The sequence below is a fragment of the Tenrec ecaudatus genome, chromosome 14, assembly GCF_050624435.1.
Source record: "Tenrec ecaudatus isolate mTenEca1 chromosome 14, mTenEca1.hap1, whole genome shotgun sequence".
NCBI classification, from domain to species: Eukaryota; Metazoa; Chordata; class Mammalia; order Afrosoricida; family Tenrecidae; genus Tenrec; species Tenrec ecaudatus.
In genome coordinates this window covers 50,231,634-50,353,529 of record NC_134543.1, presented here as the reverse complement: position 1 = coordinate 50,353,529, position 121,896 = coordinate 50,231,634, and the positions used below count along the sequence as shown (strand labels likewise).

General features: G+C 42.2%; 3 protein-coding genes and 2 non-coding genes across 6 annotated transcripts; 2 read left to right on the top strand and 3 right to left on the bottom strand.

The window, feature by feature from the left end:
- Positions 1-15,122: 15,122 nt before the first annotated feature.
- Positions 15,123-81,619, bottom strand: WDHD1 (WD repeat and HMG-box DNA binding protein 1). Its single transcript, XM_075531338.1, has 25 exons — positions 81,214-81,619; positions 70,258-70,369; positions 68,364-68,515; positions 67,655-67,766; positions 67,435-67,485; positions 65,487-65,582; positions 61,744-61,836; positions 60,460-60,566; positions 59,439-59,580; positions 55,740-55,950; positions 53,252-53,439; positions 52,085-52,269; positions 49,308-49,549; positions 46,703-46,840; positions 45,680-45,836; positions 35,390-35,504; positions 32,798-32,929; positions 29,214-29,437; positions 29,017-29,132; positions 28,782-28,838; positions 27,159-27,202; positions 26,579-26,749; positions 25,420-25,550; positions 18,536-18,674; positions 15,123-15,858 (listed from the first exon to the last, which is right to left on the bottom strand). Exons 1-25 carry the CDS (start codon positions 81,288-81,290, stop codon positions 15,664-15,666), a joined length of 3,387 nt encoding a protein of 1,128 aa, XP_075387453.1. The 5' UTR covers positions 81,291-81,619; the 3' UTR covers positions 15,123-15,663.
- LOC142427139 (small nucleolar RNA SNORA61) lies at positions 49,671-49,791 on the bottom strand. Its single transcript, XR_012779956.1, has one exon. It is a non-coding gene; the product is annotated as a small nucleolar RNA SNORA61 (small nucleolar RNA).
- Positions 81,620-81,756: 137 nt separating the features above from the next.
- Positions 81,757-101,778, top strand: SOCS4 (suppressor of cytokine signaling 4). Its single transcript, XM_075532060.1, has 2 exons — positions 81,757-81,976; positions 94,729-101,778. The coding sequence occupies exon 2, from the start codon at positions 94,826-94,828 to the stop codon at positions 96,149-96,151; it is 1,326 nt and encodes a 441-aa protein (XP_075388175.1). The 5' UTR covers positions 81,757-81,976; positions 94,729-94,825; the 3' UTR covers positions 96,152-101,778.
- Positions 101,779-104,923: 3,145 nt separating this feature from the next.
- On the top strand, positions 104,924-120,326 carry MAPK1IP1L (mitogen-activated protein kinase 1 interacting protein 1 like). Of its 2 annotated transcripts, none has more exons than XM_075532158.1 (4): positions 104,924-105,079; positions 115,979-116,000; positions 116,369-117,076; positions 118,247-120,326. In XM_075532158.1, exons 2-4 carry the CDS (start codon positions 115,983-115,985, stop codon positions 118,256-118,258), a joined length of 738 nt encoding a protein of 245 aa, XP_075388273.1. In that variant the 5' UTR covers positions 104,924-105,079; positions 115,979-115,982; the 3' UTR covers positions 118,259-120,326. The 2 variants fall into 2 exon arrangements, with proteins under 2 accessions (XP_075388273.1, XP_075388274.1); XM_075532159.1 differs by lacking the exon at positions 104,924-105,079 and adding an exon at positions 115,636-115,742.
- On the bottom strand, positions 111,311-111,431 carry LOC142427150 (small nucleolar RNA SNORA32). The gene has a single exon (XR_012779966.1). It is a non-coding gene; the product is annotated as a small nucleolar RNA SNORA32 (small nucleolar RNA).
- Positions 120,327-121,896: the final 1,570 nt, after the last annotated feature.

The following is a 121,896-nucleotide window of genomic DNA, read 5'->3' as shown; positions in this document are numbered from 1 at the left end:
ACCATGACTAAATCACCTTTAAAATGAGCTGTGTAATCACATTCAGTTCTAGTGCTCCCCTCCCCCTCCTGCCTTCACTGCTTACTCCTGAAATCCCTCACCCTCCCCATGTCCCGCCCACCCACGCACCCACCTGACATCTCCTACAAATCCTTCAGTCAGTTATTATCTCTATGCATCCACTCCTTCTGTGCTTCATAAACTGTTAAATCCAACAGAAACAATAAAGAGCAAAAATAAAATGAAGTGGTAAGGATAAAGCAATAGTAATATAAATTAAAGGTAAAAATACCATAATGAACAGGAAAGAAAAGACCTCCATCAACATTTAAGAAAAGATCCTTGTACTTTGAAGAAATTCAGGCTGGGTCTAGAGAGAGGTCAACTGGCCAAGTATCAAGTTTTGTTGAACCTAATCAGGATTGCAACAATCTATGTTTGATAGTAAGGCTGTTCCCGACCTTTGCCTGTGGCTAGAGCAGGTCTACCAGTGACTGCATCTGACTAGATAGTCTGCAGATGGGTTTGGGACTCCCACTGAGCTCTACAGCCTTCCACAAACTGAGTGCTCACCATTTAAGCTCTGCTACTTTTCCCTTCATCACATTTGTATCTTGTACTTGTCATCTTAGGATCACACAAGCTGGTGTGTTTCTTCCATGTAGACTTAGTTGACTCCTCTCTCAGACGGCTGCTTGTTTGAATACAAGCCTTGAAGACCCCAGACACTGTTCCAATTGATAGCCAGGCACCTTGTGCTCTCTTCACCACACTTTGCTGTAGCACCCTTATCTTCAGTGATGATCCATGAACGTGAGTGTCCAGCCAGGCCATATTATCAGAACTAACTGTTCTTGGATTGGGGCTAGAGTTAAGTAGGTGCTGAGGATCCATTGGTTTGCCTGTGGTAAACTGAGGGACTAGATGAGAATGTAATGCAGCTAAGTCATCCATGCTCATAATGGCAGGTCTGGAAAGCCAACTCTGGTCGGGGAAGACCCTGCAGGTTGTGAAATATAAATAAGTCTTAATATACATTCTCATGACTGAACACAGTCTCTCCAATGACCCCACCATAAAAGAATGGTCATAAAGGAGCTACCATATAAAATAAATCATTTCTGTCTACTTCACAATGCCTAAAGGTTATCTGTAGATAAGCAATCAGGCTCTATAGCCAATCCATCATAAATGTATGGAATCCCTGGTGAGGGTTCAGGGAGGTTCAAGGTCAACTAGCAGTAGGTGAAGATGCTGACTTACCTTATTGCTGGTATTATGCTACCCGCCTGTGACATTACCTATTCACTGTGTAATGTGTGAACTGTATGATATGCATGTCTTATGAAATATCTGTAAGCCCCATTGTATATACTTATTGGAAAATACATCCACGCTCTCAGTCCTGGCATGGGATGAGGAGCCCCTATGCCCCGCTGTCTATGTTTTTAATATTTTCCACGATCGCATAATCACAGCTGAGGACCCATTTGAAAGTTGGGGACCTCTCCATACCCCAACATTTGCCCATGGAATACACACAATTGAGGTTTACTTTTCACAAAATCAACCCCCCATGTGACCCACTACATTTAAAAAAATATTATTTTATTGGGGGCTCGTACAACTCTTATCACAATCCATACATCCATCCAAGTGTCAAGCACATTTGTACATTGGTTGTCATCATCAAAACATTTTCTTTCTACTTGAGCCCTTGGTATCAGTTCCCCATTTTCCCCCTCCCACCCTCCCTCCTTCATGAACCCTTAATAATTTATAAATTATTATTTCTTCATGTCTTACACTGTCCAATGTCTCCCTTCACCCACTTTTCTGTTGTCCATCCCCCTGGGAGGGGATTATAGGTAGATCATTGTGAGCAATTTCCCCATCTACCCCCACCTTTCTCTCAATATTGGTCCTGAAGGGTTTATCTGTCCTGGATTCCCTGTTTCCAGATCTTATCTGTACCCATGCACATGATTTGGACTAGCCAGATTTGTGAGGCAGAATTGGGGTCATGATAGTGGTGGGCAGGAAGTATTTAAGAACTAGAGGAAAGTTGTATGTTTCACTGGTGCTATACTGCACCCTGACTGACTCGTCTCCTCACCACCACCCTTCTGTAAGGGGGTGTCCAGTTGTCCACAGATGGGCTTTGGGTCTCCACTCCGTACTCTCCCTCATTCACAATGATATGATATTTTGTTCTTTGATGCCTGATACCTGATCCTATCGACACCTTGTAATCATACAGGCTGGTGTGCTTCTCCATGTGGGCTTTGTTGCTTCTCAGCTAGATGCCCGCTAGTTTTTCTTCAAGTCTTTAAGACCCCAGATGCTATATCTTTTGATAGCTGGGACCCATCAGCTTTCTTCATCACATTTGCTTATGCACCCGCTTTGTCTTCAGTGATAGTGTTAAGCCCCTTTGGTGTAGCTCTGCCTTATGCCAGGCTGCCTGCACAGTCAGCGTCCAAGGTGGTATGCTGCTTGGTCTATGGCACGGTTCACCGAGGGTTGGGTAGAGATGTATGCAGAGTCTGGTCCATTGTCTCCCTAGATTCCCTTCAGTGATTGTTTAGCACCCTTCCCGATGTGAGGTTACTTCTTCCCCATCACCCACCAGACTCACCAAGAGAACTATCAGTGTCTCCTCCACAATGTAGATGCTCTCCTCCCCTGCTCTAAGCTTGGTTTTCCAGCAAGCATTTCCTTCCGATCCTAGGGGGGGGGAGGGGCGGCGGGAGAGACTTGATTTGTCCCAGTCTTGTCTCAAGGTTGTATAGCCTCAAGTGGATGGCCAGCTCCCATTTCCCCCGCTCTTGAAGGAGCGACCCCAGGCAATGTGAGGTCTCCTTGAAGCTGCTCTTCTGGGCGCACCACAGGGAGGAGGTGATGTATGGTCCTTAGGTGGTTAGCCTTCTCCCCTTTAGTCAGGCATTGGCTCTAAGATTGGTTTAATTGGTGTTTCTTCTCACATTAGTGGACTCATAAAATGCTTTTTTTTTTAAGCCTCTTTGTGTTCTTTAGAGCTATCAATTTACATTGTAGAAGACTTGATGAAACCATAGGAGGGGTACCACCCCCCAAAAAAAACCCCTGGAAATTCCCCCCTCCAAAGTTATGTATTTAATATTTTTATAAAACAACCTTATCACCCTGAAACTACTCTTCATTACACTTAATACACTTGTCAAATCTGTGATTCCATTCTGGGAAACATCCCTCATTCTTTTCTTCACCTCTTCTGCTGCAAATCGCGGTGCTTTCACGTCCCTCCTCGTTCGCAGAAACAAAAAGAAGTACCACAGAATGAGGTCAGATGAGTAAGGTGTGTGGGGCAAGAGAAACATGCTGTTTTTTGCCAAAAACTGGTGCACTGAGATGGCTGTGTGAGCAGATGCATTGTCGTGGTGGCAAAACCAGTCCCCCGTCTGCCACAAATCCAGCCTTTTTTGGTTGCACACCGTTATGCAATCTTTTCAGAACCTCTATATAGAAAGTGTGATTAACATCTGACCTGGTGGAATGAACTCCAAATGCACTATCCTCCTCACATTAAAAAAAAAACAAACCCAAACAAATAAGCATAGTTTTTTTTCCGGGGGTGGGGGTACCCTCTCATATAAACAAATACACATACATTTATATATCTTCTTCTTCTTTTTTTCCTACTCCAACCCCACTATTATGTTTACCCAGCATTCACCTCTCAGAAATTCCTCTCAGATACACTTTGGCTGATCAAACACGACCAGGAAAGCTATGCCCTCTTCGCCGTCAATTTTAGCACAAGTCGTCTTCCCTCATACCGTAGATTGAACAGGCTAATTTTTGAGTTGATAATTTTGTGTGGCCCACGATTGAGCCATGTTATAAATATCCAAATGGCTCTTGGCAGCAATATGGCTCCCTACCCCTGGGTTGAAATAAGACTAAACAAAAAAATATGCATCAGTTCCAACTCCCCTGCGAATTCCACTTAGATAACTAGGAACGGATCTTGTTCATCACCCTGGAGCTGCCGGGTCTCCTGACTGACACCTCTCACCTGCTCAGGCTGAAGCCCCTCCCACTTTCTGGGGGGTGTTCTGGTCCTCTCTTTGACCCAAACTCTCTAGTGTGTCTTCTCCCTTCGTGGGGGTGGGATTTTAAGTCCACTTGATGATATGTGTGTGGAGGTAGGGGTAGAATCCAATGATGCTTCCTGGCGGGTGTGGCCTTTCTGTAAGAGAGACTTTGAGAACTTCTCTCTCAGCCCCTTCACCCTCTCGGCTTTCAAGGGACTCTGTGTCTGCTTCTTGGGAGTGGGGGGGGGTGAGGGGGAGGGGTTGGCCCATGTCAGATGCTGCCCTGGGAGCTAACCTGGGGGTTGTCGCCACCCTGCCATATTGCCACAGACCCTGGATCCACGCGACTCTGCACCCACAGCCTGTGGTCTTCCCCTTCCCTCTTCTGGACCGTGTACTTGAGATGGACTGAGCTGGGCCGCCTTCTTGATAAAAAGCTCTTTCTTACATGATATGCCTGTCACTGACTGTGCTTCTAGACAACCCAACCTAACACACCTCATTTCAACAGGGGATTGGACATGCACCCTCTCAGGCCCCACGCCAGACCTACAGAATCATTATCTGCTTTACTTCATTATACGTTCCTCTTCTTTCCTCCCTAAGTTTATTTCTCTTATTCACGGGTGCTGGGCCCAACATCCCTCTACCTCACAACCTCTGCTTTCATCGCCCATTTTGTGTGTGTCCACTTCTGACCGATCATTTCTTCCCCATGGACGACTGAACAGGCTCTAAAGAAGAAAGGAGAACAGGTTTGGTCAGCAACTCATCAAGTGAGTCCCAGGTTTTCAGAGAGAAGGTCGAGAGATATGAAAGTGCTGGGAAATGTCGCCAGGCCCAGTTTTGCAGTGTGTTCATTTGCTTGTGTCTTGCAGCTAGCCTTTCAATACGAGCCCAGGTGTGTGAGGGGCTGACAGATGGCTATGGTCTTGAGGGAGCCATTCTTCGTACAAGAACCCAAGTGCTCTGTGGAACCCGACAATTCAGAGCTGCAGCTGCACCCAGGCCTTTTGACCTTCGCTCAGCCAGTCTTACCAGCATTAAGGACAAAAAAGCAAACCAATGGGGGATTATAATAGAAACAAAAGGAACGGAGCCTCTCAGCAGAGACATGAAAAGCCACGTCTTTATTGTTTGGGGTGTGCTTGTATTTTTAGCATCACCACTGCTACTGTGCATTTGTCCCACCTAGTCATCCAAGTATTTGTGAAAATTAACTGCAATGTTATGAATATTTCACAGGCTGATGAGCCAAAGCTGATGAGAAAACAAACTGGTTCTAATCTATCACCATGTGGGGGCTCTGAGTTTTATCTGGCTAAAGATAAATGCTTCAATCAGATATGGTGTCATGTATTATGGGATAGTTTTCATAGCTGATGATTGTAATTGCTATCAGTATGTTGTACACCTGTCAAAAACTGAACTGGTGAATGTTGTATAATAGATCTATTTATAATGACAAAAAATAGCTGAGGTTGCTTGTGTACAAATACTTCAGAGGGTTTGATTTCTTGGTTTCAGAGGGGCATCACAATTAATTGGCCTGAAAACATTTAGTGCTTCTGTCTGTCTTCTAACTTGTTGATGCACGCATCGTACTTGGGGTCTTACCATCTTGCAAGCAGCCGTTTAAGGACAAAACAGCAATTGGTTCCTTTTCACGTGGAGCAAAAGAAGAGTTGGGGAGAAGAGGGGGAAATGACTGGCTAATTGCCTCTGTGAGCAACTGTCTCCTTTCCAAGAACACCTGGAGAACTAGATGGTGTCCAGCTACCATTACTGGGCGCTTTGATGAAATGCTCCCTAAAATAGGGGAAAGGAAGAAGGGAATTTAAGTCCTCATCAACTCTAGACTTTCTACAGCCATGGAGTGTGGATGAACTCCTGGAACTATTGCCTTGGGATAATCCTTAATGAAACCGAAAATGTCCCCTGGAGTCTTCTTCTTTTTTTAAAGAGGTATTTCATGATTTTAATGGTTTTTAGAGATCTTCGAGCAAACAAATAATTACTTAAAAGAATTAGACCACGGTTCATTCTATATGGGTCCCCTATGGGTCCATTGTTGATGCTTTCCTAAAGCTAAGCTCTGTGATACAATCTTAGTGAAATGCCTTTGCCTACTTCATGTTTTGCTATGTCATCCTTTAAGGGGTCCTTTGATCACGCGCTTCAGTCTTTCCCAGCTATCGTTGTTTGTGTGTTTAAAGACTAACATGATAAGAAAACAGGGAAATGACAGGCTCACCCAGGATGATGACGCAATGGTTAAAAAAATTAAGGTTGTTGTTTGTTTTTAAAAATATTGCTCAATAAGTGGAGAGCAAATGCCTTGAGAATGATTGGGGCAGGGAATGTATGGATGTGCTATATACAACTGATGTATGTATATGTATGGATGGTGATAAGAGTTGTATGAGTCCCTAATAAAATGTAAAAAAAGAAAAGAGGAGAAAAAAATGATTAGGGCAAAGACTGTACAGATGTGCTTTATACAATTGATGTACGTATATGTATGAACTGTGATAAGAATTGTATGAGCCCCAATAAATTGTTAAAAAAAAACTCAAGAAAAAAAATATTGCTCAAAGGATTACATCATTTCCCAAGAATGTATAAAAGAATTGGAGAAACCATCTCTCTAGTCTGTTTTTAGCTTTCATAGTAAAAGTTCAGAATTTTTTTGTCTCCTAGCTACCGGGCAAAGAGCAAGGAATCAACAGGGCAAGCTGTTTCCAAATGATGAGATGAATCGAAAGAGAGGTACAAAGAGCTGGGCAGCAGCTCTCCAGACTGAATGACAGTGGAGTTGGTAATGGACGCTTTCAAATGATGAATCCCTAAACTCATTTTCTCAAACTGAGCAATCAACAAGTGAACTATCGATTTTGGAGGACAAAAAGGGGTAATAATGGTATTCTCATCCAATTAGTCATTCAGCAGGAAGCACTTTATCACTCGATATTTGGTGACAACCTCGGCTGCTCCCGTTTGCAAAAGGTTGTCTGATAGTGTCCTCTGACTATTAAATAAAAATATTTGTGTGCCAGCATTTACTGGAGAGTAGATTGCTATGTTAAGCTTAAAATTTCTAAGTTAAAAAAAATTAAAGTTCACCCCTGATTCTTCAAATCAATAAAATGACTTAAAAATAGTATGACAACTTTTCCTGATGTACTGACAAACATCCCCGAGACGGGGCTCACAATCTTCCACCATGTCAACAAGAGAAGCATATATTGATCACCCGGTGTAGATACAAAAACCATAATATCCGCTCTTGAAGAGTTGTGGCCCTCCGGGGAGTCGGGAACAAAAGTTATCAACAGATGCCACATCCCGGGTTTTCATTAACCGCGAGATGAAATCCTGGCTGCTTTCTTCCGCCGCCTCCTTTAGAGCATTTTATACAACTGTAGGATATCACAACCATGGAATTGACCGCGATCCGTAGCTCTTTCAGATTTTGTCATTACGCATCTTCTTTTGTGTGTTGCTCTATGGCAATTTTATGACATGTAGCCTTGCAGAGCCAACACAATCAAGACACACCTAGTACCATTATCACCAGACCCTGCATGCCACTCCTTTATAGCTACACCTATGCCTCCCTTTATCTTTATTTAACTGTGGCAATCACTACTCTGTTCTCCATCTGTGGGAGTTTTATAATCACTTGTCAATTTGAGAGGATTAAGAGTGAAAGGGTGGAGTCAAGTCTGTCAATCAAGTCATAGCCAATGAGGCCTCTGTGTGAGTATGACCTTGAGGATTCTGGGAACTCCGTTATTTCCTCCTTGGAGGCAGGAGACTCTCTCTCTCTCTCTGCTCATTCCCTGGGAGACATTGAAGCTGACTAGACACATGGAACTATGAACCACGTGGAGACCCCTGCGAATGCTGAGATGCTTACTGGACCCACCAGACTTTCCACAAACTGCCCTGTGATCTTCCTGCATTCAGTGTTATTGCATGCTTTGTGAGTCTGGAGGACTTTCATAGATTGGTATCGGACATATGGGCTAATATCGAACTTATGGACTTGATCTGGGCTGGGTTGGGATCTTTTCTTGATGTACAATTGCTCTTGTATATAAATCTCTTTCTTATACGTGTTTGTGAATTTGTTTCTCTAGCCTACCCAGACTGACACACCATGTCTACAGTGACATTATTGCAGGAATGTTTGTTAGAAGGTAAGTTTCGACTCACGGAGACCAAATGTACATCAGAATGAAACACTCCCTGGTCCTGCACCTCCCTACAATCCTTCCTGTTTCAGTCCTTTGTTCCAGGCACTATGTCAATGCCTGCCTCTTTCTCCCTGACCTATGTGACCAAGCATGATATTTTTTCCCAGCGATTGGCCTCTCCTGATAACATGTCCAAAGTACATGAGAATAAGTCTGGTGAGAGGATACAATCCTAACGTGCATCTTTCCCGATTTTAACCATGCAGTATTTCCCCCAACAACGGCAGCTTAGTCCATGTATAGGTTCAGGCAGGAGCACCAATGTAGTGTTCTAGAATTGCCATTCTTCTCAATGTTATCTCTAGTTTGTTATGATCTACATGGGGGAATGCCTGTTATGCAAATGTAAGTGACAGAGTGGGTTCTGCTTTGGGCTGCTAAGTGCAAGGTGGGTGGTTCAAACCCACCAGCCACTGGAGAAAGAGGCCTTCTCCCATAAAGATGTGCAGCCCTGGCAAGTCATGGGGGCAGTTCTACTGTGCTACTGAGGTCACTATGGATTGGCACGATGGCAGTGAGCTTATACACATGGAACCATCCAATATGTATCCTTCGAGGCTGGCTTTTTCCACTGAGCTTCGCCCAAGTTGCTGCATGACTCGAGCTGCCTCTGTGCTGCCGAGTAGTATGTGCCATTATGGACACGCCACTCTCAGTTGGACCATTCATGCATTGGAGGGCACATGCTGCTTTACAATGGGGCTGTTACAAAGAGCTGGAGCAAACAGTCGCATGCACATTACCACGTGAAACTGCAGGGTCACGAGTTCACTTTTAGTTCTGAAAGGAGCTGCCAAACGATCTTGTGTCCGCAGCACTTTGGGACCCGCAGCGTGTGAGTGAAATCATCTCTCTGCGTCCTCCCTCACCAGCATTTGCTGTTGTCACTATTTTTCATTGCAGCGATTCTGACAGGTCCGGAGTGCAATCTTGTGGTCTTAATTTGCTTCTCTCTAATGGCTAGTGATAATGAACATCATTCCATGTGTTTATTTGGCATCTGTATGAGTCCTGGACTTGTCTTTTGTCCAGTCTTAATTGGATTGTTTTTGACATTATTTACATCTTTAAAAATCTCCAAAAACCCAAACAAACTCACTGCCATGGAGTTGATACTGACTATAGGAAAGGCTAGAACTGCCCGTGTCTAGATTGTATAAAAACTGTTTTTATATTTTTAATCAGCCACTATTGTTTGAGGAAAATGATGCCATGGTATCTATCTCACTGAACTATATTGAAGGCACCTCCCTTTTCAGAACTCTATCAATTCCAATCCAGCTGTTTCTATAGGACCAGTTGCAACTCTGGGCAGAGTATTTTCTTTGACATTATTCTTCATTCATCTTTCTCTGGGGTTTTAAGTCCCAATAGCAATGTAAGGTGGATGTGACAGTTTTGTTTGGTTGCCCATTTTCACTCCCCCTCCACTGCGGCTGGCACTCACCTCTGCCATGACCTATCATTCAGGTTCTCAGACGAACTGACTCGGCTTGGGTGCACATTCCAAATTTCTGGGAGGGATATTGGGCTCACCTCATTTCTAGTTCAGCTGTGGCATAAAGCAGTGCTGGCAAGTGGTAATGAGGGCTTCCTTCTGTGCCAGTGGCCAGTGGCGGCTCTCTGAGACCTCAGCCTGAAATTACAGTTTAAGGAACGGGCAGTGAGAGGGCCACCTAGCTCCAGTGGCAAGCTAGCAGGCTCTACTGCTTGCACTAGAAACCATACCAGTCACTTCACCAGCAGGGTCCCTGCCGTAAGGCGCTTGGTGAGATATAAATACACCAGGAGGAAAAGAAGAGCTGTTTAACAATGAAGAGCATGATAGCATCTCCCCCTGTTGATCAATCTTGCAGAAGCTTAGATTTATGCTTGTATTACTCTCCTGCTCCCAGAGCCCTGAGGTGTGTTAGAGTCTGCGAGTGACTCCGTGCAGTGATGCATAGTCAGTGCAGTGACAGAGAAAAACCATGGTGGCCAAACCTCACTGAAGATGTTCATCAGACAAGAATACTTGGGTATTCAGCCCAGAATTGCTTTACGGTCATTGTAGCCACAGAGTTTTTAAATAAATGATTTGAATGTAAAAAAATATATTAAAAAATAAGAAATAAATTCCCTACGATTTGATTCTCTTCCGATTAAAACCAGAACTTTACTAATCCTGACAGCCTTTCAAAAACTTTATAGCCAGCTACATTTCAGCCTTGATATCTGTTCTTTAATCACTTGTCCTTTTATCAGTTTTACTAGCTTTCTAATAAACCAACTTTATGTTCTTTGATCCAGCCCACAGGATAAGTAATACGCCCCTGTGGGATATACTGTTGGAGCCGGCGTGCTAAAATCGTGGCTAGGATTTTGCATCCATGCTCCTACATGAGATTGGCTTGTAACTTAGACCTTTATTTATTTAGAACGGTTTGATTGGCACATAAAATACAATTCAACAGTTCAATCACATCGAGCTGTACAATTATCATCAGTTTTAAAGCATTTTCTCCTCTTGTGCTCATTGTTGTGAGCTCACCATTTCCCCCAACCTCCCCTGCCAAACCCCCATGAAGCCATTCGTTACTGTCTCTATAGATTTACCTATGCAGAATGTTATTAAAAACAAAAACACTAACAACAAAATAAAACATTTAAAAAAACCTCAATCATAAAGAAAATAGAAAAAAGCTAGAATTTTCAATGGGTCAAAAGGGAGACCGAATGAGGTGGTGTTAGAGTTTTCACCTAACTACATTTGCCAACGCACTCCGCTCATGGGCTGGTCTCCGGTCAGAGGGGATCCACTGGAGACGTAATCCATGTGCACTGCCCCCTTCAACTGTTTTTAACTGAGGTAACTTTGAAATGGGTCAGAAGGGAGATCAAACGATATGACACTTGGACCTAACTACATCTGCCATAATCAATTTTACAATGCTCTGTCCAATGCCAAGGCTAGTCACATCCCTTGACTATGGTCAGGGGGGACTCATCGGAGGCTGTACAGGTGTGTGGCCCCTGCAAGTGGATTTTGGGACTTGTACTTTCATTGACGCACAGGTTACAGGCTGACACAGTGAAAGCACCAGTGCCATCCACGCTGCTTGGGGTAAGATGTCAGCAGTAAGTCCATCTAGACAGCGGGCATGTAGATGTTCATTAGATTATTTCAAACTTTCCACAGGTTTAAAGTTTCCTAAATGAAACCTGAGGGGAAATGATATACTTTTACAACAGGGTCACTATGAGTCAGAACTGACTCCATGGCAGTGTTTGGGTTTCTAGTAACACATGGAAAACAAACAAAAAAAGGCTGGTAAGACAACCGGTCACCTACTAAGAAGCTTTCTACAAGGATGGGTCTTACCCTCTTGCCCTGTGGGGTCACCTGACATCTGGTCCATGGTAGCAACGACATGAAACTGGGGAAAATCATAGGCCCAATTGCTGGTGGAAATCCAACCTTCGTCCACTTGGCCTCTGGACTAACTGGACGACGGCCTGAGTGTAAAGCTGTAAAATAACCTTCTCTTTGAGAAATCAGTACTTTGGGACCAAAAATTCAGCATTAAGCAACTTTGAACATTAGGAGGTGGCTTCAAAAAGCTCATGGAAAACGTTCATTACTATGCTTTTTCCCAACAGTTTTATTGGCACATGACTTTCTAATAGTTCAACCATCTCAAGAATTGCACAATCATCACATCAATTTTAGAGACTGCCCCCTCCCCTGGTTATATCGCCTTTAAAATGAGCGGTACAATCACAATCGGCTCTGGTGCTCCCTGCCCGCTCCATTACTTATTGCCCAAGTCCCCTTTCCCTCCCTATCACCCACCCTCCCACCTCTATAGCCCCCGGATGAGTTATTATCATTATGCATCCACTCCTCTTGTGCTTCACAGCTGGGAGATCCAGCAGAAACAGTAACAAAACCGTGCCAAGGTTAAAAACATAATAGGGTACAGACAAAATACAAGTAACGCGTGAGCAGGAAACGACTCCCAACAACATTCAAAACGCCAGGGAAGAAATGTGTCATGGAACCAGTAAGAGATACTTGCACCCAGAACAGATTCAAGTCACATCTATAAGGTGGTCAGCTGGCCAAGTGTCGAGTTTGACCCAGCACAATGCTCTCTACCTGACGGTTCGGCTCGCTTGCTGTGGCTAGTGCGGATCTGCCAGTGGCTCAGTCTGCCCACGTGCTCTGAAGACAGCTTTCGGACTCCCACCATGCTCACTGGCCCTCCACAGAGTGGGTGTTCATGAATTGTTACCTTGATGCTTTTTCCTCATGTTAATTTTAAATCGTCATCTTGGAGCCCCAGGCTGGTAGGCTTCTTGTGTGGACCTAGTTGATGCCTCACTTAAATGACTGTCTGCTTAGTGCAAGTCTGTAAGACCCCAGACACTATTCTGACTGACAGCTGGGCACCATCTGCTTTCTTCACCACACTTTGCTGTAGCACCTTAACTTCAGGGACCATTTCACGAAGGTGAGTATCAAGCAGGGTCATGATGTGAGAACGGATTGTTCTTGTTCTTAAGTTGGGGCTAGGATTTAGTCTGAGCCCCAAACCCATTCCTTGATCTATGCTTTTTTTCCTTTTCTATTTGCTGTAACTTGGAAGCCAATACGCGTCATAACATTTCATGGTTCAATCAAGTCAAACACAATTGTACGTTTTCTTCCACAATCATGCTTCTCCTTCCTGGACTTCTTGACACCATTTTCCCCCCTATCTCCCCCACCCCTCTATATTCCCTCATATGCAAAACCCTTGTTACATTTTCTTTCCCCGTTGGCTTAATATCCCTGGGTTTCATTTACCGAAAAATAAAGAAATAGTACAGCTTCAAGAGGGCGGGCCCCAAGGATGACGCACCTGTGAGGGGTGTCCTCAGGTAAGCGAGCATAAGCAGAATATAACAGGATGACCATCACAGCACTGCTGGGATAATAAGATTCCGATATTTTAAAATTTCATTTCCCATGGTTGTTTGGGAAGCTGTCATGTATACAAGCTTAGACGAGGCAACATAATGGATACCACGGAAAAAAGGACAAACAAAACTCACCGTCACTGGGTTGACTGACTCTTAACAACCCTGTACAAGCGTGTAAAACTACCCTTGTGTGTTTCCAAGGCTAACTCTTGACATGAGTAGCAAGTGGGAGCGTTCTCCCCTGGAGTAGTTGGTGGTTTCGAACTGCTGACCTTGAGGTTAGCAGCCCAACGTAGCCACTAAACAACCCCAACCAGGGCTCCTCTGAAATGTATTTTCACTGAAAAGCTCTCTGAGAAAGCATCAAAAAGAGAACAATCTTGTATAGCCAGGAAAGAAAGACAACCCTTCTGTACAAAGTTCCGATTTGTAACTCGAGCCAAGTCAACACAAAACCTTCCTTCAGTCATAGAAACTAGGCAGTTAATAAAAGCCTCTCGCAAATCCATCAGATTCCTATCTGATTTGAAATACAACACTCAGACTGTATTATACACTACTGTATTATACCACAAACTGCCTGAGAAAATATTAACAATATACATGCCCACCAAGAGACTTTCCAAAGTGTAAGCCTTTACTCCAAGACCTTGAAATCAAAATTAATGCATCCAGAATTCAGAACCAAGCCCAATGACAAAGCAACTTGGGAGCAATAGCTAACCCTCATGTCCCTGGTATCTAAATGCGTTCATCTAATTCTCAAAATAACCCTGAAGTAGGTTCTATAAGCATACCTTCTGCAGATGAGTAGATGGAAGCTGGCACTTACCCAAGGCCAACCAGCTGGGTTAAGTACTGGAGCTCATATTCAAGCCTGGTAAGTCTGGCTTTGGAATCTGTATTCCTCAGCAGTGTGTTCTAATCCCCCTCAACATTAGTTACTAACAAATGATCGGAAACCTACTCCCGCCTACCCTTCGTCATCTCAGGGTGAGGGCGATCCTTCGCCTCTGTGCACTAAGTTCCCAGCGTACTGTGTTCCTCTCACCCTAAAGGAGTGGACAATACTGCCCCCTAGGGGAAGGGCATTAGAACGAGGAGGCAGGGGTTGCAAAAGCAGATGCCCACGCTGGGTTGAGCCATCACAGACGTTTTTAATGGCCGGGAAGGCACTGAGTAATTCCTTTCTTCTGTAAAGGGGCCAGTAGGCCAAGTTCAGAAACCTATGATACACAGGGGTCCTCAAACTATGGCCTGCCGGCCACATGTGACCCACCTAGAACATTTATCAGGCCTGCCGGGTGTTTTTGCCCGTTTTTTTCAAAATAAGATACGTGCAGTGTGCATAAGAATTTGTTCATAGTTGGTTTTTTTTAAAACTATAGTCTGGCCCTCCAATGGTCTGAGGGACAGAGAACTGGGCCCCTGTTTAAAATGTTTGAGGACCCCTGAATGGTATAAAACTATCATTAGTTTTAAGCCGTCTGGTTTTTTTTTATTTCCCCCTCCTAGTACTTTGTGCCTATGGGACGGCATTTTTATTAATCACTGCTTGGTCTACTAACCACCAGTGTATAGAATAATTCACTGAACCATATTCATTCAAAGACTGTAGAACTTCACTCATTAACTACTTTCTTATCAAGTCTTCAAAGACTGGTCAGGCAAATCCTGCTGACGCTGCTAGCAAGTCCCAGAGCAAAGTGTCGATCTTCCTCCTCTCTCCCGTGTGCAGACTGCAGGGGGCGATGACTGAGGGTGGTAGGAGTGAATGCACAATGTACTTTCCAGAAACATCTTAGGTACAGAAATACGAGCTGAAGACCACGAGACAAACATGCCATTGTTACAGTTTTCTTTATTTTTTAAACACCAGGCTGTACAGACAAATGGAAAACCTGGTATGAAGCAATTTCCAAAAGCTAGAAAAGAACAAGTCTCATCTACAAAATTATTTACAGGTGTCGGAGCCACGACAAAACGTGGTCCCGGAGGTCCAGTGCAGGCACGGGGACAGTCTGTGGTGACAGTGCGGTGACACACACACTTGGGGGCTGACCGAGGGACTTTCCAGTACATGAAATACTCTGAGGGCTGAAATCCACAGAAAGCACTTCAATGCAGAGGTTTAAACATCTGGGCTTTGACGGTTTGCCAGCTAAGAAACCAAACCAAACTGGCTTCCACTGGGGCAAGCCAGTGACCGGAAGTCAGTGAGCACACCGAAGTGATTCCAATGGCCCTCCACTTTGGGACAGATTTCACACATGCTCCACACAGTGGGATTACTACATTACCTTTTCAAGACAACTTCCTTTCAACACTTTCAAGAGATACACAATGAGGGTCCTAAAAAAAATAGGAATGCCAGTTTCTTCCCATCATTCTTGCTTAAATGCAAAAGTCGATAGTTTCTGATTTGTAGAAATATCTACAGGTTTTCGCTTTTTGGACAAGTTCACCTTCTCCTTTTCTCTCTGGCTTTCTGACCCGTTATTTTCATCCAATGGCCGCTTTTGAGGTTTCGCTTCCGCTCCATCACTTGCACGCCCTCCTTTGGCCCTGTCAGTCCATGCCTGGGGGAGCACAGTGGGGTGAAGAGAAAGGGTTCAGAGGCAGTCACAGAGCAGTAAAGAAACACCCCTGAACACACGGCAGCACGATTAGCGCCCGCACTGTCCATTAATCCTCGCCGGCCAATCTTTCCTCACCTAACTGCAGCGCCCTCATGGAAAAACTTCAGATTCTCTAGTATTTCAATCGAAACTCTGCTTGTGCTTAACCATGTTGCCAAGCACAAAACACTACAGCTGTGGGTGTTTTTTTAAATGGAATTTTAAATTTAGGGCTAATTGTAGATGAATATGTAGCTATAAAACAGGACGCAGAAACAACCCCATGCCCTTTCTCCAGCGGTGACATCTTGTAAAGCCAGACAATGCTACCATCAGAACACTGATATCACAACAATCCATCCATCTTACTCAAGAGTCCAAAATTTTATTTCTCTACTCACTTGTATGTATGTATTTTGATATATCTAGATTTGCTATCACAGGTCTGTCCATTTGCTAGTTGAGATACAAAACAGTCTCACCACAAGGAGACGGCACGTTGTTCTCTTACAACCACTCACTGCTGGCCCTGACCCCTGGCCACCACCAATCTGCTCCCCATCCCTGTCACTGCGGCACTTCAGGAATAGTATGTAACTGAGTCAGACAGGACACTCTCTTGCGGCTGACTTTTATTTACTCAGCAAGAGCCCAAACAGTCCACCCGTTTCATTTCATCTGATTTCTCCAATCTCTTTAAATCTGGAATAGTTTCTCCTCTGACTTTATTTCCCTTGATCTTTATGTACTCGAGAAAGAACAACACAAAGGACTCACAGCCATGGAGTGCATTTTGACTTACAGAGACCCACAGGACTAAGGACAACTGCCCTGTGGGTTTCTAAGAACGCAACTCTCAAGGGAGTTGAAAGCTTGGGCTTCCTTCTACAGAGCAGCTGGTGGTTTCGAACTGTTGACTTGTGGTTAGCAGCCCAACGAGCAACCCACGCTGCCACCAGGGCTCCTTTCTTGATGAAAAGACGCCCACACTAACAGCTTACATCTCTGTAAATGTTTAGGGCTTACCTGAAAATCAGATTACATTTTTAAGTTTAAAAACAAAAACTAAACTCCTCACAATCGTAACTTCTGCCCAGTTGCTTCCTCCTTTGTAAGATTAAAGTTATATTCTGATACCATCTCATCTAATTCTTTATCTAATTTTGATCCTTTTATAAGGACTTAAGAAGAATGGAAATCACAAAGTTGTAAATGAAGCACTAATTGGGGCCAGAGGTGCCTGGACCAGTGTTAGCTTCTTCGCCATGCAATTAAGCTCTTCATCAAACCCAGTGGGTTTATCACAGCAAGTATCTGCGGCACTAGGTGTCCACGAGGCATGCTGCCTCCCCACAGAAGTGAAGTCTGAGGGTCTGCTTACAAAGAAGCACAAGGCAGACAAAGCTACACGTGACTATCCTCATCCCCCCAGGTGAACAAACCTCGGTTCTACCAAAAGGAGTATCCTCACTTATTAGTCAGTGTGTAAGTAGACAAGAAACCCTGGTGGCGTAGTGGTTACAAGTTGGGCTGCTAACTGCAAGGTCAGTAGTTCAAAACCACCAACCACTCTGTGGGACAAAGATGAGGCTATCTACTCCCATAACAGTCGATGGCCCGGTCAGGGTGCAGTATAGTACTAATGAAACACACAATTTTCCTCTAGTTCTTTAATGCTTCCTGCCCCCCACCCCACTATCACATGACCTCAATTCTGCCTTACAAATCGGATTAGACCAGAACATGCACACTGCTACAGATAAGAGCCTGCAACACAGGGAACCCAGGACAATAAACCCCTCAGGGCCAACAAGGAGAGCAGAGATACCAGGAGGATTAGGGGAAGGTGGGGGGAGAAAGGGGGAATCGACCCCAAGGATCAATATATAACCCTTCCCAGGGGGACAAACAACAGAAAAGTGGGTGAAGGGTGACAGAGGACGATGTAAGAAATGAAAATAATAATCTATAACTTATCAAGGGTTCATGAGGGAGGAAGGGTGAAAATGAGGAGCTGATATCAAGTGCTCAAGTAAAGAAAATGCTTTGAAAATGATGATGGCAACCAATGTACATGTGCGTAACACAATAGATGAATGTATGGTTTGTGCTAAGAGGTGTAAGAGCCTCCAATAAAAGCATTAAAAAAAAGGAGTAACATTCACAGAAACGACTGGCTGGGGCAGTTCCACCCTGCCCTATGGGGTCGTATGAGCCAGCATCGACTTGATGGCAGTGAGCTTGGTTTTGGGTTGGTGCAAATAGACAGTTTTCAAATTTTTTGCTGCAAAGTTTTAGTCTTAGACTGTAAATTAGTAAAAAGACAAAAACAAAACCGACCCCAAATATGTAAATTAGTTTCATTTATACTTATTAACCTAACAAGCTTCTGGTTTCTAACTAATGCTACTTCTATTGGGAGGAGAAAGAGAAGCCCCCTAAGTCATAGGACAAAGGGACTTGCATAAATGCCAACACCATAACCGTGCAAAACTTAGCCACCATCACCGAATAATGATTCACACACATCTACATGCTCAAAGCTGGCATCTCTCTGAGAGCTGCTCTGCGGCCCTCCACTCCCAGGAGGATTTTAAACGCTGAGAACTCAGCGAGCTGTCAGTGTGCTCATCCTTACCTTCCGTTCCTCAGCCGGCAGCACTCTAAAGCGGAGCATCCCCTCTTTTATTATGTCTGCTTCATCGGAGATGTCTGGACTGTCGGACAAAATGCTGCTTCTGTTTGCTTCCAGCCACATCTGGAACCCAGTCGTGGGCCTACAAGAGTAATTATGAGGGACAAATTCATACTTAAGACATACTTCAAAGTATCTTTTAATTTTCCAAGTTAGTACTTGACCGTTAGTCTTTGTGCACCTCTATAAAGAAGACAGGAGCCACAATATGCTTACCGATACTCGTACTACACCTAATCCACTTACTCATGCGGTTGGGGTCGTTATGTAAACGTCAGCAACGTGAGAACATGGAGGGTGGCCACACTGGCTTACAAGAGGAGGGAGGCTGGCTAAGCCACCGAGACTCATGCCCCTGTCAGTTAAGGCATCACTGTAACCATCACTGCCAGTGCCGCTCTTACCTTGCACTGTGGCATTTGTTACTGCCACACCAATGATGTCAATGAGCGGGTTTGTCACTATTGATGTCCATGCAAAATGTCAGATAACAAGAGAATTCCTAAGTGAGGAACAGCTGTGTTTAAAATTGCCTGGAGACTGCAGGATGAAGAACTGAAAACCCTTTTAGAAGATCCAATGCAAAAGATCACCTACATTAGTAGTTTCTGAGCGTAGTAACCATGCACGTCACACTTTTAAAAAAGACTCTTTTATGAATGTCAATAGTCCCAAAGTCCGCAATATCACCTGGTCCCTCTGCTTCAGTAACTCTTCCACATGACCCTGGTAAGTTTTTATTATTTTTGAAGCCGGCTCCTTGAAACTTCACAGCTTCTTGAAATCCCTGTCCCATTACCTCCTCCCACAGACAACCTAGAAGTGGGAGTCTGGCCCTGCATTGTCGTTAGACAAAGCACGGACACAGCACAGTTGTAAATTTTATTCAAGTTCACTCCCCACCCCCTTGTCAGCATTTTCTTCCCCAGAGGTTGATTGGTATATAATTCACATATCATACAATCCAATTTCACTCTGACGCAGTAGATGGTCAGCATTTACTGGGAACTTCTCTGCCAAGCACGGTTCTTATGTATATGCTCACCGAGAAGCTATAGCCCTCTGAGGTGGGCACGACTAGTGTCTCGTTGCACAGGGGAGAAACTGGAAGCTCAAAGAGAAGATCACTTACTCAGGAGCACCTACAGGGGTTCTCAACCTGAGGGTCACGGCCCCTTTGGGGGGGGGGTCAAACGACCCTTTCACTGGGGTCCCCCAATTCATATCAGTAGCAACATTACAGTGATGAAGTAGCAACGAAAATAATGTTATGGTTGGGGGGTCAGCACAACAGGAGTAACTGTAGTAAAGGGTCACGGCATTAGGAAGGTCGAGAACCATTGAGGTCCCAGCGAGTCAGGCTTGGGATTCAACGGCCAAGCAGCTTGATCCCAGAGCCCCACACTTAGCTTCACCGACACTGTAGCGGAACCGATTACAAATAACTAGTCTACACCCACCCAAAAAACAAGTGACATAAATAGCAAAGAAAAAGGTTGACAATAAAATTTTGAATGGAAACAAAAACATAGGGTATAAAATTATATCTCTAATATAAACCCCACTAAGTATTAAAGTATAAGTACTTTAATGAGGATTAAGAAGAAAATATTACTATCATGAATAAGTGATTGTGCATCTTTAAAATTTAAGTACTTTTCAAATATTCTACTTTTAAAACCTTTTAATATATATATTTTTAATCTTTAGAAAAACAATCTATTCCATTCCAGGGTGAAACGCTAAGGGTGTCCAAGAGAGCAGCAGGGGGAGCAGAGCAAGGAAGTCCCTGTGGGGTGAGGGCGTGGCACCCCTCAGACTCGACCAGAAAACACTCCTAAAGGTCAACAAACACACCTGGAACTATTTACAGGATTCTCTCTCTCGGTTTTTTTGGTTATCGTTTTTTGTCTAGTTGTTTTTATTGTTTGGTTTTCTTTTGTTTTGCTCTTTTTTGGTGCCTATTATTGTCTCAGCATGTCTATCTAGTTAAAATAGACGGGATAAAAATCTGAAGAAGTAAACGACAGGACTGACGGTTCGGAGGGACACGGGAGAAGGGGAGGTGGGGGAAAGAAAGTGGGTGTTAACAAACCCAGGGACAACAAGTGATCTAAAATCAATGGCGAAGAGGGTGTAGGAGGTCTGGGAACACTTGATCAAGGGAAATATAACTGAGAGGAATTACTGAAACCAGAATGAAGGCCAAATATGATAGTGGGAAAAAGTAAACAGAGGAAAGGACTAGGAGGCAAAGGGTATTTAAAGAGGCATAAATACAGGCATGTACATATGTAAGTATATTTTTATATAATGATAGGAAAATAAATCTACATACATATATTTATAGGTTTAGTATTAAGGTTGCAGACGGACATTGCGCCTCTACTCAAGTACTCCTTCAATGCAAGAACACTTTGTTCTAATAACCTAGCATTTTGTGATGCTCACCTGCCTGACACAATAGCCGAAGACAAAATGAGTGCATAAGCAAATGTGGTGAAGCAAGCTGATGGTGCCCGGCTATCAAAAGATAGCATCTGGGCTTGAGAACAAACAAGCGGTCATCTATCTGAGAAGCAACAAAGCCCACATGGAAGAAGCTCACCAGCCTGTGTGATCATGAGGTGTCCATGGGATCAGGTATGAGGCATCAAAGACCCAGAACGAAAAAATCATTATCAATGTGAATGAGGGGCAGTGTAGAGTGGAGATCCAAAGCCCATCTGTAGACAACTGAACATCTCCTTACAGAAGGGTTGTGGGGAGGAGCCAGCCAGTCAGGGTGCAGTATAGCACTGGTAAAACATACAACTTTCCCCTAATTTGTTAATGCTTCCTCCCCGCCACCATCATGACCCCAATTCTACCTTACAAATCCAGCTGGACCAGAGTATGTACATGGGTACAGCTAAGAGCTGGAAACACAGGGAATCCAGGACAGAAAAACCCCTCAGGACCAATGAGTAGCCACACCAGCAGGGTAAGGGGAAGGTGGGGGGGAGAAAGGGGGAATCGATCACAATGATCTACATATAACTCCCTCCCAGGGGGGCAGACAACAGAAAAGTGGGTGAAGGGAAACATAGGACAGTGTAAGGACATGACAAAATAATAATAATTTAAAAATTATTAAGGGTTCATGAGGGAGCGAGGGTTAGGGAGGGAGGGAGGAAATGAGAAGCTGATACCAAGGGTTCAAGTAGAAAGCAAATGTCTTGAGAATAAAACTGGCAACAAATGTACAACAAATGTACAAATGTGCTTGACACAATGGATGTATGTATGGATTGTGGTAAGAGTTGTATGAGCCCCCAATAAAATGATTTTAAAAAAGAGAAAAGATTATTAGTATGACCATAATCACTTGCCCAGTTTTTTTAAAATACATAAACTTCAAGTAATCTTTCTACAAGAATAAGACTAAAACAAACAAAAAGCAATCCTCAACAGAAGTTTCCAAAACTTAATGAACACACATGAGTCCACCTTGCAGCAGTGTCAATCACACGTCTAGTTCCCAGCAATTTCCCTATCTCCTGACAGCTGTATTTTTTTTGTCAGTTGTTTTTAAAAAGAAAACAAAAATTAGACATTTCCATTCTGAGTCAGTAAATCAAATGTTTGTGTCAAACATTTCAGCTAAATAATAATTCTGTCATGACTTTCCTAAAGTACGCTTTCTCTCCAGTCCAAGGAGAGCCACTGCTTAAGATCTATGTGAAATGCAGAATAAAGTAGGTAACAAACACCATAGGACCACCCTCAAATTAAACTGGTTAACGTAAAGTTACTAGTAAACTGGAAACGAATTGGTGACTGTCCCAATATAGTAGATATCTTTAAACTAAGCCTAACAGAGAAAAGGTAAGAACAAATAGGAGGCCCCGCCACGAGGCAGGACACCCTCACTGACTCACAGCACTGCAGGGACAGCACTAGAGACAGTTCAAGAATGGTGGCCATCGGACCCCTAACCCGGGGCGAAACACGAAAGGAGCACAACAGAGCAGCACGGGGGACAAAGTGACAAAGTCCCTGAGGAATCTTGAAAATAAGATTTCGGAATTGGTGGGCAGGGCTTCACACCTCATCAGACCTGAGTGGAAAACATTCCTAAGGGCCAGCAGACAAACCTGGAACTACTTTATAGGCTCCCCCTCCACCATGTCTATCCATATAAGAGAGGCAGGATAAACAATCCCCAATCCCGAGGGGAAAACAACGCCAACAAACCCTGGGACAAGGGAACAACTAGAGATCTAAAAACTGATGGGGAGGAGGGCCTGGTAGGGTTTGATCAAGAGCAATGTAGCCGAAAGGAATTACTGAGAGTCGAAAGAAGGTTGAACATGATAGTGGGAGGGGAGGAAAGTAAAAAGAAATAGAGGAAAGAACTAGGAGGCAATAGACATTTACAGAGCTATAAATATAGGCATGTACATATGTAAATATATTAATATGTAACAATAGGGATATAGGTCTATGTACATATATTTAAATGTTAAGTATTAAGGTAGCAGATGGACATTGGGTCTCTACTCAAGTCCTCACTCAATGCAAGAACACTTTATTCTAATAACCTGGCATTCTGTGATGCTCACCTTCCTGACATGATCACTGAAGTCAAATGGGTGCACAAGCAAATGTGGTGAAGAAAGCTTACGGTGCCCAACTATCAAAAGATATAATGCCTGGGGTCTTAAAGTTAAACAAGCAGCCATCTAGCAGGGAAGCAACAAATCCCACATGGAAGCAGCACGCCAGCCTGTGTGATCACGAGATGTCGACGTGATCAGGTATCAGGCATCAGAAGACCCCAAACAATCATGGAAACAATGGGGATTGGAGTGGACACCCAAAGCCCATCCGAAGGCAATTGGACATCCCCTCACAGGTCACAAGGAAAGAATAAGGTAGCCAGGTGCAGCATAGTGCCAACAAAACATAAAAGATTCCTCTAGTTCTTTAATACTCCTCCCACCCCTATCATGACCTCAGTTCTGCCTTACAAATCTGGCTAGCCTGTAGCATGTACACTGGTACAGATAAAGAGCTCTCCACACAAAGAACCCAAGACAGATAAAACCCTCAGGAGCAGTAATGGGAGTAGTGATACCATGAGGGCAGGGAGAAAGTCGGGGAAGACGGGAGAAGGGGTAGCCGACTGCAATGATTGACTTATAACTGCCCTCCCTCAATGACCAACAGAAGCGTGGGAGAAGGGAGGAAGGGAGATAGCGAACAGTGTGATATATGAAAATAAGAATAAACCCATACAACATCAATGCAGGGCAATATGCCCATACTTCTTGTAAGTACAAGTGTACATTAAATCAAAGCATAGAGAAATCTGTCCTTTACCTGTATCTGCATATTTGAGAACTGGCATCCAGACAGGTATTCATTGAAGCACTGTTTGTATAGCCAAAGACTAGCAACTAACTTCTGATCACCAGCCGAGAAATCACGCTATAGCCAGCGCTTCTTTCTGCTGTACGTGGGTTTCCCACGAGCTGGAACCAACCTGACGGCACCTTGTAACACTATATGCAACGTCAAAAAGATGACTACAGTCCTCCTTTGTGGAAGGACATGTTCTCTCAAAAAGCAACGTTAGGGGTTTCGTTCTATTCAAGGGCGAGAGATTAGGTCAGAAATTAGGGCAAATTTTTTTTTAAACTCTAAGGGCAATCTTGACAAATCTCCTCAAAGGACACATGATGCCCACAGGGTCTTATTAGAAAGAAGTCTTGTAAAAACGACACTGCATTTGTGACAGCAAGGGCAGAAGAACTGCGCTGAGGAGGGGGCCCACACAGCAGTGCCCTGCTCACTCGAAGGGCAGCCAGCGCTGTTGGGGGCCCTCGCTGTGGAACTGCACCCCACTCGCCCGAGCGCCTGGTCTCGTCGCTCACTGGTTCCCAGACCACTGACGAGGAACACAGTTGCAGTCCCCGGAGGGGACGTTGTGGCACGGCGTCAACCAAAGAGCACAGAGTTCCAAGGAAAGTTGGAACACTGCTTCCGGGAGTTGTATGGAAGATACGTGGAGCAACAACAGCTTCATGTTTCGTTGTTTTGGGGCAATACTTTTTGGCTCACCCTTGGGTGAGACATTGGTCTTAAAAATTGTTACTGGAGAGGAGGAGTACGAGAGAGGCTTTCTTGACATCGCAAGTGTTTCTGAAATATAGGATCTACCCCAAGACAAAAAAATGAACTAAAATGACCGGTCAGTGATAAAATATGAGGTCTCCCCGAAAGTGTATTAATTCAAAACATACATATGACGCACTAAAGCATATTTTAATGTGTAAATTGGAGGTGTGCCTGCTTGTTACTGTACCCATTCTATAAATGGGCGAATAGGAGGCGGTAACTTGTCCAAGGCCACGCAGGGGAGCTAATGTTCAAGCCCAAGCAGTCAGCCTCTGAAATCCGCATTTCTCACAATGACGTTATAATGCCTCTCAATACACACAAAACTCACCGCCATCGAGTTAATGCCAAGTCCAGGGACCCCGTAGCATAGGACAGAAAGGTCCCTGTGAGTTCCCAAGACCGCCACGCCTTACAGGAAGCCCTCTTTCTCCTCCTCTCAATACAAGTCATTGGTTTACAATCAGAACTGTCCGTCCCACCTCCCCTTAACCATCCTGAGACACGACCACCCTTCTCCAGATGAACACTTAAACCTCACTCACAGGTGTTGACCACGCGGCACCGGGGCTGACGCAGTAGTATTTATAGTAATGGAGTTGTACAATCGTATGCATCGTTAGGGCACAGCCTCTGGGGAACTCTACACTCCTACACAGACGAACCTTTTGTTCTCAGTGTTTTGAGGAGACACTGCGGGGGCCTCAGAGGACGGCTTTTTAGGGGTTTCTTCTTTCGCTTCATCAGTCTTACCAGCTTGGGAAGTTGCTTTTTGGAAAAAGGAGGCCGCAGATACCTGTAAAAACAAACACGAATCCTGTAGCGAGACCCAGTGCGGTTTCACAAGTCACAGGCAGGTTCCGAACAATGTGCAGAAACGTTGATAAGTTTTTAAAGTTCTTATACTAACGTGTGAGGTGTGTGGAGGTTTTCAGTTAAAATAAACATGCACCCACGGAGAAAAACCAGAGAGCTATTTTGCAATTTCCATGTTTTCTAAACAGGTAAAATCATATGAAGTGGAAAAGTTAAACTGGACATTCATTTTACTGATGACAAAGGTGGGGCGTAATTATAAAGGAGGCAAAAGCAGAATACAGGACAAGGGGTGACGATTTATTAAGCCAGCACAGACATCAGAACCATTGGGAAACTTGTTTAAAAAAATAAAAAACAAACAATAAATAACGGAGTCCTTGGGGCCTGCATATGTATGTATATTGCTTTCTTCAAAAAATACTTTTAGGTAAAAGTTCACACAGCAAACTAGGTTCCCCGCTAACAATTTTTACACAGCGTGTTGCATCGCACTGGTTACAATTTTCCCAATTGGTCCAGCGTTCTCACTTCCAGGGTCCACTCGGTCTCCGCTCCTGCCGTCTGCCTTTGGGTAGATGTTGAACTTTTGGTCTCATGTACGTCATTGTGTAAGGAACACACTACTCACGGGTGATATTATAAGCCAACTTACAATTTTCAGAAACGAGGCTATATATGTTTTTAATCCCTTCTTTTAAAGAAGACATTATGCTTGGAGAAGCAGGGGCTCAGCCAACACTGAGGAAGGCACAATGTCTATATAACAATGGGCTCAAGCAAAACGGAGCTGGTGAGCATGGTGTAGGACTAGGCAGTCTTTCGTTCACTGTCCAAAGAGCTGATATGAATCCAAACAGACTTGATGAAGCCAAGTCAGAATGGAGAACCACTGCTCCACTGGGCAGTCAACTACGAACAACGAGCTCCCCCTGCCTTCCGCCCGGCAAAGAGAGCAAGCTGACAGGAGACGGACAGACCACTCACTGGGAGGAGCTGAGACAGTACCTGCTTAGACTTTGGCTTTGGAATTAGAGGCTTGATCACTGGCGACTTTTCGTTACTTGCAGCTCGACTCAGTGCAGGGGACTTCTTGGAGGATTTGTGCATATTATCTAGAATATTAGTTGAGTGTGCTGTATTTGTGGAAAGGGCTGGCTCTTTGGACTTGGCCATCACCTAAGGAGCAAACATACTTTAGCATTTTATGTTTAAAGAGAGGAAAACAACAACAACAAACAACCCAAAGATACTCACGCTCTGTCAACGTTTACAGTGCTGTCGTAGAAGCTATGGCTGACCTTTTGGTACTACATTAGCACAATCTAAATTAGGACGGATACACATATTCTCAAAGCACCGTACCCTTCTCACTCCTGAAGAAACACTCTCTTTCAAAACCACTGGCCCTTAGAAGGTACCGTAAGTAGACATTATCATTTGTATCCCAAGTGTGAGGTAGAGCTGCATACTCCCATTCCCCACAATGACCCACTTCACTCTGGGGAGGGTCATCTTGTCATTTAAAAATCCTCATCTGCACGAAGACACCTTTAAATAACAGACAATGTCACTGGAAAGAGTTTACCTTGAAGGGGTTTGCCCGTCCTTGGTGGCCAGAGGTAACAGCACCTTTCACAAGCAGAAAGAGATTCTTCTTAATATGGATGAAAAAAAATTAGATGACTCTGATTCTATTAACAGTACAAGGGAACTTAAATATACTTTGTATGAAAATAAATGTACTTTCTAACTTTAAAACTATTAACAATTAGAGATGACCTCCTTCTGTTCTCTAAGACAAAACAAAGATGATCAGACAGGTACCATCTAATTTTGCCAATAAGAAACTCACCACACACGCACCGTGAGCACGGCACTTTCTTCTCCTGTTACCCTGAAAGAACGGTCCCGGTTTTAGCCAAGGTTAATCCTGTGATTACACTCTGGATCCTACCTCCCCTGCTTTTTCAAGGAGCTTCAGCTTTCAGTGGTTCTTCCCACCCATGACTTTACCCTCTTGATTGGATGTTCAAGGCTCAAAAAATCCCCCAAACCAACAGACAGATAACCCCTCCAGCCACCTTCTTCTCTCACCTCTCCTATAAAGCCAGTTCCTGAAGAGCTATTGACGTGTTTGCTCCCATTCCCTCACTGTCCTTTTGTTCCTGCATTCGGCAAAGATGGCTTCTATCTCTACTACCCTATAGAGCCTGCTTTTGCTCGAGCCCCAGTGACCTCCGCAGCCAATCTGGTTCAATCACCATTTTATCTGACCTTTCGAAAGCAGGCCACATAGCTGGCTGGTCCTTCTTCTGAGATGCCATTCTCCTGGCCCACCTCCTTCTTCTCTGGACCCTTGGTCTCCTGCTCTATGGGTGGTTCCCTTACTACTTCCTGTTTCAATGCCAGGGCTTCCCTAGGGCTGAGCCATTTCTCTTCTCACGCTGCATCCTCTGCCAGTTCTCCCTCTTTCACGCCCAGGGTTCTAATGCTATATTCTATTCACGCCAACAATTTTCTACTTTCTATCTGTAGCAGACTCCCTTTCTGACTTCTTGATCCGAACACTCAACTGCCCATGCGAGATTCCACTGGACCTACGATTCCTTACCTCCCCTTCTCCCAGTGCATCATCATTCACACAAGGACCCAAGCCAACAATCGAGGCATTTTCCCCCATGCCCGAACACCCACTCTCTCTATGTGTCCCTGAGAAAAGCTTCTTTAATTCTTCCCATTCTACCACTGAAGCCCAAGTCACTATTCAACCTCCCCTGGACTGCCTTGACTGTCTCCTCCTCAGCACAGCCTGCCATGTCCCTGCTCGAAAATGACAACAGGTCCCCGGTGACCTTATGCTGAAGGCCATGGCCTCCCTCTGTCCCTAAGATCTGGCTCCTGCCACCATGTCCAAAGCACCAGCACCACTTCTCTTTGCCCGGTGCCTTCACACATGCTTTCCCCATCCCGGCTCCCATCTGCCCCATACCCCCGCCCTGCCCGGTTGAAGTGGCAGGGAAAAAGCCAGGAATGTCTGCTTGCCTTGTGGACCTCACGTAGCTAGAGAGGGCACACAAGAAGCACTTCAAACATCTGTTAAGTGACCAGTTTCACACAGCTGGGATTTAATAAATCAGCGTAGCTGAGCATATGTATCATTTTAAAGACTGCTTGTGAAGCTGGTAATAATCTTACAGTTATTTCTCACCTGACTTGACAGTTGGCACATCAGAGGAGTTTGTACTTTTGGAAAGCGAGTTCTGGCCTACAGAACAATGAAGATAAAACAGCGTCAACAAGGAGGACAAGACCATCTTTTATACTACACAACTAGAAATATTTTTTAAATGTGGGTGTTTGATTTTCCCCCACCAGGTACAATGGGGGAAAGTCAGACATCTTTCATCATTTCCTGCCTCGGAACCGGATCTGACTCTGCTTACGTAGTTTGGGCTTTTCTTCAACTTCATCAGCTTCTCCGCTGTCCTCTGCCTCTGCCTCCTCTTCAACTTGGCTCCCAAGCCTGGACTGGCTCCACTCTGAGGCACTATGAGAGTAACTAAAACCCAACAGAATTACTCAATTGAATATTCAGAGCTGTTTAAGAAAATGCAACCAAGTAAATACTTTTGTTCCTCACCTGTTATTTAGCTTTCCCCTGAAATCCTCTTCTTCTCTTTCTTCCTCTTCCTCGTGGGCCACTGCCAATTCTGCTGCCTTCTCCATAGCCAGTTCACTAAGTCTTTGGGCTAATATTAATTTCCGAGAGCCAGAAGCATACTTAATGGCTAAATTCAGAGCGTTTGGAGTCATCAGATCAGCAAGCTCCATACATCGAAATTCCCTCTCCAGTTTACATGAAAGCTAATTGGAAAAAACAAACAGGGGTGGGGTGGGGGTGCGGTGGAATTTACTAAGCAATAAACAAACAAACAAATAAATAAAAAGATGGACGCTATGGGTAAAAGCGAGGAAAAACATATTCAATACACCACATATTGCTCTAACACATACGCAACATCTCTGAAATTGGGACGTGTCATATGATTGATGGTGGGTCAGAAGGCACAAACGTTCAGCTGCCTTTAAGTCAATTCTACTTCATGGCACCGTCGTGTGCTAGAGTAGAGCTGGGCTCCAGAGGGCTTTCAGTGGTTACTCTTTCAGAAGCAGACTGCCAGGCCTTTCTGCCAATGTACCGGGGTCGGGGGACAGGCTCAAACCTCCAACCTCTGACTGCCAGCGGAGGGCATTAAATCGTTTGCCTCCGAGGGATTCCAACAGTGGGTTCGATGGACTAAAATATGGGATATGGTTTCAAGATATTAATTGGAAGGAAAGCATGTGACTTTCTTAAATTCAAAGGCGGTCTTCTCCAATTTCTTCCTATCCCTGCTCCACCCCACAAGAGGCATAGTGTAGGCAATTTGAAAAACAAATACTTGTAAACAAAGCAGTTATTACTTTGCCCAGAACTGGCATATAACTGCTACTAAGTGAGTATGAATGGGGGGGCGGTTTTCAATATAAACCAAGAAACTCTAAACGCACTGCCACGGGGGCGATGCTGATTCACAGCAACCCTCTAAGGCAAGGTAGACTGCTCCTGGGGGTTCCCAACCGTAACTCTTTTCTTTTTAGACTGTAATCTTTTTTGTAAAGCAACATTGTGCTCTTTTTTAAAAAAAAAAATCATTTTATTGGGGCTCATACAACTCTTATCACAATCCGTACATACATCAATTGAGCAAGCACCCTTATACATTCGTTGCCCTTGACATTCTCAAAATTCACCTTCCACTTGGGTTCCTGGAATCAGCTGTTTCCTTTTTCCCCCTTCCCCCTCCCTCCCCGCTCCCCACTTCTCCCTTAATAGTTTATAAATAATTATTTTATCTTATCTTACACTGCCCGGCGTCTCCCCTCACCCACCTTCCCATCGCCCATCTCCCCGAGAGGAGACATCTACACATAAATCTCCAAGATCGGTTCTCCCTTTCTACACCCCCTTCCCTCCTGGGGTCGCCACTCCCACCGCTGGTGTTGAGGGGTAGACTGTAATTTTTAAGGGAGTAAAAAGCCCCATCTTTCTCTCCCATTTCCCAACATAAAGCACTATTTTCCTTTCGGTCTAAATTTTAGCAATCGAATGAAATCCAAAGTGAGGAAATTACATTCTTCAAACATTATTAAGGGTCTCATAATTCTCAGGGTAAAAAAGATCACCGTTGTTATTTAAATAACACATCTGGTCCTTCAGCATGGGTGCCTGACATATTCACTTGTAGTTCTTCAAGTTTTCTAGGCGCCCTTGTCCATAAACAGGCTTCTCCATCTGGAGGTGCCAACATGCGAGGCTGGTGTGTTTGGGGCCTAAGCAGAGACGCAGCTAGGGGAATACACAGGAGCACAGTCCCCCTGGTCATGTGGACTTGGAATGCCCTCACTGGCACCTGGGCTAAGGGTCGAGGTCCCTTCGGCGCTCACAATGCACTAAGCTACTGGTTGGGAGTGTGAAGCCAACCAGTGTCAGAGGGTTTTCAGGTTGTTTGCTATGTAGCAGGAACTTTGTCAGTGCCTGGCATACAGCCGTTAACAAGATATGATCAATGATCAATGCCCACAAGGGGCTTACCCTCCGGTGCAAGATGAACAACAAAGATAACATACTATACTCTTCCCCATAGACAAACCTGGAGCGATGATACAAATATATGAGCTTGAAGATGCCTTATTCCAAAGATAAATGTACTAAAACATAAAAGGTATTAAACCTGGTCACAAGCGATAGACCAACCTGTACTGCCCATCACTGCCCAATTCACAGGGAGAATGACCTAAGAAAGGCACAGCTAAAAATCTCACCCAAGTGCTTAAGACTGGCCCAGTCTCAGACGTCTAAATGCAACCTGCCCTCAAACTTGGTTTGCCATGCTTCCTGACAGCAGGGGTTAGAGCAGTGAGCATCAGCATCTCCTCGGCCTCCCAGACGCCTGTTAGGCCACCCGGGCTCGAGTCTGAGAACTTTCATTTTAAGGCATTTCCAGGTGATGCTTAGCTGCTGGTGGCTGAGAAGGGAAGGGGAAGGGGGGCTGTCGGCTAGTGGAAGGGTCATCCTTTTAAGGACTACTGTGCAGAGCTACTGAAACTGTGGCTGACCTTACCTTTGCGGTAAGGTAACTGAACGCGGGGCTGGTGAAAACTGGCAATAGTGAAAGGTTTCTGAACGCCTAATTACCCCAAAGCAAATCAGAGCAGAACACAATGAATCCCAGGTGCTCCTAGCAGCCCCGCCTGTGCTGCACTGCAGCAGTGGGCTGACACACAACAGTCGCGTGTTGCCAAAAAGGTGCCTCCAGAGTTAAACGCTGTGCTTCGCAATCCTGCCCAAATTTATGAACAACTGGCCTTTTGCCATGAGACCAGAAGAAATGGAGAGTAGCTGCTACTATTGCTGAACATTTTGATACAAGATTCCATTAAAAAAATCCTTATCAAAAGGGAGGGTATGGAATGAGAACAGAACTACACATTTTTGTGAACGCTGAACTTTCTAAAACTATGGAGGGGAGGTGAACGTACTCTTGAAAATTATTTATTGCCTGGAGATAATCTTTAAGCCTTAAACCAAAATTAGCCCCTGGAGTCTTCTTAAACAGAGTCACAGATTAGCTTTACTACTTTAAAAAGGCAGGGGGGAGGTTGCCTTGAGCATCACATTCTCTATGGGATCAAGTTGATCTCGGCAACTTGAGAAGATGGGACAGTGAGTGATGTCAGTGAGGCTGAGCGGACTCAGGAAAAGGAGTGTGCACAGGCAGGAGTGGTCACATTGGAGTGTGCTTTGCCGTATTTACTCTCAACAACAACAAAACAAACACATTTAAGTGAAAGTGCTTAACTGTGTAAGCACTTTGTTAAAAGCAAACCTTTTTTTTTAAATTGAAAGAAAAACAAACAGTACAGATGTGCTTTATACAATTGATGTATGTATGGATTGTGATAAGAGTTGTATGAGTCCCTAATAAAATAAAAAAAAGCTTAAGAAATTAAATAAAAATAATATCTCATAAAAAAAAGAAACACAAACAAACCCACCCACCACTGGCTATGACTTCAGAGAGTCAGCCTGGGGAAAGAGTGCTAATTTACTGACCGTTCAGACATTGAACCCACAGGAAACTGCTTACCATTAATTTTTGTCAGTACAGTGATTTTACTCACCGCAAGCATTTTCAATAAAAGCTCCTGTTGTTCTCTAGTTGCTTGGTCCTTAATGCTCTCTTCATATTCATAGTCATTTTTAGCTAAATAATCAAGGTAGTTGTGAAACATAACCGAACGCCAAAATTCTTCCTATGAAAACAAAGAAAAAGACAGCGAGGCAACACTTGCCTTAGCACCACTGAGATGTTAAATAGTTATCTTAGCACATGTGCTCCCATCTATTTCCTGAAAGCTGCTTTTCTAGAGCCTCTTTTACAATTCACACCCCCATGGGCCACAGGCCTTGACTTAGCTTCTTGCCGCGGGGGTGGGGTGGGGGTGTGGGGGGACGTGCAGCGTTCAGTTTCTAGCCATCGGAGGGAAGGCTCAGAGAGTTTGTAGGATTCTCAGAAACTGAAATGGGGTTCACTTGTGTCTCTCAGAAATTCAAAACTCCCTGCCACCGAGTCAATGCTGATTCATAGTGACCCTGCAGCACAGGGTACAACTGCCCAGGACCGTAACTCTTCACACGAGAAGAAAGCCCTGTCTTACTCCCAGGTTTCAAACTGCTGACTTTACGACTAGCAGCCCAACACACAAGGCCACCAGAGCTCCTTCTCTGTAGGGGATCAGACTGACAACAACTTGAAAGCTTAACCAGGGTCTGAGGAGGCAAACTAAGGCTCGACTTAGGGTGAAGTAAGCAGGGTGCCGAGGGTGGGCCATGCGTGGAGACAGTCCCTCAGGCGCTGCCATGAGCCTGCAGGGCTTATCTGTCTGAGCAACAAGGTTCTTGGAAAGCAATTACATCAATCAGCAAGCTTCTTTCATCCCTGCCACCACCCACCTGTCCGTGTGTCACACCGTGGTGGCTGAGACAAACGGGCTTCATCAAAGCTTTCAGAGTGAGAACAGACTAGGAAGAAGGACCTGCTGATCTACTGTGAGAAAAAAAAAAGCCAGTGGAAAGCAAAAACCTTCCCAATGCTGGCCAAACACTGACACAGTGCCGGAAGATAGGTCCCAGGCTGGCACTGAAAACACAGATGCAGAAGGGATGCCTCTTCCAAGTAGAGGCAATCTTCGTGTTGTCAATCCAGTAAAGCTTTCAGGACCTTCATCCGCTGATGCGGCACAACTGAAGTACGAGAGGACACAGCTGAAAATGCCCATTAGTGAGGGGAGCGCAAGAGGAATGTAGGGAAATGTCCGGCTGTCAAAATGAACCAGAGGATCAGTAAGCTGCGATGGGCAGGCAGTGGCCAGTTTGAGAAAGTGAATCCCATAGCCTACTACACCAGAAAGAACGAATTCAAGAGGAACAACATCCCATCTATCATCAAAAAGAACATTTCAAACCCGCTCCACTCTAAAGTCCAATGCTGTCAGTGACTGGATGGTGTCCATACTCCTACAAGGCAGACCTAAGCAGCGTCATGGTCCATGGAAAACAGCCAAGAGTTGTGAAGGACCTCATTTTACTTAGATCCACCGCCAATGCCCATGGAAGCATCAGTCAGGAAATCAGAGCACAGATTGCAATGGGCAAATCTGCTGTAAAAGCCCTCTGGTGTTCTACAGCACAGATGCCACCAGGGGACCGCGGCCTGAGGCAAGCCATGGTATGTCCAATGAGCCCTCTTCATGCAAGAGTAGACAACGAACAGGGAAGGCAGGAGGATCAATGCATCTGAATCACGGTGTGGGTGAAGAACATCGGATGTCCCAGTGCTTCTCAACCTTCCTAATGCTGTGACCCTTTAGGTCACTTCCTCAGGTTGTGGTGACCCCCACCATAAAATTATTTTTGTTACTACTTCATAATTTTGCTACTGTTATGAATTGTAATATAAATATTTGATATGCAGGATGTATTTTCATTGTTACAAATGGAACATAATTATAACACAGTAATTAATCACAAAAACATATATATTGTGAAATGTTTATTTCTAATGTTTGATTTGGTTTGAATCCACACAAATAAATGAAATTTTGCCTTGAAGCATGGTATAATAGGGGTAAGTCTTCACCCCAGGCACGCATATGTGGGTGTATCTACATGTGGGAGGACCCTCCTGAAGACAGACAGAGGAGTGGTGTCTCGGGTCCTAAGACCACCAGAAATGTTTTCCGATGGTCTTAGGTGAGCGACCCCTGTGAAAGGGTGGGTTATTTGACCCCCTAAGGGGTCGCGATGCACAGGCTGGACCATGGGCTATACCGAGACTGCCAGAAAAAGGAATAAATCTCTCTTAGAAAGCGTACAGCCAGAATGCTCCTTAGAAATGAGGACAGTTCAGACTTTGCCTCATGGGCTTCCCATCTGTTAACAGGAGGGACCAGTCCCTGGAGAAGGACCTCATGCTTGATAAACTAAGAGGTGGAAGAGAGGAAGCTCCTCAGTGAGATGGGTGGACACAGTGGCCGTAACCATGGATTCACACACATGAACAATCGTGAGAATGACACAAAGCCAAGCAGTGTTTTGTGGTATTGTACATAGGGTCATTTTAAGTCAGAAACTGCAGCAGCTAACACCACCAGCGCCCACTGATCCCAGCGGTCTTATCAAATTTAGTGTGTCAAAGCCGGATGCCCACATACCTCCATTTGTCCTTTCTCTGTTGCAGTCTGACAGTAGGGAAGTTTAAAGGGTAAAACGGCCACAGCGGGTCGTGGCAGGGTGGGAGGAAACCTCGAGCCTTTACAAGGAATGCACCTGTCAATAAAGAAAAATTCCATCATGAAATGCCCCAGAGCTCATACAAACTGCCCAAACATCCTGTAAGTTAGTAGCTTAGAATAATGTTATTCTAAGGACTGGCTTAGGAATATGCACCACATTTCTTTTTAAATCCTGATTGGGTATAAAAACTATACCTCTGCCTTCCTAGAATTTAAAAAGTAAAAAAAAAAAAAAAAAGGTTATTAGATCCTCCCAATGCTTCACAAAAAGCAGTCAGTCAGTGAAATCAGGTCTTCATATTTTCCCCAGCAGCCCACCCTCTTTTAAAATAAATTATGCAACAAGCATATGCCATGGGATCAGACTGTGAAGAAACTACTGATGAAGCATATTCCTTTCCACTCATCATGCTGGGAATATTCAGTACTGTCGGCAGAAAGTATCAAAGAGGGGGGAAATAAAGGTGAAACGTGCTTATAGGTGAAAAGCAAGCATCATTTCTCAAAAGATGTAAGCTGGGGTTGTGCAATGAGTTAAGTCTTGGGCTGCTAATCTTAAGGTTGATGGCTTGAACCCAGCAGCTGCTTTATGAAAGAAACACGAGGCTGCCTTTTCAGGTAAAAGATTTAGTCTCAGTAGCACCTGGTCTATGGGTCGCTACCAGTCAGCAATGACTTGGTGTGGTGGGTTTGAATCCACACTTGCTCCACTAAATGAAAGGTTATTTTACGTGATAACTCAGTGCACAAGGGATTTGTTGAAACCTTTTGCATGTATTCAAAGATGCCCTTTGGTCAATGGTTCTCAACCTGTAGGTCGCAACCCCCTTTGGGGAGAGGTGTGTGTGTCAAAGGACCCTTTTACAGAGGTTGCTTAAGACCACTGGAAAACACTATTCCTGGTGGTCTTAGGAACTGAGACAATACTGCTCTGTCCATCTCCAGGCAGGTCCACCCATATGCAGACACGCCCATCTACAAGAGTACCTGGGGTGAAGACTGTGACCCATGCTACACAGTGCTTCAAGACACACTTTCACTTGTCATTAGAAGTAAACATTTCACAATATATAATTACACATTGTTTTTGTGATTAATCACTATGCTTTCAATATGTTCCATGTGTAACAATGAAAATACATCCTGCATGTCAGATATTTATATTACGAATCATAACAGTAGCAAAATTATAGTTATGAAGTAGCAAGGAAAATAATTTTATGGTCGGGGGGTCACCACAACCTGAGGAACTGTACTAAAGGGTCAAGGCATTAGGAAGGTGGAGAACCACTGTCCTAGAGGAAGCGTACTAATGCAGCTTACTAATTAATTACGAAATGATATATACACTGGTACTTTCAACCTCTGTATTTCAAATGACTTATAGGAAAACCATGACAGCATACGGGCAATTTTCATTAAGTAATTTTACAAAGTTAAGGACATCTTCTTCAATAGTTACTAACAGTCATTAATATGTCGTCTTTGAGTTAAGGATCTAAGTTATGACAATTTTAAGGGGAAAATGATCACTAGAAAGTAGATCCTTATGTTTAAAGCACCGCCTCCTTTCATATCTTCCAGCATTCCCAAATGCCTACTAAAGTAATTACACAATAAATACAGGCATTTACCACTTCCTGTATGTTACAGCAACCTCTAACTACAAGGTATGGCCCAGAAGCCACCTAGGCTGTGATGATGGCGGCCCAGGACCAAACACCCAGTCCCGGTCCCTGATGGCTCCCACAACTTGGGAGGGGGCTAGCCCTGCATTGTGCACACTGTGGTCCCACTGGGCATTGATAGAAAGTGAGTATTTACACACCCCAGTCCTAGTGTGGGGAACCCCGGCTTGGACCATCCCTCCCGGGCACCTTCTTAAGGGCTAGCTGACCTCCCTGCACCTGACTTAGCAGTGTCCAATGTCCCTCGGCTGAAGGCTGCGTTCTTGCTCAAAAGCCACTCACTCCTCTGCTATCGTGCTACCAAGAGCAGGACCGACGTGCACATTCACAAAAGCAGGGGCATGCAGGGGGGCTGACGGCCTGAGCAACCTTTTCCTCCGAAAGCACTCACACTCTCTTCTTTAGAACACACCTCACGGCCCAGACTTTAGTGATTCACTACAGCAAGAGCCCAGGCGGCGCAGTTCAGCACACGCTGCTCGTCAGACAGTGGCAGGTACGACCTCCCTGTGGGAGAAATAGGAGGCAGTCTGCTTCCGTGAAGAGTACAGCTGTGGAAAGACTCTGGGCAGGTCTCTGTCCTCTGGGGGCTGGGAGCTGTAAGTGGCTTGACAGCCCTCGGTGAGCCATTATCACAACGCAAACAGACAGATGGACTGGAGTTTCTTGGTGGTTACTTTCAGAACCACATTCATAATCAAAGCAACCTTTTCTTAGCTTTAAAGACTTGGACTAAAAAGATCTTTTCTGCTAAATACCCTTTATGGGAGGAGTAACAGGGTGGGGGCATTCTGGCTGCTAATTTGATGGGTTTTGCCTACTATAAATGGGCTTCCTGGAACCTCCTTAGTTAGACCAATCAGAGGAGGCAATGTGAAAAGAATAAGCACTCTTTACCGAGGACACAAAATTACTCTGATTGCGTCTCAAACAGATTGCTCAACTCTGCTCTCATTACATAAAAGGAAGAGCTGAAAAACAGCAAACTGGAGAAAACTGGGGCCACCGTGCAGCCCAGCTGCCTCCTTCCATCAGTAGGCCGTGCTTTCTTTTCAGCTTCAGCCAGGCCCCTCTCTCCTGCACTAGACGGGACCTTGTTCACACCTCACTGAAGGCGCTGACTCAGGACCAGAGGAGGGTCATCTCGAAAGCCATGTATGCGTCCTGGGCCTGGGCTGCATTCATCTTGGTTTAAGACATCCCAGGTAGTCTGTGCTCCAAAACAACTACCGAAAATATTCTAGTTTTCACGCACATGATCCCTGACAGTTTAAAACCTAAAGAGAAAGGTTGGGAAGGAGGAGGTAGAGCATTGAAGCCACTGCTGTTTGTGAAAAAACACAGGGCAGTTGTGGCTAAAATGATGTGCATTCAGAAAAGAGGAGGGTGAAACCCAGATATCAGTAGTTCTCATATTCCTAATTAGGAGCAAGGGCGAGTAGGTACTGACAGGAGTTTAAGTTTTAAAAATTAAACCGGGACCCATAACCCTACAGGGGACAACACTGGAGACACTGTGAAATGTGACACAGCACCCGATCTGATCCCACACCGAGGGAAAACACTAAGGGCGTGCAACAGAAAAGCGAGGGGAACAGAGCAACGAAGTCCTCAGGGAATATCAAAAATAGACTTTGGGGCCAGGACTTGGAACCCCATCAGATTCAACCAGAAAATACTCCTAAAGGCTAACAAATAGTCTTTGAACTAACTATATGCCTTTTCTTTCTTGTTGTTCTTTTTTGTCATTGGCTTTTTGTTATTGTTTTGTTTTCATTTGTTGCTTTGCTTTGTCTTGTTTTTGTGCATGCTATTATCTCCGCAGCTCTGTCTAAATAAAATAGGCTGGATGAACAATCTGGAGAAGAAAACAACGTTCCGATGGTTCGGAGGTGGGGGGAAGGCATGGGAGAGGGGGAGGTACGGGGAAAGGAAGTGGTGTTAACAAACCCAGGGACAAGGGAACAACAAGTGATCCAAATCAGTGGTGAGGAAGGTGTAGGAGACCTGGTAGGGCATGATCAAGGGAAATGTAACCAGGAAGAATTACTGAAACCCAAATGAAGGCTGAGCACAATAGCGGGATAAAAGGAGAGTAAAAGGAAATAGAGGAGAGAACTAGGAGGCAAAGGGCATTTACAGAGGTCTAAATAAAGGCATGTACATTTGTAAATATATTTATATACGAGAATGGGGAAATAGATCTATGTGCATATATTTATAGGTTTAGTATTAAGGTAGCAGAAGGACATTGAGTCTCCACCCAAGTACTCCCTCAATGCAAGAATACTTTGTTCTATCAAACTGGCATTCCAATGATGTTCACCTTTCTGACAGGATCGCTGAAGACAAATGGGTGCATAAGTAAATGTGGTGAAGAAAGCTGATGGTGCCTGGCTATCAAGAGATATAGCGTCTGGGATCTTAAAGGCTTGAAAGTAAACAAGTGGCCATCTAGCTCAGAAGCAACAAAGCCCACATGGAAGAAACAGACCAGCCTGTCTGACCACGAGCTGTTGAAGGGATCAGGTATCAAGCATCAAGGAACAAAAATTCCTATCACTGAAAATGTGGGGGGGTGCAGGTTGGGGACCCAAGACCCATCTGTAGGCAACTGGACAGAAGGGTTGTGGGGAGAAGACAAGCCAGTCAGGGTGCAGTATAGCAATGATGAAACATAGAACTTTCCTCTAGTTCCTAAATGCTTCCTTGCCCCCACTATCATGATCCCAATTCTACCTTACAAATCGGGCTAGACCAGAGGATGTACACTGGTACAGATAGGAACTGGAAACACAGGGAATCTAGGACAGATGATCCCTTCAGGACCAGTGGTGAGAGTGGCCACATCGGGAGGGTGGATGGACAGTGGGGTAGAAAAGGGGAACTGATTAAAAGGATCTATATATAACCTCCTCCCTGGGGTACAGACAACAAAAAAGTGGGTGAAGGGAGATGCCGGATAGTGTATGATATGACAAAACAATAATTTATAAATTATTAAGGGATCATGAAGGAGGGGGAAGCGGGGAGGGAGGGGGAAAAATGAGGAGCTGATGCCAGGGGCTTAGGTGGAGAGAAAATGTTTTGAGAATGATGATGGCAACAAATGTACAAATGTGCTTGACACAATGGAAGTATGTATGTATGGATTGTGATAAGGAGTTGTATGAGCCCCCCATAAAGTGATTTAAGAATAAAAAAAAGAATAAACTTCTTGACAGCCAGGATAGGTTAAGTCTCACTAAACACAGAGCAGGCTATTCAAAGTGCTCACCTAATCTTCCTTTCTAGACCTTCATGTCTGGGAAGAAAATTAATCAACTGTCGATATGTCTATATACGAGGGCGAGGGGGCGTCAAAAACTGGGTGGTGATTTTCCACCCGCCTTTTGAAGAACGCCCATGTAAGCAAAGCTGGAATGAAAAGCAGTTAAGCACACTGACAAATACAGTTTCTAATCTTTGAAAGATAATCTTTTTAAAGTGTACTCTTTCTGAATAAAGCCAAGAAAGGAGGAAAGTGTCCTGAAATCAACATATCACATCATATGCAAAAAAGGAAAAAAAAGATAGATGAACAGATTTCTCAGCTGACCGTCTTACTGTTTCAAAGCAGATCCCTGGTTTGGAAACCAATTGCATAGGGAGCAAATTTCTGCTGAGACTCCACTCGTCATTCATTCAATTATTCTCCCACCATAAGCTGGTCCCTCAGGGAGACGTGCTTAGTCTTCCATTCTATTTATCAGACTCCCACTGTTGCTATAATTCAATGCAAAAACCATAATCGCCTGTTTGCCACTAACTACCCATGATCCAGACAAGGCACTTAATCTTGTCAAGCCTCCACACGAGAGCGAGAGCGAGCCGGGGACCAGGTGGGGAGATGAGCAAAGGACTCCAGCTGTTCCCACCCTTTGTGCCTTCCCCCTGTGGGGCTGCCGAGCTCTTCAAAGCTTTAGGAATTAGCACAGGTACTGCTTGTTAGAGTCTGTAGCGTGTCCTCTCAAAATCCACGGTGGAATCCTAAGTCCTGTGCCCATGGATGTCATCTCACTTAAAAGCATGGTTTTCTTTGTCTATTACTGAGGTCGTGGCACTGGAGGCGTGTCTCAAACCTGGTGCCTTGAAGTCCAACCTCTCATCTCCTAACATGTGGGAAAGTAAATTTCTATCCATGAAAGCCCAGTTAGGGCACTTCTATAACAGCAGCCTATGACAAGACACCACAAACTGTCTGTGGATGGAATAAATAACAGCTTCCAATTTATGTACTAGAATTTTCACTTGCATGTAGATATGATTTGGAAACACAAATTTACTTCAAAATAGAATTCTTAAATTTAGGGAAGCTTTTAATCATTATGGACATGCTTCGCCATCCACGGATACTACACTCATACAGCTACTGGGGGTCAGGACATGCCCTGACATCCATTCATAAAGGCTCTTACATTGTAAAATGTCAGGTGCCACTGCCCTAGGCAATTGTTAAAACCCTTCTACGTCTAAACGCTATAATTTTAAGTCTATTATTTCTTTATTCCAAGTTCAATTTAATACTTAAATATTACATGGAACAATTAGCACGGCTTTTAAAGAGAATTAAAATCCTTCACAGATCTTAACTGAAAAGCAGGTTAAGAAAGGCAGTTATATAGTTTATTAGGGGTTCAAAAATTGAGCTAGATAAAATACCTGTAACACTAAATTAACTGAAAAAGAAAAAAAATTTTTCCACACTTTTAAGATCCCTAAAAATGAATCATTTTACTTGGCTAAGTTCTTGATGGAGCAGTAAAATCCTTTTTAGGTCTGCACTTAATCACTTCTTAAAAACAGAATGTCAATTCTTTCATTCAAATCACTTAATAGCCAAACTCCTGGAAACAGACATGAATTCCCTGGGGAAAATCTACACCCTAAGAATTGTGAAAACAGTTAACAACATAGTCTTTCTGATAGATACTAAATAAAGTGACATGCAGAAACCACGCAAGCAATTCCCCTACTGCTATTTACTAAAAAGTTCCATTTTGCAGTCTATGAAACCACTTCTCAAACATCCCATACTGCCAACAACTGCGTTCATAAATTCCCCTAACTTTGCTTCACAACCCTCTGACAAAACATGCTACTGAATAGGAATCCCACTTATCTTTCCACTACCAAATCTACCAGTACTGGGGTCACCTTATTCTTGTCTCTCATGACAGCCAATAAAAATATCTTCAAATTTTAGAAATATGGTCCCAGATCTACCCTCCCTTCTGTAAGAATTTATTACTCTGGTTGTCTCCTTTATTTTATACTGTCAACCTTAGCAAATCAACTGAATTCATTGCCAACAGTTTTCAAAAACGCTCGACTCATCCAAGCTAAATAATCCTTAACCTTTCTTGTTCCTCTAGATACCGTTCCATATCTCCGTTCCTCTTTGTGAACAAACTTCTCCAAGAGCTATCTTTGTATTCTGGTTACTTCTTGACCTCCCACACATTCAACTTACCCAATCTGGCACCTGACATTTTATCACGACACTACCATCATTTTCATAAAAGTCAATAATATCATCTAGGAAGCCAAATTAAGAAGTCTTTTAAACTTGACCACTAGCTTATTTTATTCAGATGACTGAATTCTTTCATTTTTTTTGAAAAAAGGGTCAATTTATTTTTGAACAAATACTACATTTACATGTTCGAAAACTACAAAGAGGAATAAAGTCTCCTTCCCCACCAGTCACTGGTTTCTCCCCACAAGGGTAACTCTAGTTGTTAGTTTCATTCTCCTGGAAATTATTTCACACATATAAGCAAATACAATGATATATTCTTATTCCCTCTCCCCTTGTACACAGTGGTGCTTTTCACAGAACATACCTTACAGATCTTCCCACACCACTAGGGCCTGCACCTTCTGTTCACAAAAGATTAACCACCGCATTGAGATATGAGTTGGCACAGTGTATCACAGCTGCATTGTATACCACAGTGTTCAATTTAATGGTTTCTAGTATATTCAGAACTGTGTACCCATCACCACCATTTAATTTCAAAATACTTCATCAGCCCCAAAGAAACCCAATAGCCAACAGCAGCTGCTCCCCTAACCTCTTCCCCCGAATCCATGACAACCACGAATCTGCTTTCTCTTTCTCGATTGGGTTTTCTGGACAGTTCACATACATAAAATCTTGAAATAGCTGTTTTTACACATGTTTTATGTTTGGCTTCTTTCACTTAGGATAACGTTTTCAGGACTGATTTTGAATATGCTAGATGGGCATGCTATAGCAGGTAGCAGTCCTTCAGTCCTTTTTATAGCAGAGTAATCTACAGCAGTGGTCTCAACCTTCTTAATGCCGTGACCCTCTAATACAGTTCCTCATGTGGTGGTGACCACCCAACCATAACATTATTTTCATTGCTACTTCATCACTGTCATTTTGCTACTGTTATCAATCGGCGATCCCTGTGAAAGGGTCGTTCGACCCCCAGGTTGAGAACCGCTGTGCCTCAGTATTAGGGAACACACTCATCAGTTGATGGTGTTTGTATTTTCACTTTTGGATTACTATGAATAATGCTGCCATGGCAGGCATGTGCAAGTTTTGGATTTTTTCGATTCCATATGTATGTCTTCGATTCTAGAAGTGGAATTAGTTGTTGGCTTACATGGCAATCATTTAGACTTTTGAGAAAGCCCCAAACTACTCTATTTGAAATTCCTACCAGCAACGTATGAAGGTTCGAGTGTAAGAAGGTTCAATCGCCTCCTTGCCGATAGTTACTATTACTCATTTTATGACATCTTTAGCAGTGGGCATGAAGTGGTATCTCACTGTGACTTTGCAGTTCCTTACCCCCGCTAACCAGTGCTATTGACCCTATTTTCCTGCTCTTATTGGCCATTTCTTCTTTGGAGAATTATCTACTCATCTTTAAAATGGGTTGTCTGTCCTTTCACCACTGAATTATAAAAGTTCTTTATATATTTTTGGCACAACTTCCAATCAGAAATAGAATTTGCCTTTTTAAAAAGCTACACAGTCCCATTTACATGTACATGCATAGGACCTATTTCTCCATTCCTCTACAAATGGGAATTTAGGTTTACAGACTTTTGCTAATACTAGGAATCTCAGTCAATAACCTTTCACATCCATCACTTTCGACGTCTGCTAGCACAGCTGGCAAGTTCTAATACACACACCAATCACCCGGAGAACATGCTAAGCACTTGGCTACTGGTCCAATGGTTAGTGATTGGAATAAGAAGCCATCTCTTCTAAAGGCTCCAGTAAAGATGGCAGCCTTGCATGCCCTATGGGCCATCTGACTTGTTCTATAAGGTTGCTATGAAGTGGAATCTACTAGGAGGCACACAATGATGGCAAGAGCTGATCTGTAGGACATGTCCTCAAAGCAGTCTACTCTTCCCCTTTAGGTGCCGTGTGAGTGCGACCTCCTTCACGAGCCTCTCAGAATCACCCCAAGTAGAATACCCCTTCATGGGTCTGCTGAGATGACCCACTGGCATTTACCCAAAGTAAATTATGTGGACAATTATTATGTTTGTGTATCACTTTTCTACACTATCAGACTATAAGTTACATGAAATCAGAGGGCTCTTTGCTCACCAAATAATATATGTTGCTGACAACTTGTAGACCAGTAGTTCTCCACCTTCCTAACGCTGCGATCCTTTCATACAGTTCCTCGTGTTGTGGTGACCCCCAACCATAACATTATTTTCGTTGCTACTTCGTAACTGTACTTTTGCTGCTGTTATGAATTGGCTGACCCCAGGGAAAGAGTTGTTTGACCCCCAAAGGGGTGGCAACCCACAGGTTGAGAACTGCTGCTTTCAACCAGAAAGATAGCAGGTATGAAAAAAGGGGAAATTTTCTACACAATAGAGGTGAGATCATATGGGCATAGATTCTACATCTGTAGTCCATTATGGATTGCAGTAATTTCCACCGGCCTTCTCCATTATAATAATCAGGACAGAAATCTCAAAGGGCAGCTGAGTGATAGACACTCCATTCGAAATCACAGTTTAAAAGACAAAATGCCATGCTCACCCAGAAACAGCATGGCCTCCATGTCTGCCTTAAGTGATGCGAAGGTCACACTAATACACTTAACTTCTATTGCCCTGAGTCAATTTCAAGTCACGGAAGAGGTTAAAAACTTCAAAGTGAATCTAAGAAAACTTCTAATTTGATGACAGACCAATGAACATCTATAAGGGGGGAGGAGACACGGAGCACTGGAGCGGATTGTGATTGCACAATTCATTTTAAAGGCAATTTACCCACGGGGGGCGGGGCACACAGCGAATCCTCTAAAATTGATATGACTGAACAACTGAACTTTAAACTATTGAATTGTAGGATATGTAAATTATGTGCCAATAAAACTGCTGGGAAGGAAAAAACAAAACAATTACAAGAGAATTTGAAAGTAGTTTTTACAAAGTGGACACTGGGCACCACTTTCTGATAGTCTACCTCAGCTGCTGGGGATTTTCATGGACACCGACCACCCAGTAGTGGTCAGACTTGCCCTTGCAGTGCTCCTGGGTGTTACACACGGGAGTCCAGGTGTTCCCAAGCCCCCTGTTCAGCATTCGGACGATGCCCTCTGAGTCCACGTAGCAGGGGGTACCTGAACACCAAGAGAACAAGAACTTCCATGGAGACAAACTCTACTCAAAAATACAGACCAGCAAATCAGCTTTCATTTCACCAGCAACACCTAACAGAACACCGAGCAAAATCTGAGCTAATTTCTTATGAAACGTCATCAAGTGCATAGAGTAAGTCCTCGCTGGAGATGAAATAACATTGCATGTGACAGACCTAAAATCTACCCAAATAAGGGAAAACCAGACAGTGCCAGTGAAAACTATGCCACCTGCTGGAATTTAGCAGTAGTATTCTTAAAGTCAATTCCAGTTTTTAAAAAATTACACTAGAATGTGGAAGCTTCCCAGTAAGAGACACAGGGAAATGACCAGGAATGTGATGAAAATTTGTCTCCAGGACTCTCCCTCCTCCTCTACCTTAGGCCAGTCCATGGTTCCACAAACTGCGACTCTCCAGCCACAGGTGGCTCTGAAGTAAAATTGAAAAAATTTTAAGGGTATTATTCAGATAATGGTGATTTCATTTGCAAAAATAATATTGATGGCTCTCAAATGTTAAATTGTTGCGAGGGACAGGATCGGCTCTTCCAATCTCAACTTTGCTGACCCCTGGCCTAGACTATTCCTGTCCTGTCCCAGCAATTCCTATCAAGGGAAACAGGTAAGCTTATTTCCCATCTACTCTCTCTAGAATCTGCTGGGAAAGCCACACATTACCATTGACGATCGTTTCCTCCTTGCTATCTCACAAGCACGTCAACAAAAATCTATTTCCCTCTTTGTAAACTGTCGACAGCCTTCTCAAGAAGCGAGCTCCTGTAGAAAACAATAGCTACTTTACCTAACCACATCTGCAGTATGTTTAAAATTAAGAACTGTCTCTTGCCTTCAGCTGAAAATCCAACCCACGTAAGGTGGGATTTCCTTGAAAGGGGGAGAGGGTCAGCATGCAGGATCTGGTTCTTTTTTTTCCCCACCTCCAGAAGTTGAACTCCAAGGCACTGATCCCCGTCAAAGCCTGTGCCTGGTGAGAAAAGGTAAACACACGTCAGGAGTCAAAAATTAAAATAAAAAATCCGTGTAACTGGACCAAAAGGTAACATCATGATAAACCGAGAAAAGACCCACAATCAATGCTCATGGATTCAAAAGTCAAGAAATCAAACAGTGCATTACATTGGGCAAATCCACTACACAAGGACATCTTCAAAGTGTGTACGAGCAAAGATGCCACTTTGGGGCCCGAAATGTGCCTGACCCAAACCATGGTATTTCCAATCATCTCCTATGCATGTGATAGTTGGGACATTGAATAAGGAAAACCAAAGAAGAATCAATGCATTTGAATTATGGTCCTGGCAAAGAATATTAAAAATACCATGGACTGCCAAACAAACAAACAAATCTGTCTTGGAAGTAGAGCCAGAACGCTCTTTAGAAACAAGGATGGCGAGACCTCATTCACATACTTTGGGCATGTTATCAGGAGAGCCCAGCCCCTGGAGAAGGACATCCTGCTTGGTACAGGAGGGTAGCAGCAAAAAGGAGGAAGACCCTCGAGGAGACAGATGAACAAACTGGCCAACTGGCCGCAACAATGGGCTGGAACAGGAAAACAATCGTGAGGATCACACTGGACAGGGCAGTGTTTCCTTCTGTTGTGCATATAAGGTCACTAAGGGTCGGAAGTGACTCAGCAGCACTTAACAACAATAAAAAATTACCCAGCGATTATGCCATCTAAGTTTATTTCCTATCAGTTGGATTCATTTTGTGATCAATCCTGGATGAAGCAGCACTGTTTTTGATGAACAATTTACCTAAAGTGAGGGACCATTTGGGTATTGGAAGCACAGCACTGTTACTTGGGTTGTTCATATAAAGTGGTTATTCACTCACACAAAAGTATTTACTTACCTTTAGAGAAAGTAACTGGATGAATGGTTTGGGGGATGTATGACAGGGAGGGTGGGGAAATGGGGGCTGACAGCAATGAGCACAAGAAGAAAACGCTCTAAAATGGGTTGTGGTGGCGACGGCATAGCTCTTCAATATGAACAACTACAGAGCTGTACACAGAGACCTCCCTGTGTGCTGGGCACCTTTCTCAGATGGAAGAATAGGGATGAAATACAACAAGCTCAAACATATGAGCAAGAACAAATGACAGGTGTGAAACAATGTGACACAGAAGGTCAAGCTGGCTGGCTACTGAAGATGGAGAGAGAGAGGCCGCCGCATGGAGCGTGTGAAGACTGACCTGCAATGTGAGCTGCAAGTTGGAGCCAGCTAAGCAAATGCTAGGTGGAACAGCACTGCACGAGGCAGAAGGAGCTGCGGTCCAAAAGGTCCATGGTGGGAACGAGCTTGGAGAACGGCAGGAAGCGAAAGAAGCCAACATGGCAAGAACAGGGTGGCAAAAAAGTGCTAAGGATGCGGCTGAAGTTAAATTATGCTGATCCTTGCCAACCAGGACCTGAGTGGAGTTAGAGTGCTTGTTGGCGGAGGAGATATACTGCACGGACCGGATGCTATTTACTGAGGCTCGGAGGCTCAAGCGTAAGAAGCAAGTTTGGAAGGGGGGAAAAGCCAACAAAATTTTTTATTGTGTTCAAGAGATTTCAAGTGGACAGTTAAACTCTACAGCTACAAGGCGGTCAGAGCGGGCCGTCTCACTGTGAAAAGTCACGGTCACCAGGATGCACTTAGAGCCACTGCCTCGATGCGATTCCCAAGGTGGGTCTAACTTTTTTGACTTGTGAATCACAAAATCAGCTTAAAGATGCAACCAGCATCTTATGAAAGATGAGATGGGAAGAGTAAATGGCGTCTCGGAGACTGTTAGCTCAAGGACCTGGCAGGTGTGTGCTGACGAGCAGGGTAAAATGTACTTATCACCGTGGCCGGCAGCCAGAGATGGAACGCCCCTGCTGCCCGAGAGAGAGAGAGAGAGAGAGAGAGAGAGAGATATGAAGAGGGGCCCTCTAGCTCAGAGGAGGCACAGGAAGAAGAAATTCTAAGAAAACTGCACTTGCAAGAAAAAAGGCAAGAAAGTCCCACTTAGGAATTCGTCCCCAGCACAGGAATGCCCCTGCGCCCGAGAGTGGGGACAGCCTCACCCTTGGGTGCTTTTGTTTAATAAAGGCGCCTGTACTTTCCAAGCTATACTTGTTTCTGACCCCTCTTAGTTTTAGTACTCCATACCAAGAGTCAGTTTATGTTGCTCACCAGAAACTAAAATTTAGATACAGGAGTCTCTATCGAGCCCCTATCTTTAAATTCTTGAAGATTCTTCTCACTGCCGTGAGTGAACATAAACACTAAAATCCCATACAATCAAAGATGGCATCGATGCAAATGCTAATATAAAGGAGAAAGAAGGTATACAATGCAAAGCAAACAAAAAATATATTCCTACTTAAAGCACCAGCAATTTCCGTTTGTCAGGGCAAGGTAAATTTTCAAAAGCTCGAGGACCAAGAATACAGTACCTCTGTGGTAAGTGATGACAAGCTGCTCTCCATGTCCTGCCATGGCCACCACAGGCCCCGGAAGGCTGAACACCTCCTTCTGCACACCCCCAATGGTAAACAGCCGGAGGAGCAGGGCACTCGTGGCGGCGGCGGCCCATCCCTGCCCGAGACAGAGAGCTTCGATGTCCTCATTCGCAGGCATATCTACCATCCACTCTTTGTTTGAATCCCACGAACTAAAGTGTAGACAGTGCAGCTTGCTATAAATGAAGACAAGGCAGAAACAAACTTTCATATTTTACACTTGTGTACATGCATAACTGATTGTGATATCCAGTAACAAAACCACATCCTTCTTTTTTTTAATTATTTTTTTTTTTACCCTGTCTGAAACTAGCCCGGGCTCCAAGAGCACTGAGGGGCAGGCTTCAGTGTTTCTTTTCCTCCTTTTACGACCACCCAGACCAGTGTTTTAATCCAATGGGAAAGGGAAATTGAGGGTCACATCTTTCTATTAGCAACAAATTGTGTAAGAAATGGTTGTAAGAAAATAACTAAGAGGGAGAGGGGAGCGGGGAGGGAGAGGAAAACTAAGGAGCTGATACTAAGGGCTCAAATAGAAAGCAAATATTGTGAGGATGATGATGGTAACAAATGTACAAATGTGCCTGACACAATGGATGGATGTATGGATTGTGATGAGTTGTATGAACCCCTAATAAAATGATTAAAAAATAAAAAAGAAAGCAATTCAAGATGACACTGCATTGAGCAAGTCTACTAAACAATATTTTTTTAAGTTTTAAAGAATAAAGGGTGTCACGATGGGGACTAAAGTATGCCTGACTTAAGCCATGTTATTTTAATTATCTCATGTGCATGTGAAAGTTGGACATTGAATAAAGAACCCTGAATTGGTGCTTTCAAAATAAAAAAGAAAAGAACTATGAAATGGCCTTAAAAGGAACTATATGTGGCCCCCCCAATGGTATTTTTTTTCAAAGCTCTGTATTTAAATTAAAAAAAAAACACAACAACAACCTTATCATCTTCAAAGTACTCTCCATTACACTTAATACATTTGTGAAATCTGCGACTCCATTCTTGGAAACATTCTTCAAACTCATTGTGTGGATGCCTGACAGCACCTCCATCGTTATTTTCTTCACCTCTTCTATTTAGTCAAATTGCTGTCCTTTCAAGTCCCTCTTCACTCGAGGAAACAAAAAGAAGCTGCATGGAGCTAGGTCAGGTGAGTAAGGTGTGGGGGGCAAGAGAGGCATGCTGTTTGTTGCTTAAAACAAGCACACTGAGATGGCTGCATAAACAGGTGCATTGTCACTGTGTAAAACCAGGCCCCTGGGTGCCACAAATCAGGTCTTTTGAGTCACACACTGTTACGCAATCTTTTCTGAACCTCTAAATTGAAAGCTTGATTAACAGTATGACCTGGTGGAACGAACTCCAAACGCACTATCCCCCTCACATCAAAATAACAAGTGGGCATTGTTTTCTGGGGTACCCCCTTGTACACTGAAACTATCAGCAGCCATGGTTTTGATGCCTACTTCATGATACAAGGCAGACTCGCTGCTAAATGAAATACGGAAGGCTGAAACACTCTGGAGTACCACCCTATTTTCAAAGCATGCGAAATTACAACTTTGGGTAAAAAAAGGAAACATCAAAATGTTGAGCAGGTTCCTTCACTGTGAAAATTTGTGACTTTAAACCAACCCAAAGGAAACCCATGGACCTCTACCCGATTCTGGCCCTAGAGGACAGCACAGAACTGCCCCATGGGGGCTTCCAAGGCTGCACATCTTCACTGAGGCAGACTGCCACAGCTCTCTTCCTTAGAGTGGCTGCTGGGCTCACAGTTCTTGTTTAGCGAGCACTTGATGCTAGCAAGTGCACCTCCTGGGAGAGAGAGAGAAAGGGACGGGGGTGGGAGTAGAACCAAAGAGTGTAAGTGTGTATGTGTGTGTAGGGGCAGGGGCAGGGAGCACCCAGAGGGAGTATCACACATGATTCTACTAGTGAGATTACCAGTCACTGCTAACATTTTGATATATTCCCCGAGAGTTATATTTCTTAACCGGTTAGTTTCTAATAGATTGGTTTTGTTACTTGACATCAGGATAGGTCCCAAGCATTTGGAATCAGCAGCACTAACTCTTGGCATAGTAGTTTACAGAGGAGGAGACCAGTTTTAACTCAAGTGTTTCTCAGGCTTCAATGTGCACTCAGTGAATGGAGAACCTGATCCACGCAGATTCTGATTCTGTAAGGCAGGTTGGGATGAAGCTTCTGCATTTCAAGTAAACTCTCAGCTGACTCATCCTAATTTATGGACCACACTCTGAGGAACAAGGAGCTAACAGAACCAATCAGAAGGATTCTCACTCCAAATTACCTGGGAGTTATTATCCGTATGCCATGTGTATCAGTACTAAGCCTGAGAGAGTAAAATGCTTACTACAGTATTTTCTTCTTTAAAAAAATCTGTACCTACTACTGCTTTCCCCCATAATTATTCTCTAAATCCACTTATGAAAACAAGTAAAGAAGTCCAGAATGAATGAAGTAGGAGATGGAAACTGATGAACTCTACAGGCTGTGCTAGAAAGAACATTTGGGGGTGTATTTTTCTTATTCCTTAAAGAAATTTTGAATCCGCCTTGTAGTAAAGAAAGCAGGTTAGTAATATTTTGTTAACTGTGTGTCTTTTATTCCAGTCATTCTATTTAACAGCTGCACAATGCCAGATTCGTCCTGATGACCTTGTGTTTTACCTTGCTAGATCATCAGTGCTTTCACAGGCCAGCAAGATTGCTTCCCGGGAAAGATCTGCTGCGGTGTAATTCAGAGTATTTGACAAGTGTGTTGCGTGGTGTATGGAAGTATCGTGGAACTCCACATCGATGGCATTGTCTTGCTCATCATTGTAGCAACGGATGATTCCCACCGAATTCCACATCTGCAAACACGTAAGATGAAACACAAGTCTGAGAAAAACCGGAACATCTAAAACCAGCAGGCAAATGGACAAATTCAATGTGTAAGTTGCTGGAGCCACTCTTTCGATGAGAGAAAGACATGCCTTCATCTTATCAAAGAACAAAACAAAGCTGTGCCGTGGTTATAAAGAAATTACAACTGGCCCTAAACCACCACGAAACCATGAAATTCTGCAGAAGAAACATTTCCAAAGTGTAGTTCATTACAAGTTTGGACAGACTTTTCTGTTCCAATCAAGTGGCTTATGTTACAGTATTAATTATATACATTTTAAAGTAACATAAATTGAGAAGCATTTAGAAAAGTTATCAAAAACCTCAATGTCTATTAATTGATGATGACTGATGACAGTGAAAATTTTATTAAAATACAATAGCATCCTTAATACTTTGGTACAAATTCATGAAAGTCCTACAGCTTTCAAAGAGAACATCAAAGCCCCCATCATGGGAAACTTCAAATACCCAGGAAATAGAAATAGTAACCTTTTTCATGTTCTCAAGTGTATGGGGAAAAGAGCTTTGTTTTCTGTGGTTTGTTTTTTTTAAATACCAGTTATAGTCTAACATTGTTACTAGGAACTAACTTCTAAGCCATGTCTAAGAATTAGCATAATCCACATCCCTACTAGCATATCACGAGATATAAGGTTTAGCACTATGGCCAAAAGAGATGTCTAGACACAGTCAAATATCAAATTCACACCATCTATACTACAGTATCTTTCAAAGAAAATCTTGTCTACCATAATTTTCAATAAGAGTTGAAAGAAGAAACTTTAAGTGAACCATAAAGTAAATGATTCACAAAATTGTAATTTATCAAAATGCTCTGGCACAGTTAATTAAGAATTTTAAAAAACATTTTTTCAACTAGCAAAAATTCCGACAGTGAAAATTTCCTAGAGACGATGTAAAAGTAAAAGTAGATGCGAGGCTTACCATGAACCTGTGAGTGAGATGTGAGGGTGTAGAGCCTGGTTGGAATGGCTTTTGCCGGGGGGTTGGCATAGGTCCGTCATAAATTGGCCTCTGGGACGTGACCAGTGATAAATTGTGGATATTGTCCACCGGATCGTCTTCCTCCTCCTCTCTGAGAAGACCAGGGCCCACTTTAGGCAATGCGACATCTAGAATAACCAAGGGTCACAATAAGAACCACCTCAGTGCTAGTGGCCCTTTCCGTTCAAGCTCAATGGTGCCGACCTGCCTCTTTGATTGTAACATTTGAACTGATGGGACAAAGTGACAGCCATGAAACTGTTAGCATCTTACCAGGAGCAATGCAGGGACGACAAACTAATGCCCGCCCCCCCTGCCTTGTGGCCAGCCAGTACTCATGTAAAGTGGAAAAAAATTGTTATTATATCTTTGTTTTGCTGATGTTGCTTTTAATTTTATTAAATCCTGATCCTTGCATACATTAATGTTAAAAAACAGTCTTCTGGTGCACACTGCATCTTGGAAAAAAGGCAGCTATAAAAAATTAGTTACGGCACAAGCTGAACTACTGGCTGTTTTCAAGGAACACTAGTTTTATTTGAAAGAACAAATGGCAGATAAATCATGGCTACACAGGTATGGGTGTGTGGCAAACATTTCCCTGAAAATGACCAAAATGAACCTATCACTCAAGAAATATAATTTGACGGGGAGATGAGCCAGTAAGGGTGCAGTATAGCACCGACGAAACGTACAACTTTCCTCTAATTCTTTTTTTTAAAAATCATTTTACTGGGTGCTTGTACAACTCTTATCACACTCCATACATCCATCCATTGTGTCAAGCACATTTGTTTGTACATGTTTCCATCATCCTTCTCAAAACATTTGCTTTCTACTAGAACCCTTGGTATCAGCTCATTTTTCTCCCTCCATCATGAACCCTTAATAATTTTTAATTATTATTATTTTGCCATGTCTTACACTGTCTGACGTCTCCCTTCACCCACTTTTCTGTTGTCCATCACCCAGGGAGGGGATTTCCCCTAATTCTTTAATGCTTCTCACCCCCTCCCCCCTCCCCTACTATTATGATCCCAATTCTACCTGACAAATCTGGCTAGCCCAGCGGCTGCACACTGGTACAGATAGGAACTAGAAACACAGGGAATCCAGGACAGATGATCCCTTCAGGACCTGTGGTGAGAGTAGTGATACCGGTAGAGTGGAGGGAAGGTGGGGTAGAAAGGGGGAACCGATTACAAGGATCTACATATAACCTCCTCCCTGGGGGATGGACAACAGAAAAGTGGGTAAAGGGAGACATTGGACAGTGTAAAATAGACAAAATAATAATTTATAAATTATCAAGGGTTCGAGGGATGGGAGAAGGAAAAATGAGGAGCTGATAGGAAAGGCTCAAGCAGAAAGCACATGTTTTGAGAATGAAGATGGCAACAAATGTACAAATGTGCTTGACACATGGATGGATATATGGATTGTGATAAGAGTCGTACGAGCCCCCAATAAAATGATTGTAAAAAACAAAATAAAATGGGGCAAAAAAGGTCACTCAAAAAATATGTGATTTAAATGTAGCACAAGTTATTATTGCACATTGGCATTTCACCTACCCATGTGTTGTTTTAGCATGTAAGCTGTTGTAATAAGCACTTTATTAGCAGGCTTTTAATTATAAATTCAATCCTGTCCGCGTTATCTACTTCTTTAGTGAGCTTTGGCAGTTAGCGTCTTGCAAGCAATCAGTCCACTTTTCTATTGTGAAATTTCTGGGCACAAATTGTTCACAACATTTTCTTATCCTTTTAGTATCAGTACAATTCTTACAGAAATAGGAGCTCCGTAGGGAATTTTAAATTTTCTAGTCATACTTTAAAATCTTTAAAATTTAGTAATACGCTGCATTAACCCAACATGACTATTATCATTTCAACATGTACTCAATAAAAATGACTGAAATATTTTTCTTTTAAAAAAGCGGTCTTCTGAATGTGGTTGCATTTCATAATGCTATCTCAGTTTAGACTAGCCACATGTTAAATGCTCGATGGGCAGCTGTGGGCAGCAGCTGTCAGACTGGATAGCATGTCTACAGGATCTGCAGCGATGGTCCTCTTTCATCCTTGATATTCACATGAGTAACCCGGGGTTTCTGTTTATTTTCAACCTGTCAGGATGGAGTTAGCAATCTTACTTATCGATCTTTTCAAAGAACCAGTGTTTGATGTCACTAGTTTCTTCATATATTTTCTATTGACGTTCCCAAATTCTGCTGTTTCCTTCCTTCTGCTTGCTTGGAATTTAATTTCCTCTTAATTTCCTAGCTTATTAAGGTAGTAGCATAGAACATTGGTTGAGACCCCTTTTAAAAATATAAGCCTTGAATGCCATAAATTTTCCTCTATGCACTTTAATGGAATATTAATCAATAGAGCAGATCATCACATGCAAAATGGCATGTTCATACCAACTGAGTTCTCATCATCTTCTAGAATGTGGCTTCTCTGTCTCGGACGACTTGAGGCCAGCCTGAAGTCCTCATCCCCCTCGTCCTCATTGATCAGCCCCTTTGAGAAAGAGGGGGCCTCAACTGCACTGTCATCCAGGAAACCATCAGCATTGCTCGCATCATCTCCATCAAAAAGGTCCTTGTAATCCTCCTCTACTCTGTTAGATACCTTGAACAAATGAATAGAAATGAAACTCTATTAGCAAATTATTTGCATGAATTCAATTACTCAGAAGGCAATCCTTAATATACACTAGTAAATCTACAAAGCAAGAAAATGCCCTATTAGGTTAGAATTAGTAAATGTTTATTAGAAATGCATTTATGTTTATATACGGTCAGCCTTGGTTCTTGCCTTACATAGCTTTATTGTCTAACGATGGAGCAGGAGTATAGAAGCAGACATGCAAATAAATACAGTATATGCCAAAATAAAAGGTAAGGTTTTAGTCCTCAAAAATGCCTGATTCTCAACAATGAAATAAAATTTTAAAAATTATTTTCCTAGAAGTCACCTTAAATTAATATGATCAGGACTCTATAAAGTCATATCAGGAAACAGTCTCTCATTTATCTTTATTTGAATAAGATAATGCTGAGGTATGATACATTTTGCTGTAAATGTCCTCAGTTAAAGTTAGTTTTTTGTTTTAACTTATAGAAGTCAGTCAACAGAACCAACAGAAAAAACAGGGAAGCAAATAGTTTACCAATAATAAACATTAATTCCTAGGACTAGAAGCATGCCATTCGCTACCAAGTGCTAAAGTTCGCTGGGGACAAGCTGTTGAGATCACGCTACAAAGTAAATGCTCTGTAGGGATCACAAGCTACTCCTATAGAATACATGGGAGCTACAATAGTGAGCCAATGTAAACACAGTTTGGTATAAAATCCTAGTGAGAACAGGATTCAAAGATCACGAGAGAACTCAATCTCAAACCTGCTAGGTGGAAGGAAACACGACTGCGCTCTGTGAAACTGATCTTTAATAAAATGAGAGGGCAGGCCAAAGTATTCCTAAATCCTTGTATTTATATATATTTGACATAGGAGAAATTATATTAATTATAAGTGATTACAAGACACTGGACAATCCTATCTATAACCCTACAGGTTTATATGTATTTGAGTTGGCCAAAAAACTGATCTTGGGTTTTTCTTATTGGAAAAATGGAGATTTGCCTTATATTTATGGTGAAGACCATAACGTGTTACAGGTGTCAAGACAGAAAGATGCTCTGTGAAGAATAACAGCAAGAAAGGTAAGAGTAGATAATTCTGGATAGAAAGGTTAAAAAAGTTTCACTAAGACGTGACTTGACCCCCATGAAGCGGTGTTATAGGTTTCTGTGTTCTGGTATATGAAACCCGGGATTGGTGAACCCACAGGGATAGAAAGTAGAATCAAGGTTTCGGGGGTCGGGGGTGGAAGGTGCAAAGGGTGGTACAAGGATTAAAAAAAAAGTGACCTTTGAACTATAAATTTTTCCCATAATTTAGAAATTAAGGTTATAGGTAGGATGTCCAGTGTCTTATAATCACTTATAATTAATGTGATTGCTCCTACATCAAATATGTTTACATATCTGGATGAATGCAGTCAAAACACTTCAATAAGGATTACATTAAGAATTAAAATTCTGGGAGGCAGGTGGGAGGAGGGAAGGAAAAAAAGAGGAGCTGATTCCAAGGGCTCAATGGAAAGCAAATGTCTAGAAAAGGACCATGGAATATATGTACCAATACGTGGATACAATTGATGTATGGATTGTAACAAGAGTTGTATGAGCCCCCAATAAAATGATTTTAAAAATTAATATTCCTTTGTATAGTCCCTAACTTTGTTCCCTGCAAAAGGAAATCCTTTGAGCTTCTTTTGGAAATTTCAATTTTTTCTAAGCATTTTATTGGGAGCTTATAAAACTCTTATCACAATCCATACATACATCCATTGTGTCAAGCACATTTGTACATCTGTTGCCATCATCATTCTCAAAACACTTGTTTTCTACTTGAGCCCTTGGTATCAGCTCATTTTCCCCTCCTTCCCCACTCTCCCTTCCCTGATGAACCCTTGATAATTTATAAATTATTATTATTTTGTCATATCTTACACTGTCCGATGTCTCCTTTCACCCACTTTTCTGTTGTCCATCCCCTGGGGAGGAGGTTATATGTAGATCCTTGTAATCGGTTCCCCCTTTCTACCCCACCTTCCCTCCTCCCTCCAGGCATCACCACTCTCAACATTGGTCCTGAAGAAGTCATCTGTCCTGGATTCGCTGTGTTGCCAGTTCCTATCTGTACCTGTGTACATCCTCTGGTCTAGCCAGGTTTGTAAGGTAGAATTGGGATCATGATAGTGGAGGAAGCATTAAAGAACTAGAGGAAAGTTGTGTGTTTCATCGTTGCTACACCACACCCTGACTGCCTAAATTTTCATAAATAATATCCTATTGCTTTTCCAGTTTTAATGAAGTATTATCTACTTAAGAGACTATATTCATTTCCCTCAGTGAGAGGTAAGATATTAACGTCAATTCAGTCTTCTTTACATTACTGACTGAAGAAAAATGGTGTGCTTTAAAGATTTTTAAATTGGTTGGATCAATATAAAGTGCTTAAGTTATAATCACAAATATGCTACTCATGGTTGAATAATAGTAGTATTTAATATCTATGAAGAACCAGGAATCCTGGTGGTGTAGAGGTTATACACCGGGTAGTTAAAAACCACCAGCTGCTCCCCGGGAGAAAGACTAGGCTTTCTACTCCCATAAAGAGCTCAGTCTCAACGCACAGAGGCCGCTTTACCCTGTCCCAAAGGGTGGCTGTCAGTCAGAACTGACACGAAGGAAGTGAGCTGGGGTTCATCCTCCCACTTTCAGTCCTGGCCGAACCAAATTCTGAATCTTTGGAGCTTCAACCAGGCCAACTCATCTCAGCTCTCCCAAGTGCACTCTTAGGAGCCAACTCTCCTGAGACGTTAAAGTTAGTTTGCAATCATCCTTCTACCTCCTGGCCTTTAAGGTTTTGCAACTATCATTGATTTTTATCCTTATGGGATTATATATATATCTCAAACACTCCTCAAATGTCTTTTTAGTGGAGAATTCAGGAGGAGCAGAGGCAGATGCACATACAGAATCTCTATCTTTAACCGGAATTAAGACTTGAATTATGAACATCTATACTTGCCAAGCGGAGGGAATAATGAACAAAAAAGCAAGGAAGTATAAAATAACCTGGGCTGCTCAATGTAGTTCATTCAGTGGAGGTAGGGAACTGAGCACAGATGGCGTACAGGCAGCCTAAGACTTAAGGATAATCCACAACAACAACAAAAGTTAGAGGTCAAAGTAAGGCCGAGCGCAGCTATTGATACCAATATTTGGCCATAAAACATTTGCCTAACAATCAGGAGACTAAAATAGTGCTATTTCACCAAGTATATTCCCTGGAAAGCCAATAGACATTGATAGGCTATGGAAGGGGAAAGTCCCTGAGCTAAGTGAACTGTTAAACATTAAGTTTTCTATACCACAGGTCTGCCCTGAGTGTGTGATGTAATGATATGAAAAGAATGCAGTTGTTGGTGGCATCTCACCATTGAGACACCTTGAAGAAACGCTGTTTTCTCTTATGACTTCTCACCTTACTGCTCAACTTCTTTCCACTGGGCTCACACACGCTCTCCAGGAGCCCCAGGTACCCTTCTGCATCAGTATAAGCTATTTGGCTACAAGTAGGATGCCAGGCCAGGCCACAGATTGCATAACCTTTCTCATGTTTGACCCTAAAAATGGAAGAAAAACAAAAGGTTAAAACACTGTTGGGTGCAGTACAGCACCAACGAAACACACAACATTCCTCTAGTTCTTTAATGCTTCCCCCCCACCCCACCCCCATAACCAGGACCCCAGTTCTACCTTACAACCCCAGGTAGACTGGACCATGCACACTGGTGCAGAAAAGAGCTCTTGACCCACAGAATCCAGGACAGATAAACAAGCCAGGAACAGTAATGGGAGTAGTGACACCATGAGGATATGAGGAAGTGGGGAGAAAGGGGGAACTGATCGCAATAATGGACATGTAGCCCCTCACCGCCCCCAAGGGGGATGAAGAAAAGAAACATGGGTGAAGGCAGACAGCGGATGGCTAAGAAAGTAACAGTAATCTATAATTTATCAAGGGCTCATGAGGGCAGGAGGGTGCAGGAGTGAGGGGAAAAAAGAGGAGCTGACACCAAGGGTTCAAGTAGAAAGAAAATGTTCTGAAAATGATGATGGCAACAGGTGTACCAATGTGCTTGACACAACTGATGCATATGGATTGTTATAAGGGCTGTAATGGCCCCAATAAAACAATTTATATAGCTACTGTCAAGAAAAATATAAACTATACAGTTCTTTAAATTTTCATGAGAAATGGTTAAAGGGATTTTGACAATCCAATGGCCATGTAATTTCATATAACAATTTCATGATGGTAAATTTTAAATACTTAATAATACAAACAAAATAGTAGTAGAAATAAGCAATAAAGAAACAAAAGCTAAATAGTGGTCTAAGTGGGTAGAAAATAAGTGAAGTAGATATGGATTCTTTGATGACATACAAGTTCATTTCAAGCACACACACACGCACAAGACGAAAGGTAAACTGAATCATACCTTTCTAGGCATTCTTTGGTTTCCACATTCCAGACTATAATTAAGCCATTAATACTGCCTGCAGCTAAATACTGCCCACAGGGAGACCACGTTACTATGTTGAGGGTCTGTAAAGAAAACAGTTAATAAATACCAATTTTGTATAATTTGATACTCAGCCATCATTTTATTTCTAAATTCCAAGTTTCATATCCCTTATTCTTTATAACTTCTATTTAGATCAGATACACTGATGACAGGACAAAGTTTGTTTGCATTTTGAGTTTTTCAATATTATTCAACTGTCACCCGCAGCTATTTTTTTTTTGCTATGAAAAAATTTACACTGGCACAATCTTCAAAACAAAATGCAAAACCCTGGAGATAGGGCAAGGGAGGTGGGGGGAAGATGGGGGGCTGATAACAGTAAGTCCAAGAATGAAGAGACAGTGACTGCGGTGACGCCGCTTCTGAACTATATGCCAAGAAAACCGTGGGGGCAAAAACAGGGGAAGTCTGTCATCTGACAAAGGAACTGAAAGGAGGCAATACCAGGTACAGCAGTTACCATCAAGCTGAAGAGAACTATTAAGAGACCCTTGCTAAGCCATTGCTGACCAACTAGGCCAAGTTTTTACATGTATGCAAAATATGAGACAAGGAGGGAGGAGAGAGAGAGACTGAAATGATAACAGATCAACCTTTTCTGCTGCTCTAAAATTCCAGGCTCACTAACACTAACAGCTGTTACTGATCACGCAACTCCAAGAGACCGGCCCTCGGGCTCGTCAGCACCTTCTCTCAGAGATGTGCCTGTTAGCCTTGCGTATTGTATCCAGCCCAAAGCAGCACACGAAAGAGGTGCCCACCCAGTCACCATCCTGAAACAAACCCGGGGGAAATTTGACTTCATATGCATTAAAGGCAGATTTCCCCATCAAATCTCACCAAGAAAGAGAGGCCAGGTAGACAGGTAGAACCTACAGTACTGTCTAGGTATTGGCCAACGTGAAACATCTGAGGGGTGGGAGGAGGACACATGACAACACCTGGAGCTGTTCAACACAACCGTATGAGGAGCTCTAGTGGAGCAGAGGTTATACATTGGGCTTCTAACTGCAAAGTCAGCAAAGCAAAACTTCCTGCTCCATCAAGTTGGTCTCATCTCGGAAAGTAACAGGGGCAGTGCTACCTGTCCTGTGACGTAACTGTGAGTGGGAGTCGACTCGATGGCAGTGAGAATGTCGGCTAACTATTCATCAAAAATTCTATTTAGCCTATGAAAATCACACTTACAAAACTTACCTGAGAGATGAACTTATCTGAAAGATCAAACTGATTATTCCAAGTTTCTCTTCTATAGAGTTTAACAGACTTTTCCACAGGAATTGCCAGCAACTAATAAGATAGACAAATAAAGTTTACATTAAATTCAATCCCTAGGGGGGAGGGGGGAAAAGAAACAATATTTAGAAAACTAACCCAGTTAAAGTTTAAAGACATAAAAAATAATCTGTTGTTTAATTTGAAACTAACAAAAATTATTACTTGAAATTTTTATAAGAATGGGTAAATGATCACAGAAGGGAAGGGGGGGGGAGGAGAAGGGAGGACAAGCAAGCTATTGGGAATGCTTGATTAGCTGTTTAAGTTGTCAAATACAAAATGATCTTAAATGTAGCCCTCCCACCTAATTCCCAATAAAAATTTAAAGAAAATGTGTAGTTATTAATATTTTATAAAGTATTTCTGGTACAACAAGTAATTGTTAACAATACTGGCTGTTAACTTAAAAGCCAGTAGCTTGAATTCACCAGCCACACAACAGGAGAAAGAAGAGAAATTTTGTTTCTGTAAAGATAACAGCTTAGGAAACTCAATGGAGCATTCTACTCCATCATATAGGGGTGCTCTGGGTCAAAATCAGCAACAGGATTAGTTTTGGTTTTTTCAATGTATTTTATAATACTGCTTCTTAAGTTATCTAAGTCCTTTAGATCTAAAATAATGCAACCCATTTACTAAAAGGAAATCAATCTAGAGTCCTTGAATAGCTTGAAACAAACATTAAATCAAACTCAACATCAAGTCAAATTCTATTCATAAGAACCCTATGAACCACAGAAGAACTGCCCCTTTCGATTTCCAAAGCTGTAAATCTTTACAGAAGCAGAAAGCCCCATCTTTCTCCATTAGGGTATCTGCTGGGTGCACACTGCTGGTCTTGCAGTTAGCTGTCCAACCCGTAAGCCACTACACTACCAGGGCTCCTTAAATGTATTGTTAGACAACATTAAAACAATGTTAATTTAGTTAACTTTTAAATTACATAGAACACCATCATACAAAGAGAAAAATATCTCCCATGTTTCTTTGAGCTCAGCTACTAGTTTTAGTCGAAAACGTACCCTCTTAAAAGTTCACGACAAAAAGGATATATATTTAAAAGACAGTTTTGATGTACCCCTAAATCCTGTTTCTACTCCCCAACACGGACTATGCAAACATGCTGTTGCTAGGTGTCATCAAGTCCGCTCTGAGTCATAAGAAACCCCCAAACAACATAATGAAACACCGTCTGTTCCGGTGCCAGCCTCACAGTGCTGGCTAAGTTTGCGCCAGTTTTTCGATCCATTGCGCCAATACATCTCATGGAGGGCCTTCTTTTCTTAATGACCCTCTTATTTTACCAAGCCCGATGTCCTTCCCTAGAGCCGGCCCCTCTTGAGAACACGCTCCAAGTCCATGAGTCCTGCCATCCTTGCTTTAAGGAGCATTCTGGCTGCACTTCTTCCAGGACAGATTTGTATAATCTTCTGACAGTCTAAAGTATAGTAGCGATTCTTTGTCGACACCATAATTTTTAAAAAAAGAAAAATCTTCTAAGTCCTCCTTATCATCTATGTTGCACAAGCACATAAGGCTTGAGTCAGCTACATTTTACTCTTCAACATGGCACGCTGGCTTTTTAACACGTTAGAAAAGTGCGTGGTGGGACGGTGGGGGTGGGGGAGGGAGAGGAAACAAGAGGAGCTGATACCAAAGGCTCAAATGTTTTGAAAATGATGGTGGCCACGTATGTACAGATGCACTCGATACAACTGCTGTATGGTTTGTTCTAAGAGCTGTAAGAGCCCCTAATAAAAGATTTATTTTTTAAAAATTAAAAGAAAAGGTGTTTGCAGCAGATTTGCCCACTGCGATACGTTGTTCATGTATTTCTTGACTGCTGCTTCTGGGCTCTTGACTGTGGCGCCAAGGGGAATGAAGTCTTTGGAATCTTTAGTCCCGGTGTTCCCTCGTTCACTGGGACGGGACTTAGTGGTCAATCGTAAGAATGTTTGCCTTAGCTCGAGGCGTAGTGCATAATGAAGGGTACTCATCACTCTTCATCGGGAAGGGTTTCAAGTCCTTGATTGTGTTACCTCTCAAAATGGATAAATAAATGTCAACCAGTTCTTTTTGATAAAGTGGCTGTGTATTCCTTCAATCTTCTTTTTAAAAATCATTTCATTGGGGGCTCTTACAGCTCTTATAACCTGCCACACATCGATTGTATCAAGCACATTTGTACATATGTTGCCATCATTTCCTAAACATTCACTTTCTATTTGTGCCCTTGGTGTCAGCTTTCCCCCTCCCCACCCTCGTGACTCCTTGATAAATTAGGATTTTCATATCCTTCCATCTTCTTTTGGTGTTTCCTGCATCACACGACACGTTTCCCAGTCTTTAGTTCTTAGCCTCAGAAATGGGTGCTCTTCCACTTCGGTTTTTGTCCTGTTGTCCACAGGTTCACCACGTGGGAATGGGCTCAATGACGCCTAAGAACATTTTGTTTTACTATTTCACTTTGGAAAACAGAAGAAAATTTGATCCCTTTAAATTACAGTAGAGTCCTGGTAGTGTACTGAGTCAAGCATTGGGCTGCCAACCACAAGGTGAGCAGTTTGAAATCACTAGCCACTCCATGGGAGAAAGACGAGGCTCTCCACTCTCCTAAAGATCTGCAGTCTCAGAAACTCACAGGGGTAGCTCTACTCTGCCCAACAGGTTGCTATGACTCTAAACCGCCTCGCTGGCAGTGAGCTTGGTTTTGTAGGAGTGGGATACTGAGTATACCACAGACTTCCAGAGAATGAACACTCGTCTTAAAAAGCACGGCCAGAACGGTCCTTAGTGGATGGCAAGGGTTCATCTGATTCATTTTGGACATATCACCAGGAAGAACAAGTCCCTGAAAAAGGACACTCTGTGAGGTAAAGCTGGAGGTCAACAGGTAGGAAAGAGCCCCTCAGTGAGATGGACTGATACAGTGGCTTCAACCTTGAGGATAATCCCAGACAAGGCAGTGTTTCTTCCTGTTTGCCTGACTTCACCGCACCTAACAGCAGCATAAGCCCCTTCATGAGGCAAAAGCCAACTTTAAATTCTGCAAGCCTCGGAGTGTTTTAATATCTGATTCTACTAGATTCTCGCTACATATTTCTGCATAAGTTTATCCTACCAATTATGTGTTTTTAATTCACATTAAGCAGATTACTATCTTCCACTACATTTTCTGAAAGGTGAAGGTTCGTACGGTTTGTAAGATAGCTACTGGCTTTGTACATTCACTTTGCTCAGGCACCTTAATGGATTTTCTTTCCTCCTCACCTGATTTTTTGGGGTGTCTAAGTATAGAGGCATTTTACTTACAAATAACAAACATTCTCCTTTCAAGCCTCTCATTTTCGGTGCCGCTTAACTATACCAGTTAGTGTCTTGAAAGTGTTAAAATCTGAGTGATAGGAGGCTGTTTCCACACTTGTTCCACTCAGTGTAAACTTACTGCAAAGTGTGAAGTCAATTCAATCACGCTAAATGCACTTGTTATGAAGAATCTGTAAAAACTTGAAATGTTTTTAAAATCATTTCAGTATTTATTAGTTGGCTTGGAGCTCTAAAATTTATAATACAAATGAAAGTTACAATTTGAAAAATCATCTTACAATCAAAGCTGACAGAACTAGAACAAACGCAAAGGTTGAAAAATATGAGTCACTTACCTTGCCACTTTTAGGCTGCCAAGCAAGTCTGCATATTGATTTTGCATTGATCATGTCATTGCATTTTTGTAGCAGTGGCCAGCTAACAGCACATGTCTAATTATTTAAAAGAAAAAGTAAGTGAGTTCAAAGTCCCCCTTAACAAAATTCTCACGAGAAACTAATGCAGAAATGAGTACTAGATGGTACTCTCAAATTGAGGTCGTTTACTCAAAAAAAAAAAAAACTATTCACTTTAATCTATCATATTTTATCTGCCTAAAGTATTTAAAGTTCTCTAGAAGTATGAAAGGACAAGTCTAAATACTTTTTAGTTATTCCTATACAAAATCGGCAAGTAATATAGTTATTGAATAAAGTTAAAAACAAACGACCAATATGTTAAACCCATACAGTATCTACAAAATTAGAGCTCTCCTATAAATCGCCATGGTAGCAAAATCAGTCCTTTGAATAATTCAAGAATGTAGGGGACTATGGATGATACTGAGGTGCATCTATTTGGGATATTTCGCTGCAAGCAAAATAACCTTTAGAAATGCCTAGCTCTCTCTGAACCACTCAAAAGAATTAACTGCTCCCTGTCATTCTAGAACACACTTCTTTGTGTATCTTTTAAAACCTTTACCAGGCTATGCTCATGTGATCCTTAAAATTAAATGGGGGTCTTCTATTATTTTGGTATCTCCAAATCTACCACAAGGCCCAACATTTAAGAGGCTTTGTAAATATACAGTGATTGAACATTCTTTGATTTACAAACCTAAAAATGAAGCATAGACCTATCATTCCCTATGTGATCAAAAGCAAAAAGTCTCCAATATATTTATTTTGTATTACATTATTAGGAAATTTGAGCACAAACGCATATTAAAGCTATTCAAAGAGATAAAGTGAAACAACAATCTAGCCTAGTCATACAAATATACAAGGAGATACCCCCCCCCCAAAAAAAAAAACCAGAATTACACTTGGCAGAGCGGAGCTCACGGAGTACGCATTTTTCCCGCTAAGTGAGCATCCAGCAATTTGCTGAGTTATTATTGCACTCAGTGACATCACCCGGGAAGATTCTCACTGGTCAGTGAATTTTTTTGTAAAAGCAGTTTTGCTCCAACCTCATTTTTTGTAATGGCTGAGACTTAAGCATACGGCTGTGAAGTTCTGTTTCCTGCTTGGAAAAAATGCCACAGGAACTGGTGTGATGTTGAACACAGCTTACAAGGACATTGCTATGGGAAAAACTCAAGTGTATGAGCTGGTTTTCTCGTTTCAAAAAAGGTGAAATGTCATTTGATTATAAACCTCATTTTGGACGTCTGTCAACTTCCCGAATGGATGAAAATATCAAGTCATAGTGCATGTGGAGTTTGTTCCACCAGGTCAGACTGTTAATCAAGCTTTCAATTTAGAGGTTCTGAAAAGAATGCATAACAGTGTGTGACAAGAAAGACCTGATTTGTGGCAGACGGGGGACTGGTTTTGCCACCACCACAATGCACCTGCTCACACAGCCATCTCGGTGCACCAGTTTTGACAAAAATCAGCATGCCTCTCTCTTGCTCCACAAACCTGACTTCACCGGACCTCGCTTGTGCAACTTCTTTTTGTTTCTGAGAATGATGAGGAACATGAAAGGACAATGATTTCATAAAGTAGAAGAGGTGAAGAAAAACCTAAGGGAGGTGCTGTCAGCCATCCAAACAGACAAGTTTGAAATGTTTCCAAGAATGGAATTGCAGATTTGACAAATGTATTAAGTGCAATGGAGAGCACTTTGAAGCCCCATCATCTCTAAAAACTTTGAAGGTGTTAAGGTTGTTTTGTAAAAAAATTTAAATACATAGATTTGAAAAAGTAATCTATGTTTTTTGGGGGTACCCCCTCATATATACCCATTCTATGCAGGAAAGAGAGAAAAATGGTAAATGTAAATTCATGTATTTACCTGGTCTGAAATTTGCCACACTTTGACACATCCATCACAACTGGCTGATGCCTGTCGGGAGAAACAACAGATTTCTCTACACAGATAGCCATGCTGCCATGTGGAAGACTGGGTCAACTAAGATATCAAATAACCTTTTAACGATGTAAAATTTTCTGCTAATTCTCTTACAATTTAAAAAACATCCCAGAAGGCAGCAGAGAGAGGGAAAAATGATTACCAGAAAGATGTCCTTAGGGTCAAAAGAAAGACTTAGGACCGGGGCATCATGTCCTCGAAGTGTTTTCTGCTGGCTACTGTCCATCACCTCCACAACTTTGACTATAAAGTCACTATGAACGATAAGAAGGATGCTCATGAATAAAAGTCTCTCTTTACAAGATAGGGCCCAACTATACAGAAGTAAATGCCATTATTCTTTAGCAGTCTGTGAACGTCCACTTTCTGAATGTAATGATTTGCCTGTAGTTTGGGTGCATAAACATGCTAAAAGCGCAAGTCATGGTGCCTCATCTGTTAACATATAAACCTGTCCTCTGAACCTTCTTGAGTTATCACTGCCACTTCCATTACTTGCTAAGCTAATTACACCCACCATTCATAAATGTACACTATGCCTTTCAGTCCACCTCCCTACTCAATCCTTTCTTTATTTATATTTCTAATGAAAAATCAGCATCAAGAGAAACAGCAAGATTCCTGATTATGCCATCTAGTTTCTACCTAAAAGTATTTTTTTCAAAATTTCAAGTCAATCATGTTTACCTCAATCGTTTTCAGTATTTCATTTATAAAGAAGCAAAGTTTGTCCTCAACCTCTTTACTAGATAAGAGACGTGGGAGCCTAGAAATGTTAGCCTAGAACCAATGAATGGAGTTACTCTGTTCCAGCAATATTTCCTTTTCTGCTGTCAGCGAATCTTATTTACCTGGACCCAGCAGCAATTCTAGCACCGTCTCCATTAAAGACCACATGGTTTGCATTTGTGGTAAAGCGAGTCAATATGCCATCTGGAACTCCTTCCGGAAAAGTGTGCACTTGAACAGTATTGTTAGATACAGCAGTGACCAATTTTCCCTTCTAAAAAGACAAGTAACGGTAAGAAACATTAGTAAAACCAACCCAAGTCGACTGGGAAATTTTCTGTAGTTCAAGGTCCTGTAAAAAAATGAGAAACTTCATAAATATAGGTCAGGTCAAGAGAAAAATATCACCCATTGTATAATTTCCGGAAGTGCACATTAGCAAGAAAAATTTGCTACCTTTAGAAAACTCAATTACCTCTTCAGCAGCCAATCTTTTTTATTTTTTAAATCATTTCACTGGGGGCTCATACAACTCATCACAATCCATACATACATCTATTGTACAAAGCACATTTGTACATTCGTTACCCTCATCATTCTCAAAACATTTGCTCTCCACGTAAGCCCCTGGCATCAGCTCATTTTTCTCCCATCCTCCCCTCTCCCTCATGAACCCTTGATAATTTATAAATTATTATTTTGTCATATCTTACACTGTCTGCCGTCTCCTTTTACTCACTTTTCTGTTGTCCATCCCCCAGGGAGGGGGTTATATGTAGATCCCTGTAATCGGTTACCCCTCTCTACCCCACCCTTCCTCCACCCTCCCGGTATTGTCACTCTCAGCACTGGTCCTAAAGGGGTCATCTGTCCTGGATTCCCTGTGTCTCCAGTTCCTATCTGTACCAGTGTACATCCTCTGATATAGCCAGACTTGCAAGGTAGAATGAGGATCATGATTGGGGGGGGGGGGGGAGGAAGCATTTAAGAACTAGAGGAAAGTTGTTATGTTTCACCGTTGCTACACTGCACCCTGACCACCAGCCAATCTTGTAGCTTCTAAATTTTCCTGGGAAACTGGTGAGAAAATTGATAGTATTTTTATGGAATTCTGAGTGTCATAAAAGAATTTGTTTTTTACCCAGAGAGTCAACATCAAGTCTCAATGAGGAGAGAGCTCATCAGAAAACACAGTGGGTTCGTGTCTAGAGTGTGACTCTATTTCCCACAATCCAACTATTATACACCTTTTTTGCAACAAGGCAAAGTCAAAATGCAGCATTCAGGGCTTTTTAAAGGCATTAAGTAAGTTTTATAATTTAAAAAGCAGGCAGCTGGGAACCAATCACAATGATCTACATATAATCTCCTCACCGGGGGATGGACAACAGAGAAATGGGTAAAGGGAGACACCGGTCAGTGTAAGACATGACAAAATAATATCAATTTATAAATTATCAAGGGTTCATGAGGGAGGGTGGGAAAAAATGATACCAAGGGCTCAAGTAGAAAGAAAGTATTTTGAAAATGATGACGGCAACAAATGTACAAATGTGCTTGTATATGTATGCATGTATTGTGACAAGAGCTGTATGAACCCCCAAAAAAATGATTTTAAAGAAGAAAGAAAAGCAGGCAGCATTCCCTTTGTAAGGCTTTAATGTAAGAATTGTAAAAGGTAAAGCATCTACTGCTGAGCTTTAATTTGATGACTTCTTTGTTGTTGTGAGGTGCCACTGAGTTTTTCTGGTTCTGACCCTACATACAAGAGAGAGAAATATTGCCTGGTCCTGTGCCCTAACATTTTAACACCCATTAATTACCATGAATAAACTATTTGCACTTAACCTTTAAAACTGGGGGGCAGTGACTGGCATTATTGTACATATTACTATTTAATAAGCATCAAAAAGGAACCTCTATATTCAAAACATCTATAAAAAGATTTATCATTCAAGCATAAGTTACATTCCAATATCATTTTATGTCTCTAATAGAACTTAAAACAATTCCTACCTTCAAAGCACAGGAATATGCCTTTTCTCCTACATTGATTGACTTAGGGTCATCATCATCCAAGTCTTCCCAAATCCTCACGTCCCCATCACTTCCACAAGTCACAATACAGCTGCAAAGGAAATGCACGCTTTAAATAGGCACCTTCGTATTAATGTTTCTAACAGGACAGAGCTAATAATTAGTTTTTGTTTTTCTCGGTGTACACACATTAACCTCAGTAACTGCTAAGCGTCTATAAAATGAATGGTGAGTTCAATGCTTTCTACAGGTCCTCCTTAGCCTGACATTCTCTACTTAGATATAATCACGCAAGACAGATGAATGTGTAACTGCTGTAACAGCAAGGACCATGTCTGCTTACCACTGCAAGCACCAAGCAAGGTTCATGACAGCAGACAGGCCTGCTAAGTGTGTTACGGAGGTCTGTATCCTTTTGAAACCTTGTACTCTAAGTGATTTTATTAACTTAAGGCATGCGTCATCTAGACACATACCAAAGCAAATATATATATATATAACCTATTATAAACGGTAAAAGAGAAGGTGTGGGGAAATTGTAACCTTTCCCTGCGGCTGGTAAGAATGCAAAAACGGTTCAAGCACTATGGAAAGCCTTTAGGCAGCTCCCTAAAAAAGGCGAGACACAGAACTGTCAGATGATCCAACAATTTCACTCCTATGCTATACTCAAGACATCTGAGAGCAACACGGACCGAGGCGCGACAGCCAGCGCTCACTCGGCACTGCTCGCAACACTGACAAGGCGGACAGAGGGCTGTGCTTTGTTCAAAACGTGGGGCCACACAGAGCAAGCCAAAGAAAGCAAGCCAGTCGTGACCCACGCTACAACATGGGTCGGCGCCCACAAACCTGCTAGCGGAAATGAGTCCATCACAAAAGAAAACGTACTGCAAGCTCTTACGTAAGTGAGCAAAGAATCGGCAAATGTTTCAGGATTCAGCTTCATTAGTAGTTACTAGTAGTTACTTCATTAGTAGTTACTAGGGGAGGGAGAGCTTTTGTTTAATGGCTTGTTTGTGGTGACGGGAAATTCGGCAACAGCGAGGGTGGTGGTGGCATAGCATGATCTCTGAAACTGCCATCACCACATTGCGCGCTCAAAGATGCTGACATGACCATGTGTTTCAGAGTTTTATTTTTTACAAGAAAAAGGAAAAGAGAACAACTACAGATATTCTGAAAAGATTATTTCCACTTGGGAAAAGCATAAAGGTTGAAAAGAAAAGTGGTATAGCAACTTGTTTTACTGTCGTTTATAGAGTGGTTTGCTTGGTTAACAAACTGGAGATCTGAGGCCACCCCGGGTCAAGCAAGACGATGGGGGCAGATTTTCTCAGTGTGTGCTCACTTCATTGTCTCCGTGCCATTTTGGTCACTCTCACAATAATCCCCCCCCCCCACACACACACACAGACACACAGTGCGAAGGCAAATGGACTTTTACACTGAAAACCAAAATGAAAAATCTGTGAGACTTGCTTTACTTCATTATTCGCCCTATTGAGATCACCTGGAATTGAATTCCCACTATCTCAGAAGCAGGCCTGCATTTACACTGGGAGTCAAGACGAGTAGAACTAGATACGTTAACACAGGTAAGGAGTTTCAAATATGAGCCAAATTACACGAGGAAAGCAAAGTATTGCTCTAAAATCTGAAACTTGAATTAAACAAACAAAAACCCCTCAAATGTGAAGTTATGTTTCTCGACATGTCCTGTGACTAGATCTGGACACCTCGGAAGTTGGTATTTTGGTCTCTCTAAGCCTTTTGGACGAGTTCTGTGCTCTTTGACTGACACCATGTCAGAACAGCAGTTTGTGTCTCCTTGAGGGCCCCAAGTCACACTCCTCTTCAACGTACTTGGAGCTATGAGAACAAAAAGAAGTCTGAAGGAGCAAGGCCGGGGGTAGAGGGAATGGGATAAGGTTTCCTACTCAAATTCTCTTAAGACGGCGGGGATTAACCCTCAGATAACGAGCAGGTACACTGTCCTGATGGGACAAAACTCCTCATCACAACTCCCCTGGCCCTTTTCCACCACTGCAGTTTTCCATTTTCTTAAGCATCTCCCCAATAAGCCTTCCCGATCATCTTGTGTCCTAGAAAATCTCTCAGGATGATTCCTTAGGAGTTCCCAAACACCAAGCTCCTCCGTGTCGTGAATGTAATTGGCCAGCAGATCCTCTTAGAAGCTAATGACAAAGGCAAGAGTTGTTTCCGAGGGGGCCATCCACTTAGTATAGAAACATGTTTAAAGCGGTTTAGCTTGGAATGAACCTGTGTGTGAGAACTGGAACCCTAGTAGCAGCTGGCTTTGACATCCTCTCAGAAGTGAGAAAAGTACTGGGGAGTTTATCTGAAAGAGATTAATCCAGGGGTCCTCCTGTGGGAAGTGACTTTACGCCACTAAGAGCTTGGATTTCCTTCTCAGGAAACAGGGCTGTAAGTCTGTGTGCCCAGGGCATGCTTGGTCCATGCAGAGTTGGGCATTTGTCCTGGAGTTTGGACACAGCCAGGATTAGTAGCTGAGGTGGATCTGTTAGCTCTCGTTGCACTTACTGCCTTTGCCCTAGCTTCTCTGAGATGTGTGACCCAGAGAAATCAACATAGATCTTGATCTAACATGTGGTTAAATCTGAAAGATGATCAGTGATAATCCATCTCTGTTTTTCCAACCTTTTCCTGCTATCAAGGAGCCCTAGTGACATAATGGGTCACACTAATCACAAGGTCGGCATTTGAAACTGCCTGCTGGTCCTCAGGAGAAAAAGGAAGCTTTCTACTCCTGTAAGAACTCAGTCTCCAAAACCCCCTCGGGCAGTTTTGGTCTGTCCGGTAAGGTCACTGTGTTGGAATCGACTTGATGGCAATGAGTTTGGAGTTCTCTTACTGCAATGTTATTATCACCTTCTTTCAAGTACAGCAGGCAAGACATGCAATGATCAAACTAGAGTGAATTTTAACCTGAGTTCCTGGAGATAGCGATCTCCATCTCTGGTGTCAATGGGTATTAGATGCCCTACCACCTCCCACAGTCTCCTTTTATTATTGATCTCTGGCTACAGTAGGGGTTATGAAATATCTACTGACTTCTCGGTGTCTCAGACAGGTGCACCAATGGAGAGGTACTTGTGCCAGATGGAGGGTCCAGTGAAAATGGAAATATAGAGGAATAAATGAGATATATATGCAGGAAAGCTAGTGGAGCAGTCCTGGAAGAGCTGAGTGGCCCAAGTGTTCTTACCAGAGTGATTATGTCATTTATTGTATGTGGTAAAACTACCAATTCATTTTACTGTTTGGCTATTCTTTTAAAAGTCTGCAGAAATTAAAAAACAAAACCCTTTCGTAGTACCAAGAAAAAAGTTTCAAGTACAAGTTAATATAAAATTAAATACTTTCTATTCCTCAAGAAAACTGAAATGGCCAGCAGGGCATAGGATGTCTGGTGGGGCTTGATCAAAGGCAATGCAACCGAGGAATGACTGAAACACGAATAAAGGCCGAACATGATAGTGGGACCAGAGGAAAGAAAAAGGAAATAGAGGAAAGAACCAGGGGGTAAAGGGCACTTACAGAGGTCTAAATACAGGCTTGTACATATGTAAATATACTTATATATAACAATAGGGAAATAGATCTATGTGCATACATTTTTATGTTAAGTATTAAGGCAGGAGATGGACATTGGGCCTTGACTAAAGTACTTCCTCAATGTGAGAACAATTTTTTCTATTAACCTGGCATTCTGTGATGCTTAGTTTTCCGACATGATCACTGATGACAAAAACGGTGCATAGGCAAATGTGGTGAAGAAAGTTGACGGTGCCCAGCTATCAAAGGATATAGACTCGAAATCTTTCTGAGAATAGAAAGCCTGATCTTTTCCCTACAGAGCAAATGGTGGTTTTGAACGGATGACCTTTCTGTTAGCAGCCCAACACATTACCCACTAAGCTACCAGGGTGCTAGAGGGTTTCTAGGTGTCAGAATTGACTCAAAGGCAGTGAGGGTATTTTTTTAAAGTACACACTAAGGAGCTGAGTTTTAATTCAACTAATTTTAATTAATTTAAATTGAAGTAGCCACAAGTGGCTCCAGACTAGACACCCCTGCACTTCAAGCTGACACTCTAAATTAATTTTGCTCACTTTCATTTCTCCTGTTCTAGTGCAAATATGAAAAATTACCTGACAGTTGCTGAGGTGTTGTGTCCATTAGCAACAGCAACAATAACAAAAAAACCTTCTCAGTTAAATTGTGTTTTATATCAATGTCATAGGTTTTAAATAAAAACCAGTCACATTAATTCTAATAATGATTTACTCTGCCCTTCAATGCAAAGAAATAAAGTAAAGCTTTTATTTTAGAAGTTCATTCTGATTAAAGTGAAATATCTAATATTAGTTCTACTAACTTAATTCAGTTGAGACTTCAACACTAAAAATGGCATTAATAATATAAATATGTAAAATTTGGGAGAGCACAGCATTGTGCTAAAAGCAATGTTCTTACTAACTCAAGAAATTTATGACACACAAATGTAGTTAGAACGTGTGGCACTTAGGATGTTGTGTCCTTGAATGAACAAGTACTGTCCGTTGACTGAGTACAAATGAATTATAAATTGTTACTATACTAATCAAAAAAGGAAACCAAAATTGTCAATTTTCCAGTTAATTTTATTTATACTCAGAACAACTGAACCGCAACATTTTTGTAAAGAACAAAACAAAACAGAAGCTGACATTGAGTATGGTTATAGATTGAACTGTACCTCCCCACAAAATAGGGTTAAAATAGTCAAGGGGCTTCTCCCTGGAGTGTCCGGTGTCTCCCCTCTTCTTACCAGAGAAGAGGAAGGAGAAGTGACTGAGGAAGGGGACCTGACAACTACTTAGAAACGTTAGGAGCAAAATGTGTTCTTTGTCCTTGGGGTCCTGCCCTTGAGAAGCTCCTGAACGCAAGGAAGACTGGAATTGGGACACACGAGATCTCTATCAACACCACGCCAACAAACAGGTGTTGAAAGGAAACAAGGATCTTCCCCCCATGGCCAAGCAAGAGAACCCTTCCCCGAGAGCTAGTGCTCTGAGTTTGCACCGTGACCTTATTAAACGATGCTTGCGTAGGCCGTGCCCATGTGGTACTTCTGTCACAGCAGCGCTAGGCAACTAAGACAAATACAAGGTAGGTCTTTAGCCTTGCAGTACCTGCCTTGTCTCGCTGTTGGCCATCATTCAGTTTTAAAATGCTTGAGTCTTTGAAGAATGACTCTGTAAGACACAACCCTAGTGTTCTATGATTAGAAACAAGTACTCTAAATCTTGATTGCATTTTGATAGAATCCAGGTAGAAATCTTTCATCAAAGAAGTCAACATAAGCTTTGAAGATTCTAGCAGAATCCAATTAATGAAAATAACACTTACAAACAGGGTGACACTGAAATTCATCCCTAGCAAAGCAAATAGTAATTAAACAACTGAGTATTTAAAGCTGAAATAGTGAATGGCTTAATTTTGAAATTCTGGGATTACACTTTGGAATATCTTGACTTGTGGGAAGAATCTTTTAATGGAATACCTATTTTTAATTGTATAAATTTATGTTCTGTGGGATTGAAAAGGCTTAAAATTAATTTCATTGAGATTCTTCCAGTGAGTAGAATTTGCTTTGAGTTTACCAGGTACCTGACCCAGAAGATAAGAGTTTTCCCATAGGAAAAATACAACTTTAACTGAAGCCAATTATGAGAAAAATTAAAAGATGATCAGGAGGAAATTACATTTTTCAGAAAAGTAGCTGTACCATCATGTTAGGCAGAGTAGAGCTGCCCCTATGAGCTTCTGAGACAGTACCTCTTCAAGGGAGTAGAAAACCTCATCTTTCTCCTGAGCAGCAACTGGTAGTTTCAAACTGCTGACCTTGTGATTAATAGCCCAACTCATAACCACCACACCACCAGGGCTCCTTATGGTTAGACTCTATGTTTAAATAAGTAATATAAAGAAAAGCTTGGGTAGTCTACTACCACCCTTTATTTCAAGGGAAAAATGTGTTGAAAATGGTTTTGTTTTAAATAGACTCAATGAATAGATCTACCGAACAATTTCTCAGTCAAGAAATGGTTCAAGAAATTAAATAATTTTAATTATGTTTAAGCCACTCTTCCCATTGTCACAGCAATGCTCTGGGTTTAGAGGGTAAGTTTTAAAAGCCACTGCACATTTCTGAGCACAAGGACTAATTTTATCATTATTTTATATTTATGACATAACAGAGAAGCTAATGATTACCAAAGGCATTTCCTACCACACAGGCTCTCATGCTCACAGAGCAATCAATGTTCCTTCCCTGATCTGATTGCCTGCTACCGCACAACCTTTTCACGAGCCTTCTGGGAATTATGATAAGGCCCCAGCACAATCTCTTCCTCCTCAGCCTTTTCTCTGGACATTCCCCTGAGGATGCTGCTTCCCCTTCAGCACCCTTAGTGGTGGCTGGTTTCTTTCCCACAGCATTCTGGGTATGGACATGGCTCTTCCTCCCACTGCATTACTACTTCCATTTAATGGCCGAACCCTACTCTCGTTTTTCTTAAAAAAAAAAAAAAAAATTAACTTTGCCTTCAAACTATATACAGATTTCTAAAGAGAAATGGCCCCTGTTCTGTAAGGTTTTAGCACTTTACTCACTGTAATCTCTCCAACACTATGCCTGCCCTAGTTCTCGGCATTTTCAATATCCAGATAGATGAACACTCTGGTATGTACTCTTGTTTTCTCAGTGTGTTGAATTTTTCTACTCCAATAACCTAGTCTTCCAGCTTACCTCGGCCACTCACTCTCATGGCCATAACCCAGATGCTATCTTTATCTAACTGCAACTGCTTCATAATCTCGGTTTTAATCATCTAAGTCTCTATTTATATATACTCTTTACCCAAGTCACTGTGGTTGAACTGACTTGAATTCACAGTGAGAATCTTTCTCCTAAAAAAAGGGTACCTGCCTCGCTGTTGGGGAATTAGACCCCAGTCTTCCATGTGATAGGCAGGGGTACTCACTACTACAGCGGACGATCAGCACCCTAACTCCAGTACTTGAACTTCTTTTCCTATCTACAAAGCATTGGACACCATCTCTATACCAAAACAGCCACCTGGTCTGTCAATCTGCTGTCCTCAATGTAAAGCCACTGCCATGCAGTGAATTCTGACTCCTAGTGATCCTGTACAGGGTTTCCAAGACTACAGATCTTTACAGGGACAGCTAGCCTCCTCTTTCTTTCATACTCAAAGTAAGAAAACAAAAATCCTCACAACTGATGTGAAACAGAGAAAAGCCTGAAGTTGTCAAGGATTTCATCTGACCTGGATTCATCAACTCTCCCAGAACAACAGAAATAAAAGGATGTGTGCATTGGGCAAATCTGCAAAACTGTCACTTCGAGAACTAAGGTGTGCCTAACCCAAACCATGGTATTTTCAATCGCCTCACATGCATCTGAATGCCAGATAATGAATAAGGAAGACCAGAGAATTGATGCGTTTGAGTTATGATGCTGGTGAAAACTAGGGAACGTTCCACTGACTGACAGAACAATAAACCAGTCTTCTTGGAAGGACAGCCAGAAGGCTCCTGAGAAGTGAGGATGGCAGGACTTCACCTCACATACTTTGGGCATGTTATCAGGAAAGACAAGTCCCTGGAAAAGGACATCGAACTTGGTAATGTAGAAGGGAATCGAAAGAGAGGAAGCCCTGCAATGAGATGGAATGACACCGTGGTTGAACGATGATCTCAAGTGTAACAATTGTGAGGACGTGGCAAGACTGGGCAGTGTTTCATTCTATTGTACGTAGGGTCGCGCTGAGTTTAAATCAACTCAACAGCCTGAACAACACTAAAAACACACACTAATGAATCCCAAATTTTGGTTCTCAGACAGGATCCTGACCCTGAATTCCAGGAGGCACTAGGTTTGAGCTGTTGTTGTTAGGTGCCATCAAGTCAGTTTGAGCTAAAACTAAAGATTTCCATCTCTAGTTTATATTTTCCAAGTCTCAGACCCAATTTTCTGTCTCCTTTACATCTCCACTTGAACATCCCCAAGAAATCCGGTTCTCCCCGTGCCCAAATAGACTCAGAACCTCTTCCCTTTGTTCCACCTCTAAATTATGTTCCTGCCCAATTGCGCCATTCAAAAGCATGCAACGATGCAGGAAGCATCGAGAGAGGATGGGACTACTCAAGAGTCACTGTCTCAAAAAGAGCTAGTCTACATTCCACCAAACAGGAGGCAGCATATGTGCAAGAACCAATGGGGCTGAAGGAAGCATTAGTCACAAACGAGGCTCCAGAAATTAACAGAATACCCATCGAAATGTTTCAGCAAGCACTGGAAGCACTTACTCATCTATGCCAACATTTAGACAGCTACCTGGCCAACTGACTGTGTTTGTGCCCATTCCAATGAAAGGTAACCCACCAGCATGCTCAAACTACAGAATGATACCAACAGAATGTTCAAACTATAGAATGATACTGTTGATATCACACACAAGTAACGTTTTGCTTCTGATGGCCCAATGGTTGCAACAGTACATGGACAGGAGTTCAGGCAGGATTTAAGAGGACATGGAATAAGGGATATCATTGCTGATGCAAGATGGATCTTGGCTCAGAGCAGAGAATGCCAGAAAGATGCTTACTTGTTTTATTGACTTTGCAAAGGCATTCGATTATGTGGACTGTAACAAGCTCTGGATCACCTCGAGAAGAATGGGAATTCCAGAACACTTCACTGTGCTCACTAGGAACTTGTACACGAATCAAGAGACAGTTGTGCAAACAGAAGAAAGGAATACTGCATGGTTTATAAATCGGGAAAGGTGTGTGTGTCAGTGTTGTATCCTCTCACCATATTGGGTCAACCTGTGTGCTGAGCAAATCATCATAGAAACTGGATCATAAGACTGTGGCATCAGGTTTGGAGGAAGGCGTATTAACAACATGATATGCAGATGACACAACCTTCTTGCTGAAAGTAAGGAGGACTTGAAGTACTTGCTGATGAAGATCAAGGAGTATAGCCTTTAGTATGGATTACAACTCAATGCAAGGAAGACCAAAATCCTTATAACTGGACCAACAGGTAACAGCATCATAAATGGAGAAAAGGTTGAATTTGTCAAGGATTTTGTCTTGCTTGGATCCACAATCAGTGCTCATGGAAGCAGAAGTCGAGAGACCAAAAGATGAACTACATTAAGTAAATCCACTGCCCAAGACCTCTCTGGAGTACTGGAGAAAGGCTGATGCTTTGAGGACTGAGGTGAACCTGACACAAGCCATGGTATTCTCCTTATGCATCATATGCATATCAAAGCTGGACACTGAATAAAGATCTAAAAATGAATAAATAACTGACACATTTGAACTGTGGTGCTAGAGTAAGATATGGGAAGTACCATGGACTGCTATTGGAAGAAGTAAGACCAGAGTGCTTCTTAGAGGCAACGGTAGCAAGACTTGTCTTACACACTTTGGACTTATTATCAGGCGAGACCAGTCCCTGGAAAAGGACATCATGTTTGGTTAAGTGGAAGGGTACTGAAAAAGAGTAAGGCCCTCAACAAGATGGCTTGACCCAGTGGCTGCAGCAATGGGCTCAGGCGTAGGAACCACTGTGAGAATGGCACAAGACCGTGCAATGTGTCCTTCTGTTGTGTAGAGGGTTGCTATGGGTTGGAGTCAACTGGATGGCACCTGACACCAACTACCATTCAGGTAACTTCCTGTCGTCCTGCTAACTCCCTCTTCATCACCAGCAATATCTGCTCCATCCTGTTAGCCTGATCTTTTAAACGGTTGCTGCTTGTATCTTTTCTATAGACCCATCTCGACCTCAGTTCAAACTTCCATATTCAACCAGCCTAACGGCGGCACCTCCTCAAAGTCCCTCCGCATCCATTCCTGCTCCTTCTAAAATTCATTTCCCGTGTATCTTTTCAACAAGAATCGGATTGTATCTCCTTCCTACTTCACACCTATAATAAGCTTTCTTTTAGGATTAAAAAGATCTTTAATAAAGCTCAGCAGGCCTTATATAGGCTGCCCATTGCCTATCACAGAATCCCATCAGCCTCTATGTTTCTATTTCAGTTATTTGAGTACAGCAGTACTATGGTCCCTGCCAACCTAGGATCCTTGCACACAAAATGTGCCCACTCCTTGGAATGTCACTACACCCCCATGCACTGCCACACGTTCCATGATGTTATTCAATCTTTAGATTTCATCTCAAGAAACACTTCAGCCAAGAAGCCTTCCCTACCTCCTCAAACTAGATCAGTTTTCCTTCATATATACTCACCGCGGCACATCTTGCTCTCTAAGTATATTTCCAGTATATGTTTATTTGTTTGGTTAATTATGTTCAATGTCTGTCAGTCCAAAAAGACCTTCAGTTTGAGGTGGGTAAAGATTGTGCCATGTTTGCACTGTTGTATCTCCAGCCCCCAGCAGAGAAGACACTCAAATATTTTTTGATTAATGTATCTGCAGATGAGGAAGACCGTCGGGTGCACAACTGGCCACACAATGAGAAGCTAGGCAGGTAAAGGCCCCGTGACAATTCTGGGAAATGATCACTGTTGGTAAGGAAGGGAACAGTCATTAGGGAATCTCACATCTTCCCTGGAAGCCTGTCTCTACACTTCTTAACTTTTTGACTTACTAAAACTACCTCTGACATTCCAAGTCAATCAATCTGAAGAAAACATATCTGCCATTTTTAAAAGATCTCAACATGACTTCTCCACCTGCGAGAGTCCTTTGAGGCTGAGAGGCTGTATGGCAAGGAAGAGTACGGGTTCTAATCACACTTACGCTGAAGTAGTCATTTTGCTTCTTAAAGCCTCTTACCTCCCAGAGTCATCAAAGCTGACATCTGTGTGTCCTTCTGTATGTCCATATCTCATTGGCTTCTGTATGGCGGGCATCTTTTCTGTTACCCTGCTGGAGATGTTCTATGAAAGCGAGTCCTAGTGTTTTCCAAGGCAGCCACGCAAACGGGCGTCGGGGTGGGCGGCGGGCTGAGGGAAGCAGCCAGGCGGGTCTCCTCCCGGGCACGCCGCGCAGCTGTTTCCCGCTCCCGAGCGGCACAGGCAGCACTGCGGCAGGGCCCGTCAGACACTAAGGCAGGAGGGCGGCACGCTTGTCCTCGGTGGGCTGCACGGGCCGCAGGAGCGGAAACTCACCCAGGAGACGCGCCTCCGCAGCAGAGCACAAGCGCGACGCCGGCGCCAGCGGACCGCCGCTTCCCGCGCTCAGCGCCGCTGGCGGCACCGCGCGTGCGCCGCCCCGCCCCCCCGCGCAGGCGCAGGCGCAGACGGAGGTCGCGGGCTGGTGGCGTAAGCCGCGCGCCGGCTGCGAGGGAAGGAGCCGGGAGCCGGGGGAGTAAATGGGGAAGGGAAGGAGCCGAGGGCGGAAGTGGTGACGGCGACGTCTGAGACGGGGCCGAGCTCCGAGGGGGGGAGGGGGCTGGAGGAAAGCGCCCGCCTCGCAGGACCTTCCCCAGGTGCGGGCGGCTGAGCCTTCCTCTTCAACCTCTGCGAGCCCTCGGCGCGATGGCGACGGTGATGGCGGCGGTTCCTCGGACAGCTCCAGTTAAGCTGCGCTCGGCGAGGTGAGTGGGGGAAGGGTGGCCGCTGCCCGTTCTCGGCCGACCGGGGTCTGCGCGCACGTCAGGCTCTCCGCGTGCAACTCCTAAGCCGGACCCTGAGCGGACCCAGCCGGTCCTGAGAAGTGCTTTGGGCATTTCGCTCTTAAGAAGGGGGCTCTCTTCTCGAGCCTTTAATCTTGGCCGCCTTCGCGCCCTTACTCGTCACCTCTGTAACGAGAGAGAGGAGGTTACGCTCGGTGCCTGAGCTACAGCCCCGACGTTAATGCGTATTCTTGGCGACCCCATGCAGATTTCCCCTTAAGAAAGTAGCCCAAGTCTCGCCGGTTCAGACCCCATCTAAATGAAGCCCGCCGAAGAGCGAGTTAAGATGTAAAAGTAAAGCTAGTGCGTTCTTGAACTTGGTCCTGACAATTTATGCTTTTCCTGAGACTTAACTGTTCTCCATCTTGGGAGACCCAACTCCGATGAAAACTTGTACAAGAATATTCGTTAATTGGTGCTTATCATTGCTTTTTCCTGTGGGAGGAAGGATACCCACCTTCCGATCTCGACTGGGTTTAGTGAATGACATGAGAGCGAGGCTTTTCCGTTGCAGAGATTGTTTTTCAGCCCAGACAAACTGGTGACATTGAGCAAGAATTACTAGAAGTACTAACCCACTGCCGTCGAATCGTAGCCGACTCATATTGAGTCGATCGGCAAAGTAGAACTGCCCCCTTTGGGGTTGTTTTAAGACTGTGCAGAGACTGGTGGCTTCGAACTGCTGAGTTGAATAGTTCAAAATTTCATTCTTACTCATTATTTGACCTTGCATATTCTGCTCCCCCTCCCACCCCCGGCTTCCCTGGTGTCTGCCTGTGGGATGCTGAAATGGAGATAATTACCTTTGTTGAATTGTTACAGTGCCTCTGACATGCTCCTGGATGTATGGAACTGCTATTAGTGTCTGGTACTACTTAACAGGTACTTTGGGTGCGCAGTTAGTGGTTGCATTTAAAGTGGAGTTTGTTTAAATCGTAACCCAGTACAATTCTTTGAATCTTAAAAAATGTATTTTCACTTTTGCTATAGTATAATGATTTCATGAGTTTACTACTGTTTCAGTCAAATGCCTTTAGTGAGCTCATAGTCTTGCTGTGAGAAACATGAATAAGTATGTACAAGATGATAGGGCAAAGATGAAATATATGCACATATAAATATTAGCAGAATTATCTGGTTTAAGATGGCATCGCTTTGTAAAAAAAAAAAAAAAGAAACCAACATAGCTGTCACTGAGGTGACTCAAATTTTTCCGAATGGATTTATTCACCATTAGCAGTGCAGACTCATAAGAGTGGGTGGCTGAATAAACTCTCTGAAAGGGTTCCAAAGTCACAGGTTCAATTTCAGTGAAGGTTAGTTGTAGTCATTCACAACGGGCAAATACTGTTGGTCTCAAGGGCAACAGAATGAGATACATTGATTTCATTTCTAAGTCTACTGATGAAGAGTACTAGCTTTATAAATAATATATCGTCTTACAAAGTCAGTTTATCCTAGGGTTACATCAGTAATGTCTTGCACGAGGAGTTTTAAAAATGCCTTTTCAATAGAATATGAGGGAGCTTCAAAAAGCTGGAGGGAAATTCCATTATCTTTTCATCTTATTTTTAACTCGAACATTTTGAAGCCCCCTCATATGTTTTTGATAGACTAAAAATTAGTTCTGGTAAAGAAAAGGACGGAACAGAGTACTGAGAAAAACAAGAGTACTGGGATATATATAGAAGCCAGCTTAGAAGTCAGAATATTTTTTCCATCTCTAAAAGAGTCCTGAATCCTACCAACCTATTTAATTTCTTCACTGGGTAACTAATAAATCTCCCTCCTACCCAGTCCCCAGTCACCCAGTTTCCCTTAGTAAAGACCGCCAGCCAGTGTTGAGTTCTTGTGTTCATTGGCACTGGATCTACCACAGCAAGGCAGATATAAACACTGTTTTGTAGATGAAAAACCACTGTGGCTCAGAAAGACTGTGATTTATCCAAGGTCACACAGCTCCTAAATGTCAGAGCTAGAAATAGAACCCAGATCTTTCACATTCTAATCCAAGATCGGGTACTGTGCTGCCTCTCCAAAGCATAGCTGTTGCCATAGACTTCGTTTTTAAAAACAGACCAGCACATAAAGCAATTTTATTCAAGTCGAGTCACCTTCTGCTAGTTTTAGTTGGAACTCACAAACTAGTATATGTAATTGTTAGAAGGTGATGATGAGAATAATCCATAATCTGTTAAAAATAAAAGGACTTGTTTAGCAAACATTGTATTTATTAGCTGTATTTTAAAACAATGTTTTGAAAAATTTTAAAGCTATGTCTACAGTTTTAATCAAAGTCTATTTCTTAGGCTTATAAGAAACTGCAAATTTTTGTTACTAAAGTTTAATTGTTTATACCCATTAAAGAGTTTGAAACTTTTTACAATGAACATGTCCTTATGGGGAGTAATTGAAAGTGTTTTGAGATACTGTGGAAATGCTGATGCCTACTGAATTAGAATATTGTTCAGATCTTCTAGCCGTACATTTTTCTAGTTCAGCAATAATATAGCCTTTGTTTCCTCTCATAATGTCACTTTGCCACCTCAGTTCTTTTAGAAACTAGCTTCTACCCCAACAGCCTGACTAATAGTAAGAAGGAAGGCTTCATACCTTTTCACTTTGACAACAAAAGCATGAGGCAGCTGGCATTTTACAGAGTTTACAATGGCGTAGTTAGGCTAAAAGAGAATGAAGAGTCAAAAATAGCTCATCGTGGTAACTCCTCGACTTTTAGCCCACATTTGAGGACCTAGCAGTTCCTCCTGCTTCATCAGCACCATGCTTTATTTTAAAATAAGATTTTGTAAAACACTGTAGATTATTCATTTTTAATCATCTTTAACACTTAAAATTTTCTTTTTAGAATAAATTGTTCTCAAAGGGAAAAGTCTGCAAGGAAATAATGAAATTACAGAGGGGTTTTTTTTCTTCCAAAACTTTAATTACAACTTCCTAGATGTTGGGTACTAAACATTATAATTTAAAAACAACAAATTGGAAAACTACCTCTAACCCAATTTGTTCTGTAAAAGAGCTGTAATAATATATTTTAAGTATTCTAGGATGTTGTTTCTAGGATACTGTTAATCTTTCTACTTTTAGAAGTTCCTGTACTGCCAACTATTCATTTTTCTGCTCTCTCTTCTGTTTAGATTAGCTCTCTTCAGTGACAAGGTGCCTAGATATTTCTCCTTATCTTTAACAATCTAACAATCTTAGGGACTGCATATTCACTTCAATTAATATTTCCTCAAAATTTGTTTCACAGAGAGATTTGTGGTAAGTTAAATATTATAGGAAACTGGTTTAAACAGGTTCCTTTAAAGAAATACCTACCAGAACCTTACAAGAAATACTTTAAAATATCTACTAGAAAAAGCTTTTTTTAATGGAGCTTTTGGGTGTTTGTTTTGTTTTTCGTTCACAAAGATTTTTTTTATAGAAAGAAACCAGTTTTCATATTTTTTAAACATTCTGAAGAGTTCTTCTATGGTCTTCCGCCAGTAAATTCCCCTTGTGTAGTTTAAATGTTTCCACAGCCTCCAATTCAAGTATCACAGACAATGGTCAGAATTCTTTTAAGGTAAAATTTGGAATCTTGATCCTGGTAGGGAAATCCCCAAGGCTGAATTCCAAAATAATTTATTTCTGAATCCACCCATCCCCCTTGAATTCTTTATGTAGGAATAACTGAATTACTCTTTATAGGATCAAATTTATTTCATTTTAGTATTTACATGAATTCTGGTTTATCAGTGTTTGAATAAATAATGTACAATTATGCTGCTGTTACATAACATGTGGAACATAAATGACTTTTCTAAATTAATTTAAACCTTTCCTTACCGAGTTTTAACAGTTCCTATGAAAATCTCAAAATGCCACTGTTGAACTGCTGCTGACAGCAAGGGCGTTAGTTCAAACCCACGAGCTGCTCCTCCCTGGGAAAAGGTGAGGCTCTTTGCTCCTGTAAGGATTGACAGCCTCAGAAACCCCACAGAGGTCACTGAGTTGGCAGTGGGGTTGGTTTTTGCGCCTTAACAAAAAATCGCCTTTCCTGCCTCACTCAATTGAATTACATGTGTACTATTTTAAACCTTTTCTTGGTGAAGAATCTCCATGATGGGCATTCATTCTCTTACCAGCCCTGTCACTGCAGTTGGTAAGTGGGACTGGGGCCTCAATGGCTGCTCAAATGGAAACTTCCGTTCTTGAACTCCCTTTGGCATTTGCTTCTTGCTCATTAGGAAATACTAATTTTTTTAATGCCCCTGTGTAATCCCCAGAGCAATGTAGCGTAGTTACCTTCATTAAAAATGTATGCCTGAATCAAGAGTCAGGGCAGCCTTCACCCAAGTGTTTCTAGACCCTCTTGTAAAAAGCTTCTTTATAGCCACCATCAAAGACCTTTGAGGGTCAGCACCTTTCAGACAGCATCTCTGATTTTGGTTCCACATAAAAAATGCTAGTAAAGGCGCCTTAACGTTTTGTATCTCTTCTTCTGTCTCATTTGTGCACAATTTGTATAAAATTACAGATGTTGACACTAGGATATTTGGGAGCCTTGCTCAGGTTTAGAACCCTATACATCCTATACATTCACATTTTACTCAAACAACTTTTTAGAAACTTATCTTTAGTCCTTTTTGGTAGTTAACGTTCAAGTCAAGTGCACCACTAAACCTGTGGAATAAAAATTGCGTACATATATTAATATAAGAAAAATGGGAAGATGGAATACATTTTCCCCCAACAGTTTTATTGGGACATAATTTACATATCATAAACTTGAATGGTTCATTCGTTCAAACATATCTAGGGGAAATTATACAATCACCACTACATCCATCCTAGGGCAGTCCCTCCCCCCATGGGTTGATTCTCCCCCAAAATGAGCTGTTCAATCACAGTCCGCTCCAGTGCTCCCTCCCCACTCCCGCTTTCATGGTTTACTCCCATACACCCCCTCCCTATTGCCCATGGTGTACATTTTTAAGTATAACAAAAGCTAGGTTTGTGCATACGCCAAAAAATGAGAGGAATATGATTGGGTGTTCTGGTTTTAAGTTCATTTTATTTTGAATTGGTTCAAAGTCTACTGAAAACATGAAGCTTCTGGAAGCAGTTAGCAAATTATGTTTCCATGTATTTTAAGTGTAAAGATGTGAGAATTTATTCAGTGGATGCATTTTTAAACTTTCTCAATAAAAGCTCATTTTAATAAACAATCATTTACTGGTTTGACACTTAGAACGCTTTATTTCATACATTAATCTAAAGCTTCAGACTGAGGAAAACTTCAGTTATATCAAATTGGTTCTCTGTTAATACTCCTTTTTGACTTCTTTATTAGATACTCTTAATAGCACAACCTTTTTATTAATCATTTTACGGGGGGGCTCTTACAGCAATTATAACAATCCATAATTCAATTGTTTTGTTTTGGGGCTTGTTTTTTATAAATCATTTTCTCGGGGGCTCATACAACTCTTATCACAATCTATCCATCCATCCATTGTGTTAAGCACATTTGTAGATTTTTTGCCATCATCATTCTCAAAACATTTTTTTCTACTTGAGCCCTTGGTATCAGTTCCTCATTTTCCCCTCCCTGCCACATCCTTCCTTATGAACCCTTGATAATTTATAAATTATTATTTTTCATTTTATTTTTTATAATAAAGCCATAAAGGTGAGCAGACTCTAACCTTTCTTTTATTATTATTAAGCTGTTGCTTTCTCAGTATTTGTAATGTTACCTGTACCCTAATAGGACCAATTACAGATAGTGTACGTACGTGTGCATGTGTTTAATATGCCTGTTCGTAGCTTCTGAGAGCCACTTGTAGGTAACTAAAACCAAAACAAAAAACTTCACTGACCTATAGGGTGCGGTAGAACTGCCCCTGTGGGTTTCCAAGACACTAGGAAGCCATCTTTCTCTCGAGGAATGGTTGGTGGTTTCAAACTGCTGACTTTGCAGCAGCCCAACATGTTATAACCACTCTGCCACCAGGCTCCTGTAGCCAACTAAAGATCATTAAATTTAGAACTGATGCTTGTCATTTTATAAAAAAATTTTTAAATGTATTATTCCTCTTAAAAGTTCAACAACTTGTGGGGAGGGAAGGGAAAATGATACCAAGGACTCAAGTAGAAAGAAATGTTTGAGAATGATTATGGCAACAAATGTGCTTGACACAATGGATGGATGGATGGATTGATTTATTGTGATAAGAGTTGTACAAGTCAGAGGGAGGGGGAAAAAAAGAGGACCTGATGCAAAGGGCTTAAGTGGAGAGCAAATGCTTTGAGAATGATTGGGGCAGGGAATGTGCGGATGTGCTTTGTACAATTGATGTAGGTATATGTATGGATTGTGATAAGAGTTGTATGAGCCCCTAATAAAATGTAAAAAAAGAAAAAAGAGTTGTACAAGTCCCCAACTAAATGATTTTTTAAAAGTTCAACAACTTAAGTATTACTGAAAATTATCAAACTGTGTGATAAAATTTCCATAGTCATGTTTCATGCAAAATACTGTAAAGATTCTTTTGCACAAGGGAATATAGTACATACATTCATTCTGGGAGCGCACACGCACAGCAGTGTATTACAGTACACTGAAGTGGACAGAGACGTCAAATTCCCTACTGCTTAAACAAATACAAATGCAAGTGAAATTGTTAAGCATTTAATTTATTATTATTTAATAATAAAGGTAGGAACCTTTATTGTTAAAATTTTCCAAATATGAAGCTTTTGTTTCCCAGTGTCTTCCATCTAGAACTTGGGTGGTAGAGTGGATGAGGTGGAGAAAGACGAGGCTGTCTCCTCCTGAAACTTAGACTTAGCGTCTTAGAAACCCAAAGGAGTAGTTCCGCTCTGTCCTATAGGGTCACTCTGAGCACTGTTTCTATCTCACTAGCCCTTCCCCAAGGTACAGTATGTATCTTTTCATTGGTCTTTGAGTTTGGGGACAAAAATCTGAAGGGACAATATCTGGGCTATAGGGTAAATAAAGTAAGGTTGCCCAACAAAATTATTGTAGAATGGCCTATAAGCATGAGCAAGTAAAATTGATGTGATAGAAAAAAATTCCATAGCGTAATTTTCCTGGTATTTTACCAATTCAGTTTTCCATTTTCTTACAACTTCTTGCTAATAAGCCCCCATGATTGTCCTGTGTCCTTTAAGAAATTCTATCAAGATTGTCCCTTGTGACGCCCAGAAAGCAATCTCTATAACTTGAGCTGACCTCTGTGCTGTGAATGTAACTGACCCAGCAGAGCCTCTTGGAAGCCACTATTTTAAATGGACCTTGCTCTCTGGGTTTTGGCAAACCCGAGTCATGCCATTGCAGAAAATCATCTTCTTAACTTCAGTCTTCCTTATAAGATTATTGGAAAGATAAGCTCTTTGAATTAACTGATCTTCACATAACACTTTTGGCACTCATCAAGCCTAAAGCTTGCTGAGGCCAAGATGTCCTCTGAAAATTAAAAATGCTAAACCATGTGAGACCTCAACTTCAGTACCTATTGCACCAATGGAAATGTGACACTCTTTCATCAGTTTCTAGATTTCAGCCACATTGAGGTTGATGGTCTTCCCTCGGTTGACTTTAAGGTCTTCCGGGCATTCCTTAAAATGCTTTTGATCCAGAAATAAGAGCCATAGCATGAACAGATATTTCGCAGTACTGTTTACAATATCAAGAAAATGGGAGCAACCTGAGTGGCCATAAGTGGATGAATAAACTTGATACTTTTGTTATTGACTTCATTTAGCGTGTCTCAGTTTACCATGCCCACCCATACTGTAGTAGGTCCCACAACCTCATTTCTTCTACTGAGTAGTAGTCCATAGTGTGGATGTACCATATTTTTTATCCATTCATCTCCTGGGACAGTTAGGTTGTTTCTGCTCTGTGGTTATGGTGAAAGAATGCTGCAGGGAACATTGGGGTACAAGTCTCTGAATCTGCTTTCAAGTCTCTTGGGCATATAATCCTAGGGACGAAATAGTTGGATCATGTGGTAGTTCTATTTTTAGTTTTCTTAGGTACTTCCATACAGTTTTCACCACCTGCTCCACTGCCATCACGTCAATGCCAACTCTGTAGCAACCCTGTAGGACAAGGTAGCACTGCCTCTGTGAGTTTCCAAGACTAACTCTTTACTGGCGTAGAAAGCCCATCTTTCTCCCAACGAGGGGCTGGTGGTTTCAGACTGTCAGCCTTGCAGATCACAGCCCAATGTGTGTCCAGTATGCCACCAGGACTCCTTTTTCCAAATGTGTACCAGTCTGCATCCCTAATAGCAATGGATAAGGGCTCCAATTCCCCCATCTTCTAACTAACGTTTGTTATATGCTGTTTGTCTACTTCTTTGTTTATCTTAGATATCCTAAGACAGGAGCCTGCCCAGTGAGCCCTGAACTTCACCTGCTCTGTTGACTTGTCTCATCATGTCACCTCTGAACCTGCCTCACTGCTGCTGAGTCATTCATTGTTCCTCCATCCATTTTCTGCCCTCATTTGCTGTGGCTTAGGTTACAGATGGTAACTAATAGTCGTGTGTGTTACCGTTTCTCCTCATTTGGGGATGACTTGCGAGGATAATGGGGCAGAAAGAATTTCACCTCGCCATTTTTGAACCAATTAACTTTTTACAATCAGAAAATAACAAAAAGCTTATTTTTTATGTGAGAGAAAATCAAGTTACAATATTTAAGGAATGTAGTAATGGAAAGAAAGTCATGACTGAAAGAAGCACTTGAATTACTGGAAATTTTTATAGAAATCTTTGATATTTTTAAAACCTGGGCGAAGAAAAGGAAGAATTGGAGTAGGACTCTGGTACAGGTTCTTCATGAATATCGTGAAGAACAAAGGTAGAGCTTAGCTCAGGTACAGAAATGAAGGAGCACCACAAGTTTGAGGTAGTGAGGAGGCAAGAAAGCCCTTGTAGTACTCTGGGGTAATGTTGGGCTGTTAACCTCAAGGTCAGTGGTTCAAATCTACCGTCTGCTTTGTGGCAGAAAAATGAGGTTATCAGCTCATTTACAGCCTCAGAAACTCTTTATAGGGTCACTATGAGTTAGAATCGACTTGATGGCAGTGGGTTTTGGGTTAAAGAGGCAAGGTAAGGGAGTCCATACACAGTGGAGTGAAGTTTGTACTTTTTTCTTTATTTTTTTAATTAGTAGATCATCTTACTGGGGTCTCTTAACAGTTCTTATAACAATCCATACATCAATTGTATCAAGCATATTTGTACATATGTTGCCAACATCATTTTCAAGACATTTTCTTTCTACTTGAGCCCTTGGTATTAATTAGCTCCTCTTTTTTCCCTCTCTCCCCTCCCCTCCCACCTCATGACCTCTGATAAATTATTATTTTCATATCTTATACTGTCCACTGTCTCCCTTCACCCACATTTCTGTTGTTCATGCCCTTGGCCTGGGGGTGGGGGGGCAGAATGCGCTGATAATTGTACCACATAAGCCGGCCCAAATATCAGCTGAGGCACCTAATTTTACCACCAAAAAAAAAAAACTGTATTAAAACGTGCTGGAAAACTCAACTTATACACGAGTATATACGGTAATCATTTCCCCATTTCCCCTCCTCCTTCCACCTTCCCCTAAAGTTTGTACTTTTAAAATAAAAGGCACCAAGAATTTTATATATAGATAATAGCATTTTTCACATCATTGCTGAATTTACTCAATGGCAGTGAGATAGTTAACAAATACTCTGATTACGACCCCTTTAAAATTTTATTTTGAAAAATGTATGAAAGTATAAGCTCTTGGGGCAATTAGTTCCAAGCAAGTATCTCCTATTATCAATGACTCTTCATGTTCTTCAGCCTACTTTGCTGCTTCCATTTATTTGTGTTCAGTGGAATTTAGTCATTGAACAGCCAAATTATACTGTTGAAATGTAATTTTGGCTGACCTAAATGATGCTTCTTTTAAAACTGAGTAAGAAATATTTTCCCTAAAGATTTTAAATATACTAAATATACTGGTGAGCTCTCTAAATCAATTTAATCAGCATAATCAGCAGATGCTTATCAGTGTTTAGAAACGGAATGTTTTTAATATGGCAAGTCTTATCATGAGTTCATAGTTTAAAACAGTAAGCATATTTGCCACTGCAGACGCTTGTTTTGTATCCTGCTGCTTTGAAATGGATTCAAGTTCTCTGGACATTTACTCGACGATTGGAGCTATTTTTCTTTGGATATAATCACAAATACTTAATTAGAATGCTCGTAAAACTGATTTTCTTAGTCAAAAATTTTCATGCGCAAAGTACTGCAGATTTTAACAATCTACTCTCCCGACATTGCCCTGGTATTTTATCCTACGTAAATGCATTGGGACATTTCATTTCTTGAAATTCTGTATTTTACACTGTAGATTCGAAGCCGTAATGCGGGAGAAGGATGGGGCTTTTTACTCAGGTGAAGAGTTACAGCCTCGGAAACTGACAGCTCTAACCTGTCCTGTAGGGCCACTGTGAGCCGGCAGAGACGAGGTAGCAGTAGGTTATGCCTTACTCATTTCCTAGGAAGGCAGTGCCCCATCAGAAATGTATCTGCTTGTATTTAAAATTATCAAAGACAATACAAGAAAGTGGGTAGGTGGATGGATGTAGGTATGAAATCTTAAATATCCAGTCCTATGTCTCCAAAAACTGCTTAGACCTTCAGTAATTTTTTTTTTAGTTTTTTTTTTAAACAATTTATTGGGGCTCATACAATTCTTTTCACAGTTCATGCATATACATACATCAATTGTATAAAGCACATCTGTACAGTCTTTGCCCTAATCATTTTTTCTCTTTTCTTCTTTTACATTTTATTAGGGACTCATACAACTCTTACCACAATCCATACATATACATACATCAATTGTATAAAGCACATCCATACATTCCCTGCCCCAATCATTCTCAAGGCATTTGCTCTCCACTTAAGCCCCTTGCATCAGGTCCTCTTTTTTTTTCCCCTCCCTCCCCATTCCCCCCTCCCTCATATGCCCTTGGTAATTTATACATCGTTGTTTTGTCATATCTTGCCCTATCCGGAGTCTCCCTTCCCCCCTTCTCTGCTGTCCCTCTCCCAGGGAAGAGGTCACATGTGGATCCTTGTAATCAGTTCCCCCTTTCCAAACCACTCACCCTCCACTCTCCCAGCATCGTCCCTCACACCCTTGGTCCTAGAGGTATCATCCACCCTGGATTCCCTGTACCTCCAACCCTCATATGCACCAGTGTACAGCCTCTGTCCTATCCAGCCCTGCAAGGTAGAATTCGGATCATGGTAGTTGGGGGGAGGAAGTATCCAGGATCCGGGGGAAAGCTGTGTTCTTCATCGATACTACCTCACACCCTAATTAACCCATCTCCTCTCCTAAACCCCTCTATGAGGGGATCTCCATTGGTCGACACTTGGGCCTTGGGTCTCCACTCTGCACTTCCCCCTTCATTTAATATGATATATATATACATATATATATACATACATATATACATATACACATATATACACATACATACACACACTTATATCTTTTTTTTGCATGATGCCTTATACCTGGTCCCTTGGGCACCTCGTGATCGCACTGGCCGGTGTGCTTCTTCCATGTGGGCTTATTTGCTTCTGAGCTAGATGGCCGCTTGTTCACCTTCAAGCCTTTAAGACCCCAGACACTATCTCTTTTGATAGCCGGGCATCATCAGCTTTCTTCACCACATTTGCTTATGCACCCATTTGTCTTCAGCGATCCTATCATGGAGGTGTGCAGTCAATGATATGATTTTTTGTTCTTTGATGCCTGGTAACTGATCCCTTTGGGACCACTCGATCACACAGGCTGGTGTGTTCTTCCATGTGGACTTTGTTGCTTCTGAGCTAGATGGCCGCTTGTTTATCTTCAAGCCTTTAAGACCGCAGTCACTATCTCTTTTGATAGCCGGGCACCATCAGCTTTCTTCACCACATTTACTTGTTCACCCACTTTGGCTCCAGCCGTTGTGTCAGACCTTCAGTAATTTGAATTGACTGATTATTGGACTGAATTGGAAAAATTGCATTGAAAACAAGAATTACTATCTGGTGATGACTGGTTATTTACTAAATTCTTACTGGTTTTATAACTTTAAATTGTTCAAAATTATAATCAATAGGAAAGGAAACAAGCAATGAATAGAGGAACACTAAAGTAGCAGCTCCCAAATACCAGCTGATGGTATTGTGACTACCTCTTAAAAAGAATTTGCAGGTCTGCTGTGACTTAAGAAAAGTAAGGCGTGACCAGGATAAGATCATTTCAAAACTAGAAATTGTTCATGTTTTGAACGTGTATTATGGCTGAGATTAGAGAAGTAACTTTTTCCGATCCACCCTGGAAATTAGCTGCAGGGGAAAAAACTAAAACTCACATTTTTTTGTTCCATGGCCCTTTGGAAATAATGGGTATGAGGTAAACCAATTTATTAAATGGGAGCAAATTATTTTGGAACTACTGTCCTACATTTTCAATCCTCTTTGGTTTATGTACCCAGTAAAGTTTTGTCTCGAGTCCAGTTAGGGCTTAATCTGTGGACTCTGCGATGTGAATGACAAATGGTTAATGGTGTTTTTCCCCCTCAGGTGCATCCAGAAAGTGCCCAGAAGAACCTTCCTGCCAGAAAAACTGAAAAGGCAGTATTTATAACACCGGACACTGTGGACACCGTGATCTCTTAAGATGGCAGAAAACATTGAAAGTACTAGTAAAGACGTAGATGTAAGGCCGAAAACAAGTCGGAGTAGAAGTGCTGACAGAAAGGATGGTTATGTATGGAGTGGAAAGAAGTTATCATGGTCGAAAAAAAGTGAGAGTTGTTCTGATGCTGAACCAGTGGATGACATCGAAAAGTTGGAAGCTCCTTTAAGGAGCCAGGAAAGGAAGCACAGCTGTTCATCCATCGAGCTGGACTTGGATCGTTCCTGCGGGCATAGGTTTCTGGGCCGGTCTCTTAAGCAGAAACTGCAAGATGCTGTGGGGCAGTGTTTTCCAATAAAGAATTGCAGTGGTCGACACGCTTCAGGGCTTTCATCTAAAAGGAAAATTCATATCAGTGAACTCATGTTAGATAAGTGTCCTTTCCCACCTCGATCAGATTTAGCTTTTAGATGGCATTTTATTAAACGACACACTGCTCCTATAAGTCCGAAATCAGATGAGTGGGTAAGCACAGACTTGACTCAGAGCGAATCAAGGGATGGGCAGCTAAAACAAAGAAGAAACCTGGAAGAAGATGTAAACCCCTTGTCACATACCAACGTTCAGCCTTGTGTCATAACTACCAATAGTGCTGCTTGTAGAGGGGGTCCTGTGGCTGGCTCTGTGAGAAACCTGCTTTCAAGTAACAGTATAGAAGACAGTGACATGGAGTCAGGTGATGAAGTCATAACACTTTGCACAAGCTCCAGGAAAAGAAACAAGCCCAAATGGGAACTGGATGATGAACTCCTGCAGTTGGAAACGCCTCCAAAGTACCACACCCAGATTGATTATGTCCACTGTCTTGTGCCGGACCTCCTCCAAATCAATAACAATCCATGTTACTGGGGAGTCATGGACAAGTACGCAGCCGAGGCGCTACTAGAAGGGAAGCCAGAGGGAACCTTTCTACTTCGAGACTCCGCACAGGAAGACTACTTATTCTCTGTTAGCTTCAGACGCTATAGTCGTTCTCTTCATGCGAGAATTGAACAGTGGAATCACAACTTTAGCTTTGATGCGCACGACCCTTGTGTCTTCCATTCACCTGACATCACTGGCCTCCTCGAGCATTACAAGGACCCGAGTGCCTGTATGTTCTTTGAACCACTTCTCTCCACTCCTTTAATTCGGACTTTCCCTTTTTCCTTGCAGCATATATGCAGGACAGTTATTTGTAACTGCACAACTTACGATGGTATTGATGCCCTTCCAATTCCTCCTTCTATGAAATTATACCTGAAGGAATATCACTATAAATCGAAAGTTAGAGTGCTCAGGATTGACGCACCCGAACAACAATGTTGAAAAGGGCAGGCCTGTCGGGTGATCACGCACACAGTCCCTACGTAATGCTTGGCGGTTCTCATTTAGCCACTCTGCCCTTTTTTTCCATGAAGGGTTGTTGGAGTCCCAAAAGCTTGCCCAACAGCCTTCTTCCAGATCAGCTTGTGCTTCTTATGATACACTAATTGTTTAAGGTTATACACTAGGGTTAATGGATATTTTTAACCAGTTTTTGTTTTTAACCATATATACTTTTTTTCTATATTGTAATTTCTATAACAGTATATTTGAAATTTGGTATGCATTGCCAGGCAGTTGAATATTTTGTTTTCTATACTTTCCTTTAAAAATAATACTCTATCCTTTCTACATGTAAATTCTTCTGTAAAACTGTACCACTGGTGTTCCCCACCCCATATTCTATGAATTGGTTTAGAATTCTTAAGTAAAGTGGATTGTAATTCACTATTCATGCTAAATAGCATTTACTTTTATAATTTCCTAATAGGGATGTTAAAGGTAGAAAGAGGGATTGAAATTTAATGGTGATTCTTGTGTTTTGGTTTTTGTTTAAAGCATCTCTTATCAATGAAGATGTGGGAGATTATATTTCTCCTCTCTCTTTTGTTCTTCAGCGTGGTATCTACAATGCGAGGTATCACTCCTCATGATTTCAGGATTTCCCACTGGTCATCTGTGAAGGTTGACGTTCTGAGGCAATGGAGTTTTTAGATACTCCTCTGACTAGGGGCAACCCCTGACCTAGAAGTTTCAAATAGTCAATGTTATTTTGCTGGCTTGGTAGAGTGCTGCTGAGTCCAGTTTTGGAAAGGCTGAAGGTGCTATTTTCACAGAAACCAGAAGTTATACTGCCTTGGTATAGGGAAACCTTTCTGTTCCAAATGTGTCTCTACTCTCCAGGCATCTCTCAACTTTGGTATCTCATCTTTTCCTAACTCAGGATTAGGATAAGAGTAGAATCAAGGTCTGTAAGAAAATTGAATTTGCTACCAATCTTGTCATTTGTGCTTCTTTCACAACCATAAGAATCTAAATAAGAAGGGGAGCTGCTGTGACTGATACCTGAGTTTTTAGGATTCTTCAAAAAGCATTGCTATGTCAGGTACAGGAATAGAACTATATACCACATACGAAGCTACGTCTAGCCACGAGTATTCGACTGAGTAATGTGAGACTTGCAGCAGCCTTGAAGACATTGAACTGTCTTTCAGCAAAGAATATATATAAGAGCCCACTCAGGAATCCTTGCACGGTACAACTAATATGCGGGTCCAGTCGGTGAATGAGGCATCATCTGGTATCATCTGAACAAGACAAGTCTCTCCAATACCCTTTTAGAAGCCATGCAGCCTTAGATCCATCATCTTATAGGTTAAATTTGGGGGGTATCAAAGTATATCTTTATGTCTTTAATAATGCTATCGATCATAATTGTACTTATGTCATATAAGTATGTTTTTGTCTGACTCTGTCATCATACAAATTCGTAAGGCAAGAAGGTATCCCTGGATAGCGGGGCTACATACTCAACTGATGCCCCCAGACTTGGGAGACTGATGAGCCTGAGTGTTAGCCATTGGTTCTTGAAGATGTGTCTTCATTTTAAATATTAACTATAAAGCAGAATTACTAAATTTTGTCAGTGAGAAACAAAGAGAATGTGACATTTTGGAGGTGCATTTATGCTTCTACAGTGTGGCTGAGCTGTTGGTTTTTGAATGAGTCTCTCAATCTGGAAGAATAAAGCCACCTCTAAAACATAAATATTGTTCTTTTCTCATTGACAGCTTTAGAAATAATGATTGACAACACTGTTAGAAGTTTACTTACAAATTGTTACTTCTATTTACCCCTTTTATATCAATTCTGCACCTGTTATTTTCACAGTTTATGAGCAGCCATAAATTTCCACTAACCAAAGAGAATCTATATAATGTTTTGTTATTTTACATTGAACTTGAACAAAGATTCCAGAATTAAACATGAGCTCAGTATATCTTAGGGTTAAAATTATTTTTAACCTTTAAGTTTCAGATAATGATTTCTATTGACAGAGTAATGTTTTTAATATGGCCTAAAAACCTTTTGACAGTTACATGGCTTATGCCATATGAAATAGTATTGGGCAACAAGGGTAATATTTTAAATTATCCCAAGAAGAAGCATTTTTAGAAACATCCCTAGCTTAATGTAACTTATAGAGATAAAAGGAGCGATCACCTGTCTTCTGTTGACCTATACGTGGCCTATTCCAATTCAACAATCTCTGTGCACATGTACTGCTCCGTGACATAGACTACTCTGCATTTTATGGCCATTCTCAGCCTCTTCTCCCAGGCTCTCCTCATTAACAGACTCACTGCCCTGACATTTCCTATTCAATCTTTTATAACTCCTTTTTTAAGATTCAATGAGGAATAAATCTCTTACTCATACTCTGAAGACAGTTGCTCAATTTTCTTTTGATGATCTATTTCTGAGTACAAATTGACATTTTTAATACAGTGATTGATTATTTTTTTAGCTCTACTAGGAAGCTCCTATTTAGGCAAAAGAAATTTGTTTTCCAAATATTTCCAAGTAGTTGCGTTATGTCAAAGTAGTGTTTCCTTATTTTGCAGCTCTGCTGTGAACACAAAGATGGCATTTTCAGTCAACATTTTATAATAAAATTTTAGCAATGATTATAGAATTAAACCAGGAAGTTCTCTGTACCCTATCAGCCTTTTTTTCTTCTTCAGTGATGGCAAGTTTTTCTTGATTTCAATGAAGGGTAGCTAATAAAATGGCATTTCTTAGCAGTGATGAGGCCCAAGGTAGCCCAACACCAGAGCCAAGTAACACCGCTTCACTTCACAAGTTGGTATTTCTTTTTGTACAAAAGTAAGAAACCTCATTCCCTCATCTAGGAGCACTTTGTGGATCACTGAGAAGGCAGTCTTGTTAACGAAGGTAATGCTTCCTGCATACCCATCTTTGGTGAAAGAAAATTAATAGTATGGTAAGACTGATTATAGTTATCAGGATTTGATAAGACTTTCTGTTTCTATGAAACAATTATTTTAGAAAACTTTCTTTTAAAAATAACTTTTTATCTACAGGAAAACCTAAGGGAAGACTAGCTAATGAATAAGTGTAGTTTTATAAAGAATAAATATAATTATGTTGCCTTTTTATAATAGTTAAAATTAGCGTTTATATGAAAGTCAAGATCTCAGTAGTTTTTCATATAGTTCAAACTGGTAGCTGTAATATATATTTTCTCCCTTTTTTGCCCCAACTTGTAAGATATTAACAGCTGTTAACATTTCCAGAACACTGCCACATACAGCTTTGAAGTAGGTCCAATAATCGGGAGCAAGGAAGATATTCATTTACTCTGAAATGATTTATATTTTTCCTTTGTTGGCAATGAGGAGAAATGTGGAAAGTAGACCTATAAAGACTTGAGAAGGGATCTATTTACCATGAAGAGAAAAGTAGTGGTTGATGTTTCAAACATTACAGGATGGGAACTTAGAAAGGTTAGACCCCTTTCTCTGTGACTGAGTTGGACATTGAGAATATTTGAAGAGTATACACTCCAGTGTTGAGAGCATTCAGGATGGTGGCCATGTGTCACGCTTATTGGCAGGAGAAGGGGAAGCTAAAAGAAACAAGATAAAATATTAAATTAAGAATTAAGGCATTACCTCTGGGAAAAGCCTTGTCAGAGAAAGGGAGCTACTTCATCGCTAAGAGCTAGTCTGGACCAGACACTTAGCTGTGCTTTGGGAATAATCCTGCACTAATAAGGAAATAAACTTGACTTTTCTATTTCTCTCCGAAGCATTTTAGAATATACCTTCCTCCCCCCTTTTAAAGCTATAACATTTTGATTCATACTATAATTTCTTAAATATTCTTAATAATTTTTTTAGGTTCCTTGAACAATTTTGTATTAAGAGTTATATGTGCTCTTTCTATATTATGCCATTCACTTAAATAATTCAGAGAGGGAATGCTTTAATTTAAAGGAAGACCTAATAGGAAGAAGATTAAAGGAAGCTTTTAGTCAGCCTCTGACTAGATTTATTGATTTGGTTCTCAAGCCTATGTTCTTTCCTGAATTTCAGCTCATGGGTAAATGTGGTCAAAGAGTGGTTTTCAGTTAAAGTTTTTATGTATAAATAATACAAAGGATGTCTTCGTAATTAGAAATCCTTTTAAAAGTAGAACAATTGTGGCAAATAGGATCCGTGTCATTGCACAAATTCATTTTTTATAAGAAAAACAAACAATTATTTATTCATGAGCCAAAGCCATTAAGACAAATCAAGTTATCAGCTTCCTGTCGCCAGTTCATTTGATAGATCCACATAATAGAGAACTTCCTTCCTATGAAACAGAAGCCTTGAGATCTAACTCCCGTCTAAGTATGCATGCACCTACTTTTCATTAGAAATATATTTTCTCGCTTTAGCTATAATCAGTCCAATAAACAGCTAATATAGTGATTTTGGTAGAGCAAGTTTCACCGGAAAGTAGACTTTATAAGGTTTATTCCTAAAGAAAACTACATTTTTAGATGTTAAATAGCCTTATAGCTTTAGGTAATTTAATGTCAAAGTAAATGAAAAGTTTTAAGTCAAACTAATTTTTCAGTGATTTTTGTTACAACAAAATTTTCCATTTGTTTCTAAAGACCGGAAAGCACAAAGGATAGTTTGTTCTCTTGCGCACTAGAAACAGCGATGCTACAAGCTGTCTACTGTTGTGATGATTAAGACACTGGTCACAAGTGCTCATTTTAGCTTGAGAGGCAGACGAATGAATGCAGCTCAACAGAGAGGGACTTAGTGCACGTGGATCCTACTCCAAGTAAAGCCCCAGTTTTATCTTGGATTGCCTTTGTCATTGTGAAGACATCTACTGACTCCTCAGTGTATTTTTGCCTTCACTTCCTAACACATGAGATGTTAGGATTGTCACTTGGCTTCCTGAAGGTTAATTCTTCAGCTAGGAGGTGACCCTTGGAGCATACTTGAAAATAACTGCTGTACAGCTGTTAAGTATTCATGTGATGATAGGTTTTCAAACTCTCTCCCAGTGGATCCTGCAGGATCATGTTAACTTTTCGATCAGTAAGAGTCTTTTCTTGGCTTGATTTGACAATGGATATTACAGTACAAATTAAGGGTTCAGACTACAATTAGATGAACAATTGCCATTTCCTCATACCCTTCAAAAGAGCTATGTAAAATTGGTCTTTGCCTAACGTATTTTAAAAGTTGATTAAATTTGAGAGGAATACAAATCATTTTTGCATGGATCTAATCGAATCAAATTTCAGACTTGAGAGCCATGGTGTAAAACTCAAAGGCAGTTTACTCAAATGATACTGACTTGGCAAGAATTAGATAAAAATCTTAAGCCAATATGAGCTTGGTATACACTTCAATGTACAGGGTTCCAATAGCCATTTCACAAAGCTATTAGTATTCTTGTCAATCAGGCTTGTATGATCTATTCTCCACTTGTTTCTCCCTGAAAATAGACTACTGTATTTCCATTTTTATCTCCAATCCTGAAGTTGAACATTTTCGTCTTTGGATATGAGTTAAAATAAAGTGATTGGAATACATTTTCTTCTTAATTAAAACTTCATATATAAAATCCAAAGGCTTTGTATTTTTATTTTAAAACTATCCTTACTTTGTGTTAACCAATTTAGAATTTGATAAAAAAATTGTACTTATACATTTTTAAGTATATGATTCAAAGATCCTTTTAGTTTCTGATGTGTCTGTTTGGGTCTTCCATTAAATAGATCCCAAGGAAAGATTAGCTAGCACATGTGTAGTGGGAGTGAAACCCATTAAGGATGAAGGGAGAAGCAGTAGGTGAAGATAGGGAAGTCTGACTACCTTGCAGGTGTGACACCTGTGAAAAAGGATTGAGTAGGGTGGACTAAAGACTGTTGTGATGTTGAGAGAAGCCAGATGGCTGGTGGGGGTGGGGTTTCCAAAAAGAGTTGCCTGTAAAGCCTGTGTGTGACAGGAATGGCCTGGCTTTAAAACTCTTTAAGCTGGTCTGATAAGTGGGGCCAGTTGAGTCGGGTGCTTGTGCAGTACAGTGCCATGAATGCATTATTTAGTATGGCTCTTCTAGCCAGAGCCTTTGGTAACACCTACCAAACACCCTTCATTTTCCTGGTGAGCTTGCCTAGGAAGATGGGCAGATGCTATGTGCCACCAGCCAGTCTTCTGTAGCGTCCCAGTGTGCAACAGACTGCCTGGTCCTGGGCCAGCCTTCATTGTTGCAGCCACTGTAGGATAAGATACTGATTGGATTGTGTGATTCAGCTATGAGTGATTGTTAACAGGGTTCATTGTGATTGCTACCCTGCTGGCTATCAAATAAGTCATTTCAGAAGCAGGAAGGTGGGAACCTCACTACCAGCTAGAGCCAAGTGTGGAGCCACGACCTTTATCCGACATCTGTGTGCAGTGAACTTCCTCGTTCAATAGACGGCTTTGATTCCAGAGAAGCAGAATCGGGAGACAACATGAAAAAGTATTGGGTTTCCCTGCCCACAGTAACTAAAGCAGAATGCTTTGGGGCAGGAAGCTGAGTAGGGTGTCTCCAGGAAGTAACGGGGGTGATAGGTTGGCTGACCTACAGAACTGGGTCTGAATGCCTTCAGGCTGAGGCTTATGTTGGAGTGGCATGCCCTTTGGACATTTATTAGCTCCTAAAGAACTTTGTAACACTGCCCAAGCAGCTGAGGGGCACAGAGAAGCATGCCCTCAGGCATGGCACAGCAGAGAACAAACTGACTAGACTAGACCCAGGATTTCTCACCTGAATGATAACCTTTCAGCCCCATAACCGAGAGTTCTGTGTGGCTATTCCAATGACTTAATCGAACCTAGCAACAGGAGAAGCCTGAATATAGGATGGGGGGGCAATATCTGATCTGTGCCTTGTGACAATTAGCTTTTAATGATCAACAAAACCTCCAAGCCAATACTGACTCCTGGCAACCCCAGGTGAATCAGTAGAACAGGACTCCCTAGCGTTTTCTGTCTCTCAGAAGCAGATCAAAATAGGTTGCAGACAACTTTACCACCACCATCCAGGAGCTGTAAGACACAGATGTAACAATTCATGCTGCCATAGGCCTTAATACCCTTCAGTGGAGTTCATGCCTACCTCTGAGGGCAGGTTAGGTTGTCCACATTAGTGATAGGTATCAGCATAAGTTCTGAGCATTCCATTTGCAAAAGGCTTTGGATAACAGTGAAAGCCTAAAACCTATTAGAGGCCCCCCATGGGAGATTAATACTACATTGAATTCTTTGTGACCATTAGCCAGGGATGTGAAGAGTCTTGCCCTCAAGCAGAGTGCACTGGAAAGTGGATTACCTCCATCCTCCAGCTAGTCCAGGGAGGGGCAATCTCCCTTAGGTCCTAGTTTGTGGTGCCCTGGATAGAGGTCACGGTACTGGGGTCCCCAGAGGCTTGACTCATGTCTTATGAGTCATACCCTCACTACTTGGTAGGGAGGCAGGCCCTGGGCCAATCTTAACTCTTCTATCAAAATGTACCATCCCAGGCCTGGTTCTGTTCCCTCTTGTAGTCCCGCCTGCAACTGTGATGTATTGATCTGTCGCCACTCATGATTTTGTGACAGTTTCCTTTATTCTCCATTTCTCTATCAATAGCTGCTTGGCTATAAATACTTGGAGGCCATGATGACCTTGGTCTCTCACTTATGTCTTTGTCTTGCTTAAGACAGTACATGTCCTTAAAATATAAGGTCTCAAACCCTACAACAGCCAAAACTTCCAATAGACCATAGAGCTTGTGTTCTGTCTGTAACTGAATGTTCACCACAGTTAAGTTTCCTCCATACATTTAAGAAGTTTTTGGTCAAGGTCCAGCCCTTTCCTCTCTGCAAAGCTTGCTCAAAGCACTAAAGTGATGTAGATCTACTGAATACTTTTAATATATTTTACATGAGACTGAATATCTAGCTCTTGCTATTTTACACACCATATAATTATGGCACCATAACTAGCCAGTAGGTTACTGATGTTTAGGGTCCTGTGTTAATCATTTTGGGGGTCTGGGTTGGTGTTGTATCAATGTTTATTCAATAATAAACGTGGACAGAAGAGGCACTGGTTGGGGAAAAAATGTGAAAAGAAACCATTTAGTTAATATCAAGTTATCCTGACGATCACTGCCATATTCCCTCTCCTGCATTCCATCTCAAACAAAATCTCAAATTCACTGCCATCAAGTCGATGCTGACTTATGGCGACCCTGGAGGTCAGGTGGACTGCCCCTGTGGGTTTCAGAGACTGTAACTCTTTTACGGGAGTAGAAAGCAACATCATTCTCCCGCCTTACGGCTGGAGGTTTCGAGCCAGTTCGCCACCAGGGATCCTGTTCCTCTAGTTCTCCCCAAGTTTAACACGAAAGTGTCTGCGTCCCCGAGAATCGGACTGCACACTGGCCGCACCCACATCTAACCTGCTTGGAGGGCTTGGCTAAAAACCGCTGTTGGCCACGAACCCGGAATCGGCCTCCAAGGCCACCCGTTGGGAATTTCCGTACTGCAGCCGTGAACTCCACAGCCGCGAGCGTTCCCTCGGAACTCCGGAAATGGGAGACCCTCGCTACGGTCCGCAGGGGGAAGAGCTGCTCGGGGACGGCCGCTAGGGGGCGGCACAGAGGCACTGGGGAGGCGGGGCGCGGGCGGGGATGGCGCGCGAGACGTGAGGCGCTTCCTGTTCCGGCGCCAGGAGGAGCCGCGCGCCGCGAGTGCTGGTGCTGTCGCTGCTGCCGTCGTCAGTCCGGCTGCGCTCGCTTCCTCACGCCCAGTTCTCTCGGCCCCCTCGTCGCTTCTACGCCTTGCTCTGCGGGTTCGGATCGCGCTGGGTGAGGCTGCCTCGGCGCTCGCGGGGGTCGTAGAGGGTGGCGGGGGCAGCTCGGAATGGTGGGCTCGCCCCAGCAGAGGCAGGCGCGCGAACGGGGGTGCCCTGAGTTCTCGTCAGCAGTTGGGCCGTAGCCTACCTCGTAAGGTTCCTTCTGCGTCCCTGCGCCCCATCGCCCCCCGGGAAGAAGGCGGCCTAGGCTGGTGACGTCAGGCTCCTGGACGCTGGGCTTGACGTCTGGCTGAGCTGGGGGGTTGGGGGTGCGGAGGCGGGAGCGGGCCTGGCCCCTCCCCCACCCCGCCTCCCACCCGGCCGGCGCGACCCGCTCGGTGGCCGGTTCGCTCCGGCTGATCCCGGATTTCCTTTGTTCCTTTGGTCCTAAAGGGCTGCTGCCATCGCGCCCCTCGGCTCTGACCCTCCCGATTCATTAATTTCTAATAAAACGGGCAAGGCTTGAGAGGGATCCCTGGCGCTAATTTAAGTTTCCGCCGCCGTGACAACGCTGTGGTTACTGCTAATCAGCAGCCACGTTACGTGAGTCCCCAGGACAGAAACTCCCAGAGGCGCCGAGTTTCCCATAAGACTAGGGTTGAGGAGCACTTGCTGAGCGTTGTCGCTTATTAGCTGAGCCAGTTTCTCTTTACCCGGGAAGCCAAAAATAGTGCTTGCCCTAAGTAAAACGATTCGCATTTTTGGCTTTACGGTTTTTTTATAGCATTACTGTTAGCAGCAGTGGTTATAAAGGCCCGTTTTGAAATCGAGCCCTGATTACATGCAAAGGCAGCCCTCGGAAGTCACTTAGTAGTGTTCTTTGGGCAAGAAAAGTAGATGACTCCCTCCCGCTCGCTTTCCCCCCCTCACCTTCCCCCACCCTCTGGGACTTTTGATTATATTGCCTTTACTGAAATGCACGTTTCCTTTTTCCGGCGGAAACAATTGTAACTTCCCCCAGTCTCTTAACACATTTGGGGTCACTTTGTGATTCAGAAATCTTTAGATTTTAGGAAGACAATATGTAAGTCCTGGCAGCACCCCCAACCGGGGCGGGGTGGGGGGGTCACACAGCCTGGCAATCCAACCAGAGTATTGGTGTGATGATAGCTATGGATATTTGCCCTACATGGGTATTCATAGAAACTATAAATAGCTTCAGGTCAGATTTTGCCCCCAAACAAGTTTTAGGCCAGACTTTGGAAACATTTCTTTGCGTTTTCAGAGGCTTTTAGATGGAGAACTGCCCATATGGGTTTGTGGGCTTGTGGAAGCAGTTGTCTAGTCTTTGTTAAGATTTTCCTAGGTGTCAGGCAGTGACTAAGAGATTGGCTTGTTTACTTACTGTGTGAGTCTCAGTGAAACTGGGAGGTGAATTCTGTTTGTATCCTCTCTGGTTTGGAAATGAGTTGTCAGAACTAGGCAGTCGTATGTAGGAGCTTCAAAAAGTGTGTGCAAAAATTATGTTACTTTTTAATTTCCTTTTTCCACCATCTTTTTGAAAGTCTCTCATACCTTTAAACATAAGCTCATTCATTGATCAAGGTTGTGTTTTTTTTAAGTTAGTGGGGGAAAAATGGAATGAAAAGATACAGAAAGTTTGCAGAAGCCCCTTGAACCAAAGGATCCCTGGTAGCACTGTTGGGTAAGTGTTGACCCACTAACTAGAAGATCAGTGGTTCAAACCCAACAACACTATTCCAGGAGAATAGTGTTATCTGCTCAGGTAAAAATGTACAGCCTCAGAAACCCTATATGGAGTTGCCTGGAGGAGTCCTGGTGGAATGGTTGAGCTGCGAACCACAAGGTCAGCAGTTCGAAACCACCAGCTGTTCTCAGGAGTAAGACAGGACTCCCATAAAGGTCTGTGGTCTGAAACTCATAAGGGCAGTTCTCTCTCCTCTGTCCTATAGGATAGCCGAGTCAGCATCCAGGGATGGCAGTGAGTGAGGAGCAGTTGGGTTCCTAGTGGGTAATTGACAGCTGCAGTTAGTATGGAAATGTGGTTTGGTTTGGGTTTTCCAGGCACTGTTGTCTTCACTTAGCCCTGGTAGCATAGTGGTTGCTCATTGGACTGCTAACTGGAAGATCAGTAGTTCGAAACCCCCAGCTGTTCCAAGGGTCTTTCTGCTCCTGTATGGTCAGGGCAGTGAGTGAGTACTTGATTTTCAAAGCCTCATTTGGTCTCAGGAAATAACTGGTAAGGTGTAGTAAGTTACACATTGGGCTGCTCATTGCCAAGTCAGCACCTCAAAACCAGCTACTGTAGAAAGATGATACTTTCTCCTCCCGGATAGAGTTGTAGTCTTGGAAACCCACAGGGTAGTTCTGTCTTGCCCTAGAGGTGCACTATGAGTCAGAATCGGCTGGATGGCATTGGTTTTTAACATTACTGGTCTGACCTTGAAAGAAGGCCTGGTGACTTAATGGTTAAGCGTTGGACTGCTGACTTTAAGGTCAATAGTTCTAAACCACTAGCTGCTCTCTCAGGAGAAAGACTTGGCTTTCTGTCCCCATCAAGTGTTACAGCCTTGGAAACCCACAGGGGCAGTTCTGTCATGCCCTACCTATAGTGTTGCATTGAGTCAGCATTGACTCCGGTGAGTTTGGTGTGGTTTTAGTGTCTTATTACTAGTTAAAGTAAGGGAGGATTCAAATCCTGGACTAACATTTCTTTGCCCCATCATTCCCCTCAAAATATTCTAATCTGAACTGCTTAATATCACCAGTTCCCTCTCACCTCCTTCCCAGCGTTTACACAAGCTAGGGCCCATCCCACCACTTTCTACCTGCCTCCAGCTGTTTTCTCATCTAGATGCCAAAGGCACCCCTGGGAAGTTTTTCCCTGCTAGCCCTTTCAATTTCTGTAGGGACCTCTTTGAGGTACTTCCATAATCCCCTGTGCTTATTCCTGATGGTGTAGTTTCTGTTTAGTGGTAGTTTTCCACCAGACTGAATTCCTTAAAGATTTGCTCTGGAACCCCACACAGTGACTGGCACAGAAGCTTCAGTAGTATCTAGACAGAATATGGTTTCCAAGACTATAATTTACTAAGCAGATTACCTCGTCTTTCTCCCACAGAATGGCCAGGGAGTTCAGTATTGGTTAGTAGTTCAGTATTGGTTAGCATCAAAATGAGTATACAAAATAAGCTGATAAAAGATCATTGAAAATTAGCATTTTTGAAATGAAACATTTTGTGGGGAATTAAAAATTTTAAAAAACACTTTGAAACCCCAATATCTTGAACTACCCAAGTATAAACAAAATAACACCAATAAATGAACTAGTACTGAGAAAACATTCTAGTTTAAATTTTATATTTTCAATAAGATAGGATTATTCTCCTCCAGTCAGTTGGCTGAGTGGCTGTCTTCCAGATTTGGCCTGCTGACTGGGAGGAATCCCTATGTGTGACCATTCCAAAGAAAGATGACCCCAACCAAATCTCCTGCTGTGGAAAAGCATCCTTGATAATCACACACAAAGAAAGTTTTGCTTCAGATCATTTAGCAACGGCTGCAGCAGTACATTACACAGGGAACTGTAGAAGTTCCGGCCAGATTCAGAAGGGAACATGGAACAAGGGCTATCAAATCTGATGTCAGATGGATCTCGGCGCAAAGCAGAGAATACCAGAAAGATGTGTCTTATGTTTCATTGACTGTGCAAAGGCATTTGACTGTGTGGACCACAATAAACTGGATAACCTGAAGAATGGCAATTCCAGAACACTTAAGAGAGGGTACCCCCAAAAAACCAAATGTGATGTGAGGGCGATAGTGTATTTGGAGTTCTTTACACCAGGTCAGACTGTTAATCAAGCTTCCTATTTAGAGGTTCTGAAGAGTGGATGGAAAAAATGATGGCAACACATGTACAAATATGCTTGATACAGTTGATGTACGGATTGTTGTAAGAGCCCCTAATAAAGTGATCGTTTAATTAAAAAAAGAAGAGTGGAACAGTGTGCAACAAACAAAGCCTGATTTGTGGCAGCTAGGGGACTGGTTTTGCCACCACGACAATTTACCTGCTCATGTAGCTATCTCAGTGCACTAGATTTTGGCAAAAAAAATAGCATGCCTCTCGCCCCACACAGCTGACTCATCTGACCTTGCTCCATGTGACTTCTTTTTGTTTTTGTGAATGAAGCAGGACATGGAAGACAGTAATTTGAGATACAAAAGAGGTGAAGGAAAAACGAGGAAGGTGCTATCAGCCATCCAAACAAATGAATTAATTTTTTGTGTGTGAGAGTGAGTGAGTGAATAAGTCTGAAAAATATTTCTAAGAACAGAATCGCAGATTTGACAAATGTATTAAGTATAATGGAGAGTACTTTGAGGGTGATAAGGTTGGGTTTTTTTAAAAAAATTTTAAATACATCGCTTTGGGAAAGTTCCGTTTTTGGGGGATACCCCTCTGTAGTTGTGCTCATGAGAAACTTGTCCATGGCTCAAGAGCAGTTGTACATACAGAACAAGGGCATGCTGCAAGATTTAAAACCAGGAAAGGTGTGTGTTGGGGTTGTGTCCTGTTTATCATATATGTTCAGTCTGTATGCTGAGCAAATCATTAGAGAAACTGGATTTTATGAAGAAAGATGTGGCATAAGGATGTGAGGAAGGCTTAATAACAGCCTAAATAGGCAGATGACGCAACCTTGCTTGCAGGGTTGAAAAAACAAATTCACTGCTAAGGAGGCAATACTAAGTACATCAAGACCCTGAAAGTAAGGAGGACTTAAAGCATATGCTGCTGAAGATCAAGGATTGCAGCCTTCAGTGTGGATTACAACTCAATGGAAGGAAGACCAAGTAACATCTTGATAAACGGAGAAAAGGTTGAAGTTGTCAAGGATTTTGTTTTACTTGGATCCACAATCAGGCCTCATGGAATCAGTCAAGAGATCAAAGGACGGGTTGCATTAGGTAAATCTGCTGTAGAAGACCTCTTCAGAGTATTGAAGAGCAAGGAGGTTTTTTTGAGGACTGAGGTGGGCCTGACCCAAGCCATGGTATTCTCCATTGCATCATATGCCTGTGAAAGTTGGACACTGAATAAGGACCAAAGAATCGATGCATTTGAATCGTGTTGGAGAAGAATATTGAAAATACCATAGACTGCTAAAAGGACAAACCAATCTGTGTTGGAAGAAGTAAGGCCAGAGTGCTCCTTAGAGGCAAGGATGGTAAGACTTCATCTCACGTACTTTGGACATACTGTCAGGAGAGATCAGTCCTTGGAGAAGGACGGCATGCCTAGTAAATAGGTGGGGCAGCAGAAAAGAGGAAGGTCCTTAGTGAGCTGGATTGACTGTATCTGCATCAGTGGACTCCGGCATAGAATGACTGTAAGGATTTCACGGGACCACGCAGTGTTCATTCTGTTGCGCACGGTCCCTGTTGGAACGGACTGGGTAGCACGTAACAGCATCACCCTCCCCACTATTGGTATTACTAGGTGCCATCCTCACAATCGTTCCTCTGCTTAAGCCCATCAATGCAGCCACTGTGTCCGTCCATCCTCGCTTATCAACAGCCTTCCTCCTGTTTGCTGCCCTTCCGCTTTACCAAACACAGTGTCCTCCAAGGACTGGTCTGTAGACAACATCCGTTCGGACCTACCAACATCACCCTACCTGATGTACCCAGTATTGAGTTAATGTAAAGAAATCTGGTTTCCCTTAGTTTCTTTTAACATCTTAATATGAATGTGGTACTTGTTAAACCATAGCATATGTAGCTTTTAATTACCTAATAACATAGAGATTGTTTGGAGATGAGAAAATGATCTCTGAGTGACTAGCTTGCCTTTGTGAAAGGATTAGAGTCCCAACTAGGTAACATGTAGTCCCTTACTCTTAATGACTCCTCTACAGCCCGATGACTCCCAAACACGCCATGGTGATAACCACTGGTGATGTGCAGCGTTGGGCCTCATGATGTGTTTATTCTGAAGCCGTGGGACTTCACAGAAATGCTCTATTTTGCTTTTTTCCTTTCTGAGGCTTCAAAAAGTTTGTGGGAATACCGGATTAAAGATGATGAAATGATTACACAGACATTTTGAAGCACCCCCTCTTATCAAAATTTTGTGTTCTTTTATAATTCTTAATCTTGTTGCTCACAAAGTATTATTTTCCAGATGATGCATAAACCTTGTTATAAAGTAGCAATGGGAAATTTTAGGAAAATCTTTACTTCCAGAAGATGATAATGAAAACTTTTCTTTTTTTTGCAATGTCCCCAATCGATTATATGCTAGCAAGGCAGCAAAGACAAAAGCCTCCTGGGAAATTGTCTATGGTCACGTCCACAGCCAATCAGAAACCACATTCTAAAAGCCTTGGTAATGACCAGAAAACTTTTCTTTATCATAAATATTTTTCTTTTTTGTAAGTTCAAGGTTACATTGTCCTCATCATAATTTGCATAATTCAGATTACCATATATACTCGAGTATAAACGGACCTGAAAATCAGCCGAGGCACCTAATTTTGCCACAGAAACTGCATTTAAAATGTGCTGGAAAACTCAGCTTATATACAAGTATATATGATATGTTGCTTTTTGGAAAACCTAGATGTTTTTGCATTCTGGTACTTTAGGATGATACGATAGCCTACTTTGTGTGTGCATTTTATTTTGTCTGGTTTTGATTTTTTTATAATGCAGGTATTCCCCAAAGAGTAAATTGGACTGCTTCCACTTGGACTTGAATAGTGTATAATCCAGGCATGGCGAACAGGTCACTTCCAGCAGTGCCATGAAGCAGGATGTGAACTATTTCTAGTACCTTTGGCCAAGACTTTAGTATTTTAGTCTTAAGATTCTAACATCTATTCAGAATTTGATTTTGAACTTAAAAAAAATTTAAAGCCCAGGGTTATGAATCAGTTTCACTTTTATTAACTCATAATTTATATTTTATATAATTGTATAGCTAGTTAACTTGATGTCATTTCCATATATGTGTGTGTTTTAAATGAGAGAAAATTTAAAACTTGAACAGCAAGAGTAAATGGAATTGATTGGATTGATCTGGTAGATTGCCTATTTCAGAATTAATGTGAACTTGGATACAAAACCAGTTTCTCTTTCTGAAAGGCTCACTTGTCTTAAAAGCACCTCTGTCCTGTGTGTATTTTAAGCCTGTCACCCACTGCTAATGCCATTAAGAAGAGATTGTCAATGTGTATATAGTAGTAATAATCCTAGACGTTTTGCTTTTCAGTGCTGTTCTTAAGAGTTTGTGGGTGGTGTGTGCTGTCATGTTTTAGTATAAAATAGGCAGACTTCTAATAAATGAATGAATGGTTGTATTTCCTCTATATTAAAGACATTTTTATTTAGTATTATGCATGGAAAGCATAGATATAAAGCCTAACCACTGCGATTGAGCTTCTCTGGGCGTTTTGGTGTTGTTTTTGATACTTTATTTTGGGTTTTGTTTTGTCTAGTAATTCCTTTGTAATCAGATTACACTGCAAAAGAAAATCCTAGAAATAAACTATGGCTCAATACTAAGCAGAATTAACTGTTTGATCCCAGTGAATTACTAACTGGCACTTCTATCTGTAATCTTTGTAACTTCCGCCAAATGACAGGGTGGAAACATGCATATAGGCTTGTGAAACTCTCAACATGAGGTTTGGTCGGTTTTGCCATCTGAAATCTCACTACCTTCAGGACAGACGATCCGGGATTGGTGCACACCCTCTAGACCTTGAGGTCCTGCCCTGAACCTCCTTCCCTCTGCAGATCACTGTCACTCAGGAGTGACAGCAGAGGGAGCATGAGAGAGGCCGAATATTGGACTTTGAGGCCCACCAAACCAAACTCAGCAGTACTTGTAGGGCAGAGTAGAGCTGCCTGGGGGTTTTCTAAGATTTTAAATCATAACAGGAGCAAAAGGCCCTTTAAGGATGGCCTGATGAGTTCAAACTGCTGACCTTGCCATTAACCCAGTGGGTAATCCACACAATCACCAGGGTGCCTTTCTGGCCCACAGAGCAAGTAAAAGTGAGCCTTTGCACAGGAAGCCTTGCTTGTGAAGTGGGGTGCCTCCACTCCAGTTGCTTAATTAGGGGAATTAGCTTTTGACGATTTATGGTGAAATAGAGTTGACCTTTAGGCGTACATATTTCCACAGCACTAAAGGAGCCTTGTAACTCTAGCCCAAGCAGAACAGAGGGGTGGGGGGCAGTCACTGGCGCATACCTGCAGGCACAGCTGAGAAGAGATTCTCTGACTGGAAGAATTGTGTCCTGTGCATTTCTGATCCTGAATTGTAACCTAACTTTGATTATCCATAATCATGGATAAACTCCTTAATTTATAAGTACTGTGAATTTTGTATGGCCAATGCATTGAATTTTTGAGCCCTGCAAAGAAGCAGGAGGAATGGTTGATGGTCAGAATTGATGAAGAAAGATAGCTGGGTGGAGACTTACCTGACACCACTTCATAAGAATCTGCCTTGAGCTGGTTGAGTTTGTCTCCTCCCTCTTGTCAGACCAGAGGAGGTCAGAAACTACGCCCACCACCTACCTGCCTTTCTTACAACTTTCTGAAGGTCACTGGAGAAAACTTGAGATCGACTCTTCAGATTTTGAAAGGTGTTCTGAAAAAAACCTATGATCTCTTCAAACTAGGAATAAGTATCACTGCCCTTTTTTTTAAAAAGTCATATTATTGGGGGCTCTTATAACAGTCCAGACATCAATTGTACCAAGCATATTTGTACATTTGTTGCCATCATCATTTCCAAAACATTTTCAACTTGGGCCCTTGGTATATGCACCTCTTTTTCCCCTCCCTCCCCCACTCTCTCACTCTCATGAATCCTTAATCCTATATTATTATTATTATTTCATATCTTATACTCTCCATTGTCTCCCTTCACCCACATTTCTGTTATTTGTTCCCTTGAAATGTCCTTAATATAATTATTTTTAATCGCGAACTAAAATGAAAATTAGCATTAGAAGCACTCGTAGGAGAGTTGGGAATAAGAGTAGTAATCATCTATAACTGACATCTTATTGTAAGTCCTAGCGGATGAAAAAGATGAAATTCATTTTTTGCGAATGCATATTTACCTAGAAAACCCAAATAATTGAGAAACCTGTGTGAATAAAATCAGCAACGCAAGCTGCTTTCCAAAGTAGTGAAACATTAAAAGTTCAACACTGTTCCCACATATGAACAACCACTTAGAAAGTATAATGGAAGAAAAGAGCATGTGTGATTCAATTGACAGGGTTAGGAACTAGGAGCTCTGTGTGTTCTTGAGAGTGGAGATACTTTAAATCCATCAAGCAACTGTCCCCTAAACTCATAAGTGACTTTGCTATTCCAAGTCGAACACTTTTTCTTTTTTTAACTTTAAATCTGGGAACAAGACTTCAGAGCATCTGAGGAAAGAACAATAAGCATGGGTGGTTAGCACTACAATATACTAAAGCTAATGCCCTTAGCTTAGGACAATCACAATGTGCAGGTGGGTAGGAAGAAAGTCCACACTACTTTGGGGAACTGATGGAGGCTGTGTAGCCTGGTTAAGAGCCCAGGCTCTGGAGTCCATCTCTGCCTTTTTGCTAAGGATCTTCCCTCCTGCTGTAAACGGGGAAGGATGGTAAAGTTTACATCCGAGGACTGTGCGGCACTAGATGGATGATACACTGGTAAATGTGCAATAAACATCAGTTGCCAGTAGTGGCCGTGGATTGTGTTAAAAGTGGTTTTTCAAATCCACTGAGAAAAAGATTACTCACTTTATTGATTAGGGCCGTGTTTCCCAAAGGGGCTGATAATTACCCCATGGGAGATACTAAGACGAGGGGTGGGGGCTGCAAAAGCTGATGCCTACACTTTATTGGATTATGAGCTATATAATAACAGAAGTTTTTATTTTATTATTTTTTATAAATCATTTTCTTGGGGCTCTTACAAATCTTATGACAATCCATCATTCAATTGTAGTAAGCACGCTTGTACATACATGTGCTGCCATCACCATTTCCAAGACAGTTTCTTTCTACTTGAGCAGGGTTTTGCAGGCTGTGATAGTTGTGGAAACTGGCCACCCCGACTTTTCCCCCCAAACAGGTGGTGGCTTCAAAGTACAAATTTTTCAATTGATAAAAATGGCCAAAGGATATGATCAAATTCAGAAAGAGACATAGAAATGGGTTGATTGATATAGAAAAGGGCAGTCTACCTCCCACATAACTAAACACAAATTTTTTTAAAGTACATTTTTACTAGCTGTCATCAAGTCAGTTCTGACTCAGGTGACCCCATTTGTGTTATAATCAAACTGTCCTATAGGATTTCCCTGTGGTGTCCCTGAGTGCCTCGACCCTCCAACCTTCATGAGCCTCCAAGCACTTACCCACTTGTACTGCCCGGGAACTCAGGAACCAGATGACAGTCATAGATCACATGCTTAAGAGCCCATGAATTCAATAAGATCTAGCAATGAAAGAGCATTAGAGAAAGGGGCATAGGGAATTTTAGGACAAACTTTTTATTAGATGGATTTAAATAGCCTGACCAACTGATGCTATAAATTCCACTTCTAGTACTTTTTTGTGGTGATAGAGCTTCACAGCTGAGCAAAGACATGTTTGGAGGTGTTTACTGTGTCATTTAAAAGAAGTCAGCAGGTAAGCATCCTAAACCGCCACCCAGTTATAAGCTAAATTATTCATTATTTTTTGTTACAATGTTCAAGAATTAGGAGTTATATGAATTATTACGGACTTTTGTGTATAAAGAAAACTATTTGCATTAATGATTAAGATGAGTTAAGAAAAAATATGCATGCCATAAAAGTTCCTTAAGCAATATATAAGAAATATTAAAACTAGTTTTTAAGTAGCCTTTTCTTTCTTTTTTTCAGGAAAATGTCGGATGAATTTTCGGTAAGTTGGCACAATTATCCTTAGTAAGTTTTAGGGCTCTTTAAGAAAAATGACAGCATCCTAATTGGGCTATATGTAAGCCTTATTTAAAAGAGATGCATTTTTGGTGGTTGTTAAGTTTTGAGGGTTTTCTGGCCTTTTTTGTTTGATTCTTTTTATACTTTTCATGTGATTTTGGTAGGCAATTCAACTTCATTTATTTAGCTCTAATGTGTTTCAAAGTCCAAACTGTAGTTATTTACTAATTCTTAGGTCAAAACTGAAAAATCAATTCTATTATTGTTGAAATGGAATGGTGTCACTTTTGAAGGTGCTGTGTGGCTCTAAGTTGGACATAAGGGAGATACGATTTTTGTTTTGTATTCCAGTTGGCCGACGCCCTACCCGAACACTCTCCTGCCAAAACCTCTGGTGTTAGCAATACAAAGTCTGGTCAACCTCCCCAAGGCTGGCCAGGGTCCAACCCTTGGACTAACCCAAGTGCTCCACCTTCTGTGCCATCTGGACTCCCACCAAGTGCAACACCATCCACTGTGCCTTTCGGACCTGCACCCACAGGAATGTACCCCTCTGTGCCTCCCACTGGACCGCCTCCAGGACCCCCAGCACCCTTTCCTCCTTCTGGACCATCATGCCCCCCACCTGGTGGTCCTTATCCAGCCCCAACTGTGCCAGGCCCTGGCCCCACAGGGCCATACCCTACACCAAATATGCCCTTTCCAGAGCTACCTAGACCGTATGGTGCACCTACAGATCCAGCTGCCGCTGGTCCCTTAGGTCCTTGGGGATCTATGTCTTCTGGACCATGGGCACCAGGAATGGGAGGGCAATATCCTACCCCCAATATGCCGTATGCATCTCCAGGGCCATATTCTGCTCCTCCTCCTCCCCAAGCTCCGGGGGCTGCACCCCCTGTTCCATGGGGCACTGTTCCACCAGGTGCCTGGGGACCACCAGCACCCTACCCTGCCCCTGCAGGATCATATCCTACACCAGGACTCTATCCCACTCCTAATAATCCTTTTCAAGTGCCTTCAGGACCATCTGGTGCTCCACCAATGCCAGGTGGCCCCCATGTAAGTGTTTAATTTGTTATTTAACCATACACAGATTGTCACATAATGTACAGCTGAAAGATTGTTTCTCCCAGATTTTAAGATTGATGATTAGAAAGTTTTCTTAGCTTTTTAAAAGGTGTGTGCGTATGTAAGAGTAAATTTCAGAAATTCATAAAAGCATTTTAAAAGGATGAAAGCACAAGTCAGTTCAATGATGTTATAATAATAACATAAGCATTATCCTCAGCAGCATCCTGGAGGTATAAACTCTTGAGCTAGTTTCTGGAGCCTTTCTCAGTATTGCAGTATGCCAAAGTATAATTCAGTTGGAGCAATTTCTGCCTATCTGGCAGCTTGATAAAGAAGTACTTTTTTAGGAATCTAGGATAATGAATGTATGATACTGCTCCCCCTTCAACACCTAGCCATAGTTTCTCTGACAAGGTTTTGTTAAGTCTTCAGTAGCATTGAGTTAAAGATTCTATCACTGTTCTGTTGGCGTTGGCTAGATGCAGTGCTGTATGATTTCCTGTCGGCGAAGCTAGAATAGGGTTGACATCTTTTTTGACCCGGTCTAGGACACGTGACCGAATAAACTGGCTTCTTTCCTCACTAATGAGGTACGCCAAGGGAGTTTCTGAACCCAGCCAAGGCTTTACCTCAAGGAATGTACCTGTTGACACACAACAGCTATCAGATTCTGAACTAGATTAATCAAACTAACATTAACTATAAAAGAAAATCGCAATATTTAAGTGCACCAAAACTTTCCCTCCCCCTGTCATTATTGCTAGGAGCCCTGGTGGCGTAGTGGCTCTGAGTTGGGCTGCGATCCTCATGGTCGGCAGTTTGAAACCACCAGCTGCTCTTCAGCAGAGAGATGGCACTTCTTACTCCTGTAAACAGTACAATCTCGGAAACCCCCGGGGGGAAAGGGGGGGTGCTATGAGTTGGCATCAACCCAATGGCAGTGAATTTGGTTAAGAGAGTTTTATCATTGCTACACCATAACAGATCTTTAACAGATTTTTTTCCTCCTTGTTTCATGTTTTTCAGTGTGCATGCCAAATTAATTGAGATGACTTGCTCTTTGAAATATTAAGCGATAAATTTATTTTAAGCTACAGAAAGGAATTCATAAACTGCTTACAAAATCTATGGGCTGACTTTGTCTCTTTTCTGTTGCAGTCCTACCATTGAGGTAACAGTGGACGAAGAGATGGCGCTTGCTCTTTGACGTACATGTGTATGCACGCGTGACTGCATAGATAAAAATTACTGCTTTCACTGTTAGAGGGCATTCATGAAAGATCAACTCGCACCTCTCTGAAGATACCTGCCTTTTGTACTTGGGTGTACAGTTGAAATAATCAGATAAAAACAGATCATTCTAATGAGATTTTATTTGGTTTTCATAGAAAGTTAAAATTATGAAGTATACTGAATAGCTCTTTGATAGAATTTAAAACCAAAATACACACTTAAAAATCTAAAATGATGTGGGTTATTGTTGGACTCTTCACCTTCATTGGAACATATGGAAGTGTTTTTTATAATCACTTGTCCCCTAAATAAACACATTTTGAATAACAATCACATTGCCGTAATTTAGACAGATGGTACCTCGAGGCGGTTTGAGCTGCAATCTCTGTAGGGTGAATACCTGGTCCTCTTGAGGTGCTCTGTGTTGGATGCACAGTTAAAACTGCCCACAGCGTTTATAAGATGCTGAATTAACTGGCTAGCCAATGTTCATTTTTATCCTTGAACTTTGGTCAGAAAAAACTTTTTAGTGCCATCTAATTTATACCCATTTGTAGCCGAATGGGTGTATAACTGAACTCTGCCATTTAGATAAAGTTGTTTTGTTTTTAATCTAGGCCAACATGTATGTAAATTAGAAATTTAGAGAATTGACTTTTTTCTCTTTTTGCTTTAAAATGGATTATAAGATGTCCATGTTGCTTTGAGATGAGTTCAAAGAAGGAAATAATTCTCTCCTTTATTGTGAACCTCGAACTAGAGGAAGCCTGGCTTCATAGCAACAAGTAATTTGCCTTCCCACAAACCTGAGGCCGCCCTTCGCCCTGGACCTTTGCCTATAGTTTGTCCCTCCCTTCTTCAGGTCTCTGAAGGAGCACATCCTTTATTTTCCAGCCCACCCCAATGGAAACACTGGTGCACATTCGTTTATGACAGTACAGTGAGCAGCAGCGTGTCTCTGTCCTTTAGCGTCTCGTCATGATTGGTCCCCCTGAGTAGTTTTCTGGATCTATTTGTAAAGTGCTTACAGTTCTGAATCTGTTGACAGGTAAATAAGGGATATGAGTGCCATCCTTGCAAATTAACCCTTACTCTCTTAACACATGAAAATAATAAATGGTAGGTCTCTGCAATTGAGTTCAAAGCAGTATGATCTGTAGCCACCGAAACAACTTTTGGCACCTTTTAATTCACATTTGTAGATTTGGAATAAATGAGTTTGATAGAACTGGCCTTGTGATTTGTTAAATAACCTCTTAAAATGTTGACTGTATCCATTGGCTTTCTGAAGTGTATTCTGGATTTCTTGAACTAGTATTAGAGAAAGTTATGCTGGAGCACTGTCTGTCAAATGAAATCCTTAATCGAGTTTCTCCTGCAACTAAAATATCAGAATGCCGAGCGCTGTCCATTTAGTGGTTGAGAGCTACCTCCTTTTAAGAAAACAAGATGGTCACCTTAGGGACATTAAGGGCTTAAGCCTCCCATATTTTAAGTAGATGATACATTAACCAGCTTTCATAATCAATAGAAGTGGAAGCTAATTTGTTTAGGTCTGTTCCACCTAGGTGATAAATTACACAGCCTTTATACAGCGACAACACCTGGTCTTCTTTCACTTCCTCTTGCAAGGGCAGGTGGCAGCAGCTGCAGCACTCCCAAGAATGTGTCAAGATCGCTTCAAGTGTACAAGGCAGGTCGCTGGCCTTGGGACACAGGAGTGTCTCCTAATCACTGGGGTAACTGGCCGCAGAGATCGCTTCTTCCCGTTGTTTCGGTTGCCTTGCATCGGGTTAAGTTGGCAGTACCAGCTTTAGGTGCAGGATTTAACACTAAAGAAGGTATAGTTTGACAAAAAGAAGAGCCATGAAGTTTGGGGATCTCTTAATTGTGGAGTCATTTGTCTGGATTATAGGAGAGCATGTTTCCCTAAGAATTCACAAAAGCCATGAAGATGAGAGATTACTACTACCCATAAGTGTAATAAATTTTTTTTAATGATTCATACTGCCTCACTACCCTAGTCTGTACTGCCATTTTAATTCACCCTTTGCCTTTGGAAGGGAAAGTTTTACTTGGTTTAACTGTAAGAATGGAAACCAAGGGGATTGTAGACTGTATTCTGTAGAGCACCATTTTCTTCAATGGGAAGGAATCTCAATTCTTGTACTCTGGGTCAGAAAGTACATTTGGGGTTTAGGGTGGATTTAAGAGGGAAAAGCATCTAGGAAGGTTGACTTGTGTGTTTACAAGAGAATGGCTTTCTAATCAAGTCGTGCTAACCTGGTAACATCACAGTAGAGGCTGCTTGTTCGCACACTTGGTCTTCAGGTGCTGTGTACTGGTATTTGGACTTTGGGCAAAGGCTTTAAATAAATTTGATAGAAATCGCTGAGCTGTTGAAGGCTGCTGTTTCTGAGAATCCTGACTTTCAAATGAGAAGCCTTCTGAAGTGATCGAGTTTGAGGCCAGAGTACAGTAAAAAGTTAAGACAAATAGAAATATTGTAAGGTAGAGTATATAGATGTCAAGTTGTCTTTCACACAGTTTTCATGAACTAAATGGATTGAACCTTGACTTTATTATGGGCCTCAGCCTGACATCTCTTCATGCTTTTGAAGAAACTAGGGGAGTTCTTTTTTTCAGCTCGGACTCCACAGCCCTATTTGTTTAAAGTAATATATTGATTATTCATGAGCAGTTAGTCATGCTTTTTTCCAGTCCGGAGCCCACCTTGTTCCATTGCTCTGTTGGTCGTCTTCAGTAGAGAATGAGGACAGGGAAGAAAGGGAGTGGGTTTCTGGCCTTGGTGAGACGTACTGCAGTGGATTTGGGGATCTTTTCGAGGGAAACAGCCCAATCACGTCCGCGGTATTTCACCTCAGTAATTAGTGCCATCGGTAGTACTCGTGGGCACAGGTTTTGAAGCTGTTTATATAGAAGAACACAGCTCCACTCAATACTATGCCTAATTTACATATCAATTACCTACACTTCTAAAAGTGCTAACATCTTCCTTTCTCACCCTGAATAATCTAGAACTGGCTTTTTAAACACCAGTTTCAAACCCTAGAAATTAGTCTTAAGTGCAGATCATATTTGAGAAGCGTAACTAAATTCAGATCAATCACCAAATTCTGCGCTGTGATGGGTGGTTTCCGGGAAGGCTAATCTTAATGTTTAGTGTTGAAGACAGACTGTGTGTGCAGAATTCTGCCAAATAAAAACTGGCCAAGAAGAGAATCAGTATTAGATGCATGCCATGTAGCCTTAGGCTTTAGAAAACGTCTGAGGACTCCAGTCAACAGCCTTTGAAATCAGTGTCTGGTCCAGGTGCCAGAGCCACGGTGCTGCAAGAGAACTCCCCGTCCTTGAGAGGCCCTTGGTCCGGGGCTTGACGGGGTTCTTAACGCAGACGGCCATTCCTTGTAGGGCTGCTGGGATCGGAATTGGCTCACAGGCAGTGGGTTCTTCCCTGGCAGGAGGTGGTCGTGGTCTATAGATAACTGCATTTTGATATTGCCGGTGAAAACTACAGACCAGCTTTGGGACATTTGCAAAGGGTCAAGTCCAGT

Coding starts and splice junctions, on each gene's coding strand:
- SOCS4 (XM_075532060.1), top strand. CDS start 94,826: ATGGCAGAAAACATTGAAAGTACTAGTAAAGACGTAGATGTAAGGCCG.
- WDHD1 (XM_075531338.1), bottom strand. CDS start 81,290: ATGCCCGCCATACAGAAGCCAATGAGATATGGACATACAGAAGGACAC. Junction 29,133..29,213: donor AGGGGAAAGCTAAATAACAG/GTGAGGAACAAA, acceptor GTTGGGTTTTAG/TTACTCTCATAGTGCCTCAG. Junction 27,203..28,781: donor TGTGCCAACTGTCAAGTCAG/GTGAGAAATAAC, acceptor TGCTTGTGAAAG/GTGCTGTTACCTCTGGCCAC.